Genomic DNA, 144,179 nt, shown 5'->3' on the forward strand with positions numbered 1-144,179 from the left:
GAAGCTAAGAGGATCAGCCTTGAGGAGCAAACGAATCTCTGTCTCTGGTGTTTTCTGGAGGCATTTTTCTTGGGTTGGAATCAAGGCAGGCAGACTAGGGGAAATGTAAGTGGGTGGAGGCAGGGGTATGAAGCTTCCACTTTGGCTGTAAATTAATAGGGCTTTTCTGCTCCTAGGTCTCTGGGTCCAGCACCTTTCAATGTGAAACACCACTAAATAAAACCAGTGCATCAGGGTTTTTTTCCCCTAAAATTGACTTGCAGTTTTACAAGCCTATTGTTCTACTAATGCTTCCTGCTGATTATTTATTTATATATATTTCTTTAAATCCAGTCATTTTTCCAGACAGAAAACATCCTGAGAGTCATCAGAGCAAAACTGTAATAGGTTTCACATATTTTTCTCCACCTTTCTACTTACCATTAAATCACTGCAGAGAGATGTTGTGTACCTAGCTTAAAATAAATACATTTTGTAGTACAACCAAGAGATATGCCACTTGATGGGAAAAGATAGTTGAAGTCACAGATCTCCTGCAATACCCAGAATTGACCCTCCATTTACCCTAGGTTGTCTGCCTGACTCCATCCTCTCTTAAAATGAATTCTTTCTCAAAAGTTCAGCAGTTCCTCTTGCAATTGGTTTCTGGTGTCTGCCCTACCAACCAGTTTCCAAACTGTGCTCAAACATGTCTAAACCCCAGGAAATGACATACTTTAAGCTTAAGCTAAGTCCTTTTCACTTCACTACACACATTACTGACAACACAGGTCGGCTCTATGCAGTATTTTACATAAAAATGGCCACACATCAAGGCCCAGATGTTTATACAATTCTCTACCATTACCTCCTATTTGAGGGTGACAATATCAACAGAAAGAAAGAGAAAGTAATGATGTAAATGAATAGAATAAGAGGTGTTCTATGCTGGGTTCTTGTAGAAAACTAATGATAACTTTAGAATGTAGAAACTATTCCTTTGGAAAGGAATTAAGACCTCTAAATTGTCTTTTCCTTAACTGTGCAGCACGAACCTTCCCCCACTAACCTTCCACACCATTCACATGTAATTTTGCACAAACAAGTTTGAGTCTCAGTTTAAAAAAATGTTTTGGGGGCTGGCATCCAGCTAGTGTATTTTTCCTCATGGAGAGGGACCAAAAAAGATACACGTTTTGATTAATATAGAGGCTTCTTAGAGGAGTCAGAAGTTGAGCGAAGTCTAAAAGAAGGACTTTTGGGCTGGAGAACAGCATCCCAACCACTTTATAAAGACGCTTTCTGTTACAGAATTAAACAAGGAAGCATCTTGTTTTGAATCCAGTTTTGTCATTGACTTATTGTATGAATTTAGGCCTAAACCCTTCCCATCTCTGTACAGTTTTCTCATCTTTTCAATTAGCTGGTTGAAGTAGACCGTGATCTATAGGAGCACGGAGCTCAGTGGAATGAAAAGAATTAGGTTTTGTACACTCTAACACTCACTAGCTGTTGCAGCTTTTGGAAAATTGGTTCATCTCTCTAAGCCTTAGTTTCCTCACCTATAAAACAGGGAACATCAGTTCTCAGCTTACCTTATAATGTTGTGATAATTTGGTAAAATAACAGAAAGATAGGTTTGTCTATTAAAAAATGCTATACACGTGTGAGGTAAATGAAAGTTGACTAGTACGAGAGAGATCTAGAAATGTGGAAAGGAGTCGGGGCAAAGATAAAAGCAATTTGGAATGGAAAAAGAAAAAAGAAATGAAGGGAAAGAAAATGGGAAATAACGAGGGAATTTCAGCGGAGATAAACGCTGTAACAGGAAGCGCAATTGGTCAGGAACACTGGGGAGGGGCCGCAGGGCGCCTGGGTCACGTTGCTGGGGGAGCCATTTGGCCAGTGCACGGCGGTTGGGCGCCGGCGCTATTTGGCTGTGACGCCCAACTCAGGTTTCTATCGCCCTATCCCCTAGGGCTCATCTAAGACCTAAGATGGCGGCGTTTGCATGGGATGTAAGCGCTGCAGGCGTACCAGGTATGGAAAGGCGGCCAAAGGACGAATCTACTAAGGAGTGTCCAAGAACTCGCCGATATTTGTGTTGTGGTGAGTGCTGAACCTCACATCGGGTAGAAAAGTGACCGTTAGCAAGGTTACACACTTCGGGATCGCGTGGCCTGCCTGAGTGGGGGAGGAGCCGGCCTGCATTTCATCTTTCTCTCTCTCCTATCTTCAAAATATCGGAGAATAATTTCTCTCTCCTTAATCACCTTACTGTCACGGATGAGGATAGGTGGTTGCACAAACTAGCTCCTAGGAGCGATCCTGGGTCGTTTTCCTCTTTGTTTTACTTTTTTAAATGGGTTTTTATTGATACCATGCCGCCCTAAAATGAAAGATTCTGTCTCCCTAGAGCGCTTTCAGGAACTGCCTAACCTGTTGGGCCTACCCGTCCTTAATTCCTTCGGGCTGCCTTTCATGTGCAAACTTAGTAGCTTTGATAAACCAATCAGTTTGTAACATATTCATTGTGGGCTAGGTTAAAAATTTTTTTTCTATGCCCTTTATATATACCCCAAATAAGGACTTTTGGGCATATAATACTTAACATTTGTTCTGGAAGCATGTCAGAGGTAGAGGTGTGTGTGTGTGTTTGTGTGTGTGTGTATAGATAATATTTGTGGGAGTTGCTACGTTATTTTGTGGATTGTTAGTTTGATTACTCACTGAGTAAGAAAAGAGCTAAATTTCCCGTGTTCAGATCTCTTGGTGAAAATAAATTTATATTAAGCATAATATCATAACATGTTTACTATATGGGGAAGACAGTAAAACTGAATTTAATCTATTAAATGCTTATGTGGTTAAAAGAAATTTCACTCAAGAAATGCCCATATCTCACTCATACGTTGCTGGAGAGTATGAATTGCTGTAACCTTTTGAAAAAATAATCTGCCAATGTTTAGGGAAATAAAAAATACAGATACCACTTGACTAAATACTGGAACCTAATAGTCTGACTTTTAAGAATACATCCTACAGAAATAAATGTACCATTGTATAAGGACATATGAACAAGGATGCCTTTGTAGCTTTGTTTTTGTGACAGGTAACTGGAAACAGCCTGTATATCCATCAATAGGAGAATGATTGAATAAATTGTGGGACATTCGTATTATGAAATATTTTGAAGCTGTGGAAACAGATTTACCTCTTTACACTCTTTTGATTTAGAGAATGCTATAATGTATTGTTATGTGAGGAAAGTAAGTTGTAGAATACTCTGTCTAGTATGATTTAGTGTTTTTGTTTTTGGTGGTGGTAGTGAGTGGTGAAGGAATGTTAGATTAACTTTCTTTTCTTTGTCTTTTTTGGGGGGCTTTCTATATATGTTATGAAATACTTAAGGCATATACAGACATATAAAGAATAATACAGTGAATCTCTTTTCTCACCAACCAAACATAAAAAATTAAACGTTACCATTATAGTTGAAGTCCTCTGTGTACCCATCCCTGTTTGCATCTCTCACCTCTTCCCCAGAGGTAACCATTATTTTAAAGTGATTCTTTTTCCCATGCACTTCTTAAACTTTTGTGACATAATGAACTTTTTCTAGCATGGGTTATTTTTTATACATTTTGAAGAGAAAATTTTAAAAGTCAATAAAAAAGATGAATTTTTAAGTGCCTGTTATCTGGGTAACAGTAACAGGGGCCAAGTGAAATTTCTTCTAAATTGAGGACAGAATCTAATTTATTAAAAAACCAAAACCAGGAAACAGGTGTTGGCAAGGAAGTAGAGAAATTGGAACTCTCATACATTGTTGCTGGGATATAAAATGGTGCAGCCACTGTGGAAAACAGTTTGACAATTTCTCTATAAGCTAAACATAGAATTACCATACCTCCTTGCCAACACTTGTTATCTCCTGTTTTTGTTTGTTTGTTTAATTTTAAAATTACAACCATTCTAGTGTGTTTGAAGTTATATGTCATTGTGGTTTAGTTTTGCATTTCCCTAATCACTAATGATTTTGGGCATCTTCACGTACTTGACCATTTGTATATTTTCTTTGCAGAGATGTCTATTCAAGCCCTTTGCCCGTTTTTAAATTTGGGTGTTTGTCGTTTTGTTGTTGAGTTATAAATTCTTTACATATTATGGATAGTAGACTGATCATATATATAATTTGCAAATTTTTCCCCATTCTGTATATGTTTTTTACACGTTCTTGGTAATGTCCTTTGATGTACAGATTTTTAAAGTCTGAAGTCCACTTAGTCTATTTTTTTTTCTTTTGTTGCTTGTCCTTTGGTGTCAAATCTAAGAATTCTTTGCCAAATTCAAGGTCATGAAGATTTATCCCTATTTATTCTTCTAAGTGTTCTATGGTTTTAGCTCTTATATTTATGTCATAGATCCATTTTGAGTTAATTTTTATATATGATGTGAGGTCCAACTTGATTCTTTTATATGTGCATAGCCAATTGTCCCAGCACCATATGTTGAAGAGACTGTTCATTCCCCCATTGAATGGTCTTGGCACCCTTGTTGAAATCAGTTGGCCATAGATGTATGGGTTTGTTTTTGGTCTTTCAAACCCCACCTGTTTCTATCCTTATTCCAGTGCCACTGTTTTGATTGCTGTAGATTGTGCTAATTTTTAAAATTGAGAAGTGTCAGTCCTCCAACTCTGTTCTTTTTTAATATTGTTTTGGCTATTCAGGGCCTCTTGCAATTCCATATGAATTTTAGAATCAGCCTGTCCATTTGTTTTTAAACCATATAGAAAAAAAATAAGAGTTACAAACCAAAAGTACAATAATACTGGCTTTTATATTTACCTATGTAGTTACCTTTACCCATGTTCTTTATTTCTTCATATACTTTTGAGTTACTGTGTATTATCCTTTCATTTTAGCCTGAAGAACTCTCTTTGGCAATTCTTATAGGGTAAGTCTGTTAGCAGTGAACTCCCTAAGCTTTTGTTTATCTGGGAATGTCTTAATTTTTCCTTCAGTTCTCTTTTGACACATTTATTGAAGTATAATTCATAGCATACAATCACCCATAGCACACAATCACCCATTTAAAGTGTACAATTTAATAGTTTTTAGTATATGTGCAACCATCACCACAGTCAATTTTAGAACATTTTCATCACTCCAAGAGGAAGTCCATATGCTTTAGCCATAAACCCATACCCCCTTCAATCCCACCTGCCCATCCCTAGGTAACCACCAATCTACTTTTTATCTCTATGAAATTCCCAGTTTTGAGCATTTCATATGAATAGAATCATATAATATATGGCCTTTTGTGATTGGCTTTTTTCACTTAACATAATGCTTCAAAGTTCATCCATGTTGTAGCATGTATCAGTACTTCATCCCATTTATGGCTGAATAATGTTCCATTCATAGTATGGATATACTACATTTTGTTTATCTGTTCATCCATCTATGGACATTTGGGTTGTTTCCACCTTTAGGCTATCAAGAATAATTCTGCTAAAACAGTCGTGTACAATTTTCTGTGTAGATACATGTTTTCATTTTCCTAGGTGTATACTTAAGAGTGTTACTGCTGGATCATATGTTAACTCTGTGTTTAATAGTCTGAGACACTGTCAGACTTTTTTCCAAAGTGGCTGCGTCATTTTACACTCATACCGGCAGTATGAGGGCTCTAACTTGTCCACATTCTCACCATCACTTGTCATTATCTGACTTTATCCAATTCTGGCCATCCTAGAGGGTGTGAAGTGGTATCTCATTGTAGTCTCCTTTCCCACAAGGTTAGTTCCCTGATGTAGCTCCTTGGGGAGGTGCAATTTGAATATACCCACCACCACCCTGGGATGACTGGGGTTTTGTTAGAGCTGACTGTCTCTGACCACACCCAGCAGCCAAGCTCCACTTACTGTGAACTGATTGTTTAATTGTTTTCCATAATGCCCTAGGGCATAAACTATTCTGAAAAGTAATTCAGTCAAATAGTGGGTCATTTGAAGAAATAGTTGCTGAGGTTAGTGTTTGATATTTGTTCTGGCTGTAGGAGGGTTCCTCCCATTTGCCTTATTGCCCAGTTCTCACCTGCAAACTAGCTGACCTACAGTTTAGCCTATATTTTGAATCTTCTCCCAATTGCCTTTCTTTACAACCTCACTGTTTTTTCAGGGCTCCTCTAGGCTTGACTTTCTCCATGGTCTTGCAAATGAAGTCAGTTCAGTTCCTTTGAGAAGAGAATAGGCACTCCGTTTTAATGTCTGTTTCTTCCCTCAAGCAGAAGCTCTGAATCTGGTCTCTGGAGGTGGGGGTAGGGACAATGGCAAGTTTCTCTCTGAGAGACAGTTCTGCTCTGTTAACTGAGCGCTTAGTGGAGGGGAGGGTGCCACCAGAGGTCCTCTCAGTTTGCCTTTCTCTCACAGCCCAGGGCAAGGATGTTCAGGGTCCCAGTAGTCTCCATGTACCATACCCAATTAGAGTCTACATTCCACCACCTGGGGTTAGGTGGCAGAAGGGAACCCGTTCCTCTAAATCACACTTGCTCAGGACTCAGCCCTAGCAACAGGCAGCTGGTGGCTGGATGGGAAATTCCGATGCCCTGTTCTTCCAGGGAAGAAAGCTCTCTAAATGGGACTGGGGTAGGTGGGTGGGGAGGGTGGAGAGGGAGCCCTGTGTTCTTGGCTTCAGGAGTCTTGAGTAGAGTCTCCCGTTCCTTGAGCTGGGATGGGAGAAGAAGGGTGGAAGGGAGAAAGTAGTCTTGGTTCAAATACCATAGGCTTACCTGTCTTAGTGAATTTTAAAAGATGTTCTTGAATAGATGTTTCTTCATTTGTTGTTTGTCCTTAGAACCATTTCCAGAGGCTTTAAATGGTTGGGTTTCTTATTTTAAGTTTTCGTCAGTTTCAGTGGGCAGCAGGACACTCAAGCTCCTCACGCTGTCATGCCATAAGTTGATTTCTTGCTTTTCTTTGTGAAAGATTGTTTTGTCAGAAATAGATTTGTTGATTCAGAGCTTTTTTTTTTTTTTTCCTTTCTGGCTTCTTTTTTACTTTATTTTATTTTTTATTATTTTTTTTATTATTGGGGTTTAGCTGTTTTACAATGTTGTGTTAGTTTCTACTGTACAGCGAAGTGGAGTTCCCTGTGTTATACGGCAGGTTCTCATTAGTTATCTGTTTTATACATACTAGTGTATATATGTCAATCCCAATCTCCCAATTCATCCCACCGCCCCCCTTCCCTCCTTGGTGTTTGGTGTCCATACATTTGTTCTCTACATCTGTGTCTCTTATTTCTGCCTTGCAAACTGGTTCATCTGTACCATTCAGAACTTTTTTTTTGTTCCAGCATTTAAAATATTGTCATTCCACTGCCTCTGGCCTCCATGGTTTCTGATGATGAGTTACTTCTATTTTCTTGCTTTTTTTTTTGGCTGTGTCGGGTCTTAGTTGCGGCACGCGGGGTCTTTGTTGAGGCGTGCGGGATCTTTCGTTGTGGTGCGCGGGCTTCTCTCTAGTTGTGGTGTGCGGGTTTTCCCTCTCTAGTTGTGGCGCACGGGCTTCAGGGTGCGTGGGCTCTATAGTTGTGACGCACAGGCTCCAGAGTGTGTGGGCTCTGTAGTTGTGGCACGCGGGCTCTCTTGTTGAGGCACGTGAGCTCAGTAGTTGTGGTGTGTGGGCTGAGTTGCCCCATGGCATGTGGGATCTTAGTTCCCCGACCAGGGATCGAACCCATGTCCCCTACATTGGAAGGCGGATTCTTTCCCACTGGACCACCAGGAAAGTCCAAAAAGAGAATCTTAAAAGCAAGAAAAGAGAGACTTCCAATGCAGGGGACATGTGTTTGATCCCTGGTCCGGAAAGATCCCACATGCCGCGGAGCAGCTAAGCCCGTGTGCCACAAATACTGAGCCTGCGCTCTAGAGCCCACGAGCCACAACTACTGAGCCCACGCACCACAACTACTGAAGCCTGCATGCCTAGAGCCTGTGCTCCGCAACAAGAGAAGCAACCGCAATGAGAAGCCTGTGCACCACAGTGAAGAGTAGCCCCCGCTCGCCACAACTAGAGAAAGCCGGCGCGCAGCAATGAAGACCCAGTGCAGCCAAAAATAAATAAATAAATGCATAAATTTAAAAAAAGGTGGGGGGCTTCGCTGGTGGTGCAGTGGTTGAGAATCCACCTGCCAATGCAGGGGACACGGATTTGAGCCCTGGTCTGGGAAGATCCCACATGCAGCAGAGCAACTAAGCCTGTGTGCCACAACTACTGAGCCTGCGTTCTAGAGCCTGTGAGCCACAACTACGGAAGCCTGTGTGCCTAGAGCCTGTGCTCCGCAACAAGAGAAGCCACTGCAGTGAGAAGCCTGCGCACCACAATGAAGAGTAGCCCCTGCTCTCAGTAACTAGAGAAAGCCTGCACGCAGCCACGAAGACCCAACGCAGCCAAAAATAAATTAAAAAAAAAAAAAAAGATTCTCTCTTTTTCTTGGGTTTCAACATTTTGATTATACTACAGCTCAGTGTGGATCTTTTTTGAGTTTATTCTGTTTGGAATTCATTGAATTTCTTAATGCTATGTAGATTGGGCATTGTTTCATCAAATATTCTTTTTTTGTAATTACCCTTTATTCATATTTGAAAACTGAATGGAAGGCATAGGGAATATTGCTTCCTTAGTTTTGGTCTGCATTATGGATAACAAAATAGTATACAAAATATAATTTGGGGACCTGTGAAGAATATTGAAGGATTGGAGAGAACAGCTTTCATTAGACTAAATAAAGAGATTTCTGTTACCTTTTCACAGCTTGATAGGATGAAGACAAAGCAGACAAAGATAACTGATATTTGGAGATCACTGAGAAAATTGAGAGGGGTCAGGCTGGGCCCATCTTTCAATAAAGAAGTCTCATGGCCCTCTGGTTTGTGCTTCTGAATTGTATTATTACGTCTTATACCTTATAATGAACACCTGAGTTGTACAGAGATGAGAGAGGTTACAACTGCAGATCCCAAATTATATATGAAGCCTGTTTAGTCCTGCAGGATTCTGAACATTGCTTCAAGGTTCTCTGTCATTTTAATAAAAATAGATCTATCACTTCTATTTATTTAGTATTTGCTACATAGGACGTACTTCACTCATCAACTCATTGGAACTCTTAAAAGTTCTAAATAATTGTTAAACCATTTCACAGATGAGGAACTTGAGGTTTATATGGGGACTGATCCACCCATAGTCATGGTTGAATATTGACAGTTCAAGGATATTGTTTGCTTTATGATGTATCTGTAGGTGTATTTGAAGTGGATGGGGAAGACAGTTTTGTTAATATGTTCTCAAAATTTATAACCTGTCTGGAAGTGAGAATTATGACTTGATTTGAACATTTCCAGGTTATTTTACACCATACCTCATGTGATATTTCTTTTCAGTAAATAGTTGTTGTTGTTCCGAATGTGTATATATCCCTGATTATGTCTAAAGGGCACATGGAAAGTCAGCAGAGAGACACATATGCCTGAAACACCAAACTCTATACATATAGTCTCCTTCTCCAGTGCTATCATGTCAACTACCCTCCCTTGGAACTTGTCCGGGAAGCCCTCTTGGAAGCAGAGTATCCATGATGTTTTAGAAAACAGTGACCCAAGGAAGTGAGTGTGGATTTCAGTCAAGAATTGCAGGCCTTGCTGGACACATCCCAGAGAAAATTTTTCAGAGGTGTGATGCTGGAGAACATGTCATCTGGTCTCTCAGTGAGTCTGTCAACATTGACTTCCTTTTTTTTTTTTTTTCTTTTTTCTTCAAATATTCTTGATATCCCTTTCTCTCCCTCCTTTTCTTTGGACATCTCATTTTGTGTGTTGGTATGCTTGATGCTGTCTACAGGTTTCTTAGTTTCTTTTCCCATTTCTCCCACCTTCCACCTCTGCCTCTGGCAACCACTAATCTGTTCGCTGTATCTATGATTTTTTTAAAGATTCCACATATAAGAGAGATCACACAGCATTTGTCTTTCTCTGTGTGACTTATTTCACTTAGCATAATGCCCTCAAGGTCCATCCATATTGCCACAAATGGCAAGGTTTCTTTCTTTTTTATGGCTGAATAACATTTCATTGTATTTATGTATTCTATATACGCATGCCATATATATATATGGTGTGCATATATATAGTATATATTTTTATAATATATATTTTTATGTATATATTTTACATATATATAAAATACCACAATTTCTTTATCCATTCATCTGTTGGTGGACATTTAAGTTGTTTCCATGTCTTGGCTATTGTAAATAATGCAGCAGTGATCATGGGGGTGTGAATATCTTTTTGAGTTAGTGTTTTTGTTTCCTTCAGATAAATACCCAGAAGTGGACTTGCTGGATCATATGGTAGTTCTGTTTTTAATTATTTGAGGAACCTTCATACTGTTTTCTATAGTGGCTGTACCAGTTTACATTCCTACCAGCAGTCCATAAAGGTTCCCTTTTCTGCACATACTCAGCAACACTTATTTCTTGTCTTTCTGTTAATAGTCATTCTAATAGCTATGAGGTGATATCTCACTGTGGTTTTGATTTGCATTTCCCTGATGATTAATGATGCTGAGCATCTTTTCATGTATCTGTTGGCCGTCTGTATGTCTTCTTTGGAAAAATGTTATTTGGCTCTTCTGCCCATTTTTTAATCGGATTGTATAACTATCTTATGCCAGTAATTTTAAACTACTGATATGTTGGAAAAGAGTGGGAAGGAAACAAGTTTTACTTTTGAAAAGTGAATAAAGCAGATTTAAAAAATAGTGTCAGGCTGGCATAGATCCGGAAAATATGAGGAGAAAAATCTATTAATTGAAGCTGACTCTGAAATGACATAGATGACAGAATTAATGTTTTGAGGACTTTAAAACAGTTGTTATGAATGTAGAGGAATGACTAAAAATGTTAATTTGAAGTATGAAAAATACAAGAAAGATTTCAACTTCTGAGAATGAAAGGTATAATTGTTTTTAAAATTTAAGTTCTTTAGGGAGTTTCCTGTCATCTTTCTGTTATTAATTTCTAGTTGAATTATATTATTGTTTGAGAAAATACTTTGTGTACTTTCAATTTTGCTGCTGTTACTGAACAAGATGCACAGTATTGCAGGGCCAAGCAAGGAGATACAGGTGGCTCCTGCTCAAAAACCCCTGGTGGTCCAGTGGGTAAGACTCCGTGCTCCCAATGCAGGGGGCCTGGTTTCGATCTCTGGTCGGGGGACTAGATCCCACAGGCATGCCACAACTAAGAGTCCGCATGCTGCAACTAAAGATCCTGCATGCTGCAGCGAAGATCCAGCGTGCCGCAGCTAAGAACCTTCGCAGCCTAAATAAATAAATATTTAAAAAAACCCCAAAACCCTGAATTCCCCAAGGGTTTCAGTGAAGCATTTTTAAAGGTAAGGTGAGGGAGGGGAGTCGTTTTTAAAGGCAAGGTGAGGGAGGGGAGTCATTTTTAAAGGCAAGGTGAGGGAGGGGAATCCCAGGGTTTGTGATCAGCTCCTGCACAATTCTCTGATTGGTGTTGAGGTAACAGGGCAGTTAACATTATCAATCCTAATGCACCAGAAAGTCTGCATGATCATCAAGTAGTTAATTTCTTTCATTTGGTGGTGGTTTTTAGCATCTGAAAAACTCAGGAAATATGCATGAGATATGGTTATCTGGGTACTTCAGAGAGGAGCTACAGCAGAGGATATGGGGGAGGAATATGTCCTGGGAAGGCCCCATAGGGTCCTGCTCAGTTACACTGCCTTATACTTCATTGTTTAGATGGACTGTAGTTTATTTAACTAATCTCTCGTGTATAGGCATTTAGATTCTTTCTAGTGTTTTCCAATTGTAAACAAGGCTACAGTGAATAAATTTGTGTATATAAAGTTTTGTGTTGTTGAAGATGTATCTACAGGTACTCCTATAAGAGTTATTAATTGCTTTTGCTGTCTTAAGTATTGCCAAATATCCCTCCAAAATGATTTTATAGTTTGCATTTGCACCAGCTATGTGTGAGAGTGCCTATGTCCTCACAGCTTCACCAGCTGAATGTGTTTTCTTTATATATAATATATACATGTATGTGCGTATATGTGTGTATTTGTTTTAAGCAAATGTAGGATCTTACAACATGCTGTTTGAACCATGGTCATAAGTGCATGTATATATGCATACATAATGCATTAGATGCACATATATGCTTATATTTGCAGTGGCTTCTTACTTTTCCTTTATACGTATTTACGACATTTAACCAAACCTCTCTTAATGAAACTTTTTTCAGTCTTTTCACTGTCACATACAATGGTGTGATTATTTTGAATAGTTGTAAATTCACATATAGTTGTTAAGAAATAATACAGAGAGAGCCCATGTATTATTTACCCAGTTTTCCCCAGTAACATTTTGCAAAACTTGAGGAAATATAACAAGGACATTGACATCGATACAACCCACTGATCTTACTCAGATTTCCCAATTTTCATATTTTAAAAATACTGCCAATCTGGTGAGGAATGACATCCCACTGTTTTTTAAATTTGCATTTTTAAAATTTTTGAGTGAGTTTGAACATTTTCTCATATTTAAGTGTCATTTTTATAGGTTTTTTCTTTTGCTGGTAGCTGCTTCTTTTCCCATTTATCTATTGGAGTTTTGGTAATTTTTTGCTGCAATATCAAAGAATCCTTTATGTGTTTAAAGGGATAAATTACAAATATTTTCTCCAAGTTTGTTAGTTATCTTCCTTTTTTTCAATTTAGATATAATTTACAAATAATTTAAAATTGACAGCACCATAGTTTTTTTGTTTATTCATTCACTGGTTGAAGGACTTCTTGGTGTCTTCAGTTTTTGCCTCTATGAATATTTACATACCAGTTTTGGTATAGAGATATATTTTAGTTTTTATCTTGGGGAAATACCTAGGAGTAGGATTACTCTGTCATGCTGTAGGATTACTGGGTCATATTGTAAGAGTATATTTAACTTTATGAGAGACTGACAGTTTTCCAAAAAAGCTTTACCATTTTACATTCCCACCTGAAATGTATGGGAGTTTCCAGGTGTTCTACATCGTCACCAGCACTTCATATTTTTTTCTTAAAGCCATTCTAATAGGTGTTTAGTAGTATCTTGGCATTTTAATTTTCATTTCCCTAGTGACTATGATGTTGAGTATCTTTCCATGAGTTATTTGACATCTATATCTTCTTTGATAAAAGGTCCTAATTTTTTGTTTGTTTGTTTGTTTTGGCTGCTCTGTGTGGCATGCAGGATTTTAGTTCCCTGATCAGGGATTGAACCCTCGCCCCCTGCAATGGAAACGCAGAGTCTTAACGACTGGACCGGACCACCAGGGAAGTCCTTTTTGTCCATTTTTAATTGGGTTGTCTGTCTTAGTATTGAGGTAGAATGTTTCTTTATATTTTCCAGATACAAGTCCTTTGTGAGATATATGTATTGTGAATATTTTCTCCCATTCTCTGGTGTGCCTTTTGGTTTTCTTATAAGATGTCGTTCAAAAATCAGAAGTTTTTTAGATGAAATTCATTTCATAATTTTTTAATGGTTTATGCTTTTTGTGTTTTATCTACGGAATACTTATATTACGTCAAGGTGGGAAAAATATTCTATGTTTTCTTCTTGGAGTTTTATAATTTTACTTCTTATGTTTAGGTCTTTGATCCATTTCAAGTTAATTTTTGCATTTGGCATTAAGTAAGGGTCAATGCTTATTATTCTTGCATATGGATATTCAGTTGTTCTAGCATTATTGCTTGAAAAGACTTCCCTTTTCTTATTGAATTGACTTGATACTGTTGTCAGAAACAATTTGTCCGCATATTTGTTGCTCTAGTTCTGTTCCATTGGTCTGTGTTTTTTTCCCTTTTACTAATACCATGCTCTTGATTACTGTAGCTTTTTATTAAGTCTTGACGTCAAGTACTTTATGTCCTTCAACTTTTTTCTCTTTTAAAAAAATTGCTTTAACTATTCTAGGCTCTTTCCATTTCTATCTAAATTTTAGTAGCTGTTTGTCAATTTCATTTAAAAATAATTTTGGCTTTTTTCTTTCATAAAATTCTCACAGATGCATTTGTTTGAGTATTTTAAAGTTGAATAACGACTTTCTTTTGTGTTTATACTTAAATAACAATGGGCATAATAATTTTAGTTCACATTTTCTTTTCCTCAGAACTTTTTTATACTTGCTCTGTTTTTCTCAGGCATTTCAATATTGCTGTGGATAATTCTGGAGAAAGCCTGTCCCCCTTCTCCCTACTACATACTTAAGTCTCTTTTTTCTTAAACTAAAAACATTTTAAATTAATAGATTTTACTTTATAAAACAGTTTTAGATTTACAGAAAAATCAAGCAGATAGTACAGAGAGTTCCTATGGAAACTCTGTGGATAGTGTTATGATACTGCCCCCTCTCCCCAATCACACAGATTGCACTTTTGCTCATCTTGCATTAGTGTGATACATTTGTTACAACTAATGAACCATTATTCATATATTATTATTAACTATAGTCCATAGTTTATATTAAGGTTCACTTTGTGTTGTACATCTCTATGGGTTTTGATAAATGCATTATATCATGTATCCAGCATTACAGTATCACACACAATAGTTCCCCCTGGGCTCCATCTATTCATCCCTCCCTCTCCTGTGCACCCCACCTCCCAATCCCTCACAAGCGCTGATCCTTTTACTGTCTCTGTAGTTTTGCCTTTCTTTTCCATGTCATGTAGTCAGAATTATACAGTGTGTGGCCTTTTCAGACTGTCTTCTTGCACTTAACAGTATGCATTTAAGGTTCCTTCATGTCTTTTCATGGCTTGATAGCTCACTTCTTTTTAGCAATGAATAATATTGCATTGTCTGGATGTACCATAGTTTACTTACCATTCACCAGCTAAAGACCATCTTGGTTGCTTTCAGATTTTGGCGATTGATATATTATTATTAACTAAAGTCCATAGCTTTTTGAATAGAGCTGCTATAAACAGTCCTGTGCAGGTTGTTGTGTAGACAAAACTTTTCAGCTCCTTTGGGTAAATACCAAAGAGCATGATTGATGGATTGTATGATAAGAATATGTTTAGTTTCGTTATAAATTGCCAAACTATCTTTCAAAGTGGCTGTTGTATTTTGTATTCTCACTGACAATGAGTGAGAGTTCCTGTTGCTCTGTCCTGGCTAGCATGTGTCTTTAAAAAATTTTTTTTATCCATTCTAATAGGTGTGTAGTGGTATTTCATTGTTTTAATTTGTAATTCTCTTACGATATACGATGTTGAACATCTTTTCATATCCTTATTTGCCATCTGTGTGTCTTCTTTGGTGAGGTGACTGTTCAGATGTTTTGTTTATTTTTTTGACTGAGTTTCTTATTTTGTTATCATTGAGTTTTAAGAGTTCTTTGTATATTTTGGGTACAGGTCCTTTATCTGATATGTGTTTTGCAAATATTTTCTCCCAGTCTGGCTTGTCTTTCTATCCTCTTTGTATTGTCTTTCTCAGAGTAGTACTGTTTAATTTTAATAAAGTCCAACTCATTTCTTTGATGGATCATGCTTCATTGTTGTATCTAAAATGTATTTAAAGGAAATATTTAAGACAATCATGGTATAAATGGGAGAGGGTGAAGGGACATAAAGGAAGGTTGGTTTCTACACTTGACTTGAACTAGTAAAGTGTTCACAGTAGTAGACTGTGATAAGTAATGTATATATAATATAGAGCAACCACTAAAAAGCTATGTAAAGAAACATACTAATAAACACAAGAGATAAATCAGAATTCTAAAAAAAATGTTCAAGTAACCCACAGAGAGGCAGGTAAAAGAAATCAGAGAAATAGAAAGCTAAGAGAACAGAGGAAAAATAAAAAAGCAGACTTAAGCCCTAATATATTAGTAATTACATTAGATTTAAATGGCTTAAATGCACCGTTTAAAAGACAAGAGATTGTCAGAGTGGAATAATAACCATGACCTGATTATATGTGTTAATAAGAAACTCACTTCAAATGTGATTATATAGGTAGATTGAAGGGTAGGCAGAGATATACCATATGAACCTCAGTCAAAAGAAAGCAGTAGTGGCTACGTTAATATCAGGTAAAGTATGCTTGAGACAAAGAAAATTTACTAAAGAGAGGGACATTTTATAATGATAAAATTCACTTAGAAGGTATGGCAACCTCAAAGTATATGTACCAAACAAGAGAACTGTAAAATATGTGAAGCAAAAACTGATAAAGCTGAAATGAGATATAGACAAATTCATAATTACAGTTGGAGACTTCAGCAGTCTTCTCACAAAAATTGGCAGAACAATTAGACAGAAAATCAGTAATTATATAGAAGAACTGAACAGCACCATAAACCAACAAGATCTAATTGGCATTTATAGAACACTCCACCCAACAACTGAAGAATATACATTATTATTTTTTAATTAATAGGGATTATTTTTAGAGCAGTGTTAAGTTTACAGCAAAATTGAGAAGAAACTACAGAAAGTTCCTAGGTATCCCTGTATCGCTCCGCCCCCCCCCCCATAAAACCAGTTTCTTCTATTGCTGTCTTGTATTTACATGGTACATTTATCAGTTGAGCCAATATTGATATAGCAATATTATTAACTAAAGCTTACATTAGGGTTCACTCTTTGTATTATACATTTTATTTATTTTTGACAAATGTATAATGACATGCATCCATCATTACAGTATCATACAAGAGTAGTTACACTGCCCTAAAAATCCCTTGTGCTCTGCCTTTTCATCCTTCTCTCTCTTACCCCCCACCCAATTCCTGACAACCACTGATAGTTTTACTACCTCCATTGTTGTGTCTTTTCCAGAATGTCAGACAGTTGGAATCATACATTATGTGTAGCCTTTTCACTTTACTTCTTTCACTTAGCAACATGCATGTTTTTCCTGGCTCGATAGCTCATTTCTTTTTGTTCCTGAATAATACATGCTATTTTATAGTATATAGTATTTTCCATACTATTTGGAAGATTTACCAAGATAGACCAAACCTTAACCATAAAACAAACCTTAACAAATTTAAAACAATTGAAATCATACATAGTATATTCTGACTACAGTGGATTCAAAGTAAAAACTAATAACAGAAAAATAACAAGGCACTCTCTAACCACTTAGACATAAAACAACACTTTAAATAACCCATGGGTCAAAGATGAAGTCTCAAAGGGGGAGATTTTTATATATATATGTGTGTGTATATATGCATATATATGTATCTGAAAGAAAATGTAAGCACAGCTATCAAAATATGTGAGACCCAGTATTAAAGCATTATATGGAGGGGAATATATACCACTAAATACTTTCATTACAAAAGAGGAAAGGTCTCAATTTCATAATCTATTTCCTACCTCAAGAAACTAGAAAAATAGAGCATAATTTAACCAAAACCAGAAAAAGGAAGGAAAAAATAAGTTAAGAAATTAATGAATCTGAGAATAGGAAAACAATAGAGAAACTAAGTAGAATACAAATTTAATAAAGTTGATAAACTTCTAGCAAGAATAACAAAGTTAGAGGAGCCAAGTCATTAATATTAGGAATGATCCTGCAGCCATTGAAAAAATAATAAGGGCATAATACAAACAACTTTGTACTCATAAATTCATGAACTTAGAAGTAAAAGGCCAATTATTCAAAGTCAACAAACTACCAAAATCTAAACCAAGATGAAATGAGCAACGTGAATAGTCCCATAGCAATTAAAGAAATTGAAAGCGTAACTTGAAAGATTCTAAAATAGATATCTCAAGACCCAGATAACTTCACTGTTATATGCGGCAAATTATTTAAGGAATAATTAAAACCAAGTTTACACAATCTCATTCAAAAAATAGAACTCATTTTGATACTAGTATTACCATGATATGAAATTAGGGTACAAAAACATTCAAAGTTAGTACAAAACCCCCACAAAACTACAGACTAGTATCTTTCATCATCTTAGACCCAAAATACTTTAAACATAATGTTAGCAAATTGAATCCAATAGTGTATGAAAAAATTTATACACAATGACCAAGTGGAATTTTCCCAAGTATGCAAGGCTGATTCAGCATTTGAAAATCAATCATTATAACACACCTTATAAATAGCTAAAGAAGAAAAATCATATGATTATATGAATTGATGACAGAAAGTCATATGACATCAAATACCCATTCATGATAATTCTTGGAAAATGAGGAATATAGGGTGACTCCCTTAACTTGATAAATAACATCTACAAAAACCCCTTAGCTAATATTATACATAATGATGAAAGACTGAATACTTACCTCTAGGGTCAAGAAAATGGAAAAGATGTCCTCTCTCACCTCTCTTATTCAACAGAGTACCAGTTCAAGCCACTGTAGTAAGGCAAGAATATGAAATAAAAGGTATCCTAATAAGAAAGAGAGAGAAAAAGAAAGAAATTTGTTCCTATTTGCAGATAACATGTTTGTCTATGTAGAAGATCTCAAGGAATCTACAAAAACCCAAGAAACTCCTAGATTTAGTAATTTCAGCAATGTCACATGCTACACGATCAATACAGAAAAATCAATCACATTTCTATATGCTATCAATGAATGTGTAGAAACCGAAAGTTAGAAATACAAAATAATTTACAACTACTCTAAGGAAATATAATACTTAGATATAATTTTAACTAAACACGTACAGCATCTATATTCTTGAAATCACTGAATGCTGATGAAACAAACTAAGGAAGAGCTAAATAATTGAAGATACTTACCATGTTCATAAATTAGATAACATAGTAGTCAGTTGTCCCCAGAGTGATACAGGTGTAATGGAATTCCAATTTAAAACCTAGTGTGTTTTTATAGATATAGACAAGCTTATTCTAAAACGTATATGGAAAGGCTCAGGCCCTAGAATAGCTAAAACAATTTTGAAAAAGAATAAATTGGTGGAATCATTCTGTTATTAATGCCTATTATATGCCTACAATAATCAAGAGAGTATTATATTGATAGAGGGATAGACACATAGATCAGTGCAAAAAAACTGAGAACTGAGAAATAGACAAACACAATTATGCCCAACTAATTTTTGAGAGAAGTGGAAAAATAGTTCACTATGGAAAGAGACCCTTTTTAACAATGGTGCTTGTGCAGGTGGACATCCAGAGGCAAAAAAATGAACCTTGATCCAAGTTCCACACCTTATATGAAAATGAACTGAAAAATTACAGACTTGGTAAAACACAAAACTTTTAAAAAAATATATTTATTTATTTATTTGGCTGCTCCGGGTCTCAGTTGCGGCACACGGAATCTTTGTTGCAGCATGTGGGATCTTTTAGTTGCAGCATGCAGGATCCTTTAGTTGCAGCATGTGGTCTCTTAGTTGCGGCATGCGGGATCTAGTTCCCTGACCAGGGATCGAACCCGGGCCCCCTGCATTGGGAGCATAGAGTCTTAGCCACTGGACCACTGGGGAAGTCCCTAAAACACAAAACTTAAAGCTATAAAACTTCTAGAAGAAAACAGGAGAAAATCTTCAGAATCTTGGGCTAGGCAAAGAGTTCATATACTTGATCTCAAAAGCATGACCTATAAATGGAAAAACTGAATGAATTAAACTTAATGAAATTAAAAATTCTTAGTCTGCCAAAGACTGTGTTAAGAGGATGTAAAAAGAAGCTACAAAGTGGGAGAACTTATTTGTAAACCACATATCTCACAAGTTACTAGCATTTAGAATACATAAACTGGAAACCAAATGGTAAAAAACCAAGCAACCAATCCAATTAGAACATGGGCAAAAGACATGAAGGGACATTTCACAAAAGAAGATATGCAGATAAATTAGAAAAAGAAAAGATGTTCAGTCATTAGCCATGTTTGAAATGCAAATTAAAACCAGAAGGAAATATAACTGTCTACCTATTAGAATGATAAAATGAAAAATAGTGCTAACACCAAGTACTGGTTAGGATGCAGAGAATCTGGATTACTCATACATTGCTGATGGGAATGTAAAATGGTATAGCCATTCTGGAAAAGTTTGGCAGTTTCTTATTAAAACAAACATACAACTGCTATATGACCCAGCATTTACACTCTTGAGTGTAAAAAAAATAAATCCCAGAGCAGTGAAAACTTATGTTCACATAAAAGCCTGTACATGAATATTCATAGCATCTTTATTCATAACAGTAACAATATAGAAATGCCCAGATGTCTTTTTTATTATAAATTTATTTATATTTTATTTATTTATTTTTGGCTGCGTTGGGTCTTCGTTGCTGTGTGCGGGCTTTCTCTAGTTGCTGAGAGCAGGGGCTACTTTTCATTGTGGTGTGTGGGCTTCTCATTGCGGTGGCTTCTCTTGTTGTGGAGCACGGGCTCTAGGCACGCAGGCTTCAGCAGTTGTGGCTTGCAGGCTCTGGAGCACAGGCTCATTAGTTGTGGTGCACGGGCTTAGTTGCTCCACGGCGTGTGGGATCTTCCTGGACCAGGGATCGAACCCATGTCCCCTGCATTGGCAGATGGATTCTTAACCACTGCGCCACCAGGGAAGTCCCCCAGATATCTTTTAATGGTTGGATAGCCAAATAAATTGTGGCACATTCATTACATGTGGTTGTAACTTTGTTAAATTAACATTTGCTGAGTAGAGCCCCTTAGGGTGTTGGATGGTGAGCCAAGGTTCAACAAGAGACTACACAGGAAAATGAAATAGAGAAGTTTATCACTCACAAGTCCTGGAGGGAAGTACACAGCACATCTTGAGGGGCCACGTGGGGGGTCAAGGTCAAGGCAGGGTGCAGGCAGAGAGAGCGGAGCAGGACCTAGGGCGTTTGCCTTTATTAGGGTCTGTAGGTGGAGGGCTTTGGGGTTTCTGGGCTAAGGCTGGATTGTTCAGTTCAAAAAGAGCAGGGTTTTGGTAAGCTCAGGAGTCTAATCTAAGGGGTGCACAAGGGAAAAGCCCTGGGAGGCTGGGGGTACTAGTTATTACAATGGCCATTGGAGCAGTTATATCAGGACTTAAATTTACTTGTGACTCCATGGGCTGTTATCTAGAGCATGTTCTTGCATGAGGAACTAATGTCAGTTTAAGGCCCCCTCAGACCTCTTGGCCAAACAAAATGGATCCTGGGGCACCCATGGAGTAGCTTAGCTAAACCCTCAACACATGTAATGCCACTCTGGAATAAAAAAGAATGAAGTTGGTACACACAGTTCTCTGGATGAATCCCCAGAGAATTAATGCTGAGTAAAAAAAAAAAAAAATTAATTTCAAACGTTTGCATACTGTATGATACCATTTGTATAATATTCTGAAATGACAAAATTATAGGAATGGATAGTAGAGAAGTGGGTTTTAAGTTTCAGGGGTGAGTGTGGATACAGGAGGGTGGTGGATGTGGTTATAAAAGATCACATGAAGTATCTTTGTGTTAATGGAAATGTTCAGTATCTTGACTATCAATATCAGTATCCTGGTGGATACTGATGGATTGGAGGAATGTGGGTAAATAATAAAAGGGTTATCTTTGTACTGTTTCTTACAACTGCATGTGGATCTACAATAATCTTAAAATTAAAAGTTTATTTAAAAACACTTGTCTTCAATTGTTGATTTGTCAAACCTCTTTTTGTGTGGATTTCAAGTTATCTAGACAAACCTTCATTTTATACACAAGTACAATATCATCTTAATGTCTGGAACTCATCTGTTTAGCCAGTTAACTTGTCTTGCACACAACAGAGATGTAGAATAAAAGGAATTTTGAATAGCTAAAAGAGATACAGCAGTGTTCATGCACTAGAACTCACATTGCATGCATTTCAATGTATCCCTCACCTGTAGCCTTTAATACATAATTCTAATAAATCTGGTTTCTAAGTCCATGGCAGATTTAGAAGGTAGAAGAGGGTTGATAGCGTGATACATCGATTGTTATTACAAGTGGCAGCCTGACTGCAAGTGAGGAGACAAACATATATAAAATAGAGTTGTCTGGGACAATTTAATGTAGAGGGCATCCAGAAAAGGTTAAGTTATAGTTATATCTTCTGTTTTGTTAGGTAGAAATGTATGTTATACATTTAGGATTCCCTTCCAAAGGTTAAAAAAAAAAGAAGTTTGCTAATGGTCTAAAACCTTCAGCTAACTGAGAAAACAGCTATTCAGAAGACACAGCTTAAGTTCTTGGGAGGGGTGGGAAACCTTTATTGATTTGGTAATGAAATGGTTTGTCTGTTTTGGTCCCTTGTTTCCTACAAGCAGTAGGTTAAATTATAGTGAAGTTGTCATTGTTCAGACTGGTTTAGACATCAGTAGTACTGTTGGGAAAGGGCAGTAAGCCATAATAGGGTGGGAGTAGATCTAGGGGAACATATCACCTGAGGTGGTGGCCAACAGTATAAAACAGTTTTCAGCTTTTCAAAGGATCTGCAAAGTGGAAAATATTTTTATAATAATACTAAGTTGTTACATTTGTTTTTGCTGTGTTGACATCTACACTGATGGTGTCAGAACAGCAGAAAATAAATCTGCTTCTGCCTGAGTACGAAGCAAGGTTAGTGGCACCAAACTCTAGCAGTAGACATTGTGTTCTTCACCATGCACCTGTAGTTAAAAAAAAAAAAAGCCAGTTTCTTTTAAAAAAAGTCTTTGAGCAGTAAATGTTACTAATTTTATTAAATATGGACCCTTAAGTATATTGTCTTAATATTGTGTGATGTAAAGGGAAGTACACATGAAGCACATCTGCAAACTGAATTGTGGTGATCGCCTTGAGGAAAATAGCCTGAAACATTGTCTGCAAACTGTGCTACTCACTTTTTTCATTTTCAGCATTTTACTTATAACTGATAGAAAGCTACTGTTTTTCATATTTGGGTATTAGGTGTATTTTTTTTTTCTAAATAAAGTGAGCTTATTCCTTCAAGGAAAACAACTGATGGTATTTGTTGCCCATTTTAAATTTGAGCTTTCAAACAAAATTTAGAATTTTTGTAGACTTGTGTCAACCTGTGTGAACTTTATAGCTTCTCAATACTAGAAGACTTTTTTGATGACATGAGAGGAGAGTTTAATGAATGTGATTTTTAAAATATTATTTAATGAAATATGCCAACATTTTGAAGATCCATGTTACTCAGTGAACCAGTATTTTCCAAATGACCTCTGAAGAATGTTTCAAAATCATGCATGGGTCAAATATCCATTGAAGGGCAAGACAGATTGGTGCATTTTAGTATAACAGGGTATGAGAAGTTTGTTGATATGTTTTCAGATTCCTAAATTTCAACTAATCTTTGAGAAACTACCACATGTTGAGTTTTGGTATAGTATCAATGAGGACTATTCATAATTATCTGAAAGAATATTAATATATTTCTTTTTCAACTACATATTTGTTAGGCAGGACTTTTTTCATATATTTCAACCCAAGGAAAACATTTCATAGTAGTTTGAATGCAGAAGCAGATACGAGGCTCCAGCTGTCTTCTTAGCCAGACATTAAAGGAGATATGCAAAAATATATTATATATATTAAACAATGTCACTCATCCCTAAGGTTGTTTGGTTTTGAAAATGCAGCCATTTTCCACAAAAATTTGTTATTTATGTTAACATGTAATATTTTTAAATGAAACATTAAATATTTTAATTAAATTAACCAAATTATTGAATTAAATTAATTATTAATTGATAAGTATTTTAAACATTTTTTTTAAAGCTTTTTAGTTTACTTCCTAATGTAGTAGAGAAATCAACTAAAGCTTTTTGGGTCCTCAATAGTTTTAAGAGTGTAGACTCTTCTAAAGGCTTGAAAACCACTGGCTTGAAGTTCATGCTTGGGGGGTAGGGGACAGAGTAAATGTGTGCCTGATCTGGCCTGGCTTTCAGAGGGATGGAATCCAAAATGCTAAGTAGAGCATTTCAGCAGGAAACTTCTAGGTAGTTATGTTATTCAGGTGGACAGATATTAGCATTGTGGTCCCCTGGTGGTTGGTGCAGATTGGAGCAGGACCTGAACTAAAGGCCTGATGTACAGGACAAGACTCCTATTCTAACAGGAATGAGGATTAGTCATATAGACTGACAGTGTAGGTTAGAGGAAGGCTCCAGTTTGGCGGAAGTATAGGTAGTTAGGGCCCACCTTTGTTATGCTACATATCAGGTTTCTGTACTGAAATAGTTGCAGTCTTACCCATTGGTAGGGGTGGAACTCCAGATTTACTTCTTCTGTAGACAGTGCCCAGTCTCAGATTCCAGCTGATCAAGTTGCAATTTTATACTAGATGGCTGCCTACTGTTTATTTATACTAATGTTTGGACTTAGGAAAGATGCTTTTCATTCATATTTAGAAGTCTCCCCATCCCCATCTTTGTGCTTCTTTTAAATAATTCTTACCTTTATATAAAATACGGTTTATAAGTTAACTAGGCAGTAGTTTAATGTACCAGTGAACTGGTGGCACATAACCCTGGTGGCACAGTGGTTAAGAATCCGCCTGCCAATGCAGGGGACATGGGTTTGATCCCCGGTCTGGGAAGATCTCACATGCTGCCTAGCAACTAAGCCTGTGCGCCACAGCTACTGAGCCTGTGCTCTAGAGCCCGTGGGCCACAACTACTGAGCCTGTGTGCCACAACTACTGAAGCCTGCGCGCCTAGAGCCTGTGCTCCACAACAAGAGAAGCCACTGCAATGAGAAGCCGGCACACCACAAGGAAGAGTAGCCCCCGCTTGCCACAGCTAGAGAAAGACCGTGCGCAGCAACAAAGACCCAACACAGCCAAAGAAAAAAAAAAAGAAAATTAAAATTAAAAAAAAATTTTTTATTGGAGTATGGTTGCTTTACAATGTTGTGTTAGTTTCTACTGTACAGCAGAGTGAATCAGCTATACATATACATATATCCCCTCCTTTTTGGATTTCCTTCCCATTTAGGTCACCACAGAGCACTGAGTAGAGTTCCCTGTGCTACATATATACACTGTTGATACTATGTATAAAATAGGAAAATTTAAATTTAAAAATAAAAGTTCTATATGCATATAGTAGAGTTGTGTAGTTTTATAAGTTTGTTTTTAAAAACCCCATGTCTTATTTCCCTTACTCCTTAATTTTCCATTCTCAAAGGTAACTAAATCACTTTGAACTTTGATTTTTCTGTTACTTAGGTCCATATATCTAAATAATATGCTAGTATAGCTTTTTTATTTTTAAGTTTTAGCCATTATCTATTGATTGCCCACCCTAGATGATGAGGATTTAACTCTCCTTCGTATATATACCCTTCTCACCCCCAACCTGAATTCAGGTATGTTATATACATACTCACTGCTGGTCCTTTCCGTTATCTTAATATACTTATATCATGATTTTGATTTTCTCACTATGTAGTATCTGGTTTTTAAAATTTTTATTTAGGTTTTTTGCAGTGTAATTTAAATAATGTAAAATTCACTTTCTTTAGTTTATAGTTCTATGAGTTTTCACATTCCATAGTATAGACATCACTACAGTTAAAATATGGAATTGTTTCATAACCTAAAACGTTTGTCTTATGCTCTTTTGAAGTCAGCCCATTCCCCCATCCTCTAATAATTCCAATACTGTTTGTCGAATATATGTATGGGTTTATTTCTACATACCCTGTTCTGTTCCACTGATCCACGTGTCAGTCATTTTGCTGATACTGCATAATAAGTCTTGAAATAAACCTTGAAAACAGGTGGTATGAGTGCTCCAGCTTTAATCTTTTTTTTCTTTTTTTTCTCAAATATTCTGGTTTCTTGGTTTTTCTACAACTGCTGTAAAAATCCTCTGTGCTCTGCCAGTTCATTCTTCTCTCCCCTTTAGCCTCTGGCAACCATTGATCTTTTTACTGTCTCCATGGTTTTGTTTATTCCAGAATCTCAGATGTTGGAATCATACAATATGTAGCCTCTTCATATTAGCTTCTTTCACTTAATAATATGCATTTAAGGTTCCTGCTTGTCTTTTCATGGTTTGATAGCTCATTTCTTTTTAGCACTGAATCAGATTCCATTGTCTCAATATACCAGTTTATTCATTCATTCACTTACAAAGGGGCATCTTGGTTGCTTCCAAGTTTTGGCAATTAATGAATAAAGCTGCTACAAACATCTGTGTGCCGGTTTTTGTGAGTATAAGTTTTCAACTCCTTTGGGTAAATACCAAGAAATGTGATTGCTGGATCATATTGTAAGAGTATGCTTAGTTTTGTAAAAATCTACCAAACTGTTTTGCAAAGTGGCTGTATCATTTTGCATTCCCACTAGCAGTGAATGAAAGTTCCTGTTGCTCTACATCCTTGCTAGCATTTGGTGTTATCAGTGTTCTGGATTTTGATCATTCTAATAGGTATATAGTGGTTTCTCATTGTTAATTTAATTTGCATTTCCCTAATGACAAATGATGTGGAGCATCTTTTTATATGCTTATTTGCCATCTGTATATCTTTGGTGAGGTGTGTCTGTTCGGGCATTTTGCCCATTTTTTAAATTGGGTTGTTTCCTTATTGTTGAGTTTTAAGCATATTTGTATATTTTGGATGACAATCTTTTATCATATATGTCTTTTATAAATATTTTCCTTCAGTCTGTCTTCTCTCTTTTTGTGACAGTGTCTTTTGCAGAGCAGAAGTTTTTAATTTTAATGATGTCCAACTTACCAATTTTTTTTTTTAATTTTATTTATTTATGGCTGTGTTGGGTCTTTGTTTCTGTGCGAGGGCTTTCTCTAGTTGTGGCAAGCGGGGGCCACTCTTCATCGCGGTGCGCGGGCCTCTCACTATCGCGGCCTCTCTTGTTGCGGAGCACAGGCTCCAGACGCGCAGGCTCAGTAATTGTGGCTCATGGGCCTAGTTGCTCCGCGGCATGTGGGATCTTCCCAGACCAGGGCTCGAACCCGTGTCCTCTGCATTGGCAGGCAGATTCTCAACCACTGCGCCACCAGGGAAGCCCTTACCAATTATTTTTGCATGAATCTGGCCTGTGGTATTGTATCTAGGAGGTCATCACCATACCCAAGATCATCTAGATTCTCTCATATGTTATCTTCTAAGAATTTCATAGTTTTGTATTTTACATTTATGTCTGTGATCCATTTTGAGTTAATTTTTGTAAAGGGTGTAAAGTCTGTGTCTAGATTCATTTTATTGCATGTGGAGGTCCAATTGTTCCATCACCATTTGTTGATTAAGACTGTCTTTTTTTTTCCCTATTATATTGTCTTTGCTCCTTTGTCAAAGATCAGTTGACTGTATTTATGTGGGTCTGTTTCTGGGCTTATGCTCTGTATTCTGTTCTATTGACCTATTTGTCTATTCTTTCATCAATAGTACAGTGTCTTGATTACTATAGCTTTATAGTAAGTCTTGAAGTCAGAGAGTATCAGTCCCATGACGTTGTTCTTCAGTATCGCGCTGGCTGTTCTGGATTTTTGCCTCTCCATATAAAACTTAGAATCGGTTTTTTGATATCCACAAAATAATTTGCTGGGATTTTGGTTAGGATTGCATTGAGTCTGTTGATTGAGTTTGGAAGAACTGACATGTTGACAGTATTTACTCTTCCTCTCCATGAACATGGAATATATCTCTGCTTATTTAGTTATTTGATTTCTGTCATCAGAGTTTTGTAGTTTTCCTCATATAGGTAGGTCTTGTACATATTTAGTTAGATTTATACCCTCATTTTGGGGGGGTGCAAATGTAAATAGTATTGTGTTTTTAACTTCAAATTCCACTTGTTTATTGCTGGTATATAGGAAAGCAGTTGACTTTTGTATATTAACCTTGTATCCTGCAACCTTGGTATAATTATTAGTTCCAAGTTTTTTTTTTTTTTTTTGGGGGGGGGTCAATTCTTTAGGATTTTCTACATGGATGGGCATGTTATCTCTGAACAGAGACAGTTATATTTCTTCCTTCCCAATCTGTATTCCGTTTACTTCCTTTTCTTTATCTTTTTTTGCATTAACTAGGACTACCAGTGCATTGTTGAAAAGGAATGGTGAGAGGAGCCATCTTTGCCGCATTCTTGATCATTGTGGGAATTCTTCTAGTTTCTGACATTAACCATGTTAGTTGTATTTTTTTTGGTAGATGCTCTTTATTGATTTGAGGAAGTTCCCCTATGTTCCTAGTTTGCTGAGAGTTTTTAGCATGAATGGGTTATTGGATTTTGTCAGATGCTTTTTCTGCATCTATTGATATGATCATGTGATTTTTCTTCTTTAGTTGTTGATGCAGTGGTTAACATTTATTGATTTTCTAATGTTGAACTAGCTTTGCATACTTGGAATAAACCCCACTTTGTCATGGTGTATAATTTGTTTCTTATATTGTTGGATTCAGGTTGCTAATTGGTTGAGGATTTGTGTATCTACGTTAATGAGAGGTATTGGTGTATAGTTTTCTTGTAATGTCTTTGGTTTTGGTATCAGGGTAATGTTGGCCTCATAGAATTGAGGAAGTACTCCCTCTGCTTCTATCTTCTGGAAAATATTGTAGAGAATTGTTATAATATCTTAAATATTTGCTAGAATTCACTAGTGAACCCATCTGGGCTTGGTGCTTTCTGTTTTGGAAGATTATTAATTATTGATTCCATTTCTTTAATAGATATAGGCCTAATGAGATTGTCTGTTTCTCCTTGTATGAGTTTTGGTAAATTGTTTCTTTCAAGAAATTGATCTATTTCATCTAGATTATCAAGTTTGTGGGCATAGTTACTCATAGTATTCCTTTATTATCCTTTTAATGTCCATGGAATCTATAGTGCCACCTCATTCATTTCTGATATTAGTAATTTGTGTCTTCTCTTTGTTTAATTCATAGTTATCCTTGCTAGAGGCTTATTGATTTTTTTGCTATTTTGAAAGAATCAGCTTTAGGTTTTACTGATTTTGTCTATTTGCTGTTTTTAATTTGACTTCTACTGTGGTTTATTATTTATTTTGTGAACAGGATAATACTGGTTTCATATTTGGACCATGTTCACTCCTTTTCTTTTTAATGGAATTGATTGTATAGAATTGGTATTATTTCTTCCTTGATTGTTTGGTAGAATTCACCAGTGAGACCATCTAGGCTTGAAGTTTTCAGCTTTAGTAGGTTAGTAACATCCCAATCCAATTTATTTACAAGATATAGGGCTATTCAGGTTTTCTTGAGCAAGTTTTGGTAGTTAGTCTACGTCTTTTAAATAATTATTCCATTTCATGTAATTTATCAAGTTCATAAGCATAAAGTTGTTTGTGGTATTCCTTCATTTTCCTCTTAAAGTCTTTGGCATTATTTGTGATACTGATGATTTATGGTTTCTTTCTCTTCTATGGGTTTTTGTTGTTGTTTGTTTGTTTTGGTCAGCCAACCCTAGGCACAGTTGAAAATCCATGTATAACTAACTTATAGACGGGCCGTCTATATCCACAGGTCCTCCGTATCTGTGGATTCAACCAACCGCGGATCATGTAGTATTGTAGTATTTACTATTGAAAAAAAAAAACTTTGTATAAGTGGAGCCATGCAGTTCAAACCTGTGTTGTTCAGTGTTTTCAATGAACCAAGTTTTGGTTTTATTGATTTTCTTGGTATTTTTTTTGTTTTGATATCTGTTCTAGATCTTCTTATTTCCTTCCTTTTGCTTGCTTTATTTGCTCTTCTTTCTCTAGTTTCTTTAATGCAAGCTTTGGTTACTGATTTTAGGTCTTTATTATTTTCCAGTATAGTTATTTAGTGCTATAAATTTCCCCATTAGCACTGCTTTAGCTGCATCCCACAGATTTTGATGTATTATATTTTCTTTGTCTTTTAGTTCAGTGTCTTTAGTTTTAATTTCCTGTGAGACTTTCTCTTTGATCTCTGTTATTTAGACATTTGTTTAATTTCCAATTATTTGGGAATTTTCCAGATATCTCTGTTATTGATTTCTAGTTTAATTTTATATTTTAGAGTGCACTTTATATTATTATTTTTCTAAACAAAGTGGGATTTGTTTTATAGACCAGAACATGATCTGTCTTGGTCAGTGTTACACATGTGTATTTTAGAAGAATATGTATTTTATTGTTATTGTTTAGAGTGTTCTATAATTATGTCAAGTTGGTTGATAGTGTTGTTCACGCCTTCCATATTTTTTCTGGTTTTCTGACTGTATTATTAACTTTTGAGAGAGCAGTGTTGAAATCTCGAACTACTTTTGAATTTGCCTATATATCCTTTCACATCTATGATTTATTGTGTTCTGTATTTTGAGAATCTGTTGTTAGGTGCATATGCATATGGGATTATTATATCTTTTGGGGGCTGTCACCCCTTTATCTTTTCATAATGTTCCTCTTTATTCTCTGATAATCCTTCTTGTTCTGTTGTTTGTTTCAAATTAGTATAGATTCTCATCTTTTTTCTTTGGTTAATATTTCATGCTATGTCTTTCTTCATGTTTTACTTTTAATCTTTTTGTATATGTAAAGTTTGTTTGGGTGTGTGTTTCACAGTAAGTAGGTTGGTGGTTGGGTTTTTAGGTCAAATAATTAGAGTAAATAGATAGGTGGGCTGGCTTGTGTTTTATCCCATATGACAATGTCTGTCTGTCTTCTTTTGGTGTTGTTTAGACCATTCCAATTTTAAAAATCAACTTTTTTCAGATAAAACTTACATACCATTTAATTTGCTCATTTAAAGTGTACAATTAAATAATTTTTAGTAAATTTAATGAGTTCTGCAACCATTACCATAATCCCGTTTTATAACATTTTCACCACCCCAGTAACATCCCTCATACTAGTTTACATTTAATCTCCGTTTCCACCTTTAACCCCAGGCAAACACTAATCTACTTTTGCTTCTACAGATTTGCCTTTTCTGGATCTTTCATACAATTGGAATCATATAACTTGTAGTCTTTGATTTCTTTTACATAAGTTAATTATTTTGAAGTATTTCATTCAGTATCTCATTTGTTTGCAGATAATGTTCAGTTGTATGAGTATACCAGTTTTTGTTTCTGTATTAAACACTTGATGAGAGTTTGGGTTGTTTCTGTTTTATTGGCTATTATAAATTATGCTTCTGTGAACATTCACATGGAAATCTTTGTGTGAGTATGTTTTCATTTCTCTTATGTGTAAATTGTAGGATCATATGGTAATTTATGTTTAACTTTCTAAGAAATTTCCAAATTTTTTTTCAAAGTAACTTTAACGTACTACATTCCCACCAGCAATGTAGGAGGGTTAATGATTTTTACATTTCTCTCTACATATGTTACTGCATTCTGTTGGAGTAAAATTGCATCTCATTGTGGTTTCAATTTGCATTTCCTTAATGACTAATGAATTAGGGAATTTTTCCTGTTTTTTTTTGTTTGTTTGTTTTGGCTGCACCCTGTGGCTTGCAGGATATTAGTTCCTGGATCAGGGATTGAACCCGCACCCTCGGCAGTGAAAGCGTGGAGTCCTAACCACTGCACCGCCAGGGAATTCCCTCCATGTTTTTATTAGCTTTTCATATATCTGTTTTGATGAAATGTCTATTTAAATATTTTGTCTGATTTTTAAGTGGATGTTTGCCTTCTCATTATTGAGTTATAACAGCTTTTGGTGTATTCTGGACACTAGTCTCTTACCAGATACGTGATTGGCAAGTACAGTTGACCCTTGAACAGTGCAAGAGTTATGAGCGCCAATCCTCCAGGCAGTCAAAAATCCACATATTAAACTTTTGACTCCTCAAGAAGTTAACCAGAAGCCTTACCAATAAAATAAATAGTTGATTAACACATATTTTATGTGATATATGTATTATATACTGTATTCTTATAATAAAGTAAGCTAGAGAAAAGAAAATGTTATTAAGAAAATCATAAGGAAAATACATTTACAGTACTCTACTGTATTTATCGAGACCATAAGCTTATGTCATCTGTTTACTAGATGTCTATCAGTACCTCCATCAGTATTATATGATACAAAGCATGTAGATGTTATACATATTACTAACACTAGATACCAAAAATGAAAAGATAATGTGAAAAAAGAAATTAACATATATTTACAGGTATAATCATTTATGCATTGACAATGAAGAAGCAGCAATATGAATGCTTTATGGTAGCCTAGTGTAATCAATATGATAGCCTATACAATACTGAATGAAGTGTTAAAAAATTTTATGGCATATAGTATTACAGTCATATTCATAATACAGTATTGGAAACATTGTTACATTAAAAAAAAAACACCTGTGATGACAAGCTGATGCACAGTTTCTCTAATTACAAGAGAGAGAGGTATTCTGTACAGTGATGCAGTTCTTTAAAAGCAGAGTTAGAAAACAGTAAGAAAAGTAACCCCAAAATCTAGAACTAATAAGCAAGGATAAGAAGGATGCAGGATACATTTAGAATATACAAAAGTCAATTATTTTCTTTCTTTTTTCTTTATTCTTTTAAACCTTTTTTGTTTTGTTTTTTTGAATTCTATTTTTTTTATATAGCAGGTTCTTATTAGTTATTTTATATATATTAGTGTATATGTGTCAATCCCAATCTCCCAATTCATCCCACCACCACCATCACCACCCCCGCTTTTCCCCCTTGGTGTCCATACGTTTGTTCTCTACATCTGTGTCTCTATTTCTGCCTTGCAAACCAGTTCATCTGTACCATTTTTCTAGATTCCACATACATGCATTAATATACGATATTTGTTTTTCTCTTTCTGACTTACTTCACTCTGTATGACAATCTCTAGGTCCATCCATGTCTCTACAAATGACCCAATTTTGTTCTTTTTTATGGCTGAGTAATATTCCATTGTATATATGTACCACATCTTCTTTATCCATTCATCTGTCGATGGGCATTTAGGTTGCTTCCATGACCTGGCTATTGTAAATAGTGCTGCAGTGAACATTGGGGTGCATGTGTCTTTTTGAATTATGGCTTTCTCTGGGTATATGCCCAGGAGTGGGATTGCTGGGTCATATGATAATTCTATTTTTAGTTTTTTAAGCAACCTCCATACTGTTCTCCATAGTGGCTGTATCAATTTACTTTCCCCCCAACAGTGCAAGAGGGTTCCCTTTTCTCCACACCCTCTCCAGCATTTGTTGTTTGTAGATTTTCTGATGATGCCCATTCTAACCGGTGTGAGGTGATACCTCATTGTAGTTTTGATTTGCATTTAATAATTAGTTATGTTGAGCAGCTTTTCATGTGCCTCTTACAATTATTTTCTTATATGCCAGCAATGAACAATTGGAATTTGTAATAAAAAAAATACCATTTCCAGTTGCACCAAATGAAAATGAAGTACTTAGGTGTAAATTTAACAAAATATGTACAGGGTCTGTTGATGAAAAATATGTACAGGGTCTGTTGAGGTCAAAGAAGATCTAAATAAATGGAGAGATACTTTCTGTTCATGGACTGGAAAGCTCAAGATTGTTAAAATGTCAAATTTTCCTACCTTGAGCTATAAACTCAATGCAATTTACATCAAAATTCTACCAGAATATTTTGTCGATATTCATAAGCTGATTCTAAACCTTTTATGGAAAGGCAAATTATCTATAACAAGAAGAAGCACAGAGTTGGAGGGCTTATACCACTTGGTTTCAAGACTTACTGTAAAGCTATAGTTACGACAACAGCATGCGACTGGTAAAAGGATAGGCATATAGATCAATGGAACAGAATAGAGAGTTGAGAAATAACCCATACAAATATAGCAAACTAACCTTTGACAAAGGCAGAAAGGCTGTACAATGGTAAAAGGATAGTCTTTTCAACAAATGGTACTAGAACAATTTTATGTCCACAGGTTAAAAAGTGAACCTATTTTGAGGCCCTCACCCTTCACAAAAATGAACTGAAAATGGGACACAGACCTAAGTAGAAAATGGAAAACTGTAAGACTTCTAAAAGAAAATACAGGAGAATATGTGAATTTGGGTTTGGTGATGAGTTTTAGATATGACATCAAAAAAGAAATTGATAAGTAGGACTTTATTAAAATTAAAAATGTTTGCTCTGGAATTCCCTGGAGGTCCAGTGGTTAGGACTTGCACTTCCACTGCAGGGGGCCTGGGTTCGATCCCTGGTCGGGGAACTAAGATCCCATAAGCTGCACAGTGTGCCCCAAAAATTTAAAAAAAAGTTTGCTCTCACAAAACACTGTCAAGAGAATGAAAAGACAAAAACCATAGACTAGGAGAAAATTTTGCAAACCCCATATCTAATAAAGGACTTTAATATACAAAGAGCTCTTAAAACTCAACAATAAGAAAACAAAAAAACCAATTAAAAATTGGCCAGAAGATCTGAACAAACACCTCACCAAAGAAAATACAGAGATGGCAAATGAGCAAATGAAAAGATGCTCATTTGCAATTAGAGAAATTCAATGAAAAAAAAAAGATACCCCTATACCCATAATAGAATGATTAAAAAAATTTTAAACCTATAAATACCAATTGCTGGCAAGAGGAAAACTCATTTTTAGTGTATTTTTTAATTTATTTTAAAATTGTTGCTCAAGAGGTTATAATATGCATATTAACTTAAAATCATCTACTTCAGATTAATACTAAATTATGTCCAATATTGTATGGAATCTTCCAATAATTCTTTTTTGCATCCTCTCTCCTTTGTGCTGTAGCCATACAAATGAGGCCTTTACATGTTATAACCCAACAATGCTGTTTTTTAGTTGTTTTATATTTGTATCTTTTATGCACTTCTCTTTTTTTTTTTAACATCTTTATTGGAGTATAATTGCTTTACAATGGTGTGTTAGTTTCTGCTTTATAACAAAGTGAATCAGTTATACATATGTTCCCATATCTCTTCTCTCTTGCGTCTCCCTCCCTCCCACCCTCCCTATCCCACCCCTCTGATTGGTCACAAAGCACCGAGCTGATCTCCCTGTATGCACTTCTCTTTTAAATCATTTTAGAAGAAAAGAGTAAAAAATATATTCTCTCATTTATATTTACCCATGTAATAAGTTTTCCTGGCCCTGTTTATTTCTTTGTATGGATTTGAGTTAAAGTCATTTTTTTAAACAGACTTTACCTTTTTAGTGGAGTTTTAGGTTCATAGCAAAATTGAAAACAAGGTACAGAGATTTCCCATATACCCCTTCCTCTACACATGCAATGTTGCCCCCATTATCAACATTTCCCACCAAAGTGGTACTTTTGCTACAACTGATGAACCTACATTAACACATCATCATCCAGGAACTTCCCTGGTTGTGCAGTGGTTAAGAATCTGCCTGCCAATGCAGGGGACACGGGTTCAAGCCCTGGTCCGGGAAGATCCCACGTGCTATGGAGCAACTAAGCCCGTGCACACAACTACTGAGCCTGTGCTCTAGAGTCTGTGAGCCACAACTATTGAGCCCACGTGCCACAGCTACTGAAACCCGCGCACCTAGGGCCCATGCTCCACAACAAGAGAAACCTCCGCAATGAGAAGCCCGTGCACCGCAATGAAGAGTAGTAGCCCTCACTCGCCACAACTAGAGAAAGCCCGTGCGCAGCAACAAAGACTGAATGCAGCTAAAAATAAATAAATAATAAATAAATTTATTAGGGAAAAAAACCACATCATCATCTAAATGCATAGTTTACATTGGGGTTCAGTGTTGCTGTTGTACATTATATGGGTTTGCACAAATTTATAATGACAATACATCCAAGATTAAACTATTATACAGACTCTCTGCCCTAAAAATCCACTGTACTTTCCCTGTTTATCTCTCCCTGCATCCCCTAACCTCTGGCCACCACTGATCTTTTTACTGTCTCTATAGTTTTATCTTGAATGATGGTTTTTTTCCCTCTTAGTTTTTCACCTTACTTTGGAGTTTCTGTCAACCTATGTTCGAGTTTCCTGATTATTCATTTGTGTTGAGTCTACTTATGAGCCCATTAAAGGCATTCTTCATTTCTGCGTTTTTAATTTCTACCATTTTTATATGATTCCTTCTTATAGTTTCTACCTGTCTTCTGATATTACCTATGTGATCTTGTCTGTTGCCTACATTTCAAACATATTATCCTAGTTATTTAAAATTCTCTGTTAGTTCCCACATCTCATATCTGAGTCTGGTTTTGAAGATTGCACTTTTTCAGGCTTTTTTATCACTTTATTTTTGTTTACATTATAATTTTTGTTGACAGACGTGTTATGTAAGATAGTAGATACTGAAGTAAATATTTTTTATTCTTTGAGAAAAACATACCTTTCTTTTGTCTAGGCTATTAATGTGGAATTTTGTATCCGATTAGTGAGAATTGGGTTGGTTTTGAAGCTTGTTACTATGGTTTCCCTCAGTGCACCAGAGATTTTGAACCATGTAATGATACTTTGTTTTCATGTCCCTGCTTGGCTTTGGGTTTCCATCTTTGCACTGCTTCCCAGAGAGGGTCTGTCTCCTTCAGTTTTCCCCTGTGTATTATTTTAATTTTAAGCCGGCACTGTGATTCTGGGTCTTAGAGTATGGCCTTCACAAGTCTTCTTGCACCTTCATATTTAATGCTGTTCCCAGCTTGTATTCCTCTTCCTCCTCCAGGGCTAAAGCTTTGTTTTTTCTCCCTTACCCAGATGTAGTTGGTTTCCACCACTGGGTTTCCCCACGTTGTGCATTTAGGCTTTTGTTCCTTAGGGGAGGTAGGCCTGGTATTAATTTTTGTCTGCCCTCTATTCCTCTACCCAGTGCTTCAGGCCACAGGTTTTAGTGATCTTCCTTTGAGATTAAGAACTTTTTCTTTGGTAAGAGAGATAGGAGAGATGCTTCTGGGCAGGATTTCAGCCATAGTTGCTGCTCCCCTTCCCCAGATAGCACAGAGGGAATCTTTCTCTCTGATCTTCCTTGTGGCCACCTGTTGATAAAACTGCAGGCCAGTACGGCCTGACCCTTGGTTTTGAAACCCTGAGGGGCTTCTCCTTCTTGTGGAATCCCGCACTTGGCCATTAGCAGTTTATTATAATTTTTAGTTTAATATTCCTACCTGCTTTTATATGACTTTCTGTGGCATTCGTTCCAGTAATCAATTGCTCATTCTATCTTTCCCTGTAGGCACCTTCCTTTCTCTAAATTTCTTTATAATTCTTTGCCACAATGGCTTAACTTCTGAGGTCAAGAAAATCAAGTTGTCAAGCTTTTTTCTTCTCCTAAGGAACATAGTGATGCTTTTTCTAACTTTCTACATGTCTGAGCTTTGTTGTCTTTGTTAATTTTGTTTGTTGATGTTTTTCATTTTTTTCTTTTGCATTATTTGACCATTTTTTTTAGTATTGCATTTTAATGTTCTTTTTTAAACTTTTGGTTGCATCTCTTAAACTTGTTTTGCTGTTGTTGCTGTAGGGATTACACTATACATACCTAGCAATCACCTAACAGTTTGTATAGATTTTATGTTTTACCACTTCAAGTAAAACACAGAAGCCTTAACATTCATATAGATCTCTTTATACTCCCCCAGTGGTTTTTTTAATAGTTGCCATGTGTCTTACATTTATATATTTTGAAAGCCCACCAGACTGTGTTATGATTCCTTTCATATTTTAGAGTCTTACATATTTTAAAGAATTTAGGAGGAGAAAAATAATCTGTTAGTTATTTACCAGTTCCATTGTTCTTCCTTCATTCCTAAAGATCCTAGCTCCCTCTGGACATTATTTACCTTCAAGAGTAAAGAGCTCTCTATCATTTCATGTCAATGCTGCTTGAGATGAATTCTCTTCATTTTCCTGCATCTAAGAATGTGTTCATTTCACATTCATTCCTAAAGGACGTTTTCACTGGATAAAGAGGTGTTAGATAATGAAACCATTATCTACTTCTTCTTTCAGCACTTTAAATAAAGATGTTTTTCTACTATCTATGTCCTCCATCGTTTCTGATGAGAAATTTGCAGTTTTTTGGATCATTGTTTCCCCATAAGGAATGTGTTGTTTTTTGTAGCTGCTTGCAAATTTTTTCTTTATTTTTGTTTTTTAGCAGTTTGACTAATATTTTTGGGTGTGTTTTTCTTTCGGTTTATCTTGTTTGGGTTTGCTGAGGTGGTTGAATATGTGGATTTATCTTTCATCAAATTTGGGAAATTTTTGGCTGATATTCCTACGAACATTATTTGCCTGCACAATATTTATCTCATTCTGGCATTCTGAAGACTTGTATGCTAGACATTTTTATAGTGCCCCATAGGTCCTGAGTCTCTGTTTTGTTTCAACCTTTTTTTTGTTGTTCTGTTGCTCAGAACAGTAATTTCTGTTGATCTGTCTTCAAATTCAAATTCAGTGACTTTTTTTTCCTGTCTCTATTCTGCTATTGAGATCTCAAGTGAATTTTTTTTATTGTAGATGATGTATTTTTTAGTTAAAATTTTTCAATTTGGTTCTTTTTAAGCATTATTGAGGTATAATATCATACCATAAAAATTATTCATTGCATTTGCACAATTCACTTATTTTCAGTAAATTTGTATAGTGTGCAGCTGTCACCACAATCCAGCTTTAGGACATTTCACTATTTCCAAAAATTCCCTCAAGCCTGTTTATATTCAGTCCTGTTCCTGTCCTCAGCCCCAGGCTACCACTGATCTGTCTAAAATTAGCCTTTTCTGGATATTTCATATAAGTGAAATCATATAATATTTATTATACTGAGTTTTATCCCCCTTCACTTATTAAAATCTTTCTTCTTTTTTTTTGGCCATGCTGCACAGCTTGCAAGGTCTTAGTTCCCCAACACCAGGGATTGAACCCGGGACCATGACAGTGAAAGCGCCGAGTCCTAACCACTGGACCGCCAGGGAATTCCCAAAATCTTTCTGAGGTTTATCCTTGTGGTAGCATATATCAGTATTTTATTCCTTTTTTAGAGCTGAATATTATTCAATTTTATAAATATACTATATTTTTGTTTTTCCATTTAGCACTTGACAGAAAGTTAAATTGTTTCCCCTTTTTGTTTTTCTTTTGACTATTAATAAATGCTGCTGTGAACATTGATGTACATGTTCTTGTATGTTTTCATTTCTCTTGTGTAGATTTTTTGGAGTGGATTACTCGGGTCATATGGTAAGTATTTATTTAGCTTTTAAAGAAACTGCCAAATTGTTTTCCACAGTGGCTGTGCTATTTTACATTCCCACCTACAATATATGAGAGTTCACATTTCTCCACATCCTCATCGTCACTTATTGCTGCCTGTCTTTTTGGTTATAGCCATTTTAGTTTGTGTGAAGTGGTATTTTGTTGTGGTTTTATTTTGCATTTCCTTAAACTCTAATGAGGTTGAACATCTTTTCATTTGCTTATCGCTCATTCATATGTATTAGAAGGAATAACATTTAAATCTTTTCCATTTCTAATTTTTTTCTTATTGCATTGTAAGAGTTCTTTATATCTATAGAGTTTGGACACAAAGTTATCAAAAATACGATTTTCAAATATTTTCTCCCACTAGGTGGCTTGTCTTTTCATTTCCTATAGTGTCTATCTGAAGCACTAAAATTTTTAATTTTGATGAAGTCCAATATATCAGTTATTTTCTGTATCTAATCTTTTATCAATGTTGCACTGTCTTGATTACTGTAAATTTAAAGTAAGTTTTAAAATCTGGTAATGAAAGACCTAATACTTTTGTTGTTTTCCAAAATTGTTTCTGGTATTCCGCATTCTTTGCATTTAGGATCATTTGCCATTTTCCACACACACACACACACACACACACACACAAGCCTGTTGGGATTTTGATATAGATTGCATTGACTTTATAGATCAGTTTGGTGAGTGTTGTCTTCATAATAATATTGCATGTTCCAATCCATGAACATAGATTTCCATAAATTTCTTTCCATTCATATATCTCAATTTCTCCAAGCAGTGTTTTGTAGTTTTTAATGTATAAATCTTTTCTTTTGTTAAATTTATTCCTAAATGTTGTATTCTTTTTGATGCTATTCAGAATGGAGTTCTCTTAATTTCATTTTTGGATGGTTTATTGTAGTATAGAAATACAATTGATTTTTGGGTTTAAATCCTGTATCCTATTGCTTCCTAAACTTCTTTGTTAGTTGTGTAGTTTTATTATGGATTCCTTAGGATTTTCTACATATAGGATTATTTCACCTGCAAATAAGGGCAGTTTTACTTCTTTCTTTCTAATCTCATCTTCTTTAATTTTTTCCCCTTATTTACTGCCTAGAACTCCCAATATAGTGTTGAATAGAAGTGGTAGGAATGGGCATTCAGTCTTTCACCATTAAGCATGGTAGTAGCTATAGGTTTTTGTTTTGTAGATTTCCTTTATTAGGTTAAATCAGTTTCTTTTCATTCTTACTTTTTTGAGTTTTAAAGTCTTGAATGAGCTTGGAATTTAGTCAAGTGCTATTTTTGTGTTCATTGAGATGATTATGTGGTTTTTCTTTTGGAATTCAATGTATTTAACTACACTTATTTTTGAATTATGAAACAGGCTTGTATTTCTGGGATAAACCTTACTTTGTCAAGATACATTACCCTATTTATATGTTGTTAGATTAGATTTGCTAAAATTTTGTTAATTGTTGCATTTACTTTCATGAGAGAGATTAGTTTGTAGTTTTCTTATGTCTTTGTGAGGTTTTAGTATCAGCCTGATTGTGGCCTAATTCATTAAACTGAGTTGGAGTGTAATACCTCTTCAGTTTTCTGAAATAATGTTGGAAGAATCCATGTTATTTCATCCTTACATGTTTAGTAGAATTCACCAGTGAATTCATCTTAGCCTGATGTTTTCTTTTGGGGAAGATTTTTAACATTTATTGTAATGTCTTTAGGTTATATACATATATTTGAGTGAGCTTTGATAGTGTGCATCTTTTAATTTCAGTCATTGAATTTATTGACATGAAGTTCATAAAATTCACCTATCATTTTTTTATATCTATGTAATCGGGTGATGTCACCTTTCTCATTTGTGGTAATGCTGTCCAGCTTTCTCTTTCTCTCTCTGTTTTCTCATCAGCCTGGCTAGAGGTTTATCAATTTTATTAATCTTCTCAAAGATCTACATTTTGGTTTCATTTATTTTCTTTACTATTTTATGTTATCAGTTTCATTGATTTTTTTTTTTTAGGCTGATTTTTTTTTCCTGCTTATTACCTTTAGTTTAATTTGCTCTTTTTCTAGTTTCTTAAGGTCAGGTCACTGAGTCAAGACTTTTCTTTCTCACATAGGGATTTTATGCTGTTTTATCCTATGTACATCTTTGGTGACTTCCCACAAATTTTGATATATTGTTTTAATTTTTATTATGTTCAAAATACTTTCTAATTTCCATATTGATTTCTTCTTTGATCCATGAGTGTGCTATTTAGTTTGCATACATTTGGGGGATATTGGGGGATATTCCAGAGATCTTTCTGGATTATTATCTATTTTAATTCTCTTAGAGTCAAAGAATATGCTTTATATGATTTGCATTATTTTAAATTTACTTACGATTGTTTTATGGCCCTGATTATGATTTATCTCAAAAATGCTCAGTGTGTGCTTAAAAAAGAATGTGTGTTCTGCTGTTGGCTGAAGTGTTATATAAACATCAGCCAGGTCAAGTTAGTTGATTGAGTTTTCAGTCTCTATCTTTACTGATTTTCTATCTACTTTTTCTACCAATTATGGTGAGAAATATATTGAAATCTTTAAATATAATTGCAGTCAATCTGTTTCTCCTTGAAGTTCTATTAATTTTTGCTGAATTTATTTTGAGGCTCTGCATAGACTTTTGGCATTAAGTCTTTCTTAACCCTTTTATCATTATGAGATGAACTTCGTCTGTGGTAATATTCTTTGGTCAGAAATCTGCTTTGTCTGCCCCAAAAGGCCTTGGTTTCTAGCAAATTAAGCCATGAAGAAAAAAACTTGGAGAAAATGAGAATATGATCCAAATGATTGTTGATATTAAACTTGTTCAGGCTAGGTTAAGAGTGCAAGAAGTAGGAGAGTTGATGAAAATGTGAGGACTTTAAATTTTTTAATATCTCTGAAAATTCACTTTTTTTTCACTTGCGAAAATTACAGCCTCCAACTAAGGCAGAAACTTTTGAATCCTTTTTAAAGATAAATTTAAGTTTTAAAATAACTTTTATGGTAAAATACACCACAAACAGAAGTTGAAAGAAAACTAATTTGTATTGCACACAAAAGGTAAAGGGTTTCTACCTCTGCTATTCCAAAGAGTTAGTAAGAAAAATAGTAGATTAATGGGTAAAAGATATGAATAGATAATTCCGTGGAAATGCCTATCCAAATCAATAATAAGCATAGAAAATATACTGAAGGAAATGCAAGTTATAAGTGCAATATCCTTTCTTATCTGCTAGATTGGTATAAAACTAAATAGACAACTACTATTGGCAGTGATGGGCAAAGGATACTTTTGTATGTTGGTTGTGGAACTGGAACTGTGAATTGTCACTCTCTTTTTTGGATCTGTAGGACCTTCCATACAGGAAGCCAAGCTCTTCTACTTTCTGGAGAGCACATTTCTTGCCTAGATATCACAGCAGTGGCTTTGAGTTCTGTCTTTGTTTCTGGTATCTGAGGAATTTCTTCTCTTTTTGATCTTTCTTATGTACTTTTGTCAGTGTGTTCTATTTTATCCAGCATTTCTACTTTGAGTTGGGTGAGGGGAGGTTTCCCATAGCATTCTTAAGTTCACCATAGTGGCTGGAATTCATCTAAAAAATTGTCACCAAATTTGTTACCATATCACTCAAAGAGAGAAGTTGTCTTTCAGGTATTAAGGAGACAGGCAGAAATAATCAAATATAAAATTACTCATGGAATTAGCATTCATGAACCTTTCTTGAAAAAGGTATTTAACAGTGAAATATAGTCAACCACGAAGTAAATAAAAATATAAAAATTCATATTTTAAGGCAAGTCAAGGGAAATTTAAAACTAAAGCTTTTTCTCTGCCCTTTGGCCTCCTGTCTCCCCTCTGCTGTGCATTGTATATTTACATTATGCATCGACCAAACCTCCCCGTCAGCAGAAATACCTGCTCAGCCATAAAGAGCAACATTCTCCTAGCACCAACAAGACAACTCCTTAAAAGATAGCATTCCTTCTTAATCTTGTAAGGAGTCACAATGATCCACCACTTTGTACTTGCAGATCTGAATTGTGCAATCTATCTATGGCATTTAATGTACAGCTTTCTGTCTCAAAAAAACTGCTTTGACCTCTAATGGGTGGAACAGTTCTCAGAGCTTTCTGAGAGGCTGTTCCTCGGTTATAATCCTCAATTTGGCTCGAATAAAATTTTCCTTTTCTTTCAATAGATTGACTGTTGATTAATTTTTTGTCAATGACAGGAATAGAATTAACTGTTATAAAAGGGCTGGTGGTAAACATTGAATCCATGGTAAATGTTGAACTTGAGGAAAAACTGAGGGAGTTAAGGTTACACAACAAAATGTGTTATAAGCCCTGAAAGTAGAAATACACCAGCCACAGAAATTTGTCATTTTGTGAGTTGTAGAAGTAATTATCCTCATTCTTTTATTCTCATTCTTCATTGTATGGTGTCAATACTTTAAAATTAACATGTGGTAAGAATATATATAATGTTTTACATGCTAATGATTTTTCATCCAAAAAAAATTAGGGTGTCATTTTGTAAGTTATATTTCTTGTGAAATAGCATGTGCAATTCAGCAAGTCCTTCACTGTCATTTTTCTTTCTCTCCTCTTTAAAACAAGTAAAATAAAATTGAACTATTTAAAATAAAAGCTCATATAATCCCGTTTTAAAACTTTGAGGTATAGTTCACATATATTAAAATGCATTGTCGGGAAGGAAGAAATTTTCCTCTGTCCTTACAGGAAGCCTTTCCTCTATCCTTACTAGACCTCTGGCTGGTCTAGTAATTAGATTGACATGATTTACAGGAGATTAACAGAAGAAAAATCAAACAAAAGTTTAATAACATGTATACATGGGACAGACCCAGGAATGTTGAGTAACTCGCCAAAATGGCTGAAGCCTTCATCTTAAATACCATCTTTAGCTAAAGACAAAAGAGGGTGTTGGGGGTAGTGGTTTGGGACTTCAAAGGGAAGGAAGGCAATTCACATGGAGATGGAAAAGCAAGCGTCTGGTATATAAATGCAGAGACAACCTGACACAGAGTGGACTCTTGATCTCTAGGCCCTGCTAAGTTTCCTCCCACCAGAGCTAGTTCATATTATTTGCGGATATCTTTGGTGATAGCTCTATTCCAGGAACAGGCCCTTGATCTAAATTCTTTAGGTAGTTTCAGGGTAAGTGTAATGAAAGTCTTCCAGAGTCTTCTGTTATTTAAAAATAATCAGCCTAAATTAATCCTCATGCCAAAGAGAAACATTTTGGGGTGGCAAATTTTGCACCCCTAAAGCATTGTAACCCTTCCATTTCCATCACCTGTGAAAGTTTCCTTGTGCCCCTTTCCAGTCAGTTCACCACTGCTTAGCAGCCACTTTGTGATTTAATCCTAGGTTAATGAAATTATTGGTAACTATGTTTTTAATCTACTTATTTTTTCTTTTTAATTTTATTTTTTGTACATTTTTATTTTAGTTTTATTGAGATATAATGGACATATAGCACTGTATAAGTTTAAGGCATACAACATAATGATTAGACTTAACATGCATCATTAAATGATTACCACAATAAGTTTAGTGAATATCCATATCTCATATAGATACGAAATTAAAGAAATAGAAAAAAATTTTTTCTTGTGATGAGGACTGTTAGGATTTACTCTGTTAATAACTTCCATCTATAACATACATCACTGTTAATTTATGTTGTGCATACATAAATGTACATGTTGTACATACATGTACATGTTGTAATGTACATGTTGTACATTACATCCCTAGTACTTATTTATCTTATAACTAGAAGTTTGTAACTTTTGACTGTCTTCATCCAAACCCCACCCCCCCACCCCATCTCTGGTAACCACAAATCTGATGCCTTTTTCTATGAGTTACTTTGTTTTTGAAGTATAATTGACCCACAGTACTATGTTAGTTCCTGTTGTACAACATACTGATTTGATATTTCTGTATATTTCAAAATGATCTTCGTGATAAATCTAGTTACCATCTATCACCATTCAAAGATATTACATAATTATTGGCTATATTTCCCACACTGTACATTTTATGGCTGTGACTCATTTATCGTGCAACTCTTAATCCCCCTCACCGATTTCTCTCCTCCTCTCACTCCCTCCCCTCTGGCAACCATCTGTTCTCTGTATTTATGTTTCTGTATTGTTATGTTTGTTCATCTGTTTTGGTTTTTAGATTTTACTTAGCATAATACTCTCTAGGTCAAGATTTCATTCTTTTATTATGGCTAAGTAATATTCCATTGTGTGTGTGTATGTGTGTGTGTGTGTGTGTGTGTGTGTGTATCACACATCTTCTTTATCCATTCATCTATTGAAGAGCCCAGGGTGTCCCAAACCTGGTGTCAGCCAGCTGGTGAGCAGGCTGGATCCTAGGGCAGCTGACTGAGGGGCCCACAGTGTCTCAGAGCTGGTGTTGGCCTGCTGGTGGGCGGGGCCGGGTCCCAGGAATCCTGGGACTAGTGCCAGTCCATTGGTGGGCAGAGCTGGGTCCCGGGGTTTTTGACTGCAGGGCCCTGGGGAATCCTGGAACTGATGTCAGGCCCTCTGGTGGATGGGGCTGGGACCTAGGGGGTCCCTGGGTTGATACCAGCCTCTTGGTAGGTGTGATGGGTCTTGACACTGGTAGGCCATGGGGCTGTGGTGGTCCTAGCACTGGTGTCTGCCCACTGGTGGGCACCACCAGGGTCAAGGGGGTTCCGGGGTTGGTGCCCACCCACTGGTGTGTGCAGCCAGGGCCCAGGGTGTCCTGGGGCTAATGCCAGCCTGCTGGTAGGCAGAGCCAGGTCCTGATGTCTCTGGCTGCAGGGCCCTGGGGGTCCCAGAGTTGGTGTCTGCCCACTGGTAGGTGGGCTGGGTCTTAATGGCTGGCTGTAAGCCCTCAGAGGTCCCTGGGCTAGTGCTGGTGCACTGGTGGTAGCCCGTGTCTGAGGGTGGCTGGTGCTCAAGGGGTCCTAAGGCAGCTAGTCTGCTGGTGGGTGGGTCTGTGTTCCCATCTGAGTAGCTGCTTGACCTAAAGCATCCCAGAACTGATGCCGACAGGCTGGTGGGCGGGGCCAGTTCCATCCCTAATAAGCTAGAGGGAAGATTCCAAAATGGCGTTTTCCAGCACCAGTATCCTCCTGATAGAATGAGCTCCCCAAAATGGCTGCTGCCAGCATCTATGTCCTCAGGGTGAGCTCCAGTTGCCTCCAGGCTCCTTTCAAATTACTGCTTCTTCCCAGGGTCTCAGAGTGTGTGAGATTTGGGGTGTGCCCTTTAAGAGTGGAGTCTCTTTTCTATCCTCTGGTTCTTCTGAAAGTAAGTCATCTAAATTTTTTAAATGAAATATTTCAAACGGAATATATTGGGAATGAGAAACTGAGTGCTTGTTACTACTACCCTGCTTTAACATATCTTAAATGTTATATTTGTTTCAGATTTTTAAAAACTTCAAACAGTACAGTCGAAGCCCCCTCTTCATCACACGCCACAAGTAAGTCCTATTCTGAAGTCGTATATCCTTACCATGTGTTTTTTTTAATACTTTTACTGCTTAGTTATATAGTAATGGTTTTTCCATGCTATTAAACTTTATTAAAATTCTATCATATTTTATGTATTCTACAACTTTGGTTTTTTCACTCATCATTATTTTTGAGATACAGGATATTCAGCCACTATGGAGTGGTATAGCCATAGTAGTTATTTACAATGTCTTTTCTGGTTGGTGCCATACTAGTTGTTAAATATTTTTAATATCTTACCCTGGGATTTATCTATACTGATAAATATATTAATCTAGCCAATTCATTTCAATTACTGTACCATATTCCACTTGGTGAAAATACAATGGATCTATTAGCCTGTTGATGGATGTTTAGGTTATTTCCAGTTATTTACTATTAAATACAAAGCTGCAGTAAAATCTTTAGAGGACTTCTTATGCACATATGAGAATTTCTTTAGTGTTTTTATTAAAGTGAAATTATGTGTATGTAAAGTGAAATATGTGTTACTCTCCAGAGTGATTGTTCCAATTTACGCTCTCACCAAAGAGTATGAGAATATTGGTTTCTCAGTAACATTTTCTTTCCTCTCCTTATCCCTTTTCCCCCCTGCTTATGCTTTTCAGCACTTTTGTTATTATTTCTTTAAAAAATTTGCCAACATGATGGATATGAAATTATATCTTGTGCTTTAATTTGCGTTTCACTAATTATCGGTGATGTTGAAGATCTTTTCATAGGCTTATTAATGATTCTGGTTTCCTTTTCTTAAGTTTCTTTTCACATCATTTACTGTTATCTATTGGGTTGTTTTGTCTTTTAATTTTGTTAATTGATTTGTGACAGTATTGTTTTTAATATTCTGGATTAAAATTTACAGTAGTTTTTAAAAAATGTTATGGATGTCATTCCTTTTTTAAAAATTTTTCATTCGAAAATATTTTTAAACTTATGAAAACTTACCAAAAATAATATAAGGAACACATGTATTCTCTTATCAAGATTTGTCTATTCTTTACATTTTCCACTACTAGTTTTATCTTTTGTGCTCCTCCCTCTCCACTCTGTATAAATGGTTTTTTTTTTCTAGAACATTTGGCCCTTTACCCCTAAATACTTCAGTGGATACTTTCTAAGAATAGGGTTGTTTTTGTTTTTTTTTATAACCATAATACATTGTCTACCTCATTTGTCTAAACTGTCCTTCATATTTCATAACAATGTTCTTTATAGCATTTTTACCCCATGTAGTCCTGGATCCAGCCTAGAGATAAATATTATACTTAGATATGCCAGTTTATTTTCCTAGGAGGGGCTTATCCCACGTCACACATCATTTATTAAGATTTCCCCAATGTTGCTGCCACTCGTTGATCCCTACCTTGCCTGAACTCTTACAACAGTCAGACTAAAAACTTTGTTTTAGCGCTTAACTATACAAGGTAGTGCCATGAAGAAAGCATAGACTTTGCTGACAGCCAAGAGAATGCTGGAGTTCTCTCGGGATAAATTGACCAGCTGGAGAAATCAGACCAGTATTGACAGTTGGGAATCTCCATTGAAATGACCCAACCATGTCATTCTACCACGAAGAACAAAGATTAACAAGCCCCACCTATAATACCTAAAACTTCCAATCAGCTTTTCATTCCAGTCTCTTAGTTATGAACAGAGAACCATGGATCACTCCACATTTGAAGAAAATCTTTAAGCAGAAAGGCAGAGACCAAAATGAAAAACCAACAGCAAGCAATTAAAGACAAACAATGCAGAGAACAGAAGAAAATGTTTTAATTATAATAAATTCCTTTAGAGAGATGAGAGAAAACTTTGCATCCATGAAACAATAAAATGCCAGGACTTCCCTGGTGGCGCAGTGGTTAAGAATCCACCTTCCCATGCAGGGGACACAGGTTTGATCCCTGGTCTGGGAAGATCCCACATGCCGCAGAGCAACTAAGCCCGTGTGCCGCAACTACTGAAGCCCACGCACTCTAGGGCCCTTGCTCCGCAACAAGCAAAGCCACCACAATGAGAAGCCCGTGCGCTGTAACGAAGAGTAGCCGCCGCTCGCCGCAACTAGAGAAAGCCCGCGTGCAGCAACAAAGACCCAACTCAGCCAAAAAAAAAAAAAGACCATGTAAAGGAATATTTAGAGGACCAAAATGAGCTCTTAGAAATTAAAAACATGATAACATAAATGAAAAAGTCCATAAGTGGATTGAAAGATAAACCAAGGAAATGTCCCAGATAGTAGAACAAAAAGACAAAGCTATGAAAATAAGAGAGAAAAGTTAAGAAAATTAGTGGATTAGAACAGGATATCTAACATCCAAATAAAGGAGAGAGAGCAGAGAATATGGAGGAAAGGAAAATATTAAACAAAATAATTCAAAAAATTTTCTCAGAAATGTCAGATGTGCATTTTCAAACTGTATCAGCGCACTAAGTGCCCAGCATAGTGGAAAAGAAAGACCAAAAGCAAGGGACATAATTGTGACATTTCAGAACAATGGGAATCAAAAGAAGATCGTAATAACTTGCACGGGGTGGGGCGGGGGGGACCCATGTTGCATGAAAAGGACAAGAATAAATATATCTTTGAACTTGCCAGTAAAAGCACTGGAAGGTGAAAGACAGTGGAGTAAACGATTTGAAAATATTTTTAACCTAGAATGTTATACTCAACCAAATAATCAAGTGTGAGAGCAAAACAGTTCATTTTCAGACACACAAGTTCAAAAAAATTGTATCTCTTACACATCCTTTCTCAGAAAGCAAATGGAGGCTGTGTCACACCAAAACAAGGCAGTTAATTACAAGAGAGCAACATGGAATCTCAAAAACGGGAAACAAACACGGGGGTATAATGCAAAAGAGGACATTTCTGTTGGGAATGTGAAATGGTACAGCTACTGTAGAAAACTATATGGCAGTTCCTTAAAAAATTAAGCAGAATTGCCATATGACCCAGCAATTTCACTTCTAGATATATTTTCAGAATAAGTGAAAGCAGAGAGAGGTATTTGCACACCAATATTCATAGCAGCATTATTCACAATAGCCAAAAGGTTGAAACGACCTAAAAATTCATCAACAGGTGAATGGATAAACAAAATGTCATGTATACATACAATGGAATATTAGTCTTAAAAAGGAATGAAATTCTGATACATACTACAACATGGATAAACCTTGAAAATATTGTGCTAAGTGAAACAAGCCAGCCACAAAATGGCAAATACTGTATGATTCTACTTATATGCTGTACCTAGAATAGTCAGATTTATAGATACAGAAGGTAGCATAGTGGTCTAGGGGTGGGGGGCTGGTGAGGGAGAATAAGAATCATTGTTTAATTGGTGCAGTGTTTCAGTTTGGGATGATGAGATGGACAGTGGTGATGTTTGCACAAAAATGTGAATGTACTTAATGCCACTGAATTGTACATTTTTAAATGGCTGAAATAATAAATTTTATGTTTTTTATACCAAAAAAAATATTATACTTAGTTGTCATGTCTTTGTAGCCTTCTTTAATCTGCAGCATTTCCACAGCCTTGTAAGACTGTAGTACAGTATGGCAACCAGAATATTCACATTGTTGATGATTCCATCACAGTGTAGTGAGATATTTTGAGATCATGAAAATATCTTGCACCCTATCAAAATATCCCCCTGGACTTAGCCTTTATCCTTGCCCATTCTTTACTGTGAAAGTTTTGCAACTCTAGTACTTCCTCCAGATTTACCAGTCAAGCCTCAGCATAATACTATAAGCACAAGACCTACCTTCTCTCTGATTTATTTATTATTATGAGGGATTGAAATTCTTAGCTTTTTTCAGTGGTTAATAATTCATTTTGCTTCTTAATTATTTTTTGCTCAAAATGTTCTAGATATGGCCCATGGGAACCCCTTAAAACTGTTTCTTATGTGCTTGTAATATGTCCCCAACATTTATTTGAACATTTCCTTACTTTTGTCATCATAAGACTCATACCTATCCTGCCTCATCCTGCAATTGTCTCTTTTTTCTAGGAGCCTTGGTTCCTTTTAGTGGAGGAATAGTATTTACAAACCAAGATCTCGGTGCTTGGTTGCTCATTGCTCCTGAGGTCTTTTCTTGTTAGCCCTTCCTACAGAGCTAGGAAGTACATACATATATATACACAGATACACAGATATATATACACTAAACATATACATATTTTATTTCTGTGTGGGTTCATACTATACCTTCAGTTCTAATCCATCCCTATAGTGTTCTTTGTTGCTTTTCCCCATTCTATAATTATCTCTTCCTTCTATGCACAGTGAGAAAACTGGCTCCCAGCAACATCAAAAATATTTATGCAATTGTGCAGTCTTACAATGTATCTAAAGTATTTTCAAAATTGCTTCACCCAAAAGCCAATAAACAAACCCACTAAAAATAGTTAAGGGTTTATTTTCACTTCTGCTCTTCGCCCGCTGACACCCACCCCCCATCCCCCAAGACTGAGGGTATGCTGTCAGATACTGTGTTTATAAGATACTTGAATGCATCCTTTCTTCTTCCCTCCCTCCCTTCCTTCCATTCTTCCCCTTTCCTTGCCTATTTCCTTGCCCCTTCCTCTTTCTCTTTTTCCCATCCCATTTGCTTCCTTTTCTTCTCTCCGTATGGTTATGGTGTAAACTCAAAATGTAACTGTTCATTTGTTTAGTTTTAGTTTTCCTTCCATCACGTTCTTACTGATATAATTTTATTTTTTGAATATTTAGAGTAGTAATGTGCTTTAGTAAGTTAAAAAGTGTACAAAAGGTTACACTCAGAAGTGTCATTCTCTCCTGTATCCATTCTACGTCATTTGCCTCCCCATCCCTTATGGATGACTAAGTTCATTGTTTTCTGGTTTATTCTGCTGACACAGATATATGTTTTCTTATTTTCCCTTCTCACACAATAGGTAGCATGATATATTTGTTCTTTAACATATTGTATTTTGAGTTTTCCTTTTAATAGTACTTTTTGGAACCTACTCCATATCAGTTCATAATATTCCTTTTTTATTTTTTGAATGTATGAAGCATCTGTAGTGATGTTCCTTATTTAATTCCTGATATTAGAAATTAGTTTTATTCCTTTCTTTATCAATCTAATTTATCAGTTTTGAGATTTTTTGTTTTTTTGTTTTCTCTATTGTTTTTCAGTTTTTTATTTCAGTGATTTCTGCTCTTACCTTTATAATTTCCTTTTGCTTGCTTTGAGTTTAACTTGTCTTCCTTTCCTACTTTCATAAGGTGGAAGTTTAGGTCAGGTGTAGGCAAAGTTTTTGTTAAAGGGCAGCATAGTATTTTAGCTTTATGGACCGTATGGCCTCTCACAATTGCTCAGTGCTGCCATTGTGGCAGAAGTTGGCCATAGATAATTTAAGTGAATGGATGTGGCTGTGTTCTGATAAAACATTATTTACAAAGACAACACAGGCCTGCGGGCTGTAAATCAGTGAACCCCCCCCCCACCCCCGCCTGGCTTAGATCATTGATTTGAGACCTTCCTTCTTTTTTTTTTTTTTTTGGCTGCGTTGGGTCTTCATTGGTGCACGTGGGCTTTCTCTAGTTGCAGCGAGTGGGGGCTACTCTTCGTTGCAGTACGCTGGCTTCTCTTGTTGCAGAGCACAGGCTCTAGGCATGCAGGCTTCAGTAGTTGCCGCACGTGGGCTCAGTAGTTGCCGCACACGGGCTCTAGGGCACGCGGGCTTCAGCATTTTTGGCGCGCAGGCTCAGTAGTGGTGGCTCGTGGGCTCTAGAGCGCAGGCTCAGTAGCTGTGGCGCACCGGCTTAGTTGCTCTGCAGCATGTGGGATCTTCCCAGACGAGGGATCAAACCCATGTCCCCTGCATTGGCAGGCGGATTTTTTTTTTTTTTTAACATCTTTATTGGAGTATAATTGCTTTACAATGGGGTGTTAGTTTCTGCTTTATAACAAAGTGAATCAGTTATACATATACATATATCCCCATATCTCTTCCCTCTTGCGTCTCCCTCCCTCCCACCCTCCCTATCCCACCCCTCTAGGTGGTCACAAAGCACCAAGCTGATCTCCCTGTGCTATGCAGCTGCTTCCCACTAGCTATCTATTTTACATTTGGTAGTATATATTAGTCCATGCCACTCTCTCACTTCGTCCCAGCTTACCCTTCCCCCTCCCCGTGTCCTCAAGTCCATTGTCTTCATCTGTGTCTTTATTCCTGTCCTGCTCCTAGGTTCTTCATAACCTTTTTTTTTGGTTTGTTTTTAGACTCCATATATATGTGTTAGCATATGATATTTGTTTTTCTCTTTCTGACTTACTTCACTCTGTATGACAGACTCTAGGTCCATCCACCTCACTACAAATAACTCAATTTCGTTTCTTTTTTCTGGCTGAGTAATATTCCATTGTATATATGTGCCATATCTTCTTTATCCATTCATCTGTTGATGGACACTTAGGTTGCTTCCATGTCCTGGCTATTGTAAATAGAGCTGCAATGAACATTTTGGTACATGACTCTTTTTGAACTATGGTTTTCTCAGGGTATATGGCAGGCGGATTCTTAACCACTGCGCCACCACAGAAGTCTCAAGACCTTCCTTCTTTTCTAACATAGACATTTAAAGTCATAAATTTCTCTATTTAGCTGCATCTCACGGATTTAAAACATATTTTCATTATTATTCAGTACAAAATGTCATCTGATCTTTCTTGTAATTTTTTGACGGAGTCAATGTTCATTTAAAGGAATGTTTAATTTCTAAATATTTGGGGGTTTCCTGGTTACCTTATGGTTTGTGTTTAATTCTGTTGTGGTTAAAGAATATATTCTTTACAATCTTAATGTTTTTATTTATACTTGTACTGTATTATGGTCCAGAATATTGTCCATCTTGGTAAACCTACCTTGTACAATTGAAAATAATGTGCATTATGTCATTTTTGTTGTATTATCTAACAATATCAATTGAATCTAGGTGATTGATGATGTTGTTCATATCTTTTATGCATGTATGCATTCCTGAATTTTTTTTTTTAGGTCTGTCGATTGCTGACAGGTTTAAAATTAGCAACCATGAGTGTGGGATTGCCTTTTGTCAGTCTTTAGTTCATGTATTTTGATGTAGTTCATGTATTCTGTTACTGAGTGCAGATACATTTATGATTGTTGTGTATTGTTGAATCAGTACTTTTTTTAGTCTGAGTCCTTTATTTATTTATTTATTTATTTATTTATTTTTGGCTGTGTTGGGTCTTCGTTGCTGCGTGCGGACTTTCTCTAGTTGCGGCAAGTGGGGACTACTCTTCGTTGCGGTGCACGGGCTTCTCATTGCGGTAGCTTCTCTTGTTGCAGAGCACAGGCTCTAGGCACGCAGGCTTCAGTAATTGTGGCACGTGGGCTCAGCAGTTGTGGCTCACGGGCTCTAGAGTGCAGGCTCAGTAGTTATGGCGCATGGGCTTAGTTGCTCCACGGCATGTGGGATCTTCCTGGACCAGGGATTGAACCTGTATCCCCTGCACTGGCAGGCAGATTCTTATCCACTGAACCACCAGGGAAGCCCGAGTCTGAGTCCTTCTTGATTTCCAGTAATAAGTTTTGTTTTTAAATCTGTTTTATCTACTATTAATACAACTATTTTAGTGAACGTACGCTTATCGTTTCCTTCTGATATTGTTTTTCCACCCATTTCAGTCTATTTGTGTTTTATATTTAAAGTTCACCTCTGTATTTCATGTTTAGTTTATGTTAGTTTTTAAATCCATTTTTAACAGTCTCTGCCTTTTAAGTGGAGCATTTATTCCATTAACATTTATAGGAATTATTGCTGTGTCTCTGCTGGGGTCTGCCATTTTATTTTTTGGCTTTCTATTTGTTTCCTCCATTATTAGTTTCTTTGTTCCTCCTTTCTTGCTTTTCTGGGAGCAGTTGAATTGTTTTAGAATTCCATTTTAGTTTTCCTGTTTACTATTTAGCTTATGTTTTGTACATTATTTTTATAGTGGTCTTCCTATGAATTACAATGTTCATTCTTATGAAGAACTGAAAAAGTGTAACACATTCTCTAGAGAAAAGAAAATTCCAACTCTAAGGTAAACCAAAATTGTAAACTAGCATTTGAGAATTTTAAAGTGGGCATTTTTATTCTCAATGAAGTGAAACAACATATTTTCTTTTTTTAATATTTATTTATTTTTATTGATGTATAGTTGCTTTACAATGTTGTGCTAGCTCCTGATGCACAGCGAAGGGAACCAGCCATATGTATACACGTATCCCCTCCCTTTTGGATTTCCCTCCCATCCAGGTTGCTACAGAGCACCAAGTAGAGTTCCCTGTGCTATACAGCAGGTCCTTACTAGTTATCTGTTTCATACCCAGCAGCATATGTATGTCAATCCCAGTCTCCCAATTCATCCCACCCCTCCTTCTCCCCGCAGTGTCCACACATTGAAACAACATATTTTCAATGCATGAAAATCTCAGCAGAAAAATGGGAACTCTCCACAAGGAACTCACGAAAAGGAAATAAATGGAAATGCTGGAAAGGAACAATATAATTTCTGAAGTGCAGAGTTCATTGAGGGGATTTAACTTCTGTATGTGTATAGACGTGACAGAAGAAAGAGTAAGTGAGCTTGGAGCCAGATCAATAAAAATTATCTTAGGTGAGGAAAAGAGTAAAAAAAAGAATGAGAAAAACTGAACAGAGCCACGGAAACCTGTTAGATCACATCAGTCAAACATATGTGTAATTGGGATATCAGAAGAGATGAAAGAGAGAAATGGGGAAAAACATTTTTTAAATGAAAAATTCTCAAACTCCATTAAATGTAAAAATTTGCAGACAGAAAATGCTAAATATGAAGCGTGATAAAGGCAAAGAAGGCCACCTTAGGCACATCATAATTAAAGTGTCTGAAGCCAAACAAAAAGTGTAAAGCTTAGCAACAGAAAAATGACATATACATGGGCATAATGATCATATTACTTTCTGACTTCTCGTCAGAAACCATTTCAGCCAAACTGCATGGAACAGCACCTTTAAAGTTGTGAGCGAAAAAAAAAAAAGAAACCTGTCAACCCTTAATGTATATCCAGTGAAAATACTCAAAAATGAAGATGGAATAAAGGCATTTTCAATAAAAGAAAACTAAGAGTATTTGTTACAAATGGATCTATATTACACCACAAGATAAAGAAGTACTTAAGACAGAAGTAAATGAAACTTCTTGAAAACTTGGATCCTCAGAAAAGAATGAAGGGCATTAGAACTGGTAAATATCTGGGTAAATGCAAAGATTTTTTTTTTTTTGCCTTTTCTCTCTTCATAGCTTTATAAAGCAAATACCTTATTAAAAATTAAAATTGTAACATCGTTGTATTAGGTCTATAACATATATATATGTATTATATATAAAAAGTAAAATAAAGAACAGGGGACTGTGAGCTTATAACATTGCAAGATGTTGTGAAGCAATACATTATTAACTGCAAATGGACTGTGATGTAGTAAGCTTTTACATATAGTTGGGTCTGTTTTCTGGACTTTTCTGTTCTTTCCATTGACCTCTCTATTCAGGGGCTAAGTACCACACTCCTGATTATATAGGCTTTATAGTATATTATAATAATTTGTCAGGTTAGTTCAATCATGGAGCTCTTTTTTTTCTTCAGTGTTTTCCTAGAAATTTATGTGGGTTTATTTTTCCAGTTGAACTTCAGGATCAATTTGTGTAGCTCTGTAAAACTAATTTTTTGGGATTTTGGGGGGAGGATTTTATTAAATTTATAAAATTATGTTTATAAAATTTATAAACTTATAAATGATGTCTTGAAGATCTTGGGACATCCTAATCCAAAAACAAGGGATGTCTTTTTATTTATTTAAGGCTCTTTTTGAATTTTTAATGTGTATTTTATAGTTATCTTCATATATATTTTAAACATTTTTTGACCTGCTTATTCATAATATTTTATCCTTTTTGTTGCTATTGTATTTGGGGCTTTACCATTATGCCCTCTAACACAGGGGTCAGAAAGTTTAAGGACCAAATCGAAGGTGTTTTATGCTTTTCAAGTCCTGGTCTTTCACACTACTTAACTCTGCCATTGTAGCACAAAAGTCACCTTAGACAATTAATAAATGAATGAGTGTGACTGTTTTCCAGTAAAACTTTATTTATAAAAACAGGCACCAGGACTTCTGTTTCAGAAAGTGTGACATAGATACATTTTTCCCTGTTCCTCCACTCTTAAGTACACTATAATCCCTGGAAATAACTTAAGAGGCAACCCAAGGAGAACTCTGAAAAGTGGAAGGAGGAGCTCTGTTAATATGTTGGTAAGGTATGTGGGGAGAGGAGTAGCATTTATATTCCTGTGATTAAGTCTCAGTCTTTTAGTGAGCCTGTGCCCCTTGTCTGTGACCTTACCAAGTGATTCTTGGTTTTTTCCCACTTTAGGTGAGACAGGAAGGCTAGAAAGGGCTGGATTTGGGTACTTCCCTTTCTCCTGTCAGAGGCTCAAAGGGACTGGAGTTGGGTATTTTCTTTCCTCTATGTCAAAGGCTGTACGGAACAGAAGTTGGGATTTCCCTTCCCCGAGGTCTGTTTGACTGTGATAAAATAAGTTTCTCTTGAGAGTGTGCCTTTTTTAAGGAGAACAGAATGCTCTGCGTGTATTTGAAAATGGTCCGGTTCAGAACTGAAAGAGTAATTCAACATTTGGAAGTCAATCATGTAACTAAAAAAGAAAACATATTATCTCAATATGTACAAAAAGAAAAGCATTTGACATAATTTAAAACCTATTCATGATAAAAAAATGCTTAGCAAATTTGGAATAGAAGGCAACCTCATTAATGTGATAAATTGAATCTCCTAAACACTGATAGTAACATCAGTGTCAACCATTAAAGACTTAATGGTTTCCCCTTCTATGAACAGGAAGTAGGCAAGTATGTTAGATTTCACCATGACTATTCAATTTTGCACTGGAAGTTCAAGCCAATACCATAAGGCAAGAAAAAACAATAAAGGGCATGCATTTCAGTATACTAGCTGTGAATATTTGGAAATCAAAATTTAATTAACCGTACCATTTACAGTAGCACCCCACCCCCCAAAAACTCCCATGAAATATAGGCAAGTCTTGCTTTACATAGTATTGTGGGACTGTAAAAATGACTGCTACCTGAAAGCAATATTTTTTTTCCTTCTTTTTTTTAAAATAAATTTATTTATTTATTTATTTTTGGCTGCGTTGGGTCTTCATTGCTGTGCGCAGGCTTTCTCTAGTTGCGGTGAGCGGGGCCTACTCTTCATTGCAGTGCGTGGGCTTCTCACTGTGGTGGCTTCTCTTGTTGCAGAGTACGGGCTCTAGGTGCGTGGGCTTCAGTAGTTGTGGCTCACAGGCTCAGTAGTTGTGGTGCACGGGCTTAGTTGCTCTGCGGCATGTGGGATCTTCCCGGACCAGGGATCGAACCCATGTCCCCTGCATTGGCAGGCGGATTCTTTTTTTTTTAATAAATTTATTTATTTTATTTATTTATTTTTGGCTGCATCGGGTCTTCGTTGCTGCACATGGGCTTTCTCTAGTTGCGGCGAGCAGGGGCTACTCTTCATTGCAGTGAGCGAGCTTCTCATTGCGGTGCACGTGTTGCGGAGCACGGGCTCTAGGCACATGGGCTTCAGTAGTTGCAGCACACAGGCTCAGTAGTTGTGACTCGCGGGCTCTAGAGCACAGGCTCAGTAGTTGTGGAGCATGGGCTTAGTTGCTCGGCAGGCGGATTCTTAACCACTGTGCCACCAGGGAAGTCCCATCCAAGAATTCTTAAATGGAACACAGTGATGACGGGGAACCAAGCAAATGTTCACCTTGTATGAGCATCAGTTACTCCCTATGCCCTCACACAGTGACATCCATGGGAGTTACTTCTTGCTCCCAGGCTATTATGTTCCAGCTCCTAGGGTTTTCTGCTTTTTGAAGTTGTGTCTCATCCTTCACAGCCTATCAGGAGTCAACTCACAGCCTCCTCTCCAATGTTCTAATTTCAGGATTCTAAGTTTCTATGGGATTGTTGGCCTTGCTGATTTTCTTAAGAAGGTTTAGGCAGTTGCTTCCCTGTGGGCTATACAGCAATTTTCCAGTTCTATGACTCAGAAAGAGCAAGAGAAGGAAGGGCTCTCCTCTTCCATCCCCTTCACTTTGCCGAACGTCCCGACCCCCAGAGTGTCTCCCAGGATGTAGTGGCCGATCTTCACCCGCCCGTCATGTTTCTGCTTCTCGGCTGTTGCCATCTTTCTCCAGGACGAAAGCAATATTAATTAATGGAAAAATAACTGTTGCTCCATTACCTAAAAAGTTTTTTGTCAAAACATTAAAAATTCTCTTACTGTCAATCACAAATGTATAGGAAATTTAAAGCATTAGTTAATCTAACAGTTATTTACTATATTTTAATATGAAATGTTAGAAACATTTAAAATTAGAGTGTTTTATTTCATTATAAAGAATATCAATAGTAGATTTAACAGTGCTTACTTTCTTCTCCTTGTATAATTTGTATATTAGAAGTGAGCACCTTTTCTATAGCTTGCTGAATTGTCATTCTTCTTTCTTTTTTTTCTTTTTTAACATCTTTATTGGAGTATAATTGCTTTACAATGGTGTGTTAGTTTCTGCTTTATAACAAAGTGAATCAGTTATACATATACATATGTTCCCATATCTCTTCCCTCTTGCGTCTCCCTCCCTCCCACCCTCCATATCCCACCCCTCTAGGTGGGCACAAAGCACCGAGCTGATCTCCCTGTGCTATGCGGCTGCTTCCCACTAGCTATCTGTTTTACATTTGGTAGTGTATATATATCCATGCCACTCTCTCACCCTGTCACATCTTACCCCTCCCCCTCCCCATATCCTCAAGTCCATTCTCTAGTAGGTCTCTGTCTTTATTCCCGTCTTGCCACTAGGTTCTTCATGACCTTTTTTTTCCCTTAGATTCCATATATATGTGTTAGCGTACTGTATTTGTTTTTCTCTTTCTGGCTTACTTCACTCTGTATGACAGACTCTAACTCCATCCACCTCACTACAAATACCTCCATTTCGTTTCTTTTTATGGCTGAGTAATATTCCATTGTATATATGTGCCACATCTTCTTTATCCATTCATCTGATGATGGACACTTAGGTTGCTTCCATGTCCTGGCTATTGTAAATAAAGCTGCAATGAACATTTTGGTACATGACTCTTTTTGAATTATGGTTTTCTCAGGGTATATGCCCAGTAGTGGGATTGCTGGGTCGTATGGTAGTTCTATTTTCAGTTTTTTAAGGAACCTCCATACTGTTCTCCATAGTGGCTGTATCAAGTTACATTCCCACCAGCAGTGCAAGAGTGTTCCCTTTTCTCCACACCCTCTCCAGCATTTATTGTTTCTAGATTTTTTGATGATGGCCATTCTGACCGGTGTGAGATGATATCTCATTGTAGTTTTGATTTGCATTTCTCTAATGATTAATGATGTTGAGCATTCTTTCATGTGTCTGTTGGCAATCTGTATATCTTCTTTGGAGAAATGTGTATTTAGGTCTTCTGCCCAATTTTGGATTGGGTTGTTTGTTTTTTTGTTATTGAGCTGCATGAGCTGCTTGTAAATCTTGGAGATTAATCCTTTGTCAGTTGCTTCATTTGCAAATATTTTCTCCCATTCTGAGGGTTGTCTTTTGGTCTTGTTTATGGTTTCCTTTGCTGTGCAAAAGCTTTTAAGTTTCATTAGGTCCCATTTGTTTATTTGTGTTTTTATTTCCATTTCTCTAGGAGGTGGGTCAAAAAGGATCTTGCTGTGATTTATGTCATAGAGTGTTCTGCCTATGTTTTCCTCTAAGAGTTTGATAGTGTCTGGCCTTACATTTAGGTCTTTAATCCATTTTGAGTTTATTTTTGTGTATGGTGTTAGGGAGTGTTCTAATTTCATACTTTTACATGTACCTGTCCAATTTTCCCAGCACCACTTATTAAAGAGGCTGTCTTTTCTCCACTGTATATGCTTGCCTCCTTTATCAAAGATAAGGTGACCATATGTGCATGGGTTTATCTCTGGGCTTTCTATCCTGTTCCATTGATCTATATTTCTGTTTTTGTGCCAGTACCAAACTGTCTTGATTACTGTAGCTTTGGAATATAGTCTGAAGTCAGGGAGCCTGATTCCTCCAGCTCCATTTTTCGTTCTGAAGATTGCTTTAGCTATCCGGGGTCTTTTGTGTTTCCATACACATTGTGAAATTTTTTTTTCTAGTTCTGTGAAAAATGCCAGTGGTAGTTTGATAGGGATTGCATTGAATCTGTAGATTGCTTTGGGTAGTAGAGTCATTTTCACAATGTTGATTCTTCCAATCCAAGAACATGGTATATCTCTCCATCTATTTGTATCATCGTTAATTTCTTTCATCAGTGTCTTATAATTTTCTGCATACAGGTCTTTTGTCTCCTTAGGTAGGTTTATTCCTAGATATTTTATTCTTTTTGTTGCAGTGGTAAACGGGAGTGTTTTCTTAATTTCACTTTCAGATTTGTCATCATTAGTGTATAGGAATGCAAGAGATTTCTGTGCATTAATTTTGTATCCTGCTACTTTACCAAATTCATTGATTAGTTCTAGTAGTTTTCTGGTAGCATCTTTAGGATTCTCTATGTATAGTATCATGTCATCTGCAAACAGTGACAGCTTTACTTCTTCTTTTCCGATTTGGATTCCTTTTATTTCTTTTTCTTCTCTGAATGCTGTGGCTAACACTTCCAAAACTATGTTGAATAATAGTGGTGAGAGTGGGCAACCTTGTCTTGTTCCTGATCTTAGTGGAAATGGTTTCAGTTTTTCACCATTGAGGACAATGTTGGCTGTGGGTTTGTCATATATGGCCTTTATTATGTTGAGGAAAGTTCCTTCTATGCCTACTTTCTGCAGGGATTTTATCATAAATGGGTGTTGAATTTTGTCGGAAGCTTTCTCTGTATCTATTGAGATGATCATATGGTTTTTCTCCTTCAATTTGTTAATATGATGTATCACGTTGATTGATTTGCGTATATTGAAGAATCCTTGCATTCCTGGAATAAACTCCACTTGATCATGCTGTATGATCCTTTTATTGTGCTGTTGGATTCTGTTTGCTAGTATTTTGTTGAGGATTTTTGCATCTATGTTCATCAGTGATATTGGCCTGTAGTTTTCATTTTTTGTGACATCTTTGTCTGGTTTTGGTATCAGGGTGACGGTGGCCTCGTAGAATGAGTTAGGGAGTGTTCCTCCCTCTGCAATATTTTGGAAGAGTTTGAGAAGGATAGGTGTTAGCTCTTCTCTAAATGTTTGATAGAATTCGCCTGTGAAGCCATCTGGTCCTGGGCTTTTGTGTGTTGGAAGATTTTTAATCACAGTTTCAATTTCAGTGCTTGTGATTGGTCTGTTCATATTTTCTATTTCTTCCTGGTTCAGTCTCGGCAGGTAGTGCGTTTCTAAGAATTTGTCCATTTCTTCCAGGTTGTCCATTTTATTGGCATAGAGTTGCTTGTAATAATCTCTCATGGTCCTTTGTATTTCTGCAGTGTCAGTTGTTACTTCTCCTTTTTCATTTCTAATTGTGTTGATTTGAGTCTTCTCCCTTTTTCTCTTGATGAGTCTGGCTAATGGTTTATCAATTTTGTTTATCTTCTCAAAGAACCAGCTTTTAGTTTTATTGATCTTTGCTATTGTCTCCTTCATTTCTTTTTCATTTATTTCTGATCTGATCTTTATGATTTCTTTCCTTCTGCTAGCTTTGGGGTTTTGTTTGTTCTTCTGTCTCTAGTTCCTTTAGGTGTAAGGTTAGATTGTTTACTTGAGATTTTTCTTGTTTCTTTAGGTAGGCTTGTATAGCTATAAAGTTCCCGCTTAGAACTGCTTTTGCTGCATCCCATAAGTTTTGGGTCGTCGTGTCTCCATTGTCATTTGTTTCTAGGTATTTTTTGATTTCCCCTTTGATTTCTTCAGTGATCACTTCGTTATTAAGTAGTGTATTGTGTAGCCTCCATGTGTTTGTATTTTTTACAGATCTTTTCCTGTAATTGATATCTAGTCTCATAGCATTGTGGTTAGAAAAGATACTTGATACGATTTCAATTTTCTTAAATTTACCAATGCTTGATTTGTGACCCAAGATATGATCTATCCTGGAGAATGTTCCATGAACACTTGAGAAAAATGTGTATTCTGTTGTTTTTGGGTGGAATGCCCTATAAATATCAATTAAGTCCATCTTGTTTAATGTATCATTTAAAGCTTGCGTTGCCTTATTTATTTTCATTTTGGATGATCTGTCCATTGCTGAAAGTGGGGTGTTAAAGTCCCCTACTATGATTGTGTTGCTGTCGATTTCCCCTTTTATGGCTGTTAGTATTTGCCTTATGTATTGAGGTGCTCCTATGTTGGGTGCATAAATATTTACAATTGTTATACCTTCTTCTTGGATCGATCCCTTGATCATTATATAATGTCCTTCTTTGTCTCTTGTAATAGTCTTTATTTTAAAGTCTATTTTGTCTGATATGAGAATTGCTACTCCAGCTTTCTTTTGATTTCCATTTGCATGGAATATCTTTTTCCATCCCCTCACTTTCAGTATGTGTCCGTAGGTCTGAAGTGGGTCTCTTGTAGACAGCATATATACGGGTCTTGTTTTTGTATCCATTCAGCCAGTCTGTGTCTTTTGGTGGGAGCATTTAATCCATTTACATTTAAGGTAATTATCGATATGTATGTTCCTATTCCCATTTTCTTAAATGTTCTGGGTTTGTTATTGTAGGTGTTTTCCTTCTCTTGTGTTTCTTGCCTAGAGAAGTTCCTTTAGCATTTGTTGTAAAGCTGGTTTGGTGGTGCTGAACTCTCTCAGCTTTTGCTTGTCTGTAAAGGTTTTAATTTCTCCATAAATCTGAATGAGATCCTTGCTGGGTAGAGTAATCTTGGTTGTAGGTTTTTCTCCTTCATCACTTTAAGTATATCCTGCCACTCCCTTCTGGCTTGCAGAGTTTCTGCTGAAAGATCAGCTGTTAACCTTATGGGGATTCCCTTGTGTGTTATTTGTTGTTTTTCCCTTGCTTCTTTTAATATGTTTTCTTTGTATTTAATTTTTGATAGTTTGATTAATATGTGTCTTGGCGTGTTTCTCCTTGGATTTATCCTGTATGGGACTCTCTGTGCTTCCTGGACTTGATGAACTATTTCCTTTCCCATATTAGGGAAGTTTTCTACTATAATCTCTTCAAATATTTTCTCAGTCCCTTTCTTTTTCTCTTCTTCTTCTGGGACCCCTATAATTTGAATGTTGGTGCGTTTAATGTTGTCCCAGAGGTCTCTGAGACTGTCCTCAGTTCTTTTCATTCTTTTTTCTTTATTCTGCTCTGCAGCAGTTATTTCCACTATTTTATCTTCCAGGTCACTTATCCGTTCTTCTGCCTCATTTATTCTGCTATTGATCCCATCTAGAGTATTTTTAATTTCATTTATTGTGTTTTTCATCGTTGCTTGGTTCCTCTTTAGTTCTTCTACATCCTTGTTAAATGTTTCTTGCATTTTGTCTATTCTATTTCCAAGATTTTGGATCATCTTTACTATCATTATTCTGAATTCTTTTTCAGGTAGACTGCCTATTTCCTCTTCATTTGTTAGGTCTGGTGTACTTTGACCCTGCTCCTTCATCTGCTGTGTGTTTTTCTGTCTTCTCATTTTGCTTATCTTACTGTGTTTGGGGTCTCCTTTTCACAGGCTGCAGGTTCGTAGTTCCCGTTGTTTTTGGTATCTGTCCCCAGTGGCTAAGGTTGGTTCCGTGGGTTGTGTAGGCTTCCTGGTGGAGGGGACTAGTGCCTGTGTTCTGGTGGATGAGGCTGGATCTTGTCTTTCTGGTGGGCTCGTCCACGTCTGGTGGTGTGTTTTGGGGTGTCTGTGGCCTTATTATGATTTTAGGCAGCCTCTCTGCTAATGGATGGGGCTGTGTTCCTGTCTTGCTAGTTGTTTGGCATAGGGTGTCCAGCACTGTAGCTTGCTGGTCGTTGAGTGAGGCTGGGTCTTGATGTTGAGATGGAGATCTCTGAGAGATTTTCGCCGTTTGGTATTATGTGGAGCTGGGAGGTCTCTTGTGGACCAGTGTCCTGAAGTTGGCTCTCCCACCTCAGAGGCACAGCCCTGATGCCTGGCTGGAGCACTAAGAGCCTTTCATCCACATGGCTCAGAATAAAAGGGAGAAAAAATAGAAAGAAAGAGAATAAAATAAAATAAAATAAAGCTATTATAATAAAAAATAAGAAAAAAATTATTAAAAAATTTATTAAGAAAATTTTTTTTAATTTTTGAAAATAAATTTATTAATTTTTTATAATAAAAAATAAAAAATTATTTAAAAAAATGGTTAAGAAAAATTTTTTTAACTTTTTAAAATAAAAGTTAAAAAAATTTAAAAAAATTTTTAAATCTTTTAAAATAAAAAATAAGGAAAAAATTATTAAGACAAAATTTATTAAGAAAAAAAATTTTTTAAGTAAAAAAAAAAACAACAACAAAAAAACGGACGGACCGAACCCTAGGACAAATGGTGAAAGCAAAGCTATACAGACAAAATCTCACCCAGAAGCATACACATATACACTCACAAAAAAAGGAAAAGGGGAAAAATTAATATATCCTGCTCCCAAAGTCCACCTCCTGAATTTGCGATGATTCGTTGTCTATTCAGGTATTCAACAGATGCAGGTACATCAAGTTGTTTGTGGAGCTTTAATCCGCTGCTTCTGAGGCAGCTGGGAGAAATTTCCCTTTCTCTTCTTTGTTCGTACAGCTCCCGGGGTTCAGCTTTGGATTTGGACCCGCCTCTGTGTGTAGGTCGCCTGAGGGCGTCTGTTCTTCGCTCACACAGGACGGGGTTAAAGGAGCAGCTGATTCGGGGGCTCTGGCTCACTCAGGCCACGGGGAGGGAGGGGTACAGATGTGGGGCGAGCCTGCGGCGGCAGAGGCCGGCCTGACGTTGCAGCAGCCTGAGGCGCGCCGTGCGTTCTCCCGGGGAAGTTGTCCCTGGATCTCGGGAGCCTGGCAGTGGCGGGCTGCACAGGCTCCCGGGAGGGGCGGTGTTGATAGTGACCTGTGCTCGCACACAGGGTTCTTGGTGGTGGCAGCAGCAGCCTTAGCGTCTCATGCCCATCTCTGAGGTCCACGCTGATAGCCGCAGCTTGCGCCCGTCTGTGGAGCTCGTTTAGGTGGCGCTCTGAATCCCCTCTCCTTGCGCACCGCGAAACAAAGAGGCAAGAAAAAGTCTCTTGCCTCTTCGGCTGCTGCAGACTTTTTCCCGGACTCCCTCCTGGCTAGCTGTGGTGCACCAACCTCTTCAGCCTGTGTTCCTGCTGCCAACCCCTGTCCTCTTCCTGCGATCCGACCGAAGCCCGAGCCTCAGCTTCCAGCTCCCGCCCGCCCCGGCGGGTGAGCAGACACGCCTCTCGGGCTGGTGAGTGCTGCTCGGCACCGATCCTCTGTGCGGGAATTTCTCCGCTTTGCCCTCCGCACCCCTGTGGCTGCGCTCTCCTCCGTGGCTCCGAAGCTTCCCCCCTCTGCCCCCTGCAGTCTCTGCCCGCAAAGGGGCTTCCTAGTGTGTGGAAAACTTTCCTCCTTCACAGCTCCCTCCCACTGGTGCAGGTCCCGTCCCTATTCTTTTTTCTCTGTTATTTCTTTTTTCTTTTGCCCTACCCAAGTACATGGGGCGTTTCTTGCCTTTTGGGAGGTCTGACGTCTTCTGCCAGCGTTCAGTGAGTGTTCTGTAGGAGCAGTTCCACGTGTAGATGTATTTCTAATGTATCTGTGGGAAGGAAGGTGATCTCCGCGTCTTACTCTTCCGCCATCTTGCCCAGACCCCCCCTTCTTTCTAAATATGGATTTCCATCCTGCATTTCATCTTTCATGCTCTCAGTGTCATGAAATATTTCTGAAAGTTTCTTTATTGTAAAAATTTTTGCTGGTGTGTCACTCCCTCTTGGACATCTTCATCCTTTTCAGCACAGTCACTATTCTCATTTGTACTGGTAAGTTACTACAGGTGCATATCTAAAGGTCTCAAATGATATTTTCAGCATTTCCATAGTCAGCCAATTATGTTATAACTATGTTTACATTAAATTCAAATTTCCCGTCAGTGTTAACACTTTTATTACTGCACTTCTATTTTTTTTCTTGGCCATTTCCTTTTTTGATTGTGTATTTTGGAAGATGTCATATGGGTTCATCCCTGGAAGACGAAGAGGCAACATAACTACATTTTTGCATGTAAACTGAATAACTGATATGCAGTGACTGATCACTGGTAGACTTCAAAAGAAGTAAGTGAGGTTTCTAGTTCCACATGTAAGGAGCTTGGAGCCACTCCATCCAAAAGATAAGTAAAAAACTGAATAGACTGAAAAATCACCAGTGCTTCTTGTGTCTGTAAAAGAGGAGAGGACACAGGGCAAACTATTGCCCACAGGATTGGAGAGAAGAGACAGGTGAATACAGGGAGTCATGGCTTACTGTAGCAGACGAGCGGAAACCCCTGCAGGAACCAGTGCCAGTATAGGAAAACCTGAACTGTAATTGTTAAATTGCTGGAGCCTCAGTGTGGACAAGTCTGAGAGGTAAAAACTCCATGGGGACCCAGTTGTAGAGGGATCTCCACAGTATTGTGAGATTTACCTCCAGGAGTACATACAGGAGGAAAATACCCTCGTACTTCTGTCAGGGGGAGAGAAAGGGGAATCATTTTGAAATAAGCCAGAGTACTCTGTTCTTAAGAAGACCTGACCTCAGAGGAAACTATTTAACTAGAGCCTAACCTGCTGGGGTATTATCATAGCCTAACTTAACCTGGGGAAGGGAAATACCCAAGTCCAGCTTACTGTAGCCATCCTGTTCCACCCAAGGCAAGAAGAATAAAACTGAGAAGCTGTTGTGAAGTTAAGTAGTCCAGAGACATACGGTCACTGAAAGATCTAAATCTAATTATACGACTGTAGAATGTTTCCCCTTCCCTCACGCTTCACCATCCTATTACTAAAGCCTTGTTATAGCAGTTCCTTTTACATTGTATGTCGTGTCCAGCTATCAAGAAAAAATTACAAGGCATACCTGAAGGCAAAAAACCCAATTTGAAGATGCAGACCAAGGACCAGAACCAGAGATGGCAGGTATATTGGAATTATCACACCTGGAATTCAAAACAACTATGATTAATATTCTAGGGGCTCTAAATGGGTGAAGTAGACAGCATGCCAGAAGAGATGGACAGTGTAAGTAGAGAGATGGAAATCCTAAGAAAGAACCAAAAGAAGTGATAATTATAAAAAACACTGTAACAGAAATGAAGAATGGCTTTGATGGCCCCCTTAGTAGACTAAACAAGGCTGAGGAAAGAATCTCTGAGCTCAAGGATATAGTAATAGAATTCTTAAAAACCAAAAGCAAAGGGAACAAAAGACTGAAGAAAAAAATAGAATATTGAAGAACTGTGGCACAACCACAAAGTGTAACATACATGTAATGGGAATACAAGAAGAAGAAGTAAAGGAACAGAAGTTATATTTGAAGTAATTGTGACTGAAAATTTCCCCCAAATTAATGTCAGACACCACAGCACAGATCCAGGAAGCTCAGAGAAAACCAAGATAAATGGCCCAAAAACTATACCTAGGAATATCGTTTTTAAAAGCTACAGAAAATTAAAGCTAAAAAATATCCTGAAAGAAGCAAGAGGACTATGTTAAGGACTCTAGTGGGTGAAGTAGACAGCATGTAGGAACAGATGGGCAATGTAAGCAGAGAGATGGAAATCCTAAGAAAGAACCAAAAGAAATGTTAAATATCAAAAACACTATAAAAGAAATGAGGACACCTTTATAGCAGAATAAAAATAAGAATCACATCTGACTTCTCAGAAATGATAGCAAGAAAAGCATGGAGTGAAATATTTAACATGGTTGGAGAAAAAAACCTGGAAACTAGAGTTCTGTACTTTGCGAAGTTATCCTTCATAAGCGAAGAAGAAATAAAGACCTTCTCAGACAAACAAAAATTGAAGGTCCATTTTTTGCCAGTAGACCTTTCAGGAAACGTTAAAAGAAGTGCTTAGAGAGGAGGAAAGTGATAAAGATTGGAAACTCGGATCTACATAAAGTATCGAAGAGCCTTGAAGAAGGAATGAGTGAAGGTGAATAAAAACTTTTTTTCTTATTCTTAATAGATCTAACAGGTAATAGTTTGTTAATAATAGCACTGTATTCAATCGTGTGTACTTTTATATATCATATGCATATATGTTTGTGCTTATGTATACTTACGTATAAGTGAAATTAGTGAAAACAATGATATAAGGTACAGGAGGGAGGAATTAGGATTATTTTGTTATTAAAAGGTACTCACACTACCGGGAAGTGATATAATGTTGTTTGAAAGCAGACTTGGATTAATTGTAAATGTATATTGCATTGTGGCAAGCACTAAAAAAAAGTTACAAAAGAAGTATTAGCTGATATGCTAATAAAGGGGAGAAAATGGAATCATATAAAATGCTCAGTTAAAACCACAAAAGGCCAAAAAAATTAAAAGACAAAAATAGGAACAGAGAAAAAGTGCAACAAATAGAAAACAGGAACAAATATGGTAGATGTTAATCCAGCTATATCAATAATCACTTTCAACATCAGTGTTCTAATTGCACAAATTTGGGAGTGTTCAGAGTAGGTCAGATAACAAGAGCCAACTATATGCTTCCTAAAAGAAATGAATTATAAAGACACATACAGATAAAAGTAAATGGGTGGAAAAAATATATCATGTTAACACTAGTGAAAAGAGAGTAGGAGTACCTCTATTAATTTCAGTTGGAGCAGATTTCAAAGAAATTAAAGGTGTCAGGGATAAAGAGGGTCATTACATAATGATAAAGGGGTCAATTCTCCAAAAAGATGTAACAGTCCTTCACGTGTATACACTTGCCAACAGAACATCAAACTATTTGAGGCAAAACCTATGCAAATTACAAAGAGAAATAGACGAAACCATCTATTAGTTAGAGACTTCAACACCTCTCTTTCAGAAATGGACAAATCCAGCCAGCAGAAAATCAGTAAGGACATAGTTGAACTCAACACCACCATCAATCAGCTGAGTCTAATAAATATCTATAGACTACTTCATTGAACAACACTAAGATTACACATTCTTCTCAAGCTGACATGGAACATTCAGCAAAATGGAAAACATTTTGGGCCATAAAACACACCTTAACAAATTTAAAAGAATAAAATCAATATATGCTCTCAGACTGCAATGGAATGAGATTAGAAATCAATAATAGAAATATATCTGGAAAATCTCAAATGTGTTGAGATTAAAAACACTTCTGAATAACATATGTGTTAAAGAAGCAGTATCAAGTGAAATTTTAAAATATTTTTAATTAAATGAAAATGAAAACTCTACTTACCAAAATTTGTAGAATGTAATGAAAGCAGTGCTCAGAGAATAATTTATAGCACTGGATATGTATTTATAGAAAACAAGGAACAACTAAACTCAATCTAAGTTTCTACCTTAGGAAACTAGAAAAAAGCAAATTAATCTAAAGTAAGAAGAAAAATAACAATTAGAGCAGAAATTAATAAAACTGAAAACAAGAAATACAAAAAATAAATGAATCCAAAAGTTGGTTCTTTCAAAAGATCCATGAAATTCATAAGCCTCTAGCCAGACTAAGAAAAATAAAACAGAGGACACAAATTACTCATATCAGAAATGAAAGGTGGGACATCACTACAGATCCTGTGGACACTGAAATGATAATAAAGGAATACTATAAACAACTCTGTGCCCACATATTTGATAATCTAAATGAAATGGACCAATTCCTCAAAAGACACAGTTTCCCAAAACTTACACAATAAAAATAGACAATTTCAGGAATTCCCTGGTGGTCCATTGGTTGGGACTTGGTTCTCTCACTGCCAGGGGCCCGGGATCAATCCCTGGTCAGGGAACTAAGAACCTGAAAGGTGCATGGTGCAGCCAAAAAAAAAAAAAAGATGAGTATAGAAAAAGTTACATTTAAAAAAATAGACAAGCTCCTTAGTCCTATATCTATGAAGGAAATTGAATCAATATTTAATAACCTTCCAAAACAGAAAGCACCAGGCCCAGATGGGTTCACTAGTAAATTCTGTAAGACATTTAAGGAAGGAATCATCCCAGTACTCTACAATCGTTTTCAGAGGATAGAGGCAGAGAAAATGTTTCCTAACTTATTCTTTGAGGCCAACATTACCCTAATAGGAAAATCAGGCAAAGATATTACAAGAAAACTGCAGACCAGTATCTTTCATGAACATAGATAAAAAGTCCTCAACAAAATATTAGCAAATCAAATACAACAATGTATAAAGAATTATGCATCATGAATAAATGGAATATATAATTGGTATGCAAGGTTGTTTCAGCATTTGAAAATTAATTAATGGTCAGATGCCAGTCGCTGCCCCTGCTGTCCTGGGAGTGTGCACAGGCCTCCAGACCTGCACACCCCATATCAAGGGGATAATGGCTAGCACACACTGAGGAAAGAGGCAGCAATCATCCAAACTAAAAGCAGCCCCTCCATTCTGGACGAGATGGCGGAGTAGAAGGACTTGTGCTCACCTCCTCTCACAAAAACACCAAAATCACGACTAACTGCTGAACAGCCATCAATAAAAAAGGCTGGAACCTATCAAAAAAAAAATTTTACATCCAAAGACAAAGAAGAATCCACAGTGAGATGGTAGGAGGGGCACTTTCGTAATATAATCAAATCCCATACCTGCCAGGTGGGCAACCCACAAACTGGAAAATATATCAGGTTCTCCCACAGGAGTGAGAGTTCTGAGCCCTACATCAGGCTCCCCCAGCCTGAGGGTCTGACATTGGGAGGAGAAACCCCCAGAGCATTTGGCTTTGAAAGCTAGCAGGGCATGAGTGCAGGAGCTGCATAACAGTGGGGGAAACAGAGACTCCACTCGTAGAGGGTGCACACAAGGCTTCATGTGCACTGGGACCCAGCACAAAGCAGTGACTCCATAGGAACCTGGGCTAGACCTACTGGCGGGTCTTGGAGGGTCTCCTGGGAGGCAGGTGTCGGCTGTGGCTCACTGTGGGGGCAAGGACATTGGTGGCAGAAGCCCCAGGGAATATTGATTGGTGTGAGCTCTAATGGAGGTCAACATTTTGGTGCTGAGACCTGGCCCCACCCAACGGCCTGCAGGCTCCAGTGCTGGGATGCCTCAGGCCAGACAACCAGCAGGCTGGGAACACAGCTCCACCCATCAGCAGACAGGCTGCCTAAAGTTGTACTGAGCTCACAGCCACCTCTAAACCCACCCCTTGAAATGGCAGGTACCAGTCCCTTCCACCAGGAAGACTGCACAAACCCCTGGACCAACCTCACCCACCCGGGGGGCAGACACCAGAAGCAAGAGGAACTATGACCCTGCAGCCTGTGGAAAGGACACCATAAACACAGAAGGTTAGAACTTCCCTGATGGTGCAGTGGTTAAGGATCACCTGCCAAGGCAGGGGACGTGGGTTTGATCCCTGGTCCAGGAAGATCCCACATGCCACGGAACAGCTAAGCCTGTGTGCCACAACTACTGAGCCTGCACTCTAGAGCCCACGAGCCACAACTACTGAGCCCAAGTGCCACAATCACTGAAGCCGTGTGCCTAGAGCCTGTGCTCCGCAGCAAGAGAAGCCATTGCAATGAGAAGCCTGCTCACAGTAGTGAAGAGTAGCCCCAGCTCGCCACAACTAGAGAAACACTGCACACAGCAACGAAGACCCAACGCAGCCAAAAATAAAAATTTAAATAAATAAATTTATATAAAAGCAAATGAAAAAAAAACCACAGAAGGTTAGACAAAATGAGATGGCAGAGAAATGTGGTCCAGATGAAGGAACAAGATAAAACCCCAGAAGAGCAGCTAAGTGAAGTGGAGATAGGGAATCTACCTGAAAAAGAATTCAAAGTAATGATAGTAAAGATGATCCAAGATCTTGGAAAAAGAATGGAGGCACAGACCGAGATGTAAGAAATGTTTAACAAAGAGAAGATTTTTGTTTTGTTTTGTTTTCAAATTTGCTGTATTATTTTTTTTACATCTTTATTGGAATATAATTGCTTTACAATGTTGTGTTAGTTTCTGCTATACAGCAAAGTGAATCAGCTATATGTATACTTATATCCCCATATCCCATCCCTCCCACCCTCCCTATCCCACCCCTCTAGGTCATCACAAAGCATTGAGCTGATCTCCCTGGAGGTAGAGATTTAAAGAACAAACTGTTAAGTGGAGATGAACAATACAATAACTGAAATGAAAAACACACTAGAAGGAATTAATGGCAGAATAAATGAGGCAGAAGAACAGGTAAGTGAGCTGGAAGACAGTGGTGGGAATCAGTGCCACAGGACAGAATAAAGAAAACAGAATGAAAAGAAATGAGGGCAGTGTAAGAGACCTCTGGGACAACATTAAATGCACCAATATTCACATTATAGGGGTCCCAGAAGGAGAAGAGAGAGAGAAAGGGCGTGAGAACATTTTTGAAGAGAAAATTAATTAATGTAAACTCTTATATCAACAGGCTAAAAAAAGAAAAATCACATGATCATAGCAATAGATGCAGAAAAAGCATTTGACAAAATCCAACACCCATTTGTGATATTAAAAAAAAAACTTGCAATAAACTAGGAATGCAGGGGGAACTACCTCAGCCTGATAAAGATGATCTATCTACATAAAACCTACAGCTTCATACTTAATGGTGAGAAACTAGCAGCTTTCACACCAAGACCAGATAAAAGGCAAAGATGTCCCCTGTCACCACTCCTTTTTAACATTGTACTGGATTCTAGCTAAAGCAAAGACAAGAAAAGGAAATTAAAGGAATACATTTTGGATAGGAAAAAAATATAACTGACTTTGGTTGGAAATGACATGTTTGTCTATGTAGAAAATATGAATTGACAAAACAAAAACCAAAAATACCTTCCCAGAACTGAAACAATTATAGAAAGGTTTCAGGATACAAGGTTTTTCAGTCACTTTCGTAGACACCAGCAACAAACAAGTGGAATTTGAAGTTAAAAACACAGGTCTATTTACGTTCATACTCTCCAAAATGAAATTGGTATAAATCTAACAAAATATGTACAAGATCTATATGAGGAAAACTATAAAATTCTGATCATAGAAATGAACTGATTTAATGGAGATAGTATCAATACATGTTCATGGATAAAGAAGACTTGACATTTTCAAGATGTATGTTTTTCCCAATTTGATGAATAGCTTCAAGGTAGTCCTAATAAAAATTCCAGCAAGTTATTTTGTGGATATCAACAAACTGATTCTAAAGTTTATATGGAGAGACAAAATACCCTGCATTACCAACCTGTTATTCGAGAAGAAGAGCAAAGTTGAAAGATTCACACTACTCTACTTCAAGACTTATTTTAAAGCTACAGACAGTAATCAAGATACTGTTGTATTATTCCCCCCAATAGACAAATAGATTAATGAAACAGAATAGGTAGCCCAGAAATAGACCCAAGTGAAAATTGATATATATGACAAAAGAGCATATATATGATATATATGCCAGTATGGTACTGGCACAAAACCAGAAATATAGATCAATGGAACAGGATAGAAAGCCCAGAGATAAACCCACGCACATATGGTCACTTTATCTTTGACAAAGGAGGCAAGAAGATACAATGGAGAAAAGACAGCCTCTTCAGTAAGTGTGCTGGGAAAACTGGACAGCTAAACGTAAAAGAATGAAATTAGCACACTCTCTAACATCATACACAAAAATAAACTCAATGTTGATTAAAGACCTAAATGTAAGGCTGAATACTATAACACTCTTAGATAAAGATATAGCAGAACACTCTTTGACATAAGTCACAGCAACATCCTTTTTGACCCACTGCTTAGAGTAATGAAAATAAAAACAAAAATAAATGGGACGTAATTAAACTTAAAAGCTTTTGCACAGCAAAGGAAACCATAAACAAAACGAAAAGACAGCCCTCAGAATGGGAGAAAATATTTGCAAACGAAGCGACCCACAAGGGATTAATTTCCAAAATATACAAACAGCTCATGCAGCTTAATATCAAAAAAAAAAAACCAAACCCAATCATAAATGGGCAGAAGATCTAAATAGACATTTCTCCAAAGAAGACATACAGATGGCCACGAGACACATGAAAAGATGCTCACCATCACTAATTATTAGAGAAATGCTATCAAAATTACGAGGTATCACCTCACACCAGTCAGAATGACCATCATCAAAAAATCTACAAACAATAAATGCTGGAGAGAGTGTGGAGAAAAGGGAACCCTCTTGCACTGTTGGTGGGGATGTAAATTGGTACAGCCACTATGGAGAACAGTATGGAGGTTCCTTAAAAAACTAAAAATAGAGCTACCATTTGATCTAGCAATCCCACTCCTGGGCGTATATCTGGAGAAAACCATAATTTGAAAAGATACATGCACCCAATGTTCATTGCAGCAGTATTTACAATAGCCAAGACATGGAAGCAACCTAAATATTCATTGATGGATAAATGGATAAAGATGTGGTACATATATACAATGGAATATTACTCAGCCATAAAAAAGTACAAAATAATGCCATTTGCAGCAACATGGATGGACCTAGAGATTGTCATGCTGAGTGAAGTAAGTGAAACACAGACAAGTATCATATGATATTGCTTATATGTGGAATCCGTAAAAAAGGTTACAGATGAACTCATTTACAAAACAGAAGTAGAGTCACCGATGTAGAAAACAAACTTATGGTTACCAAGGGATAAAGCGGGGGAAGGGATAAATTGGGAGATTGGGACAGACATATACACACTACTATATATAAAATACATAACTAATTAGAACCTGCTGTATAGCACAGGGAACTCTACTCAATACTCTGTAATGGCCTATATGGGAAAAGAATATAAGAAAAAAAGGAGTGGATATATGCATATGTATAACTCATTCACTTTGCTGTACATCTGAAACTAACACAACACTGTATTAATAAAAATAATTTTTAAATAACAAAAAATTAAAAAAACAACCCAATTTAAAAAACTGGGTCAAAGATGTTAATAGACCCCTCACCAAAGAAAATATACAGGTCAAAATAAACATATGAAAAGACTTAATGTAAAAAACAAATGCAAATTTAACCATCAGTGTGATACCTCTGCACACCTATTAGAATGGCCAACTTCTGAAACACTGACCATACCATATTTTGGCAAGTATGTGGGGCAGCAGTAACTCTCCTTCATCACTGGTGGGGATTCAAAATGTTGTAGCCACTTTAGAAGACAGTTGGCAGTTTCTTAAAAAGTAAACATACTCTTACCATAAAATCCAGCAGTTGTGCACTTTGACATTTACCTGAAGAGTTGAAAACTTAAGTTCACACAAAAATCTACACATGGATGTTTATAGCAGCTTTATTGATAATTGACCAAATGTGGAAGAATTAAGGTGTCTTTCAGTAGGTGAAGGAATAAATAAGCTGTGGTACATTCAGAGAATGGAATATTTAATTCTAAAATGAAATGATATATGAAGCCATGAAAAGACATGAATGATTCCTTCATATGTGCATATTATAAAGTGAAAGAAGCCAGTCTGAAAAGGCTATATAATGTATGATTCCAACTATATGACATTGTAGAAAAGAGAATACTATGGAGAATGTGAAAGGATCAGTGGTTCTTCGAGGTTGGGGTAGGGTGGAATGAACATGTACAGCACAAAAGATTTTTAGGGCAATGAAAATACTCTGTATGATATGTTAACGATGGATATATGTCACTATACAGTCTATGTACCCATAGAATATACAACACTGAGAGTGAACCATAATGTAATCTGTGGATTTGGGTGATTAAGATATCTCAGCGTAGATTTGTCACTTGTAACAAATGTGCCATTCTGTTGGGGGACACTGATAATGAGGGAGGATATGCATGTGGTGCAGCTTGCATATGGGAAATCTCTACTCTCTCCTAAATTTTGCTGTGATCCTGAAACAGCTCAAAAAAATAAAATCAACCATAGGGGAAGAAACAAAGAGAAGAACAGAGAACTACAAAAACAAAAAGGAAACAAGTAATAAAATGGCAATAAGTACATACCTATCAATAATTACTTTAAATGTCAACGGACTAAATGCCCCAATCAAAACACACAGGGTGGGACTTACTTGGTGGTCCAGTGGTTAAGACTCTGTGCTTCCACTGCAGGGGATGTGGGTTCGATCCCTTGTTGGGGAACTAAGATCCCCCATGCCGCATGGCACGGCCGAAAGAAAAAACACACATAGGGTGGCTGATTAGATATAAAAGCAAGACCCATCTACATGCTGCCTACAAAAGACTCACTTCAGAGCTAAAGACAGACACAGACTGAAAGTGAGGGGTTGGAAAAAAGATATTTCATGCAAATGGAAACAAGAACGTGAGGGTAATAATACTCTTATCAGACAAAACTTTAAAGGGTATAACAAAAGACAAGGGCATGATAATATGATAAAGGGATCAATACAAGAAGAAATTATACTTGTTAACATATATGCACCCAATACAGGAGCATCTAAATATATAAAGCAAATATTAACAGACAAAAGGAGGAATTGGCAATAATATAAGGCAAAAGAAATAAAGCAAAAATAAACAAATGGGACCTAATTACACTTAAACGCTTTTGCACAGGAAAGGAAACCATCAACAGAATGAAAAGATGACCTACTGAGTGGGAGAAAATATTTGCAAATGATATGACCAGCAAGGGGTTAGTATCCAAATTATATAAACAGCTCATACAACTCCATATCTAAAAAGCAGCCCAATTAAAAAATGGGCAGAAGACCTGAACATTTTTCCAGAGAAGATCTACAGATAGTTAATAGGCAGATGAAAAGACGCTCAGCATTGTTAATTATTAGACAAAGGTGAATCAAAACAACAATGAGATACCATCTCACATCTGTCAGAATGGCTAACCTCAAAATGTCTGCAAATAAACGTTGGCATGAATGTAGGGAAAAGGGAATCCTAGTACACTGTTGGTGGGAATGTAAATTGGTGCAGCCACTGTGGAAAACAGTATGGAGGTTCCTCAAGAAACTAAAAATAGAACTACCATATGATTCAGCAATTCCAGTCTTGGGTGTATATCCAAAGAAAATGAAAACATTAATTTAAAAAGATACATGCACCCTAGTGTTCATAGCAGTACCATGTACAATAGCCAAGATATGGAAGCAACCCAAGTGTCCATCAATAGATGAATGGATAAAGAAGACGTATATATATACGTGTGTGTGTGTATATTATACACACACACATATGCGTACACACACACAATGGAATATTAGCCATAAAAAAATGAAATTCTACCACTTGCAGCAATGTGGATGGACATTATGCTTAGTGAAATAAGTCAGACTGAGAAAGACAAATACTGTATGGAATCACTTATATGTGGAATCTAAAGATCAAAACAAACAAGTGTACATAGCAGAACAGAAACAAACTCATAATGTCGAAAACAAACTAGTGGTTATCAGTGCGGAAATGGAAGTGAGGAGGTGCAAGGTAGGGGTATGGGATTAAGAGATATGAACTCCTATGTATAAAATATAGAAGCAACAAGACATATTATATAACACAGGGTATATAGCCATTATTTGGTAATAACTTTTAATGGAATATAATTCATAAAAATACTGAATCACTATGCTGTATATGTGAAACTAATATGATAATTGTAAACAACTGTACTTCCAAAAATAGTAGAGTATGAAAAAAATCTTATTTTTCAAAAGCGACATAATTAGTTAGTGATCATGATGTGCATTGGTTATTTATGTAATAATTTTTGGAATAAAGAGGTAGCAGGAATTTTTTTTTCACTTTACCCATTTACTCAGTTTATACATTATAGTAACTAAAATTCGACTGGTGTTATTTGCAGACAGGTATTATTTAACTAAACCCTGGTAACAGAAATTTGTGACTATTGGAACCGTGCAAAGAGTGCATTGCCTGTAGGAAAGTAAAATTATAGTGAAAGTTTTGCTGAATCTCTGTGTGCTGAAAACAACAAAACATTGCCCAAATAACTGATGCAAAAAAATTATTCATCAGTTGAAAACACAATATTCTTAATTCTCCCAAATAGATCTATATCTTTAATGGCCATCCTAATTAAGAATAAACTAGGATATTTTTCTAGATATTGACAACATGATTCTAAAATTTATGGAATGGCATAGTCATTGAAACAGCCAAAATAATTTCAAAGTAGAAAATTATGGGAAAAGAAGTACACAATTTCAAATCTTAGTATACTAAACTATAGTCATGATATCAGTCTGGTTTTAGTCTAAGGATTGAGCCATCAATTAATAGAATAGAGGAGAGTTTACAAGTGGGCCCAAACAAATATGGTCCATAGATATTTTACGAAGTTTGAAGTTGATTTGATGGAAGTATGTTGTCATTTCAACAATTGATGCTGGTAATGATTTCCCATGTATATAATAAAAAATTGACCTCAATGTAGAAACGATTAATGCACTTTATAAAAAATTAACTCAATGTGGTCATATGCTAAATTTAAAAGAAAATAAGTCTATTGTGTTTTTAAAATAAAACAAAAATTTTCTTTCCATGGACTAGGCAATAAATTTGTGGATAGGACACCAAAAGCATTATCCATAAATGAAAAAATAGGTGAATTTGACTTCATCAAAATTATAATTTTTCTCTCAAAGGAAAGTGCTAGGAAAATGAGAAAAAGAAGTCATAGAGTGGAAGAGTATATTTCAAACATATTTATGTAACACATAACATCTATCTAGAATATATGAAATGCTCTTAAAATTTGACAACGTTAGAAGAAGTAACCCGGTTTTTTAAATGTGCATAAGTTCAATAGATGTATATAAAGCATTTGGCAATATCGAACTCCTGTTCATATTAAAAACGTCTCACAAACTAGGAATAGAAGGTTTTTTTCTCAACCAGATAATATGTATCTAGAAATAACCTACAGCTAACATACTCAGTGACTGAGTACTTTTCCTCTGAATTCAGGAATGAGACATGAATGTCTACTCTTATTTCTTCTATTTGACATTATAGTAGAAATTTTATCCAGGTCAATTAGGTAAGAAAAATAAATTGCATCTAGATTGGAAATGAAGCACAAAAACTATATTCACAGATGAAATGATCTTGTGTGTGGAAAATCCTAGGTAACCCACATTACATAATTAGACCTAATACATGATTTCAGAAAGATTGCATGATATAAGATAATATAGGAAAATGAGTTATATTTCTGTATAGTCGCAATGAATAATCTGAATAAATAAATAAGAAAACAGTTCAATTTACAATAGTATCCAAAAGAATAAAATGCTTAGGCATAAATTGAACAAAATAAGTGTAAGACTTTTACACTGAGAACCAGAAAAACCACATTGCAAGAAATTTAAGAAGAACTGAGCAATTTGAAAGATACCTCATGTTCCTTAATTGGAAGAATTAGTAATGTTAAGATGGTGTCATCAATGGAATTATGTATCCCTAAAAGATATGCTAATATTCTAATCTCTGCTTTCTATGAATTTGACCTTATTTGAAAATAGGGGCTTTGCAGATGTCATTAAGTTAATCTGAGGTCATATTAGGGAGATTGGGTTTTTAATCCAATATGACTGGTGTTCTTAGAAGAGGAAAGGGCACAGAGAGACAGAGATACACAGGGAAAATGTCATGTAATTACAAAGGCAGAGATTAACATGATGTGTCTACAAGAACAGGAGCACTAAGGATTGATGGCCACACCAGGAGCTTAGAGAAACATTGAATATGTTCTCTCCTAGAGCCTTCGCAGGAAGCACGACTCTATGAATGCTTTGATTTCAGACTTCTATCTTATAGAACTGTGAGATAATTAATTTTACTTGTGTTAAGCTGACAACTTGATTTCAGACTTCTAGTCTCCAGAACTGTGGAAGAACTAATTTTTCTTTTGTTAAGCTTTCCAGTTGTTGGCTGTTAGGCAGCTATAGGAAATGAATACAATTGACAGTAGTCCCCAAATTGATCCAGAGATTTAGAGAAGTCTCTATCAATGTCCCAGCTGGCATTTTTGTAGAAATTGGCAAGCTGAGTCTAAAATTCATATGGAAATATGGATACAGAATAGACAAAGCAATCTTGAAAAAAACACATTAGAGAACTCATATTTCCTAATTTTAAAGCTTAGTACAGAGAACTAGTAATTAAGACCTCATTGTAAAATTGTATGGATAGATATATAGGTTATATAGGCATATGGGAGGACGGAAATGGAAAGTCCACAAGTATACCCACATATATATGATTAATTGATTTCTGACAAGGGTGTCAAGACACTGCAGTGGGGAATAACAAAATCTTTTCAACAGATAATGTTGGGACAAGTGGATATCCACATACAAATGAATAAATTTGGTCCAGCGACTTCACACTTTGCAAAAATGAATAAAATATGAATCAAAAACCTAAATTTAAATGCTAACATTGCAACTCTTAAGAGAAAACATAGTTGTACACCTTCATGACCTTGGATTTGATATTAAGTCTAAAGCACAAGCAGCCAAATCAAAATACGGTAACTTTTGTCCTTGAAGAGATACTATCAAGAAAGTGAAATAAAGTACAGTAAAAAGCATGAAGTACTGATACATTGTACAAAATGGATGAATTTGAAAATACTATTCAAGTGATGGAATCCAGACCCAAAATGCACCATATTGCATGATTCATTTATGTGAAATGTCTACGATATGAAAATTTATAAAGACAGAAAGTAGAGAGTTGTTTTCAGAGGCTAGAAGGAGTGGTAAGTGAGAAAGTAAAAAGTTGAATTTTATTGTATATGAATTATATCACAATAAAATAAATGTGCAAAAGATGGAAGTATACTTTTTCATTAAAGATAAAGTGATATATAAGCAAATGGAAAAATACTTAGCATCACTTGTCAGTAAGGAAATGCCAATTAGAAATCACTGTGATATCAATAAATCTCTACTAGAATGGCTGAGTAAAAAACCCCAGCATTTCCAAGTGCTGCTAAAGATATAGAATAAGTGGAAGTCTTAAGCATTGTTTATGAAATGGAACAGGTACTTTGTAAAAAGCAGTTTGTCAGTTTTTTATAAAATTAAGCCTATATGCTATAGCCAAGCAGTTGCTCTCATAGTTATTTATCCAAGTTGAAATAATAACCTTTGTTCTCATATAGAACTATTCATTAATGTATACCTTCACAACATAGCAGCTTTTTTGTCAGCCCAAACTTGAAAGAAGTTGAACGGCCTCCAACAGGGTAGTGGATCAATAAAATGTGCTACATCCATTTAATGGTAGTATTACTTCGCAGTAAAGCATAATGAATTATTAATACATTCAACAATATAGATGACTCTCAAATGGATTTTGTTAATGTATTCAATAAAAGAATCCATACTGAAAATGCTGACATACAGATGATGTTTCAGCATACACAAAGTATAGTAACACAGAAGAAATTGATGTTTTCCTGAGGTTAAGTGTGAAATGATGGGGAACAAAGAAGTGTTTTTTTTTTGGTTACAGAAATGTTTCCTGATGCTTGGTGCTATTTAGATGAATCAATGCATTTTTAAAATAATAAACGTGGACACCAGAATATAAACATTTTGCACAAATTTTAAAATACATTTTAAAAATTAAGGAAAGCCATTTTCTTCCTCCATACACGCTGTCCTAATTTTTATTGTTTTGTAGTTTAAATCTTCTAACTTTATAATTCTTCTTTGATAACATCTCAGTAGAGGGGCCAACAACTTATTCCTTTAATGTGCCAGATGGTAAATGTCTTAAACCTGTGGACCATATTGTCTCTCTCACAGTGCTGAACTCTACTGTCATGTACAAAGCATGTAAATTGAAGAGTACGGATGTGTTCCAATAAAAATTTGTTTACAAAAACAGGCCGTAGTTTGATGTCAGTGTAGATGGGGGAGTAGAGAACATCAAAAATCTGTCCCATTACAGAAATAACAAGCTTCTAAATACTGTCAGAACAAATTTTGAACTACCATATGATCCAGCAAATCTACTACTGGGTATATATCTGAAGAAAGTGAAAATAAGAATCAGAAAAGATACATGCATCCCAATGTTCATAGCAGCATTGTTTACAATAGCCAAGATAAGGAGGCAACCTCAGTGTCTATCAACAGATGAATGGATAAAGAAGATGTGGTATATATACAGTGGAATACTACTCAGCCATAAAAGAGAATGAAATTTTGCCATATGCAGCAACCTGAATGGGCCTAGAGAATATTATATTTCGTGAAGTAAGTCAGAGAAAGACAAATACTATATGAATCACTTTGCTGTATACCTGAAACTAACAGAATATTGTAAATCAACTGTATTTCAATAAAAAAATAGATTCAGATGGTGTTTGAAAATTTGAAGAGATCTATATAAATAAAGGGACTGAACAAGTAACCAAAATATAAAACCTGTCAGTAAAGACCTCTGTCATATGCCTGCACTGGTACATTCTACCAAATATTGTGTTGATAGTAATCACTCAGATTCTTAAAAAAAAATGGAAAGGAGGGAATACTTAGTTATTCTGTATGTCCACATTACTCTGACACCAAAGCTAAGTAAAACCATCACAAGAAGAGAAAATTAATTACCAGTATGTCTTAGAATATAGATTACAAATTTTTCCAAAAAACTCTACAAAAAAGAATCCAACATCATATTATCAGAATTATACACCATAAATAAGTAGAATTATTGCCAGTAATACAAGGATAATACATCACATTAATGTAATGAGGGAAAGAAACCAAAGGATCATCTCAGTTGATACAGAGCAAGAATTTCATAAAAACCAACAAACCTTTCATGATTTCAGAAAAGAAAAAAAAAGTGAATTAGGAATAGGAAATTTCTGAACATGATAAATAGCATTTATGTAAAACACATAGCTAATATCAATGTCAAATGACTGAATGCTTTTCTCCTAAGATCATCAGCAAGACAAATGTACCTGATTTCACCATTGCCGTTATATATTGTACTGGATATTGTAGCTACAGCAACTAGGCTGGAAGAAGGAATGGAAGGCATAATAATTGGAAAGTAAGAATTAAAACTCTTTTTATACTCCTATTATGTAGAAAATTCCAAGGAATTCACAGAAAGTTTCTAGAGATAATAAGATCAGCAAAATTAAACCATCAGCACTCAAAATTATTTGTATTTCTGTAGCTAATTACAATCTGAAAAGGAAATTTAAAAATTATTTTAAAAATCCATGTACCATAGTATTCAATAGAATAAAATGCCTAGGAATAAATTTAGCCTGGAGTTGAAGTATTTGTTCAGTGAAAACTGCAAAACTTTGCTGGAATAAATTAAGGAACATGTAAATAGATGGAAAGACATCCTGTGTAAATGTATTGTAATACAATATTCTTAAGATGTCGTACAACCCATAGTGATCAACAGATTCAGTGCAATTCCTTTCAAAATATGCATAGCCTTTTATGCAGAAATGGAAAAGCTGGTCCTCAAATTCATATGTAATTGCTAAGGTTTGTGAGTAACCAAATCAGTCTTGAAAAATAGCGAAGTCAGAAGACTTGAATTCTGATTTCAAAACTTACTGCATAGCTGCATTAATCAAAAATGATACAGTCCTGGCATAAGTATATACATATTGACCAATGAAATAGAATCAAGTTTCTAGAAATAAACCCATATATGTATAACCAGTTGCTTATTGATAGGTTTCCAAGATCATTTAGAGGAGTGAGTAGTCCCTTCAACAAATGGTGCTTGATAGCTGGATTTCCACACGCAGAGGAATGAAGCTGAACCCCTACCAACAAATGGAGCTTGGACAAATGGACTCAGCAATGAAGATGTACCATATACAAAATTAACTCAATGTGCATCAACATCCCAAATGTAAGAGCTAAATCTCTGTAACTTTTAGTAGAAAACATAGGAATAAACCTTCATGACCTTGGATTTGGCAATAGAATATTAGATGTGATATCTAAAGTCTAAGTAAATAAATAAATAATAAATATATTAGATGCTATCAAAAATCAACACTTTTGTGCATGATAGGACATTACCAAGGAGGAAAAAGGCAACATGCAGAAGATGAGAAAATACAAAGCATATGCCCAATACGGGTTGAGTATCAAGGATGTGTTATGTATTAAAAACAAAACTCTTACATCTCAACAAGTAGACAACCCAATTAAAGAACGGGCAAAAACTTGAAAAGACATTTCTTCAAAGAAAATGTATAAATGGACAAAAAGCACATGAAAGATGCTTCATATTATTTGACATAAGTGAGGTAAAAGCAGAGCCATGAGATAATTTCATATCCACTAATGTGTTTGTAATTTTAAAAGCATGAAAAAGAAAAGTGTTGGCACGAATATACATAAATTGAATCTTGTCCACATAGCTGGTATTTAAAATGGTTCAGCTGCTGTGGAATACAGTGCAAATGTCCACAGAGACAATGAAATTTTGGTATATGCCTGCAGTGGAGTATTACTAAGCCACAGAAGTCATGAGGTACTGACAACATGCTAAATTTGGATGAACCTACAAAGCATTATGCTAAGTGAGTGAAACCAGACACAAAAAGTCACATGTTATATGATTTTATACATATAGACATTACTTTGAGAAAGAATTTTGATTATTTGCTGCCAGGAACTAGGAAGAGAGGGAATATGGAGAAACCGCTTAATGACTATAGGGCTTTACTTTGTAGTGATGAAAATGTTTCCTACTAAATCATGTGAATGTGCTAAATGCCACTAATGTGTTCACTTTAAATTGTTATTTTTAAGTTATGTGAATGTCACCTCAGGAAATTATATTTTTAAAAATCTGCCAATAAAGAAGCCCAGTACTAAGTGGTTTCACTGGTGAATTCTTCCAGATGTTAAGGAAGAATTAATACCACTTTTCAGCCTCTCTCTAAAAATACAATTGAGGGAACATTTTAAAATTCATTTTATGAGATAACATTTCCATGATACCAGTGTCAGACAAACACAAAGACAAAACCTATGGGTCAGTATACCTTATGAATATAAATGCCAAAAACCTTAAAGTACTAGTTAAAAATTGTGACAACATGCTAAAAGGGATTATACACCATGAGCAAAATGGGATTTTTTTTCCAGAATTGCAAAGATGATTCACCATACACAAATCAATGTTACATACCATATTAATAGTAGAAAGGAAAAAAATAACACGTGATAATTCATTTCAAAGAAAGCATTAGACAAAATACATACCCGTTCATGATATACAAAGCTGTACAAACTAGGAATAGAATGGAATTTCCTCAACATGATGAAAGGCATTTATGAAAACCATGTAACATAGTTAAAGGGGAAAGATGGCTGTCTCCTTATGACCAGAAATAAAACTAGGATGCCTCTTGTATTCAACTTTGTACTAGAAGTTTCAGCCAGAACAATTAGCCAAGAAAAAGAATAAAATATATCGAAATTGGAAATGAAGATGTAAAATTGTCTCTATTCTCATGATATTGTCATACATACAGAAAATCCTAAAGAATACATGCAAAAAACTATTAGATCTTATAAGAAATTCAGCAGTGTTTCAGAGTATACAGAAAAATCGGTGATATTTTTGTGTACTAACAATGGACAATACATAAAGGCAAATAAGCAATTCTATTTACAATATCATAAATAATAAAATATGTAGGGTACATTTATTCAAATAGATGTGAGACTTGTAAATTGAAATCTACACAACATTGCTGAAAGAAATTAAACAAATGGAAAGACATCCTGTGTTCATTTATTGGAAAGCATATTTAACATGCCATCAGCCCATAAAGCAATATACAGATTTAATGTGATCCTTATCAAAATCTCAACTGCCTTTTTTTACAGAAACGGAAAAGCTGTACCTAAAATAAGTATGAAATTGCAAATAACCTGAATAGCCTAAACAATCTTGAAAACTATAAATTTGGATGATTTACACTTTTTTCAAACCATAACAAAGCAATAGTAATCTTGAACAGTATGGTATTTGTGTAAGGATAGACATATAGGCCAATGTCATAGAAATGAGAGTTCAGAAATACAACTTATGGCTAATTGATTTTCCAGAAGGTTGCCAAGACCATTCAATTATGAAAGAGTAGTGTTAGCAGATGGTCCTTTGACAACTGGAGATCAACATATAAAAGAATGTAATTGGACTTTTAACTCATAACCTTTACAGAAATTAACTCTAAATCTATCAAAAGCTAAATATACAAGCTAATACTGTAAAAATCCATAATTGAAAATGTATAGTAAAATTTTCTTGATCTTTAATTTGGCGATCAATTCTTAGATATGACACTGAAAGTAAAATCATCAAAAGAAATAATAAATTACAGTATACCTCATTGCAGTTGGTTTTATTGCACTTTGGATACATTGTGTTTCTTACAAATTTAAAGTTTGTAGCAACCCAGCATTGAGCAAGTGTATTGATACCATTCTTCCAACAGCATTTCCTCACTTTATATCTCTGTGTCATATTTTGGTAATTCTTGCAATATTTCAAAAATTTTCATTATTATATTTGTTGTGGTGATCTGTGATCAATGATCTTTGATGTTACTATTGTAATTGTTTTAGAAAATCACATACCACATCCATATAAGACGGTGAGCTTAATCAATGTTGTATGTGTTCTGAATGCTCCACTGACATGCCGTTTTCCTGTTTCTTTCCCTCTCCTCAGGCCTGTCTATTCCCTGAGAAACAACAACAATGAAGTTAGGCCAGTGGATATCCCTACAGTGGCCTCTAAGTGTTCAAGTGGAAGGAAGACTCGCACATCTCTCACTTTAAATCAAAAGCTAGAAATGATTAAGCTTAGTGGGGAAGGCATGTTGAATGCCTACACAGGCCAAAAACTAGGCCTTTTGTGCCAGTTAGCCAAATTGTGAATACAAAGGAAAAATTCTTGAAGGAAATGAAAAGTGCTTCTCCAGTGAACACATAAATGATAAGAAAGCAAAACAGCCTTATTGCTGATACTGAGACAGTTTTAGCAGTCTGAATAGACGAACAGACCAGCCTCAACATTCCCTTAAGCCAAAGCCTAATCCAGGGCAAGGCCCTAGCTCTCCAATTCTATGAAGGTTGACAGAGATGAGGAAGCTGCAGAAGAAAAGTTTGAAGCTAGCAGAGGTTCGTTCATGAAGTTTAAGGAAAGAAGCCATCTCCATAACATAAAAATGCAAGGTGAAGGAATAAGTGCTGATGTAGAAGCTGCAGCAAATTATTCAGAAGATCTAACTAAGATAATTAATGAAGGTGGCCACACTAAACAACAGATCTTCAATGTAGACAAAACAGCCTTCTATTGGAAGAAGTGCATCTAGGACATTCATAGCTACAGAGGAGAAGTCAATTCCTGGCTTCAGAGGACAGGCTGACTCTCTTGTCAGGCTAATGCAACTGGTAACTTTGAGTTCAAGCCAGTTGTCATTTACCATTCTGAAAATCCTAGGGTTCTTAATAATTATGCTAAATCTACTCTGCCTGTGCTCCGCAAATGGAGCAACAAAGCCTGGATGAGAGCACAGCTGCTTACAACATGGTTTACTGAATATTTTCAGCCTACTGTTGATACCCACTGCTCAGCAAAAAGAGATTCCTTTCAAAATATTGCTGCTCATTGACAATGCATCTGGTCACTCAAGAGCCCTGGTGGAGATGTACAACGAGATTAATGTTGTTTTTATGCCTGCTAACACATCATCCATTCTGCATCCTGTTGGTTAAGGAGCAATTTCGACTTTCAATTTTTACTATTTAACAGGTACATTTTGTAAGACAATACCTGCCATAGATAGTGTTTTCTTTGATGTTTTGGGCAAAGTAAATTGAAAACCTTCTGGAATGGATTCACCATTTCAGATGTCATTAAGAACATTCGTGATTCATGGGAAGAGGTCAGAGTATCAACATTAACAGGAGTTTGGAGGACATTGATTCCAGCCCTCATGGATGACTTTGAGAGGTTCAAGATGTCAGTGGAGGAGGTAACTCCAAATGTGGTGGAAATTGGAAAAGAACCAAAAATTAGGAGTGGAGCCCGAAGATGTGACTGAATTGCTGCAATCTCATAATAAAACTTTAATGGGTGAAGAGATGCTTCTTATGGATGAACTAAGAAAGTGATTTCTTGAGATGGAGTCTACACCCATTAAAGATGCTTTTGAATATTGTCCAAATGACAAGAAAGGATTTAGACTATTACACAAACTTGGTTGATAAAGTAGTGGAAGGGTTCGAGAGGACTGACTCCAATTTTAAAGTTCCACTGTGGGTAAAATGCTACCAAACAGCATTGCATGTTACAGCGAAGTTGTTCGTGAAAGGAAGAGTCAATTGATGTGGCAGACTTCACTGCTGTCTTATTTTAAGAAATTGCCATAGCCACTCCAACCTTTAGCAACCACCACCCGCATCAGTCAGCAGCCATCAACATCAAGGCAATATCCTCCACAAGCAGAAAGACAACTACTTACTGAAGGCTCAGGTGACAGTATTTTTTAGTTAAGGTATGTACATTGTTTTTTAGGCATAATGCCACTGCATACTTAATAGACTACAATGTAGTGTAAATATAACTTATTTTCACTGGGAAATCTAAAAATTCATTTAACTCAACTCACTTTACTGTGATATTTGCTGGAACAATACACTCACTATCTCAGAGGTATGCGCGTAGTTGGACTTTATCCAACTTACAAACGTGCACCATAGCACACTCTGAGGGAAGTGAAAAGACAGCTCATAGAATGGGAGAAAATACTTGGAAATTATGTATTTGAGAACTTACTAGCATGAAGAATATATAAAGAACACGTCCAAGTAAAAAACAGAAGAAAAGTACAATTTAGCAATGCACCAAGGACATAAATATTTCTCAAAAGTTAATATACCAGGAGCCATAAGTACATGAAAAGAATTTTAATATTTTTACTTGAGAAATTCAATTCAAAATAACCATGAGATATCACTTCACATTTTGGGTATAAAATGAAAAATGGAAAATAATAAATGTTGCTAAGGATGTGGAGAAGTTGGGATTTTTGTTTTTTGTTATGGGGGGATGTCAAACAGTGAGGCTACTGTGCAAAACAGTATGGTGGTCCCTCAAAAATTTATAGAATCTCTGTGACCCACCGATTCCACACAAAGGTATATTCCTCAGTTAAAGGAATATTAATGTTCAAGTAGAAATTTTGTATGGAAATATGTATAGCCACACTATTTGCCATAGTCAAAGGGTGTGTAAATGGAATAAGACCCTTATGTGTCTGGTTTCTTTTACTTAGCACAATGATTAAGAGGAACATACATGTCATACTGTGTATCCATAATTCATTCCTGTTTATAGATGAATAATATTGCAGTATATGGACATACTACATTCTTTACACATCCATCACCTCATGGTGATTGACACAGAAAACATTTGAAGAAATAATAATAATGTTTGGTGAAAGACATAAATGTGCAGATTCAATAAGCATTGTGACCTTGAAGAGAATAAACCCAAATGCATACTGATACACAATGTAATCAAACTGATGAAAGCCAATGATGAAGAAAAAATTTTGAAAGTTCCTACCAAAAACCAGTTTATTATATATAGGGTAATGGTAATTTGAATAAATAACTGTATTTCTTACGAGATACTACAGAGTCCAGAAAATAGAACATCTTTAAAGTGCTGAAGGTAAAATTAACCCAGAAGTCTATCACTAGGAAAAATATCCTTTTAAATGAATTCAAGATTATTCTTAAATGAAGGAAAACCTAGATAATTTTTTATCACAAAAATGCTCTAAAAGAAATGATAATGGTTTTCTTCAGGTAGTGACACCAGAGAGAAACTTGGTACTTCAAAGGGATAAAGTTTGAGCAAGGAACGGTAAATATCTGGGCATATACGATAACTGTTTTTCTCCTAAACCCTTTAAAAAGTACATGACTCTTGGAAACAAGATTATAACATTGCCTGAGAGGAATTTCAATATATTTAGATATTAAATTATGGTAACAACATAAAGTAGGTGTTGGGAGGTAATTTTAGCACAGGGCAGGTGTTTTGTTTTTCTTTTCTTTTTAGGTATTTTTAATTTATTTTATTTTTATTTATTTTTGGCTGTGTTGGGTCTTCGTTGCTGCGTGTGGGCTTTCTCTAGTTGCGGCGAGTGGGGGCTACTCTTTGTTGTGGTGCGCGGGCTTCTCGTTGCAGTGGCTTCTCTTGTTGCAGAGCACGGGCTCTAGGCGCGTGGGCTTCAGTAATTGCAGCACGTGGGCTCAGTTGTGGCACACGGGCTCAGTATTGGTGGTTCGCAGGCTCTAGAGTGCAGGCTCAGTAGTTGTGGTGTACGGGCTTAGTTGCTCCGCGGCATGTGGGATCTTCCCGGACCAGGGCTCGAACCTGTGTCCCCTGCATTGGCAGGCGGATTCTTAACTGCTGCGCCACCAGGGAATCCCACAGCTCTGGTTTTTAAATTTATTGTTTTGCACTATCCAAATAATAATGTTTCCTTCTGTGACAGAGGTTGGCATGACACTTTGCAATCTCTTAAAACATTTAGAATATCCATTTTGAGAAAAAGGCCCAACAAGCCTTGTTTGTCAGATGAAATTAGTATTTTTTAATAATACAGAAACATTAGCCCCAGGGTAATCTCATTTTTACTTTGAAATGTTGCGGCTTTCCCTCTCTGGGAATCTTTATCTCCTGCTCCACAACCTGAAGCAAAGCTTCAGTGAAAGCTGACTCCATGGGGGTGCTTAATTCATTAAGGTTCCTCTGCCTATTCCTTGAATGCAGTCAAGTCAGCTTCATCTCATTGGCCAGAGTTTGTTTTAGATTATAGAATTGCCCTAGAGTTACAACTTGCAGGCAAAGGCAGAGCCTCTGCAATCACTAATACATCCTGTGGTACCTGGATTAATCCTTTGGGCCTATTGGAAAAGTTAATATACAGAGAATCCAAAATATTCAGGTTTCCTAAATTTGGGATTCCTCACCTCAGATGCAAACCCATTACATGTGCAGAATCCACCTAGACCATTTTTCATTGCCCCCTTGGAATAAGGTGGAAAGCTTGAAGAACCAGTGTGAACTCATGAAATCAATGTGAAGATGCTCATGCTGCTTACCATGTCATGAGTTATAAAATCTTCTGTCATTGAGGCATGATTTTCAGGTAGTGACACCAGAGAGAAACTTGGTACTTCAAAGGGATAAAGTTTGAGCTATTTATTCACGTCTTCTGCCAGAATTCATAAAACTAACAGGCTTACTTTTAGCTTGTATGTATGACAAAATCACAGGACTATAGTTCATGACAAAGCAGATGGTATTGGGACCTATATGGTCCTAAGATTTATAGATTTTATTTAAAGCAGTAATATTTTAATGTTTAGTAGATGGGAAAATATCACCCATGTACATTTTAATCCTTAGGGAAACCTCTGAAATATATGTAAACCTACTAAAAATTATTAAATAAATTAAAATGGAATACTATAAAATATTCAAATCAAAAGGAATAGAGGAAAGAAGGAAAAGTAGAATTTTAAAAAGAGAGGAGAGACATAATAAAAAGATAGATGTAAATGCATACAAATAAATATCTTAATTTTATATGGCCTAGGACTTTGGGCTCAAGATCAGGGGGATAGATGCACTTTCATATTTGCCAAAAACCCTGGATATTATATATCCAAGAAATACAAGAAGAATGAAAAGGGATGGAGATCAGCAAGAGACACTGGCACCCAAGAAAAGACATTACATTGAGTTTTTTTCTTTTGCCTAATATATCTCAGGTTAAGTGCTGAAGTATCTGGCAAATAGAAAGACCTGTGAGCACAGACCAAAAATCAAAACAGAACAAATCCCTAGGAAAAGGATTCTCTAGCCAGTAGCAACCCATCAAATAAGACAACTTTTAGAAAGTATTGCCCTACTACTTCCAAACCTAAGGGTAAAAATCACTGCTCCATCCACACCTCCATCAGCAAAGGCTGAGTGGCATCATAGCCTTCTCTGTTGCCAATCTACAATGAGACTCTCATCCACCCTCAACCAATGTCAGGGTAGTATGAGAGAAAGCCTGTTGGACAGCAAAGCCTTTACTGCACAGTGGCAACACTAATCCCCATAGCATAAATAGAGGCCTTGTGGGCATCTTGGATTCATATCCACATCCAGCAGTAACAAAGAGCACTTCCCTCTCTACATGGGGCTTGTCAGATGAGGCCATGTGGTAAGCTAGTACTTTAACCACTCTACAGCCCTATTGAGTGCTGTCCCAACCACCCATTCTGATATCTGTGGAGGACATGTGGTGAGGAGCATTGATATAATATGCTGTTCCCTCACACCTACATATGATCAGCAGTAATGAGCTTCCTCTCCCTCCTGGAGTTTAAAGAATATCAAGGGGAGAACCTGTACATTCACTGTTAGATGGCAGAATCTCCATTCCTCACCAGAGCTGACTCATAGGAGGTCTGTAAAAAGAAGATTCAAATGAATTCCAGAATCATGCCCAAAATGTCTAGTGTAAAAAAAATCATAATCATGGGCCAGGAAATTTTCAACTTTAATGAGAAAAGACAATAAATAGCTGCCAACATAGAGATGACACAGATGTTGGAATTACCTATTGAAGACTATAAAGCAGCCCCCACAGGAATGTTTTAACGAGCAATTAAAAACACATTTGAAATAGAATATCAGAAAATCTCAGTAAGGAAAGAAGATATGAAGGACCAAGTGTTTAATTTCAGAACTGAAAAACATAAATGAAGTAACTAAATGGATGGTTTTAACAGCACAATGGAAATGACAGAGAAAAGACCCAGTGAACTTAAAGATAGAACAATTAAAATTATTCACAGAGAGCAAATAGACTAAACATTTTTTTAAGCCTGAAGGGTCTTTGGGACAATAACAGAAGTTCCACGATTCCTGTCACTGGGGTCCCAGAAGAAGGTAAGAAAGAAGGTAAGTCCAAAATGTGTTTGACAATGACTGAAGACTCCTCCAATTTTTGAAAACACATAGATTCACAAAGCTTAATGAACCCCAAGTAGTGGAAACCCAAAGAAATACATTCTGAGGCACACAATAGTCAAACCATTAAAAACAAAAGATACTCATGAAAGCAGCCAGAGGGGGCCAAAAACAAACAAACAAAAACTATTGTAGAAAAAACCACAAATGATAGTAGACTTGTCCTCAGAAAATGTGGAGGCCAGAAAGAGGTGACTTTACATTTTTCAAGTCATAAAGGAAGGAACTGTCACCTAGATTTTTATAGTGGGCAAAGTTATCCTTTAGGAATGAAGAAGAAATAAACACATTTTCAAACAAATTAAACACAGGATAAATTGATGCTTCCAGACCTATTCTATAAGAATGGTTAAAGAACATTCTCCAAACAAGTGAAATGATAAATATTGGAACACCAGGAGGGACAAAAGAACAGTAGAAGGTGAAGACTGTTTAACACTGTGTAGCATGGTTCTCAAAGCATGTGGTGAAAATATTTAAAACTATTATAAATAGAGGGAAAAGAGACAAAAGTTCTCTACACTTATTACCAAGAGCAACTAAAAATCTCTAAGAAGAGATATACTCAAAAACACTAGATAAATCAATATGATATCCTAAAACGCACTCAATTAAAAAATAGTAAGGTAGGAAAGATAAACATAAATGAAAAACAGATGGAGCAAGCAAACAGCAATATAAATCGTGGAGTTAACCCTACCATGTCAAAAGTTATAATAAATGTAAATGTCTAATTATGGAACAATTATGTATATAATATACAATAATATATATAATATAAATTATAATATGGGTACAATTATAAGACAGAATGGCATAGAGGATAAATTTACATGGCCAGTTATACATCCTATATATCAGTAAATCACTCAAAATATGGTGATATGTATAGCTTGGAAGTAGAAAGATGGAAAAAGCTAACCATGCAAATATGAACCTGAAGAAATTAGGAGTTCCTGTAAATTTCACCACAAAAAATCACAAGGGCCAGGAAGAGACAAAACATGATAAAAGAGTCAACTAAGAATGTATAACAATCCTAAATTTTATGCATCAAACAGCAGAGGTTGAAAATACAAAAAGTGGTAATGGATACAAAAATAATAAATAGAGTTGGCAAACACTCCTCTCAGTAGTGGATAGAATTAGACAGAAAATTAGTAAAGGTAGAGAACTGATCAAAACTATGAATTACCCAGACTTAATTGACAGAAGTAACAGGCCATCCATATAATACCAAAGTAAATGTTCTCTTCAAATGAACATTTGAAATAAACAAATGTAGAAATGATACCATATTTTGTGCCACAAAGCAAATCTCAATATGTTTAAAAGCATTTCAACCATACAGAGTGTTTTCTGACCACAATAGTATTAAAGTAGAAATGCATAAGTGAAAGGTAACAGGAAATTTTATGAACACTTGGAAACTAGAAAACATACTTTTAAATAACCCACTGATGAAAGAAAATGTCTTTCAAGAAATACAAATACCTAAAAATGAATGACAAAAAATATTAAATATGTAAGGTACAGCTCAATCAGTGCTGTGAGAAACATATCATTGAATACACACATCAGAAAACACAGAAACCTCAAAATCAGTAAACAAACACCTTAAGAAACTAGGAAAAGAATGGCAAATTAAATACAAAACAAGAAGAATGAAGAGAATGAAGAAAGATAAGACCAGAAACTGATGAAACTGAATGCACAAAACAATAGAGAAAATGAAACATAAGCTGTTTCATTGAAAGGCTTGTTGAAATTAACAAACCTCTACCAAGACTGGGGAAAAAGTGAAGCCACAAATAGTTCAATAACACAAGAGAAACAAGATATAACAATAAACTATGAAGACCTTAAAGAAATGAGAAAATATGAATAACTTGCCATGCTTGAGTTAGACACATTAAATGAAATGCACCAATACCTCAAAGAACACAAGTTACTGTTACTCACTAAAAGAAGTAAAATGAATAGTCCAATAACAACTTATTTACATTTATAATTTTAAAACTCCTGGAAAAAAGATCTCCAGGCCCACTTTGTTTTACTGCAAAAACGAACTAAATATTTTCAGATTTATCACCAATTTGCATGTGATCTCTTTCAGAAAATAAAAAAGAAAAGCACTTCTTAACTCATTCTATAAGACTAGTGTTGCCTTTATATCAAAGGCAAAGGAACTTAATAAATAAATAAAATACATAAACTACAGACTAATAGCAGTTTAATATAGATGTACAATTCCTTAACAAATAGACAATTTGAATAAGCCCTTATGTATTACAGAAATTAAATCGATAAATAACAACCTTCAATAAGGGAAAGCATAAGGCCTAGATGGATTCACTGGGAAATTCTATCATCTATTTATGGAAGAAACTATATCAATACTCTGCAAAGTCTTCCAGAAGATAGAAGCAGTAGGAATATTTCCTAACTCATACAATGGGACCACAATTACCATATATCAAAATCAAAGACATTAAAAGAATACTACAAACCTGTATTTCATGAACACAGATATAAAAATCCTTAACAAAATATTATATCAAATCCAAATATGTATTAAAATTTTTAAGCCGTGAACTTATGGAATTTATCCCATGCATGCAACATGGTTTCAACATTCAAAAATCAGTTTCTGTAATCCATCACATCAACAGGCTAAAAAAAGAAAAATCATATGGTCATATAAATAGATGCAGTAAAAATCATTTGACAAAATCCAAAACCCATACATGATTTGTAAAACAATAAAGAATAAAGAGTAACATCCTTAACCTGATAAAAACTTACTCAAAAAACGTACAGATAATATCATTTTTTAAAATTGTATTTTAAAAATGTTTTATTGAAATATAGTTGATTTACATTGTGTTAGTTTCAGTTGTACAGCAAAGTGATTCAGATATATATATATATATATATATATATATATATATATATTCTTTTTAAGATTATTTTCCATTATAGGTTATTACAAGATATTGACTATAGTTCCCTGTGCTATACAGTAGGTCCTTGTTGGTTATCTATTTTATATAGAGTACGTATATATTTTAATCCCCAAACCCTAATTTATTCCTCCCTCCCTCTTTCCCCTTTGGTAGCCATAAGGCTCTGTTCTGTGAGTCTATTTCTGTTTTGCAAATAAGTTCATTTGTATCATTTTTTAGATTCCACAAATAAGTGATATCATATATTTGTCTTCCTCTGTCTGATTTACTTCACTTAGTATGATAATTTCTAGGTCCATCCATGTTGCTGCAAATTGCGTTATTTCATTCTTTTTTCTAGCTGAGTACTATTCCATGGTATATATGTACCACAGTTTCTTTATCAATTCATCTGTCCATGGAACCTTAGGTTGCTTCCATGCCTTGGCTACCAGAAATAGTGCTGCAAGAACATTGGGGAACATGTATCTTTTCGAATTAAGAGTTTTCTCTGAATATATGCCAAGGAGTGGGATCACTGGATCATATGCTAACTCTTTTTAGTATTATAAGGAATCTCCATACTGTTCTCCATAGTGGCTGCACCAATTTACATTCCCACCAACAGTGTACTAGGGTTCCCTTTTCTCCACATCCTCGCCAACATTTGTTATTCATAGACTTTTTGATGATAGCCATTCTGAAAGGTGTGAGGTGATGTCTAATTCTGGTCTTGATTTGCATTTCCCTGATGATTAGTGATGTTGAGCATCCTTTCATGTGCCTGTTGGTGACCTGCATTTCCTCTTTGGAAAAATGTCTATTTGGTTCTTCTGCCCACTTTTAAATTAGGTTGTTTGTTGTTTTTCTGTTGAGTTGTATGAGCTGTTTATATATGCTGGATATTAATCTCTTATCCGTCATATCATTTGCAAATATTTTCTCCCATTCTCTAGGCTGTCTGTTCATTTTGTTGATAGTTTCCTTTGCTGTGCAGAAGCTTTTTAGTTTAATTAGGTCCCATTTGTTTATTTTTGCTTTTATTTCCTTTGCTTTGGGAGAGAGACCCCAAAAGATATTTCTACTATTGATTTATCTCAAAAAGTGTTCTGCCTGTATTTTCCTTTAGGAGTTTTGTGGTTTCTGGTCTTATATTTACGTCTTTAGTCCATTTTGATATTATTTTTGTGTGTGGTGTTCGAGGATGTTCTAATTTTATTCTTTTACATGTAGGTATCTAGTGTTCCCAGCACCACTTATTGAAGAGACTGTCTTTTCTCCATTGTATATTCTTGCCTCCTTTGTCATAGATTAATTGACCATAAGTGCATAGGTTTATTTCTGTTTTTTTAATTGAAAAATACTTGATTTATAATGTCATGTTAGTTTCAGGTGTACAGCACAGTGATTCAGTTTTACATACATACATACATACATACATGTATGTTTGTATAACTGAATATATATATATTCTTTTTCAGATTCTTTTTCCTTATAGGTTATTACAAAATATTGAATATAGTTCCCTGTGCCATACAGTAGGTCCTTGTTGTTTATCTGTTTTATATATAGTAGTGTGTATATGTTAATCCCAATCTCCTAATTATCCATTCACTCCCCTTCCTTTTGGTAACCATAAGTTTGTTTTGTAAATAGGTTCATTTGTACCACTTTTTTAGATTCCGCATATAAGCGTATCACTTGATATTTGTCTTTCTCTGACTTACTTCACTCAGTATGTCAATCTCTAGGTTCATCTAAGTCACAGCAAATGGCATTATTTCATTCTTTTTTATGGCTGAGTAATATTCCATTGTATATATGTTCCTCATCTTATATATCCATTCCTCTGTCAATGGACATTTACATTGCTTCCATTTCTTGGCTATTGTAAATAGTGCTGATATGAACATTGGGGTGCATGTACCTTTTCAGATTATGGTTTTCTCTGAATATATGCCCAGGAGTGGGACTAGTGGATCATACGGTAGCTCTATTTTTAGTTTTTTAAGGAACCTCCATACTGTTCTCCATAGTGGCTGTACCAATTTACATTCCTACCAACAGTGTAGGAGGGTTCACTTTTCTCCACACCCTCTCCAGCATTTATTGTTTGTAGATTTTTTGATGATGGCCATTCTGACCAGTGTGAGGTGATACCTCATTGTTGTTTTGATTGCTTTTCTCTGATAATTAGCGATGCTGAGCATTTTTTCTTGTTCCTGTTGGCCATCTCTATGTTCTCTTTGGAGATATGTCTATTTAGATCTTCTGCCCATTTTTTAATTTGGTTGTTTGTTCTTTTGTTGTTGTGTTGTATGAGCTGTTTGTATATTTTGGAAATTAATTCCTGTTGGTCAAATCGTTTGCAAGTATTTTCTCCCATTCTATAGGTTGTCTTTTCATTTTGTTTATGGTTTCCTTTGCTGTGCAAAAGCGTTTAAGTTTAATTATGTCCCATTTGTTTATTTTTGTTTTTATTTCCATTATTCTAGGAGACAGGTCCAAAAAGATATTGCTGTGATTTATTGCAAAGAGTGTTCTGCCTGTGTTTTCCTCAAGGAGTTCTATGGTATCCAGTCTTACATTTAGGTCTTTAATTCATGTTGAATTTATTTTTGTGTATGGTGTTTGAGAATATTCTACTTTCATTCTTTTACAAGTAGCTGTCCAGTTTCCCCAGCACCACCTATTGAAGAGACTGTCTTTTCCCCATTGTATATTATTGCCTTCTTTGTCATAGATTAATTGACCATAAATGTGTGGGTTTATTTCTGGGATTTCTATCCTTTTCCACTGATGTACATGCCTGTTTTTGTGCCAGTACCATACTGTTTTTATTACTATAGCTTTGTAGTATAGTCTGAAGACAGGGAGCCTGATTCCTCTAGCTCCATTCTTCTTTTTCAAAATTGCTTTCACTATTTGTGGTCTTTTGTGTTTTCATACAAATTAAAAAAAATTTTTGTTCTAGTTCTGTGAAAAGTGCCATTGGTAATTTGATAGGGATTGCATTGAATCTATAAATTGCCTTGGGTAGTATGGTCATTTTAACAGTATTGATTCTTCTAATCCAAGAACACTGTATATCTTTCCACCTGTTTGTGTCATCTTCAATTTCTTTAATAAGCATCTTATAGTTTTTGTAATATAGTTCTTTTACCTCCTTAGGTAGGTTTATACATCCTAGGTATTTTATTCTTTTTGATGCAATGGTAAATGGGACTGTTTCCTTAATTTCTCTTTCTGATAGTTCATCATTAGTGTATAGGAGTGCCACAAATTTCTGTATATTTTGTATCCTGCAACTTTGGGAATTCATTGACGAGGTCTAAGAATGTTCTGGTGTCATCTTTAGGATTTTCTATGTATAGTATCATGTCACCTGCAAACAGTGGCAATTTTACTACTACTTTTCAAATTTGGATTCCTTTTACTTCTTTTTCTTCTCTGATTCGTGTGGTTAGGGCTTCCAAAACTATGTTGAATAAAAGTGGTGAGCGTGGGCATCCTTGTCTTGTTCCTGATCTTAGGGGAAATGCTTTCAGCTTTTCACCATTGATTGTGGTGTTAACTATGGAGTTGTCACATATGGCCTTTATTATGTCGAGGTATGTTTCCTCTATGCCCACTTTCTGGAGAGTTTTTATCATAAATGGATGTTGAAGGGCAATATCATTCTTAATGGTAGTTAAATAGCCAATTTTCTGCTAAGATTGAAACAAGGCAAGGATGTCTCATCTCACCACTCCTTTTATATGTCATTCTGGAAGTCCTAACTCAATAGTACAAGAAAAGGAAATAATGTATAAACAGATTGGTTAGGATGAAATTTGTCTTTTTCAGAGATGATATAAATGTCTATGCAGAAATTCCTAAAGTATCAAGAAAAAACATCCTGGAACTAAGTGATTAGAGCAAAGTTGTATGATATAAGGTTAATATACAGAAGTCAATTGATTTTTTATTTATAAGTGATTAACGAGTACAATTTGAAATTAAAAATACAATACCTTTTATATTAGCACTTCTCCCCCTGGAAATGAAATACTTAGATATAAATCTAACAAAATATATACAAGGTCTTTTTGAGGAAAACCAGAAACGTTTGATGAATGTAATCAAAAACTAAATAAATGGATAGACATTATCAAGTTGTCAGTTCTTCCCTACTTGATCTATGGATTAAATAAAATCCCAAATAAAATGTTAGCAGACATCTTGTGGATATTGAGAAACTGATTTTGAAGTTCATATGGAGAGGCAAAAGACTCGGAATTACCAGCACAAACATTGATGGAAAAGAGCAAAGTCAGAGAACTGAACCTACTCATCTTTAACGTTTTCTATCAAGACAGTGTGGTATTGTCAAAGAATAGACAACTAGGTCAATGGTATAGAATATAGAGCTCAGAAATATATCTGCATAAATATAATCAACTGATCTTTGACAAAGGAGGTAAGGCAATATTATGGAGCTAAGATGGTATCTGTGACAAGTGTTGCTGGAACAACCAGACTTACACATGTAAAAAAAAAAAAATCTAGACACAGATCTTATACACTCTTCACAAAAATCAACTACAAATTGGTCATAGACCTAAATGTGAAACTGTAAGACTCCTAGAAGGTTACATAGGAGAAAACCTTTGGTGATCTTTGGTTTCGCAATGACTCTCTTGGTACAACACCAAAGTCACATTCATGAAATAAATAATTGAAAAGCTGGATTTTGTTAAAATTAAAAAGTTTTTCTTCGCAAAAGTCAATGTCAGGGGCTTCCCTGGTGGCGCAGTGGTTGAGAATCTGCCTGCTAATGCAGGGGACACGGGTTCGAGCCCTGGTCTGGGAAGATCCCACATGCCGTGGAGCAGCTGGGCCCATGAGCCACAATTACTGAGCCTGCGCGTCTGGAGCCTGTGCTCCGTAACAAGAGAGGCCGCGATAGTGAGAAGCCCGCGCACCACGATGAAGATTGGCCCCCGCTTGCCACAACTAGAGAAAGCCCTCGTACAGAAACGAAGACCCAACACAGCCATAAAAATAAATAAAATTAATTAATTAATTTAAAAAAAAAAGTCAATGTCAAGAGAATAGGAAGACAAGCCAGAGACTGGTAGAAAATATTTGCAAAAGATACATCTGATAAGAAACTATTATCTACAATATGCAAAGAACTCTAAAAGTTCAATAATAAGAATACAATCTGATTAAAAAGTAAATGGAGGAACTAACATACATCCCACCAAAGAAGATATACAGATGGGAAATATGCATGTGAAAGATTCTCCACATCATACGTTATCAGGGAAATGCAAATGAACATAAAAAGGAGATACCACTGCACACATATTAGAATGGTCACAATCCAGGACACATAAAAAACCACCTTCTGGTGAGGGTCTGGAGTAACAGGAACTCTTGTACATTGCTGGTGGGAATGCACAACAGTAAAGCCACTTTGGAATATAGTTCAGTGGCTTCTTAAAAAAGTAAGCATACTGTTACCATGTAATCTGCCAATTGTGCTTATTGGTATTTACCCATAGGAGTTGAAAATTTATGTCCCCACAAACACCTGCACATGTATACTTGTAGCAGCTTAATTCATTAATGCCCAAATTTGGAAGCAACTAAGATGTCCCTCAGCAGGAAAGAAAATGCAACTAGAATGGATTAAACAATTTATTAAAAGAATTATATAGTGACTGTTATCTCTACCTGATTTTTAAAATTTATTTCATTTTTATTTTATTGAAGTCTAGTTGACTTACAATGATTCAGGATTATAGCAAAGTGATTCTGTTATGTTTGTGTGTGTGTGTGTATGTATATATATATAATATATACACATACATACATATATATGTTCTTTTTCATATTCTTTTCCATTATTTGGTTATTACAAGGTATTGAATATAGCTCCCTGTGCTATACAGTAGATCCTTGTTGGATATTTTATATATAGTAGTATGTATTTCTTAATCCCAAATTCACAGTTCATCCCTCCACCCCTTTCCCCTTTGGTAACCATAACTTAGTTTTCTGTGTCTGTGACTATTTCTGTTTTGCAAATAAGATCATTTGTATCATTTTTTTACATTCCACATATAAGTGATATCACATGATATTTGTCTTTCTTTGTCTGACTTACTTCACTTACTATGATAATCTCTAGGTCAATATGTGTTGCTGCAAGTGGCATTATAATATTCTTTTTTATGGCTGAGTAATATTCCATTGTATATATGTTCCACATCTTCTTTATCCGTTCATCTGTTGATGGACATTTAGGTTGCTTCCATATCTTAGCTATTGTAAATAGTGCTGCTATGAACATTGGGGTGCATGTATCTTTTTGAATTAAGAGTTTTTATTTTTTCTGAATATATGTCCAGGAGTGGGATTGCTGGTTCATAAGAAACCTCCATACTGTTTTCCAAAGGGGCTACACCAATTTACATTCCCACCAACAGTCCTCTACCTGATTTTAAAGCATTAAATTGTTGCCATTATCAAGTCTGCATGGTTTTGATGGAGGGAAAGAGACATATATCAATGAAACAGAATAGAGAAGCCAGAAATTGATTTGCAGAAATATACCCAGCCTATTTTTCATAAATTCCTAAAATCAATTTAATGAAAGAAAGACAGTCTTTTTTATACTAGGTTCTGGATCAGTTAAACACGCATACATTTTAAAAGTGAACCTTGAGCTAAACCTCATATCTACCCAAATTAACTCAAAATGGATCATGGATTTAAATGTAAAATGCAAAACTATAAAACATTTAGACGTAACTATAGGAGAAAATTTGTTTGACTTAGCTCTTGGCAAATTGTTCTTAATGATGAGAGCCAAAACAAAATCCATTTAAGAAAATGAATCGATAAATTGGATGACATTAGAATTTTACACTTTTGCTCTGCATAACTCCCTATGATGAAAATGGAAAGATAATTTGCATTGTCAGAGAAAATACTCACGAACCACTAATATGTCATTGGGCATGTTCCTATTTATATATTCTATACTCAACAATAAAAATACAAACCATATAGCTAGAAATTGGACAAAAGGTATATAGGAGAATTTTACTGATGAGGCTGGAGAAATGTCACTAAGGACATGCAAAGATATTGCAAATCGCTAGCAGTTAGAGAAATGCAAGTTAATAGCAGGATGAGATACTATTACATACTTGTTACAAGAGATAAAATACATAACATTGACCATAAAAAATCCTGAGGAAGATGTGGAGAAACTGAAACTCTCATACATTCCTAATGGGTAAATCAAATTTATATCCATTTTTGAAAACATTTTTTTTAAGGTTGCTAGTTTCTTTTTTTTTTAAGCTGGTTATTATTTTAATTTTTTATTGAAGTATAGTTGATTTACAATGTTGTACAACAAATGGGTTCAGTTATGTATATATATATATATATATATATATATTGTATACATACACATTCTTTTTTAAAATATTCTTTTCCATTATGGTTTATCATAGGATATTGAATATAGTTCTCTGTGCTATACCGTAGTACCTTGTTGTCTATCCATTCCATATATAATAGTCTGCATCTGCTAACCCCAACCTCCCACTCCATCCCTCCCCCAACCCCCTCACCCTTGGCAACCACCAGTCTGTTCTCTATGTCTGTGATTCTGTTTCTGTTTCATAGATAGGTTCATTTGTGTCATATTTTAGATTCCACATGTAAGTGATGTCATATGATATTTGTCTTTGTCTGACTTACTTCACTTATAGTGATAATCTCTAGTTGCTTCCATGTTGCTGCGAATGGCATTATTTCATTCTTTTTATAGCTGAGTAATATTCCTTTGTATATATGTACCACATCTTCTTTATCCATTCATATGTTGACGGACATTTAGTTTGTTTCCATGTCTTTGCTATTGTGAATAATGCTGCTATGAAGATAGGCGTGCATGTATCTTTTTGAATTATAGTTTTCTTGATATATGCCCAGGAGTGGGATTGCTGGGTCATATGGTAATTAATTCTATTTTTACTTTTCTTAGGAACCTCCATACTGTTTTCAACAGTGGCTGCATCAATGTACATTCCCACCAACAGTGTAGGAGGGTTCCCTTTTCTCCACACCCTCTCCAGCATTTGTTATTTGTAGACTTTTTAATGATGCCAATTCTGACTGGTGGGAGGTGGTACCTCATTGTAGTTTTCATTTGCATTTCTCTAATAATTAGCAATTTTGAGCACCTTTTCATGTACCTATTGGGCATCTGTATGTCTTCTTTGGAGAAATGTCTGTTTAGGTCTTCCACCCATTTTTGGATTGGCTTGTTTGTTTTTTTGTTGTTGAGTTATATGAGCCGTTTGTATATTTTGGAAATTAAGCCCTTGTCGGTCTCATTGTTTGCAGATATTTTCTCCTATCCTGTAGATTGTCTTTTTCTTTTGTTTATGTTTTATTTGGCTGCGCAAAAGCTTGTAAGTTTGATTAGGTCCTTTTTTTTTTTTTTCTGCCGCGTTGTGCGGCTTGTATGATCGTAGTTCCCTGATCAGGGATTGAACCCACGCCTTCAGCAGTGAAAGCATGGCATCCTAACCACTGGACCACCAGGGAATTCCCCGGTTTGTTTACTTTTGCTTTTATTTTTATTGCCTCGGGAGACTGACCTGAGAAAATATTGTTATGATTTATGTCAGAGAATGTTTTGCCTATGTTCTCTTCTAGGAGTTTTATGGTGTCTTGTCTTATGTTTAAGTCTTTAAGCCCTTTTCAGTTTATTTTTGTTTATGGTGAGAGGGTGTGTTCTAATTTCATTGATTTACATGCAGCTGTCCACCTTTCCCAACACCACTTGCTGAAGAGACGGTCTTTTTCCCATTGTATATTCTTTCCTCCTTTGTGTAAGATTAATTGACCATAAGTGTGTGGGTGTATTTCTGGGCTCTCTGTTCTGTTCCATAGATGCATATGTCTGTTTTTGTGCCAATAACATGTTGTTTTGATTACTGTAGCTTTGTAGTATTGTCTGATGTCTAGGAGGGTTATGCCTTCTGCTTTATTCTTTTTCTTCAGGATTGCTTTGGCAATTCTGGGTCTTTTATGGTTCCATATAAATTTTAGGATTATTTGTTCTAGTCCTGTGAAAAATCTCATGGGTAATTTGATAGGGATCACATTTAATCTGTAGATTGCTTTGGGTAGTATGGCCATTTTAGCAATATTAATTCTTTCAATCCAAGAGCATGGGATATCTTTCCATTTCTTTGAATCATCTTCAACTTCCTTTATTAATGTTTTATAGTTCTCAGCATATAAGTCTTTCACCTCCTTGGTCAGGTTTATTCCTAAGTATTTTATTCTTGGTGGTGTGATTTTAAAAGATACTGTTTCTTTACATTCCCTTTCTGATATTTCATTGTTGATATAAAGAAATGCAACCTTTGTCTGTATGTTAATCTTGTAACCTGCTACTTTGCTGAATTTGTTTATGAGTTCTAGTAGTTTTTGTGTGGAGTCTTTAGGGTTTTCTATGTATAGTATCATATCATCTGTATGTAATGACAATTTTACCTCTTCCCTTCCAATTTGGATACCGTTTTTTCTTTTTCTCGTCTGATTGCTGTGGAGAGGACTTCCAACACTATGTTGAATAGAAGAGGTGAGAGTGGACATCATTGTCTTGTTCCAGATTTTAGTGGGAAGGCTTTCAGCTTTTCACTACTGAGTATTATATTGGCTATGGGTTTGCCATAAATAGCTTTTATTATCTTGAAATATGTTCCCTCTATACCCAGTTTGGTAATAGTTTTTATCATGAATGGATGTTGAATGTTGTCAAATGCTTTTTCTGCATCTATTGAGATGATCATGTATTTTTTTGTCTTTTGTTTATGTGGTGTATCACATTGATTGATTTGCATATGTTGAACCATCATTGTGAACTTGGGATGAATTCCATTTGCTTGTGGTCTGTGATCATTTTTATGTGTTGTTGGTTTCGGTTTGCTAGTATTTTGTTGAGAATTTTTGCATATGTTTTCATCAAAGATATTGGCCTGTAATTTTCTTTATTGGTGGGGTCTTTGTTTGGTTTTGGTATCAGGGTGATGGTGGCTTCATACAATGTCTTTGGGAGTGTTCCCTCCTCTTCAGTTTTTTGGAAGAGTTTGAAGATAATCGGTATAAGTTCTTCTTTGTATGTTTGGTAGAATTCATCTGTGAAGACATCTGGTCCTAGGCTTTTGTTTGTAGGGAGTTTTTAAATTACAGATTCTGTTTCACTTCTAGTGATCATTCTGTTCAAATTATCTATTTACTCTTGATTCAGTTTTGGTGGCCTGCATGTTTCTAGAAGCTTGTCCATTTCTTCTAGGTTGTTGAATTTGTTGGCATAAAATTGTTCATAGTATTTCCTTATGTTTATTTTAAAAAATATTTTAATAGTTTCTTTTAAAACTGAACACATGATAAGACTCAGCAATTGCAATCATGCGATTTTTTATGTCAGAGAAATGAAGCTTACATCTGCACACAAATCCCTGCATTTAAATATTCACATCACTTTTATTTGGAATAGCCACAAACTGAAATCAACCCATATGTGCTTCAGTAGGTGAATGGTTAAAAATTTTGTGGTATATCCATACCATGAAATACTACCAAGCAATAAAAAGGAATGAACTATTGTTATACACAAAATCTTGCATGGGTCTCACAGGTAGTATGGTGAAGGAAAAACTTATTTCAGATTGTCACATATGCATCATTCCTTAACAAAATTATTCACATGGAAAAAGATTATTGTTTGTCATCTTTTAGGCATGTCATAAGGTGGGAGTGATTATAAAGGAGTAGCACAATGGATATCTTTGTAATGATGGAATAGTTCTGACTTAGATTGTTGTGAGTGTTACACTAAACTACATATGTGATAAAATAACATGGAATTATACATACACTTTGTACCGATGTTGATTTTCTGGTTTTGATATTCTACTATAGTTACATTAAAATATTACCTTTATAGAAAAAGAGGTGAGAGGTCTGAGCAAACTTTTATTACTGTCTTTGCAATGTCTTGTGTCTCCATAATTAAATGTAATTAAAAAAAAATACATCACCTAGAAAAATCCCAAAGAACACCCACTTTAAATAGAGTAATAAAGATATGTAATGAGTAACAGGAAGAAAATGATAAACTATGTGAAATGGGTAGAATGGTAAGACTACAGAATGGAGAAAATTACCTGGATTATTCTTTTTTTTTCTTTTTAATATCTTTATTGGAGTATAATGGCTTTACAATTATACAGTACTGTTTTTGTAGATTCCATATTTGTGCGTTAGCATATGGCATTTGTTTTTCTCTTTCTGACTTCACTCTGTGTGACAGACTCTAGGTCTATCTACCTCATTACAAATAACTCAATTTCATTCCTTTTTATGGCTAAGTAATATTCCATTGTAAACATCTGCCACATCTTCTTTATCCATTCATCTGTTGATGGACATTTACATTGATTCCATGTCCTGGCTATTGTAAATAGTGCTGCAAATTTGTGTTCAGTGCTGAACATTGTGTTACATGTATCTTTTTGAATTATGGTTTTCTCAGGGTATATGCCCAGTAGTGGGATTGCTGGGTCATATGGTAGTTCTATTTTTATTTTTTTAAGGAACCTCCATACTGTTCTCCATAGGGGCTGTATCAATTTACATTCCCACCAACAGTGCAGGAGGGTTCCCTTTTCTACATACCCTCTCCAGCATTTGTTGTCTCTAGATTTTTTGATGATGGCCATTCTGACCAGTGTGAGAGGATACCTCATTGTGTTTTTAATTTGCATTTCTCTAATGATTAGTGATGTTGAGCATCTTTTCATGTGTTTGTTGGCAATCTGTATATCTACTTTGGAGAAATGTCTATTTAGGTCTTCTGCCCATTTTTGGATTGGGTTGTCTGTTTTTTTGATATTGAGCTGCATGAGCTGCTTGTATATTTTGGAGATTAATCCTTTGTCAGTCGCTACGTTTGTAAATACCTTCTCCCATTCCGAGGGTTGCCTTTTCGTCTTGTTTATGGTTTCCTTTGCTGTGCAAAAGCTTTTAAGTTTCATTAGGTCCCATTTGTTGATTTTTTTAAAATTTCATTACTGTAGGAGGTGGGTCAAAAAGGATCTTGCTGTGATTTATGTCATAAAGTGTACTGCCTATGTTTTCCTCTAAGAGTTTATAGTGTCTGGCCTTACATTTAGGTCTTTAATCCATTTTGAGTTTGTTTTTGTGTATGGTGTTCGAAAGTGTTCTACTTTCATTCTTTTACATGTAGCTGTCCAGTTTTCCCAGCACCATTTATTGAAGGGACTGTCTTTTGTCCGTTGTATATTCTTGCCTCCTTTGTCAAAGATAAGGTGACCATATGTGCTTGGGTTTATCTCTGGGCTTTCTATCTTGTTCCATTGATCTATACTTCTGAAGTCAGGGAGCCTGATTCCTCCAGCTCAGTTTTTCTTTCTCAATATTGCTTTTGCTACTCAGGGTCTTCTGTGTTTCCATACAAATTGTGAAATTTTTTGTTCTAGTTCTGTGAAAAATGCCATTGGTAGTTTGATAGGGATTTCATTGAATCTGTAGATTGCTTTGTGTAGTGTAGTCACTTTCACAATGTTGATTCTTCCAATCCAAGAACATGGTATATCTCTCCATCTGTTTATATTATCTTTGATTTCTTTCATCAGTGTCTTTTAGTTTTCTGCATACAGGTCTTTTGCCTCCTTAGGTAGGTTTATTCCTAGGTATTTTATTCTTTTTGTTGCAATGGTGAATGGGAGTGTTTCCTTAATTTCTCTTTCAGATTTTTCATCATTAGTGTATAGGAATGCAAGAGATTTCTGTGCATTAATTTTGTATCCTGCAACTTTACCAAGTTCATTGGTTAGCTCTAGTAGTTTGCTGGTGGCATCTTTAGGATTCTCTATGTATAGTATCATGTCATCTGCAAACAGTGACCATTTTACTTCTCCTTTTCCAATTTGTATTCCTTTTATTTCTTTTTCTTTTCTGATTGCCGTGGCTAGGATTTCCAAAACTATGTTGAATAATAGTGGTGAGAGTGGATATCCATGTCTTGTTCCTGATCTTAGAGGAAATGCTTTCAGTTTTTCACCATTGAGAATGATGTTTGCTGTGGATGTGTCGTATATGGCCTTTATTATATTGAGGTAGGTTCCCTCTATGCCCACTTTCTGGAAAGTTTTTTTCATAAATTGGTGTTGAATTTTGTCAAAAGCTTTTTCTGCATCTATTGAGATGATCATATGTTTTTTCTCCTTCAAGTTGTTAATATGGTGCATCACATTGATCGATTTGCATATATTGTAGAATCCTTGCATTCCTGAGATAAACGCCTCTTGATCATGGTTTATGATCCTTTTAATCTGCTGTTGGATTCTGTTTGCTAGTTTTTTGTTAAGGAATTTTGCAGCTATGTGAATCAGTGATATTGGCCTGTAATTTTCTTTTTTTGTGACATCTTTGTCTCGTTTTGGTATCAGTGTGAGAGTGGCCTCATAGAATGAGTTTGGGAGTGTTCCTCCCTCTGCTGTATTTTGGAAGAGTTTGAGAAGGATAGGAGTTTGCTCCTCTCTAAATGTTTGATAGAATTCACCTTTGAAGCCATCTGGTCCTGGACTTTTGTTTGTTGGAAGATTTTTAATCACAGTTTCAATTTCAGTGCTTGTGATTGGTCTCTTTATATTTTCTATTTCTTCCTAGTTCATCCTTGGAAGATTATACCTTTCTAGGTATTTGTTCATTTCTTCCAGGTTGTCCATTTTATTGGCATAGAGTAGCTTGTAGTAGTCTCTTAGGATGCTTTGTATTTCTGCGGTGTCCTTTGTAACTTCTCCTTTTTCATTTCTAATTTTATTGAGTTGAATCCTATCCCTCCTTTTCTTTGTGTGTCTGGCTAAAGGTTTATCAATTTTGTTTATCTTCTCAAAGAACCAGCTTTAATTTTACTGATCTTTGCTATCATTTTATTTCTTTCTATTTCATTTATTTATGATCTGATCTTTATGATTTCTTTCCTTCTACTAACTTTGGGCTTTGTTTGTTCTTCTTTCTCTCGTTGCATTAGGTGTAAGGTTAGATTGTTTGAGATTTTTCTTGTTTCTTGAGGTAGGATGGTATTGCTATAAGCTTCCTGCTTAGAACTGCCTTTGCTGCATCCCTTAGGTTTTGGGCCATCGTGTTTTCATTGTCATTTCTTTCTAAGTATTTTTTGATTTCCTCTTTGATTTCTTCAGTGATCTCTTGGCTATTTAGTAATGTGTTGTTTAACCTCCATGTGTTTGTGTTTTTTATGTTTTTTTCCCTGTAATTTATTTCTAATCTCATAGCGTTGTGGTCAGTAATGATGCTTGATGTGATTTCAGTTTTCTTAAACTTACCGAGGTTTGATTTGTGCCCCAAGATGTGATCTATTCTGGAGAATGTTCCATGTGCACTTGAGAAGAAAGTGTATTTCGTTGTTTTTGGATGGAATGTCCTATAAATATCAATTAAGTCCATTTGGTCTAATGTGTCATTTAAGGCTTGTGTTTCCTTATTTTCTGCTTGGATGATTTGTCTATTGTTGTAAGTGGGGTGTTAAAGTCACCTACTATTATTGTGATACTGTCGATTTCCCCTTTTATGGGTGTTAGCATTTGCCTTATGTATTGAGGTGCTCCTATGTTGGGTGCATAGATATTTACAATTGTTATATCTTCTTCTTGGATTGATCCCTTGATCATTTTTTAGTGTCCTTCCTTGTCTCTTGTAATAGACTTTATTTTAAACTCTATTTTGTCTGACATGCGTATTGCTACTGCAGCTTTCTTTTGATTTCCATTTGCATGGAATATCTTTTTCCATCCCCTCACTTTCAGTCTGTATGTGCCCCTAGGCCTGAAGTGGGTCTCTTGTAGACAGCATATATATACGGGTTTTGTTTTTGTATCCATTCAGCCAGTCTGTGTCTTTTGGTTGGGGCATTTAATCCATTTACATTTAAGGTAATTATTAATATGTATGTTCCTATTACCATTATCTTAATTGTTTTTGGTTTGTTTTTGTTAGTCTTTTCCTTCTCTTGTGTTTCCTGTGTAGAGAAGTTCCTTTAGCAGTTGTTGTAAAGGTGGTTTGTTGGTACTACATTCTCTGAACTTTTGCTTGTCTGTAAAGCTTTTGATTTCTCTGTCGAATCTGAATGAGATCCTTGCTGGGTAGAGTAATCTTGGTTGTATGTTCTTCCCTTTCATCACTTTAAACATATCTTGGTACTCCCTTCTCGCCTGTAGAGTTTCTGCTGAAAGATCAGGTGTTAACCCTATGGGGATTCCCTTGTATGTTATTTGTTGCTTTTCCCTTACTGCTTTTAATATTTTTTCTTTGTTTTTTAATTTTTTTAGTTTGGTTAATATGTGTCTCGGTGTGTTTCTCCTTGGGTTTATCCTGTATGGAACTCTCTGCACTTCCTAGACTTGATTGACTATTTCTTTTCCCGTGTTGGGGACGTTTGCCACTATAATCTCTTCAAATATTTTCTCAGACCCTTTTTTTTTTCTCTTCTTCTTCTGGGATGCCTGCACTTCAAATGGTGGTGTGCTTAGTGTTGTCCCAGAGGTCTCTGAGGTTGTGCTCCATTCTTTTCATTCTTTTTTCTTTATTCTTCTCTGTGGCCGTTATTTCCACCATTCTATCTTCCAGGTCACTTATCCGTTCTTCTGCCTCAGTTATTCTTCTATTGATTCCTTCTAGAGTATTTTTAGTTTCAGTTATTGTGTTGTTCATTACTGTTAGTTTGTGTTTTAGCTCTCTTAGGTCCTTGTTAAATTTTTCTTGTATTTTCTCTGTTCTATTTTTGAAATTTTGGATCATATTTACTATCATTACTCTGAATTCGTTTTCGGGTAGTTTTCCTATTCCCTCTTCATTTACTTGCTCTTTTTTTTCTATTTTATTTATTGATTTTTTAAACATCTTTATTGGAGTATAATTGCTTTACAGTGCTGTGTTAGGTTCTGCTTTATATCTTGTGCGTTTTTATCTTGCTCCTTTTCCTATAAGATATTTCTCTGTCTTCTCATTTTGTCTAGTTTACAGTATTTGAGGTCTCCTCTCTGCAGGCTGCAGGGTCATAGTTCATTTTGCTTCTGTTCTCTGCCCCTGGTGGTGATGTTGGTCCAGTGGCTTATGTAGGCTGCCTGATGGGAGGGACTGGTGCCTGCTTTCTAGTGGGTGGAGCTGTGTCTTTTCTCTTGGATTAGCAGGGCCATGTCAGGTGGTGTGTTTTGTGGTGTCTGTGAACTTAGTATGACTTTAGGTAGTCTGTGTGCTGATGGGTGGGTTTGTATTCCTGTCTTGTTTGTTTGGTGTGAGGCATCCAGCGCTGGGAGCTGCTGGAAGTTGGGTGGAGCCGGGTCTTGGCTTCAGATAGAGGCCTCTGTGAGAGCTCTCAGCGGTTAATCTTCCCTGGGGCTGGGAATTCTCTAGTGGTGCAGCATCCTGGACTCGATGCTCCCATCCCAGAGCCTCAGGCCCAACTTCTGGTCAAGGGACCAAGACCCCGCAAGTCGCTCATCCCAGCAATAAAGGGGCTTAAAAAAACAAAAGACTAACAAAACCCCAGAGAAATGGTAAAAAGTAAAATCAAGCAAAGAGAAACAGAAACAAGGAAACACGAACACACACAAAAGAAACAAAATCAGAACCAAAGAAATCAAAAAGGAAGAGAACAACCAGACAAACAAAAGAACCCAAGAACAAAATCAAACAATTAAAAAGAAAACTGACAAAAACACAAAACCAGAAAACAAAACCAAAGCAGAGTGCCAACTGACGAATGAAGCAAGGAAATAAAACAAACCGACAAAAATGATTAAAAGAAAAATAAAAAGAAAACAAGAAAGGGGAAAGAAGACAGAACAACAGAATAGCAACGTTGAAATAGAAATATAAAAAAGAAAAAATAGAAAATACATTAAAGAAAAAAAAGTCAACCAATCCCCAGAGAAATGGTGAAAACAAAATCAAACAGACAAAAACAGAAACAAGGAAACACACACACATAAAAGAAACAAAAACAGAGCCAAATAAAACAAATAGCAAGAGAACAACCAAATAGAAGAACTCAAAAACAAAATCAAACAATTAGAATTAAATCTAACAAAAACACATAACCTAAATACAAAACCAAAGCAGTGTCCCAAGTGAAGGAAAAAGCAAGGAAACAGAACAAACCAATAAAAATGATTAAAAATAATAAAATAAAATAAAATAAAAGTAAAATAAAAAGGGAAAAAACACAGGACAATAGAAAAGCAAAGTAGAAATAGAAATATTAAAAAAAATTAAAAGCTATGTTATAAAACATGGAGATCCCAAAAGACTAAATAAAAAAAAATACTAAAACAACAGCTAACAAAAAAACCCCAAAAAAGCCAGAATCAACAACACAATGAATCAAAACATAATGAAATTAATAGTAATAATTATGTTTCCCTGGGATCTCTGCTGTAAGTGTCCTTGCACACACTGTGAGTCACAGCCCACCTCCGTTTCCCCAGGGTCTCTCCTCTGCCTCTGGGCTGGTCTCTGGACCTCCTGTGGGCCCTGTGGGGACCACTCAGACTCTGATCTGGCCCAATTCCTGTGTGCACTTGCCCCCAAAGTCCACAGCTGCCAGAGCTTGACCATTTTCATTTGTGGGAACACTCATTGTCTACTCAGATAGATGCAGGGTCTAACTAGCTGATCACAGGGATTTAATCTTCAGCTTGTGCAAGTGATGGAAAGATATTCGATTCTCTTCCTTAGTTGCCCCATCTGTGGGGTTCAGCTTTGCTTTTATCCCCATATCTGCGTGTGGTCCACCCACAGGAGTCTGGTCCTGTGGCTGCCTTGGAGCTCTTGGGTCTGCCCCTGTGAGGACCATGCACAGAGGTGGTATGATTGCTTGGATTGTATGAGCCCCAATGGCACCAAATGCGCAGGGAAGCAGGCGGCCACGGGCGCGAGAGATATGGCCTTCTCTGGATTATTCTTTTTTTTTTTTTTTTTTTTTTTTTAAACATCTTTATTGAAGTATAATTGCTTTACAATGGTGTGCTAGCTTCTGCTTTACAACAAAGTGAATCAGTTACACATATACATATGTTGCCATATCTCTTCCCTCTTGCATCTCCCTCCCTCCCACCCTCCCTATCCCACCCCTCTAGGTGGTCACAAAGCACCGAGCTGATCTCCCTGTGCTATGCGGCTGCTTCCCACTAGTTATCTATTTTACATTTGGTAGTGTATATATGTCCATGACACTCTCTCACCCTGTCACATCTCACCCCTCCCCCTCCCCATATCCTCAAGTCCATTCTCTAGTAGGTCTGTGTCTTTATTCCCATCTTGCCACTAGGTTCTTCATGACCTCTTTTTTTTTTTTTCCCTTAGATTCCATATATATGTGTTAGCATACTGTATTTGTTTTTCTCTTTCTGACTTACTTCACTCTGTATGACAGACTCTAACTCCATCCACCTCATTACAAACACCTCTGGATTATTCTTAACTTAGGATGCAACTAACTATAGTTTTCAACATAAGTGAAACAAAAAGTGAAAAGAGATATAGAAAGATCCACAATTATTCTTGGAGAATTTAACTTTCCTCTCATTATTCATCAATTATTATTATTAATTCATTATTTTATTCATATATTAAAACATGTAGCAGAAAATATCATGGATATAGAAGTCTGAACACTATAAATCAACTTGACTTAGATGACATTTATGGAACACTCCACCTAACAACTGTAGATTGCAAGTTCACTTGAAACATTCAGCAATATTCACCATGTGCTCGGCCAAAAGGAAATTTGATCAAATGTACTATGATCATAATCATAGAAAGTGTTATTTGTGGCAATAATGGAATTAAACCAGAAATCAGTAACAGAAACTTCTGTTACGTCTTCTACTGTTTGGAAATTAAGCAACAACCTCTCCAAATCTAATTGGTATAAGAAATTAGATTAGAAATTAGATTTGTATAAGAATTAGATTAGAAAATATTTTGAACTGAATAAAACAGACATACAGCATATCAAAACTGGGATGTTTCTACACAGAACTTGAAATTTTTAACGTTAAATTCTTACATTGGTATTCAAGAAAGGCTTTAAATCATTAGAAATTTCCCCTTGAAGCAGGTAGAAAAAGAACAAATTAAACTGAAAGCAAGTGGTAGTAATGAATAATAAATATGGGAGCTAAAGTCAGTGAAATTGAAAAAAGAAAATAAGTAAAATTAGCAAAAGCAAACCTTTTTAAAAATCAATAAATTTGATAAGCTACCTGCCATAATCTCCAAGAAAAAAAGAGACATAACAAAATTACCATTATCATGAATAAAAGATGTGACGTTATTACAAACCCTAAAGGCATTAAAAGATATTAAAACACCAACTACTATAATTTCCCCAAGAACAGATAATTTGAATAGGCCCATATTTATGAAAGAATTATATAATTTGTATTTAAATAACCTTTCAACTTCAAAATTTTGGTGGAAGAAATCAATGACCTAAATTAATTGAGAGACATACTGTGTTCATGGATTTGAAGACTCATCATAGTAAGGATGTCAGTTCTCCTCAAATTTATCTGTAGAATTAACAGTATTCCAAACATGATCATAGTAGTTAGTAGTATACTGTCTACCTACTAAATAAATATTTTCAATAAATATTTTTGTATGATCGAGTGATGAAATAAGTGACCAAAAAATACATTACAAATAAACTTTTTGTAGAACTTATTTTTCAGCTTAAGACTCTTCTGTATATCAGTTTTCCATTTGTCAAATTAGTGTAACAATTGTGAGATCTTAGTTTTTTAAAATGATTCAGTGCAAGGTATTATATGGATATAAAATATATTTAATTGAACTCAGTATGATGACCTACATCATGATATTTCCTATATTTTAAAACATTTTATATATGATATTGTTATACATTTTCTTATTTGGTTCCCCAGAACTTTTGTATTTCTTCATATTCCTACTTTGGGCATATTTTTTAAATGGAAAATGGATGAGAAGTAGTATTATGTAGTTGACTACTGTGAGGATTAATTTTATGTGTTGTTGAGAATTTAAACTACTCCATAATATTGCTGCCTTGGCATCCATTTTGTATGTTTAAGTACCCTGCAGGGGCCTTAAGTTGATACTAGCCCCTTCAAAGAATGCATGCCCTGTATAACAGCAGGGGCACAAGTAAATGTAAGGTCCTGATATGACTCCCCCAACTGCCCTTGTAGTAAGCATTCTCGTCCAAAGCCTCCCCCTTGTGCATCTTTTATATTAGACTCAAGAAGCTTTCCAAAGCCCGTTTCTTTTTGGTTTGAATTGACCAATTCAGCCCTAGCCTGGGAACTCTTGCGGTCTTTTGTTGAACTGTGACTCACCATCTGACATCCTGAGGCTATACTTGACAAATGTTAATTTAACAAGTCACAACTTGTGTCAGTTTGACTGCACTAAGTGATGCCCAGATAGCCGGTAAAGAATTATTTCTGGGTGTGTCTGTGAGAGTCTATCCAGAAGATTTGTATTTGAATCAGTAGACTAAGTAAAGAATATCCGCCCTCACCAATGTGCCAGAATAGAACAAAAAGGCAAAGGAAGAGTGAATTCTTTCTTGCTCTCAGACATTGGAGCTCCTGGTTCTCAGGCTTTCAGACTCCAGGATTTACACCACCACCTCTCTTCTCCCCTAGAGTTTCAGTCTTGGAGTGGGAGTTACATCATTGGTTCCCCTGGTTCCCAGGACTTCAGACTTGGACTGAATTATACCACCAGCTTTCCTGAGCCTCCAGCTTGCAGACAGCAGATCATGGGACTTCTCAGCCTCTGTTGCCACATGAGCCAGTTCCTATAATAAATCTCTTCATATATTTGTTTTATATCCTTCTGGTTCTGTTTCTAAGGAGAACCCTGACTAATATAACTACTTTATATGAATGTGTAAAGTGAAGGAGTAGAAAAAACACCACTTTGAAATTTAAATCTCAGAATTAGGGTGCTCAAATTAATTTTTAAAGACATACTTTCAAGTATTAGATTTAAAATTCTCATTTCTATTTCATAATATCTTCAAAAGTTAACCTTAAAATGTTAGAGCAATTATAATTAGAAAAATATACCAGTAGAGCAATTATACCTCAGTATGGGAAATTTATTTGAGAACCATTATAACCACTTGTCAGTGTTTTTAAGCTGAGCCATATTCATGATAACTTATTCCAAAAATAATATATTTTCAAATGTATTTACAAGTGTCTGTCATCAAGATTTTTGTAGACTATTAGAACTAAAGTTAATGTTTTGGTTTTTACTGTAACAATGTTAAACATGCCAATTATAGAAGAGTAAATTGCAGGCATTAATAAAAATATTGAAAAGTAAGTAAAGATAAACTATTGTACATATATATATAGTAGTTGGATATCTTCTTAGGTCTGGGAAATATCAATTCTAAATAACAGCAACTCTTGGTCCTGTGGTTTTTAAAATAGGTTTGTGGCAGACAAACCATAAGGTAACCCCCAATATTTTCTTGTCTACTAGTGTTTACACCTTTGTCTATTCTCCTCCCCTTGTGTGCACACAGTACCTGTGACTTCCAACCAATAGCAAATTCTAAACAATGGCAGAGGTGATGGAATGTCATTCACTTGATTAGGTTATGTTATGTGACCAAAAGTCACTTCTATGATTATATCATGTTATATAAGACTCTATCTTATATCAGACTGGAGGAAGAAACTCATTGCTGGTTTGACAATGTAAGCAGTTATGTTGGGGAGACACATGGGAAACAGGAACTGTGTGCATCATTTAGGACCTGAGGGCAGTCTCCTGCTGGCAGCCAGCAAAATGTCTGGAAATTTGGTTATATAGCCACAAGAACATGAATTCTGCCAACAACCTGAATGAACTTGGAAGTATATTCTTTTCCTAACTATTCCTCCAGGTGAGAACCCAGCCCAGCCAACACCTTGATTACAGTCTTGTGAGACCCTAAGCAGAGGAGGCAGCTAAGCTGTCCCAGATCCGTGGCCAACACATAACACGATATAAAAAATGTGTGTTATTTAAAGCTGTTAACTTCATGGTAATTTTTAGCCAGGAGTAGAAAACGAATGTAAAGTTTAATGTGAAGCTGTCTATGTCTAGAATCTATTCGAGTAGTCTTTAACCTGTTCTTCTACAAATATCTTTTTTGATTAGCTTTGGAAAGGATTATTATCTAGTATATTTTTCAGGAATGCTCCTAAAATTTTAAAACTTTTGTTTTCTTTACAAGTAGGTTTATGAGCTATCTACTGTTGTGTAAAAAATTGGCCCAAAATATGAAGGCTTAAAACTACAAACATTCGGGCTTCCCTGGTGGCGCAGTGGTTGAGAATCTGCCTGCCGATGCAGGGGACACGGGTTCGAGCCCTGGTCTGGGAAGATCCCACATGCCGCGGAGCAACTAGGCCCGTGAGCCACAACTACTGAGCCTGCGCGTCTGGAGCTTGTGCTCCGCAACAAGAGAGGCCGCGATAGTGAGAGGCCCATGCACCGCGATGAAGAGTGGCCCCCGCTTGCCGCAACTAAAGAAAGCCCTTGCATGGAAACGAAGACCCAACACAGCCAAAAATAAATAATAAGTAAATAAATAAATAATAAAAATAAAGGAATTCCTTAAAAAGAAAAAAAAAACTACAAACATTAATTACCTCACAGTTTGTAGGGGTTAGAAATTCAGGTATAGATTAGCTAATAGTTCTGGCATGGCGTTTCTCAGAATGTTGGAGCCAGGGAGTCTGTTGAGACTGGAACCATCTGAAGGTTTGACTGGGTTGTGGGATTCACTTATAAGATTGCTCAGTCACATTGCTTTTGGTAGGAATATTTCATTCCTTCTATGCGGGCCTCAGCATATAGCAGTTGGCTTTTCCCAGAGTGAATAATCCGAGAGAGAGCAAGGAAGAAGCCTCCAATGCCTTTTGTGATATAGTCCTCCTGAGTCGTGTACCATCACTTGTATTTTGTAGCCACCTCCTATTGCTATTGTGGTGAGAGCAAGTGTTGGGAGGATCTGCTTGAAACACTGTGTGATGTTAATCATCTTTGTGTGAGTGGTTTGTCCCCAGTAAATTGCATAACAGTAAAAAGTGATTTCTCCTTGTTTTCGTGTATTTTTCATGTTTAGTGCAATACAGTAAACCTTGTATAACATCATGGGACCCATTCGAAGTGCCACTAGTGATGCTGGAAGTGCTCCCAGGAAGCAGAGAAAATTCGTGACATTACAAGAAAAAGTTGAATTGCATGACATGCACCTGCCATTTCAAGATAAATCCAGTATAAGGACCATTGTAAAAACAGAAAAGAAAAGGAAATTCACAAAATCCTTGCTGTGGCTAGTAACAGACCTAAAAACCTTGCACTTTTTGTGAAATAACTTTTTATCTCCTATTGAAAATGCAGCTTCTATGTGGGTGCAGGATTGGTATAAAAAAAGTCATGCCATAGACTCTAATATGATTCAAAATAAAGCAAAGTCACTATATGGCAAAGCAAAAGGAAGGTGAAGGATCTAAAGCTGGAGAATTTAATGCCAGCAAAGGATGGTTTGATCGTTTTAGAAAGAGGTTTGGCTTTAAAAATGTCAAGATAACAAGAGAACCAACTTCTGCTAATGAAGAGGCAGCAGACAAGTTCCCAGATACCATTAAAATCACTGAGGAGAAAGGATGTCTTTTTAAAAAATATGTATTTTATTTATTTTTAATTAATTTTTATAGGAGTATAGTTGCTTTACAATGTTGTGTTAGTTCCTGCTGTACAGCAAAGTGAATCAGTTATACGTATACATATATCCCCTCTTTTTTAGATTTCATTCCCACTTAGGTCACCACACAGCCCTGAGTAGAGTTCCCTGTGCTATACAGTGGGTTCTCATTAGTTAACTATTTTATACACAGTAGTGTATATATGTCAGTCCCAATCTCCCAATTCATCCCACCCCCGTTTCCCCCTTGGTATCCATAAGTTCTTTACATCTGTGTCTCTATTTCTGCTTTGCAAATAAGTTCATCTGTACCATTTTCTAGATTCCACATATAAGTGATATTATATATTTGTTTTTCTCTTTCTGACTTACTTCATTCTGTATGACAGTCTCTAGGTCCAGCCACATCTCTGCAAATGACCCAATTTCGTTCCTTTTTATGGCTGAGTAATATTACATTGTATATATGTACCACATCTTCTTTATCTATTCCTCGGTTGATGGATGTTTAGGTTGCTTCCATGTCCTGGCTATTGTAAATAGTGCTGCAATGAACATCGGGGTGCATGCATCATTTCAAATTATGGTTTTCTCTGGGTATATACCCAGTAGTGGGATTGCTGTGTCATATGGTAGTTCTATTTTTAGTTTTTTAGGAACCTCCATGCTGTTCTCCATAGTGGCTGTACCAATGTACATTCCCACCAACAGAGGAGGAGGGTTCTCTTTTCTCCACATCCTCTCAAGCATTTACTGTTTGTAGATTTTTTTGATGATGGCCGTTCTGACTGGTGTGAGGTGATACTTCATTGTAGTTTTGATTTACATCTTTCTAGTACTTAATGATGTTGAGCTTCTTTTCATGTGTTTGTTGGCCATCTGTGCGACAGGTATGGGCCCGACTCTCCAGCACCATCCATTTTCAGGGCTAGTTAATTTGGCAGGTGAGTTGTTACACACTCCTTAGCGGATTCCAACGTCCATGGCCACTGTCCTGCTGAAAGGATATCTTCTTGAACAGATTTTTAACGCAGACAAAAGTGCCCTATTCTGGAGGGAAAATGCCACAAAGGACTTTTATAAGTAAGGAAGAGAAGCAAGCATCAGAATTTAAGGCAGGAAGGGGTAGGATAACTCTACTGTTTTGTGCAAATGGAGTCGGGTTTATGAACAGGACTGCCTTTACCTATAGAGCAGCTAACCCTCGAGCCTTGAAGGGAAAAGATAAACACCAGCTGCCAGTCTTTTGGTTGTACAACAAGAAGGACTGGACGACAACCCTTTTTTCTGGATTGGTTCCATTAATGCTTTGTCCCTGAAGTCAGGAAATACTTTGCCAGTAAGGGATGGCCTTCTGAGGTTCTTCTGATATTGGACAATGCCCCTGGCCATCCAGAACCCCATGAGTTCAATACTGAGGGCGTCAAAGTGGTTTATGCCCCAAATACACGTCTCTAATTCAGCCTCTAGGTCAGAGGGTCATAAGGACCTTTAAGGCTCATTACACACAGTACTGTATGGGAAAGATTGTCAACGCTATAGAAGAGAACCACGATAGAACATCATGAAAGTCTGGAAGGAGTACACCATTGAAGATGCCATCGTTGTTATAGAAAAAGCCATGAAAGGCATCAATCCCAAAACAATAAATTCCTGCTGGAAAAAAACTGTCCAGATGTTGTGCATGACTTCACAGGATTTATGACAGAGCCATCAAAGAAATCATGAAATAGATTGTGGATATGGCCAAAAAGATTGGGGGGGGGTGAGTGATTCAAGATATAGATCTATGGAGAAATTCAAGAGCTAACAGACACCACACCAGAGGAATTAACAGATGACAACTTGATGGAGATGAGTGCTTCTGAACCAGTGCCAGACGACAAGTAAGAAGACTTAGAAGCAGCACCAGAAAACAAATTGACATTAGACAATCTAGCAGTGTTCCAGTTATTCAAGACTGCTTTTGACTTCTTTTATGACAGGGACCCTTATATGATACAGGTGCTGAAACTAAAGCAAATCTTGGAAGGAGGATTGGTACCATATAGAAACAGTTTTAGAGAAATGAAAAGGCAAAAAAGTCAGACAGAAATTATGATGTATTTCTGTAAAGTTGCACCAAGTTTGCCTGCCTCTCCTGCCTCCGCTTCTGCCTCTGCCATCCCTGAGACTGCAAGACCAAACCCTCCTCATCCTCCTCAGTCTAGTCAATATGAAGATGATGAAGATGAAGAATTTATGATGATCCACTTCCACTTAATGATAGCAAATAATCATCATGCCCTACAGTTTAAAAACTTATCTATTGTGTATGTCTGTGAGTGTCTTCATGTGAAAATCTAATAAACTTACAGCAAAAACTCTATGAGACCTTTTTTGTCACCATCGTCATCATCATCCCCTAAGTATTCATTGTATATAACATCCTATACAAGACTTGTATTGAGCTGGGTAACCTATCCTTACATAGGCATAATGTGAATGACATTTAATATAAAATTAATAGTGGGTTAGTTTTCTTACTGTTTTATAACTTTACTTTCAAAGAATTATATTACTTTACAGTATGCCTCTCGTTATTGGAGAAACTGTGCATCAGCCTTATCATCACAGGTAAGTGGTTTTTTAAAAGTGTAATAACATTTCCAATACTGTATTATGAATGTGACTGTAATATTGTATACCACAAAATTTTTATAACATTTCATTCATTAGTGTATAGGCTATCATATTGATTACACTAAGCTACCATAAAGCAATCTTTGTTATCAATGCGTGAATCATTATACCTGTAAATAAATATTAATTTCTTTATTCACATTGTTTCATTTTTGATGTCTAGTGTTAATAATATGTATACCATCTACAGTGTTTTGTATCATATAAGACTGTTGTGGGTACTCACAGATGATTCATCTTGTAAACAGAGATGTAAACTTATGGTATCAATTAATATATTACAGTACTGTAAATGTATTTTCTCTTCCTTATGATTTTCTGAATAACATTTTCTTTTCTCTAGCTTACTTTATGGTAATAATGTAGTATATAATACATATAGCATACAAATATGTGTTAATTGACTGTTTATGTTATCAGTAAGACTTCTGGTCAACAGTTGGCTATTAGTAAAGTTTTTAGGGAGTCAAAAGTTATTTGTAGGTATTTGACTGAATGAGGGTTTGGTGCCCCTAGCCCCCACATTGTTCAAGAGTCAACTGTATTTATGTAATAATGAGACTGCTATAAAAAGAAATGTGTAAAATGAAAGGAATATTGAAATAATTAGGCAGCTATGCAAATAACTACTCTCTCTTTTCCCTTTCACACACACACACACACATTCATGCCCTTATTCAGTTCTGCTAGTATATTTTTAGTGGTTATTTATATTATTATTTTAAACTCAACAAACTGTGGGATGATAGTTTTAATTGATGGGAAAGAATAGCATGCTTGGTGTAAATTTAAAAAGCATCTCATTATTTAAGTGGTATGCAGGTTATAGCTTAGTTAGGTAATTGAGTAACTTGGTCATTCTAATGTTTTTTCCATTCCAGCTTCAGTTAAAAAGTTTGGAGATTAATAGCAGATTTGTTATAAGTAACAGCTTACCACATACATTAGTAATGTGGTTTGTAAACTCATTGAAAGATTGTGGTAGCTGAAGTAAAACAGTCATGTTGCTATACAGAGTGGTGTTTTATCTTCTCCGTTCTCTAAGCATCTCAGCTTTGAGTCATTCCTGAAGAAGGGTTTAATCACATTCCAGCAAGTCTCTTCATCTTTGACATCCATCTGCACTGCTGAGCTCTGTGGACCTGGTCTTATACTTGGTTTGGTTTCTGTAGCATCTTTATTAAGCTATAAAAAAAGGAGAATGAATATTAACAAACCCATTAAAATATTATAGAGGGTTGAGAAAAATACAAGTAGACTAAAATGCAAGGACAGAATCCTTCAGTAAAGACCCATGCATGTTAGTATCTCCGAAGTAAAAGAACCACAAGTAGATAGATTCAAATGACTGTTGAGAGGAACTGGGGAAAATACAACAATAATGCAGAAAACGGCTTAAGGACAGTGATCTAAAAACATTCACTTGCATGTGATTTAGTAAGAAGAAACAACATTATTAAGAAAGCTTAAATTAACTAAGTGAAGTAATTTAGGAAGAGAAAGACAAATACCATATGATATCACTTATATGTGGAGTCTAAAATATGACACAAATGAACATATCTATGAAACAGAAACAGACTCACAGACATAGAGAACAGACTTGTGGTTGCCAGTGAGGAGGGGAGTAGGGGAGGGAAGTATTGGGAATTTGGGATTAGCAGATGTAAACTATTATGTATAGGATGGATAAACAACAAGGTCCTACTGTATAGCACAGGGAACTATATTCAATATATTGTGATAAACCATAATGGAAAAGAATATGAAAAAGAACATATATGTATAACTGAGTCACTTTGCTGTACAGCAGAAATTAACACAACATTGTAAATTATACTTCAATAAAATTTAAGAAAAAAAGAATGCTTGTATTAAAAGGCTACCATTTAAAATGAATTTGAGGATTTTTTTTCTTACAGCAAAAAAAAAAGTCACTAAAAGATCAATAGGCAGCATTAATAAAAAATCCTGGGGAGAGGTGAGAATCTAATTTCTGTAGCTGCCATATTATAATATTCAAAATGTCCACTTTTCAAGAAAAATCTAAAAGACATTTTAATAAAAGAAAATATGGGACTTCCCTGGTGGCACAGTGGTTAAGAATCTGCCTGCCAATGCAGGGGACACGGGTTTGAGCCCTAGTCCAGGAAGATCCCACATGCCATGCAGCAACTAAGCCCATGCACCACAACTACTGAGCCTGTGCTTCAGAGCCTGCAAGCCACAACTACTGAGCCTGCATGCCACAACTACTGAAGCCTGCACACCTACAGCCCATGCTCCACAACAAAGAGAAGCCACCTCCATGAGAAGCCCACACACCGCAATGAAGAATAGCCCCTGCTCGCCACAACTAGAGAAAGCCCGCATGCAGCAATGAAGACCCAATGCAGCCAAAGATAAATAAATAAATTGATTTAAAAAAAATATGGCACATTAACAGGAGAAAAATCAATACAAACATGCTTGAGGGAGCACAAATGATGTATTTCTAGACAAAGACTTTAAGTTGGTTGTTTTAAATGAGTTTAATAGAATGAGTTTTGAAGTGTTCAAAGAGCTAAAGGAAACTATTATCTAACAAACTAAAGAAAAGTATGAGAAAATGTCTCACCAAAGTGAGAATATCAATAAAAAGATAGAAATTATAAAGAGTAACTAAATAGAATATTTAAACTTGAAAAGTATAGTAACTTGAATTCCTTTTATTTCTTTTCCTTGTCTGATTGCTATGACTAGGACTCCTGATACTATGCTGAATAAAAGTGGTGAGAGTGGGCGTCCTTGTCTTGTTCCCAATCTTAGAGGAAATGCTTTCAACTTTTCACTGTTGAGTATGATGTCTGCTGTGGGTTTGTCATATATGGCCTTTATTATGTTGAGGTATGTTCCTTGTATGCCCACATTCTGGATAGTTTTTATCCTAAATGGATGTTGAATTTTGTCAAAAGCTTTTTTTTGCATCAATTGATATAATCATATGGTTTTTATTCTTCAATTTGTTAATGTGGTGTATCACATTGATTGATTTGTGGATGTTGAAAAATCCTTGCATCCCTGGGATAAATCCCACTTGGTCATGGTGTGTGATCCTTGTAATGTATTGTTGGATTCGGTTTGCTGATATTTTGTTGAGGATTTTTACATCTATGTCTGTCAGTTATATTTGTCTGTAATTTTCTTTTTCTTGTGATACCTTTGTCTGGTTTTGGTATCAGGGTGATGCTGGCTTCATAGAATGAGTTTTGAAGTGTTCCTTCATCTGCAGTTTTTTGGAACAGTTTAAGAAGTGTAGGTGTTAACTCTTCTTTAACTGTTTGGTAGAATTCACCTGTGCAGCCATCTGGTCCTGGACTTTTGTTTGTTGTGAGTTTTTAAATTACTGATTCAATTTCATTACTGGTAATTGGTCTGTTCATATTTTGTATTTCTTACTGGTTCAGTCTTGGAAGATTGTACATTTCTAAGAATTTGTCCACTTCTTCTTGGTTGTTCATTTTATTGGCATATAGTTGTTTGTAGTAGTGTCTTATGGTCCTTGGTGTTTCTGTGGTGTCGGTTGTAACTTCTCCTTTTTCATTTCTTATTTTATTGATTTGGGCCCTCTCCCTTTTTTTCTTGATGAGTCTGGCTAAAGGTTTATCAATTTTGTTTATCTTAAAAAAAAAACAGCTTTTAGTTTCATTGATCTTTTCTATTTTTTTTAGTCTCTATTTCATTTATTTCTGCTCTGATCTTTATGATTTCTTTACTTCTTTTTTTTAAACATCTTTACTGGAGTATAATTGCTTTACAATGGTATGTTAGTTTCTGCTTTATAACAAAGTGAATCAGCTATACATATACATATATCCCCATATCTCCTCCCTCTTGCGTCTCCCTCCCAACCCCCCATCCCACCCCTCTAGGTGGTCACAAAGCACCAAGCTGATCTCCCTGTGCTATGCAGCTGCTTCCCACTAGCTATCTATTTTACATTTGGTAGTATATATTAGTCCATGCCACTCTCTCACTTCGTCCCAGCTTACCCTTACCCCTCCCCATGTCCTCAAGTCCATTGTCTTCATCTGTGTCTTTATTCCTGTCCTGCTCCTAGGTTCTTCATAACCTTTTTTTTGGTTTGTTTTTAGACTCCATATATATGTGTTAGCATATGATATTTGTTTTTCTCTTTCTGACTTACTTCACTCTGTATGACAGACTCTAGGTCCATCCACTTCACTACAAATAACTCAGTTTCCTTTCTTTTTATGGCTGAGTAATAGTCCATTGTATATATGTGCCACATCTTCTTTATCCATTCATCTGTCAATGGACACTTAGGTTGCTTCCATGTCCTGGCTATTGTAAATAGAGCTGCAATGAATATTGTGGTACATGGCTCTTTTTGAATTATGGTTTTATCAGGGTATATGCCCAGTAGTGGGATTGCTGGGTCATATGGTAGTTCTATTTTTATTTTTTTAAGGAACCTCCATACTGTTCTCCATAGTTGCTGTATCAATTTACATTCCTACCAACAGTACAAGAGGGTTCCCTTTTCTCCACACCCTCTCCAGCATTTATTGTTTGTAGATTTATTAATGATGGCCACTCTGACTGGTGTGAGGTGATACCCCATACTTCTTTTTTTAAATTAATTAATTTTTGGCTGCATTGGCTCTTTGTTGCTGCATGTGGGCTTTCTCTAGGTGCAGTGAGTGCAGGCTACTCTTCATTGTGGTGTGCAGGCTTCTCATTGCAGTGTCTTCTCTTGTTGTGGAGCTTGGGCTCTAGGCACGTGGGCTACAGTAGTTGTGGCATGCGGGCTCAGTAGTTGTGGCTCACGGGCTCTAGAGTGCGGGCTCAGTAGTTGTGGCACATGGGCTTAGTTGCTGCATGGCATGTGGGATCTTCCCCGACCAGGGATCGAACCCACGTCCCCTGCATTGGCAGGCAGATTCCCAACCACTGCTCCACCAGGGAAGTCCCGATTTCTTTACTTCTAATTTTGGGTTTTATTTGTTTTTCTTTCTCTAGTTCCTTTAGGTATAAGGTTATGTTGTTTGATATTTTTCTTGTTTCCTGAGGTACGCTTGTGTCACTATAAACTTCTCTCTTAGAACTGCTTTTGCTGCGTCCCATAGGTTTTGGACTGTTGTGTTTTCATTTTCATTTGTCTGTAGGTAGTTTTTTAAATTTCCATTTTGATTTCTTCAGTGATCCATTGGTTGTTTAGTCCATATAGTTTAGCCTTCACATGTTTGTGTTTTTTGCAGTTTTTTTCTTGTAGGTCATGTCTAGTCTCATAGCATTGTGGTCGGAAAAGATGCTTGATATGATTCCAATTTTCTTAAATTTACTGTGGCTTGTTTTGTGGCCTAGCAAGTGATCTATCCTGGAGAATGTTCCATGCACACTTGAAAAGAATGTGTATTCTGCTGCTTTCGGATAGAATGCTTTATATATATATATATCAATTAAGTACAACTGGTCTAATGTGTCATTTAAGGCCAGTATTTTATTGTTTATTTTTTGTCTGGATTATCTATCCATTTATATAAGGGGGGTGTTAAAGTCCCCTACTTTTATTGTGTTACTGTCAATGAGAAAAATGAACACAAGCATATTACTAAAGGAAATCATCAAACTAAATGGGGAGAAACTAAAAGAAGAAGAAAAGAACAGGGAAAACTGACAAAAATAATCAGAAAACAGGTATAAGTACATACCTATCAATAATTACTTTAAATGTCAGTGGACTAAATGCTCCAATCAAAAGACATAGGGTGGCTGGATAAAACAAAAAAGACTTATCTATATGATGCTTACAAGAGACTCACTTCAGAACTAAAGACACATGCATACTGAAAATGAAGGGATGGAAAAAAGATATTTTATGCAGATGGAAATGATAAGAAAGGGGTGGTAACAATAATATCAGAAAAAATCTTTAAAGCAAAGTCTAACAAAAGACAAAGAAGGGCATTATATTATGATAAAGGGATCAACACAAGAAGTGTATATTTTACTTTTTAACATTTATGAATCCAATGTAGGAGCACCTAAGTATATAAAGCAAGTACAGATATAAAGGGAAAAATTGACAATACAATAATGGCAGGGAACTTTAGCACCCCAATTTCATCAAAGGACAGATCATCAAGCCCTAAAGACTTCACCAAAAAACTATTATAAATAAGAGATGGATTCAGTAAAGTTGCAGAATAGAAAATTAATACACAGAAATCTGTTGAATTTCTATACAATAATAATGAGCTATCAGAAAGAGAAGTGAAGAAAACTATCCCATTTACAGTTGTATCAAAAAGAATAATACACCCAGGAACAAATTTAACGAGGTGAAATACCTGTACTCTGAAGAGTAGAAGATATTGTTGAAAGAAGTTGAAGAAGACACAAATAAATGGAAAGATATTTCCTGCTCATTGATTGGAAGAATTCACATTGTTTAACTGTCCATATTATTTAAAAGAATCTATACATTCAGTGCAATTCCTGTCTGAATCTTAAGGACATTTTTCACAGAAATAGAACAAAAAATTCTAAAATTTATGTGGAACCACAAAATACCCCAAATATTCAAAGCAACCCTGAGAAAAAAGATCAAATCTGGAGGTGTAACACTCTCTAGTTTCAAAGTGTATTACAAAGGTATAGTAATCAAAACAGCATGGTATTGGCAGAAACCCGGACATATGTGGACAATTAATTTATGATAAAGTAGCAAAGAACATACAATGGAGAAACAATACTCTTTTCAGTAAATGATGTTGGGGAAACTTGACAGTCACATGCAAAGCAAAAAGAAAAATGAAACTAGATCACCTTGTTTCACCATAAACAAAAATCAACTGAAAATGGATTGTATGTAAGCTTTGAATGTAAGAACTGGAACCATAAAACTAGAATAAAACATAGGCAGTATGCTCTTTGAAATCAGTCTCAGCATTATCTTTCTGGATATGTCTCCTCAGGCATGGGGACCAAAACAAAAATAAACAAATGAGACTACATTAAACTAAATAGTTTCTGCCTATCAAAGGAAATCATCAACAAAACAAAAAGAGAACCTACTGAATGGGAGAAGATATTTGCATATCATATATCCAATAAGGGGTTAAGATCCAAAATATATAAAGAATTCATAGAACTCAAAAACAAAAGCAAACAACCTGTTTAAAAAGGGGGGGCAGAGGAAATGAATAGACATTTTCCAAAGAAGACATACAGATGGCCAACAGGCACATGAAAAAATGTTCAACATCAGTAATTATTAGTGAAATAAATATCTGATAAAGATAAATACATGGGAAATTGTGTAATGCCAATTTTTATTTTCTACATGAGTGAAAAGATAAATGCATTAAAATTATCATTCTATTTATTGGACACACAATTTATAAATATGTAGTCTATGTCATCAATGATAGAAGGAGGAAAGGACAGAGCTCTACTGGAGCAGAGGTTTTGTATGATATTGAAGTTAAGGTGGTATACATTCTTTTTTGTTTTTTAATTGAAGTGTAGTTGATTTACAATGTTGTGCCAATCTCTGCTGTACAGCAAAGTGACTCAGTTATACACATATAGACATTCTTTTTTAAAATATTTTTTTCCATTTTGTTTTATCCCAGGACATTGGGTATAGTACCCCTTGCTATACAGTAGGACCTTTTTGTTTATCCATTCTAAATGTAATAGTTTGCATCTACCAACCCCAAATTTCCAGTCCATTCCTCTCCCTCCCCCCATCCCCCTTGGCAACCACAAGTCTGATCTGTATGTCTGTGAGTGTGTTTCTGTTTTGTAGATAGGTTCATTTGTGCCGTATTTTAGATTCCACATATAAGTGATATCATATGGTATTTTTCTATTTCTGACTTGCTTCACTTAGTATGATGATCTCTGTTTGCATCCAGGTTGCTGCAAATGGCATTATTTTGTTCTTTTTTATGGCTGAGTAGTATTCCATTGTTTATATGTACCACATCTTCTTTATCCATTTTCTGTCAATAGACATTTAGGTTGTTTCCATATTTTGGCTATTGTTAATAGTGCTGCTGTGAACATTGGGGGTGCATATATCTTTTTGAATTATAGTTTTGTCCAGTTATATGCCCAGGAGTGGGATTGCTGGATCATATGGTAATTCTATTTTTAGTTTTCTGAGGAACCTCCATACTGTTTTCCATAGTGGCTGCAGCAACTTACATTCAAGGGTGGTATACATTCTGATTAGACTGTTATAACTTTAAGGTGCTAAATGTAATGATCAGTGTAACCACAAAGTACCTATGTATAGAGTATACACTAAAAGTAATGAGAAGGGAATCAAAATGTTTCACTAGAAAAAAAATCATCCAAACACAAAAGATGTCAGTAATGGTAGGAAATGAGTTACAAAAATGCCATAAGGCATATAGTAAACAAATAGCAAAATGGCAGAAGTACCTCCTGATTAATAACTACTTTGAATATAAAAGGAATAAAATCTTTAATCAAAAGACATAGCTTGGCAGAATAGATAAAACATGATCAAACTCTATTGTATCTAAAAGAGACTCATTTTAGATCTAACACACAAATATACTGACAGTGAAAAAGACTCCATGCAGATAGTAACTGAAAGAGATCAGGGGTGTCTATACTAATATGAAATAAAGTAGATTTTAAATCAAGAAGTTTATAGTAGACAAAGTAAGGAATTATATATTAATAAAATATTCAATTCAACAAGAAGACATAACAATTGTAAACATTTTCACACCTAATAACAGATCCTCAAAATGTATGAAGGAAACTGGACAGAATTGAAGGAAGAAATAGATAGTTCTTTGTAAGAGTGAGAGGTTTCAATACTTCTCTTTCTATAATGGAAATAGCAACCAAACAGAAAATAAGTAAGGAATTAGAGGACTTGAACAACTCTGAACCAAATACACCTAACAGACATATATAAAGTACATTCTACACAACAACAGCAGATTACACATTCTCTCACATGCACATGGAACTTTCTCCAGGACAGAGTATATTTTAAGCTACAAAACAAGTCTCAATAGATGTAAAAAGATGGTTATCATACAAAGTATCTTCACTGACCACAACAGGATGAAGTTAGATATCAACAACAGAAGGAACTAATAAAATCACAAATATATTAAAATTAAACAACACACTCAAACAGCCAATTTGTCAAATAAGAAATTGTAATGGAAATTAGAAAATACTTAGAGACAAGTGCAAATAAAAACACATTAAAATTATGCTATGCAGTGAAAACAGTTGTTAGAGGAAAATGTATATCTGTAATTATGTAAATCAAAAAAGAATAAAGGTCTCAGATCAGTAACCTAACTTCACACCTGAAAGAACCAGAAAAAGAAGAGGAAACTATCCCAAAGGTAACAGAAAGAAGGAAATAATAAAGATCAAAGTGGTGATAAAATAGAGACTAAGCAAACAATAGAGAAAATTAATTAAATCAGAAGACGGTTCCTTGGAAAGATAAACAAAATCACCAAACGTTTAGTAAGACTAAGAAAAAACAGGGAGAGAGAGTACATACAAATAACTAAGATGAGAAATGTAAGTGGTGACACAACAACTGACCTTAACAAAATTAAATGAATTGTAAGAAAATAGTATGAAAAATTGTACAGCAAATTAGATAACTTAGAAGAAATGGATAAATTCCTTGAAATACACAATTCACCTAAACTGATTCAAGAAGAAATAGAAAATCTCAACAGACCTAACAAGTAAAGAGAATGAATCACTAACATAACACCTGACAACAAAATTAAGTCCTGAATTAATTTTGGTGATTTCCACCAAACATTTAAAGAAGAAGTAAAAGCAATACTTTTAGTACTCTTTCAAGAAATTAAAGTACTTCCTAACTCATTCTATGAGAACAGCATTACTCTGATACAAAGCCAAATAAAGACATAGCAAGGAAGAAAATTATAGATCAATATCCCTTATTAATATAGATGCAAAAGTCCTCAACAAAATATTAGAAAACCAAATCCAGTTGCATATTAAATGGATTACTCATCATGACCAAGTCAAATTTATTCCAGGAATGCAAGGGTGGTTCAACATAAGAAAATCAATCAGTGTAATACATCATGTGAATAGAGCAAAGGGAAAAAAACCCTCACGATCATCTCAATTTATTCAGGAAAGGCATTTGACAAAATCCAACATCCTTTCTTGATAAAGACTCTGAAAACTGGGAATATAGGGAAAATTCCTCAACATGATACAGGACATTTATGAAAAACCCACAGTTAACATCATACTCATTGATGAAAGACTGCAAATTTTACCCCTAAGATCACTAACAAGACAAAGATACCCACTTTCATCATTTGCCATTCATGTCTTACTGGAAGTACTAGCAATAGCTATTATACAAGAAAAAAGGGGGCATCAGCATTGGAAATGAAGGGGTAAAGCTACCTCTATTCACAGATTATATGATCTAATCTTTAGAAAATCCAAAAGAATCCACAAGAAAGCTAGTAGAACTAAAAAGCAAGTTCTTCATAACTGCAGGGTACAAATGAAAACAAAAATCAGATGTATTTCTGTACACCAGCAACAATCCAAAAATGAAATTAAGAATGGAATTCCATTTATAATATCTAAAAACTTAAATCCAAGGAGAGAAAGGAAATCTTGGGGAGCTGCCATCTGCACCTCCATGACCAGCACAGCCATGCCTGAACCAACAGGAGACCCAGGCCATCACCCCATTGCTGCTGCTTCTATCCACCTGCTTCCACGTCCTTGGACTCCTTCCAACAGCTTGCTAAAACATGATGGATTACTATGAAGTTCTATGCATGCAGAGACATGCTTCAGCCAAGGATATTAAAAAGGCTTATTGGAAACTGGCATCAGCATAGCAACCAGATAAAAATCTTGAGAAGAAAAAGAGGAGAGAAAATTCAAATAGCCAAGGTATATGAGGTGTTATCACATATTTAAAAATGGGACGTCTATGACAGATATGCCAAAAACAATTAAATGATGGAGATGGAAGTCATTTTGACAGGCCATTTGAGTTTGGCTTCAGATTCCTTAATCCAGATGTTGTCTTCAGGAAATATTTTGGTGGAAGAGACTTTTTTTATTTGACCTCTTTGAAGACCCACTTGAGAACATATTTCGTAATTGCAGGGGCCCCATGGAAACAAAAGCTGGGGCACAGGGTCATTTTTCTCTGCCTTAAGTGGATTTCCATCTTTTGGAGGTGGATTTTCTTCTTTTGACACAAAATTTACATTGTTCAGTTCACTACGTCATGGGGGCCTCACTTCATTCTCTTCCATGTCATTTGGTGGTAGTGGGATGGGCAACTTCAAATCTATGTCAACTTCTACTAAATTAATTAATGGCAGAAAAATCACTACAAAGAGAATTGTCAAGAATGTTGAAGAAAGATTAGAAGTTGAAAAAGATGGCCAGTTAAAGTCCTTAACAATAAAATGTAAGGAGCAGCAGCTATGCTTGGATAAGGAGTAATTGCATGCATTTAACTGAAATGTTAAACTATAAATATAGGAACATTTGTTGAAGATTTAAAATGAATTCAACTTTTAGTATAACTGTACCTAATGTAAAGTATTTATAAACAGTTCACTGGAGCCCCTATTTGTCATATGCTTTCGAGTTTATTGTTGGGACCACATAACAGTTCCATATTTTTTGGTCTTTAAAATTGTTGTAAATCTGTATATGCACATTGCTTTTTTATTAAATGTAATCTAAGGTGGCTTTGATTCTTTTGTACAGTAACACCAGCACAGACCTTCTTTTGCATTGTGTTTGAAACATGAGCCAAGTAGTGTCAGTCTGCTGTAAAGTCAATATTGCCAGGATGAATCTTACACACACACACACACACACACATACACAAATTCAATTTTTTTCAGTATTTAGTAGTGAAAGACATTAATGCATTAATAGTAACACACTTTTGATTTAATATAAATTGAGGATGTTTTCTACTTGTGCATGAATGCTGGCAACTTAGTACATTTTGACAATTGTTTAAACATGTAATGATAAGCTTAGGTTTAAAAAAGTAAAGCTGGTAAGCTGGGTCTTTGTCATTTGCTTAAAAAAAAGAATGGAAATGTGAATGTGTTTGATGCATTCTTTCCTGAGTGGGACCTGTAAAAACTTAATTAATTTAATTAATTTATGAATTAAATTCTCAGTAATAAATTTAGGCAAAAGGCTAGTACACCAAAAATTATAAAACATTTTGCTGAGAGAAACTAAAGAAGACCTAAATAAATACAAAGACATCCTGTGTTTATGGATTGGAAAACTTAATACTGTTAAGATGAGAATGCTACTCAAAATGATCTACAGATTCAATGCAATCATCAGAATTTTAATGACTTTTTTGGTAGAAATCAAAAAACCCATCCTAAGATTCATATGGAATCTCGAGTCCATGTTAGCCAAAACAATCTTGAAAGAGATGAATAAATTTGGAGGACTTGCAATTCCAAACATCAAAACTTGCTACAAAGCTACAGTAGGTAAAACAGGATGGTACTGGTGTTAAGGACAGACATAGAGATAGATGGAATAGTATATAAAGGCCAGAAATAAACCCTCACATATATAATCGATTTGTTTTTGACAAATGTGCCAAGACCATTTAGTAGGGAAGGGACAGTTTTTTCATAATTGGTGCTTGGAAAACTGCATGGATATTCACATGTAAAAGAATGAAACTTGACCCTCATACCATATACATAAATTAACTCAAAATGGATCAAAGATCTACATTTATATTGCAAAACTTTAAAACTCTTAGAAGAAAACACTGCAGAAAATCCTAATGACATTGGATGTGGCAATGATTTCATGAATATGACACCAAATGCACAAGAGATAAATGAAAAAATAATGGGGCTTCATGAAAATTAAGAAATTTTATGCATCAAATGATCCTATGAAGAAAGCAGAAAGACAATCTGAAGAATGCTATAGAATATTTTCAAACCATAAATCTGATAAGAGATTAATACCCAGGATACATAAAAACATTTAAAACTCAACAATAGAAAGACAAACAAACCCACCCAAAATTGGGTAAAGGTCTTAAGTACACATTTCTCCAAAGAAGATATACAACCTGCTGATAAGTTCATGAAAAGATGTTGAACATGATTAGTCATCAGGGAAATATAAATAAAAACCACAGTGAGATACCATTTCACACCTACAAAGGATGTCTATAATTTAAAAAAAAAAAACAAGTGTTGTCAGGAATATGGAGAATTTGGAATCCTTGTACATTTCTGGTGGGAATGTAAAAAGGTGTAATTGCTATGAAAAACAGTGGCAATTTTTCAAAAGGTTCAATATAGAACTACCAAATGACACAGCAATTCCACTCGTAGGTTTATATCCAAAAGAACTCAAAACAGGAACTCAGATATTTGTAACAAGTTTCATAGCAGCATTATTCACAATAACCAAAAGGTGGAAACAACTGAAGTGTCAATCAACAGGTGAATGATAAACTATATGTAGTATATTCATACAATGGAATATCATCCTGTCATAAAAAGGAATTACATTTTGATATACGATATACCATGGGTGAACCTTGAAAACATTATGCTTAGTGAAATAAGCCAGATACAGATGAAAATATAATATTGTATCCTTTCACTTTTATGACACACCTAGAATAGGCAAATTCATAGAGACAGAAAGTAGAACAGAGATTACCAGAGGCTGGGGGCAAGAGATGGGGTTAGAAGCTCAAGTTTTTGTTTAATGTGTATGGGGGTTTTGTTGGGATGATGAAAATGTTTTGGGTATTGATTTAGTAGTGATGTTTACAAAACATTGTGAGTATATTTAATGCCACTTACAAATGATTAAGATGATAAAAAATTATGTATATTTTACCACAATAAAAATGAAAAAGAAATTAAGGCATTTCCAGATCTACAAAAACTGAGATTTTTTTTACTAGCAGACCTGCCCTTCAACGAATGCTAAAGAGAGTCCTTTAGTTTGAAATATATGGATACTAGACAGTAACTCAACTCGACATGAAGAAATAAAGAACAGCAGGAAAGGTAACTACATAGGTAAATTTAAAAGCCAGTATTATTGTATTGTTGGCTTATAACTCCTTTTTCCCTATATGATTTAAAAGACAGTTGCAAAAAGCAGTAATTATAAACCTGCATTAATGGGAACACAACATGTAAAGATGTATTCTGTGGCAATAGAAGCATACAGATTGGGAGAGGAATGGAGATATATAGAAGCAAAATGTATACTATTGAAATTATGTCAGTGTTACTCTGAACTAGATTGTTATAAATTAAGATGTTAATTGTAATCCTAAGGCAACCAGTAAGATAATGATTAAAAGATACAGTAAAAGAAATGACAAGGGAATGAAAATAATACACTAGAAAATATCTATTTAATACTAAAAAAGGAAATAAGTATGGAGAAACCAAAAAGACATAAGATATGGAACATTAATATCCAAATGCTACAAATAAGTCCTTCCTTATCCATAATTACTTTAGATGTAAGTGGATTAACCTCTCCAATTAAAAGGCAGAGATTGGCAGAATGGATTTTTTAAAAAATGATCCAACTAAATGCTGTCTACAGATACTTTAGTTTTAATGACACAAATTGTTTGAAAGTAAAAATATAGTGTATGGAAACAGTACTCACAAGAGAGCTGAAGTTCATATGCTAATATCAGACAAAATAGACTTTGAAATAAAATTGTCACTAGAGAGAAAGGACATTTTTTTTTTTTTGGCTGCGTTGGGTCTTCGTTGCTGCACGCGGGCTTTCTCTAGTTGCAGTGAGTGGGGGCTACTCTTCGTTGTGGTGCATGGGCTTCTCATTGCGGTGGCTTCTCTTGTTGCAGAACACGGGCTCTAGGTGCACGGGCTTCAGTAGTTGCAGCACGTGGGCTCAGTAGTTGTGGTGCGTGGGCTCTAGGGCACACAGGCTTCAGTAGTTCTGGTGTGCAGGCTCCATAGTTGTGGCTCACAGGCTCTAGAGTGCAGACTTAGTAGTTGTGGCACACAGGCTAGTTGCTCCACGGCGTGTGGAATCTTCTGGGACCAGGGATCGAACCCGTGTCCCCTGCATTGGTAGGCGGATCCTTAAACACTGCACCACCAGGGAAGTCCTGAGAAAGGACATTATATAATGATGAAATCATCAATCCCTGGAAAAAATATAATAATTTAAGCACCTCACAACAGAGCTCCAAAATATATAAAGTAAAAACAGAGAGAATGGAAGGGAAAAATAGGTAATTTAATCATAAGAGTTGGATATGTCAATACCCTACTTTCAATAATGGACAGAAAAAGTAGATAGAAGATCAGCAAGGAAATGGAAGACTTGAACTTCCCTAATTACCAAGCAGACCTAATAGTTACCTATAGAACACTTCACCCAATTTCATCAGAATATTATTCTCAAGTGAACCTGGAACATTGTGCATGATAGATTGTATCTTAAGACATTAACATGTGTTAATAAATTTTAAAAGGATTTAAATCATACAAAGTAAGTGTTGTAATTAAAGTGAAATGAAATATGAAGTTAGTAACAGAAGGAAATTTAGAAAAACCACAAAATGTGGAAATCAAGCAACACACTACCAAATAAGGAATGGGTTAAAAAAGAAATCATAAGGGAATGTAAAATGGTGCATTTGCTGTGGAAAATAAGTTTGGCAGTTGCTCAAAAAGGTAAAATAAAGTTACTTATGACACAGGAATTCCTCTCCTAGGTATATATCCAAGAGAAATGAAAACATATGTCCATACAATACTTGTACATGACTGGTTATAAGAGCATTATTCATAATAGCTAAAAAATGAAAATAACCCAAATGTATTCAATACATTAAATGTTGGATGGACAAACAAAATGGATGTGGACAAGTAAAATGTGGCATAACCATCCAAAGGAATATTATACAGAAATAAAACAAAATGAAGAACTGATATATGCTGCAAGATGGATAAACCTTGAAAACTTGCTAAGTGAAAGAAGCCATATACAAGAGGCTACACATTCTATGATTCCATTTATATGAAATAATCAGAATAGACAAATCTGTAGAGACAGAAATCTATAGAGATAGAAATCCGTAGAGTAGTTATTGCTATCAAATGGGAGGAGAGACAAACTAGGACTAACTACTAATAGGTATGGCTTGGTTTTGGGGATGCGGGTATCAATAGAAATGTTCTGGAATTAGATAGTGGAGATGGTTGCACAACCTAGTGACTGTCCCAAAAACCAAGGAAGTGTACCCTTTAAAGTGGTGAATTTTACCTCATATAAAGTACATGTGAATTTTAAAACCTTATAGGTCCCCCATGTGGCCACAAATTATTTACAATCCTCCCACATGCAAAATACACTTACCCACTACAAAGGCCCACAAAAGTCTCATCTCACTATACCATCGGCTAAAAGTCCGTGAAATCATCATCTAAATCAGATACATGCACAGATGAAGTTTCTCAGGTATACTTTCTTAAGTAAATCACCTCAAGTATAGTTCTCCTTGATCTGAATTATGTGCACTCCATTTGCCCAACATACAGGCTCGAGACTGATAAAGAAAACCCCTATGGGTATTCCTATTCAAATAGGGAGAAAATGTGAAGCAAAAAGAAGTACATAGAAATTCTGAAATCCAGACAGGAAATTTCTTCATTAAGGACTCAGCCCCATTCCTGCCCAGGAATGGCTCAGTACTTACTCATTGTTCTTGGTTCCACACTTTGAGTCATCCTTCCTTTTATTTGCTAGGTAAGCTATATTTTCAACTACGTAGTTTTTGTGGTTTGCTCCCTGCTAGTAGGTTTCGGAGATTCAAAGTCCTTTTTTCCTTTTTGTAGTGTTTTTGTCCCTGTCAGTGAAAGTTGGTGGTATGTCAGGAAATGTAATTCTTTTAAAATCATTTTGGTCTCCTATGAATAAACACCACACCCTGAATTTCTTCCAATTAAACCCTTCTTCACCCTGGTCTTATGTCAGGAGGGTTGTATAATAAAGTTTTTATGTTTCTTAGATACTCTTGTTTGATGAAGATACACTTAGGCACACCCTTAAACTCTAAAGTGCTTTTTTTGTTCAACTTAATATTCTAAAGCAGAACATTCTATCCTTTTGATGCCTTAACAAAGGATTTTAGAGCTATACCCTCAGCTTCACCTTGAGAGCATACAGTATTTTTCTGGCAGGACCCTGGATTTGATCGTTACTTGGAAGCCGTTTCTTAACTTCAACATAGTTTGCCTTTAGGAGAGACTGAGAATTTTCCAAACCGTTAGGTCTAAACTTGTTCATGATTAATACTCCTTCTTTTTTCTTAGTTTTTTAAGAAACCTCCATACTGTTCTCCATAGTGACTGTATCAATTTACATTCCCACCAACAGTGCAAGAGGGCTCCATTTTCTCCACACCCTCTCCAGCATTTATTGTTTGTAGATTTTTTGATGATGGCCATTCTGATCGGTGTGAGAGGATATCTCAAAGTAGTTTTGATTTGCATTTCTCTAATGATTAGTGATGTTGAGCATGCTTTCATGTGTTTGCTGGCAATCTGTATATCTTCTTTGGAGAAATGTCGGTTTAGGTCTTCTGCCCATTTTTGGATTGGGTTGTTTGTTTTTTTGATATTGAGCTGCATGAGCTGCTTGTAAATTTTGGAGATTAATGCTTTGTCAGTTGCTTCATTTGCAAATATTTTCTCCCATTCTGAGGGTTGTCTTTTGGTCTTGTTTACAGTTTCCTTTGCTGTGCAAAAGCTTTTAAGTTTCATTAGGTCCCATTTGTTAATTTTTGTTTTTATTTCCATTTCTCTAGGAGCTGGATCAAAAAGGATCTTGCTGTGATTTATGTCACAGAGTGTTCTGCCTATGTTTTCCTCTAAGAGTTTGATAGTGTCTGGCCTTACATTTAGGTCTTTAATCCATTTTGAGTTTATTTTTGTGTATGGTGTTAGGGAGTGTTCTAATTTCATACTTTTACATGTACCTGTCCAGTTTTCCCAGCACCACTTATTGAAGAGACTGTCTTTCTCCACTGTATATTCTTGCCTCCTTTATCAAAGCTAAGGTGACCATATGTGCGTGGGTTTATCTCTGGGCTTTCTATCCTGTTGCATTGATCTATATTTCTGTTGTTGTGCCAGTACCATACTGTCTTGATTACTGTAGCTTTGTAGTATCGTCTGAAGTCAGGGAGCCTGATTCCTCCAGCTCTGTTTCTCATTTTCAATATTGCTTTGGCTATTCGGGGTCTTTTGTGTTTCCATACAAATTGTGAAATTTTTTGTTCTAGTACGACCCAGCAATCCCGCTACTGGGCATATACCCTGAGAAAACCATAATTCAAAAAGAGTCATGTACCAAAATGTTCATTGCAGCTCTATTTACAATAGCCAGGACATGGAAGCAACGTAAGTGTCCATCAACAGATGAATGGATAAAGAAGATGTGGCACATATATACAATGGAATATTACTCAGCCATAAAAAGAAACGAAATTGAGTTATTTGTAGTGAGGTGGATGGACCTACAGTCTGTCATACAGAGTGAAGTAAGTCAGAAAGAGAAAAACAAATACCATATGCTAACACCTATATATGGAATCTAAGAAAAAAAAAAGGTCATGAAGAACCTAGGTGCAAGACGGGAACAAAGACACAGACCTACTAGAGAATGGACTTGAGGCTATGGGGAGGGGGAAGGGTAAGCTGTGACAAAGTGAGAGAGTGGCGTGGACATATATACACTACCAAACGTAAAATAGATAGCTAGTGGGAAGCAGCCACATAGCACAGGGAGATCAGCTCGGTGCTTTGTGACCACCTAGAGGGGTGGGATAGGGAGGGTGGGAGGGAGGGAGACGCAAGAGGGAAGAGATATGGGAACATATGTGTATATATATATAACTGATTCACTTTGTTATAAAGCAGAAACTAACACACCATTGTAAAGCAATTATACTCAAATAAAGATGTTTAAAAAAAAATACTCCTTTCAGTTTCTCTCTCCTCTCACATTTTACTATAAGCATCAAGAAACCAGGTAGCAACTTTAACACTTTGCATATTTTCTTCTCTCCTTGTTATTGCAGGCAACAATGTTGATAAAATGTTGCTTTAATCTGCATAAAAGTTCTTTATGAGATATATGACTTGCAATTATTTTCTCCCAATCTGTAGCTTGACATTTCTTCCTTTAGTGATTTTTTAAAGAAAGTCACATTTAGGTATAATTGACATATATGTAAAGTGCGTATGTTTAAAGCATACAATTTGATAAGTTTTTACATATGTGAAACTCATATTCCAGATAATGAGCATATCTATCATCAGGAAAAGTCCTCCTGCCTGTTTTATAATGCCTTCCTCCCACCCCTCAACAACACTGCCATATATCTACTGGTAACCACTGACCTGTTTTTGGTCAGTATAGAATAGTTTGCATTTTTAAAATTATATAAGTTAAATAGTGTGGAATATATTCATTTTGGTTTGGCTTTTTTCATTCACAATAATTTTTTGAGATTCATACATATTTTTGCATGTATCAATATGGTTATACCTGTTGGGTTTTTACTATTTAACTTTATTAATTTTATCATGAATGCACACAAGAGGTAATCTGATTCAGAGTCAGATTTCTTATTAATTATCTTACAGTAAATAATAAGTGAGTAGCCTCTTGCCCCAGATCCTATCCCTGGAATGACACGAGGAAGTCCAGTGTAGCTGGACACTCCATGGAGCAGGAGACTGAGAACAATGGATTTTCTCCATTTATATACAGGAGAGAGACAACCATCTACCTCCATCCGGAAAGAACAGAAAAAGAAAACTTTTGCTACTTTGAGATGGAATGGAAGGGATCCTAGGTTCTCATATATCTTTTTGGAACATAAATATGTCTTCCAAAAGCCAGATAAACGCAAATGTCTCTGACTTTCACAACCTAGAAATCTGCCCAAAGTCTGGTATTCATACCTTTTGAAAGACAAATACCTATCAAAGTAATGCTCTAGTCTTGCCATATAATTTTTTTCAAGTCATCTTCCACTCCTACTCAGACCTTTTGTTGAGAAACGTTGGGTGCAAGAATGACAAAAGGCTTTTCAAAGAAAAGCTTTTTCATATAAATTAAACAGAGTTAAGTCTAAGTCTTGTAAGCCCTTTTCCAGCTCATCAGACTTGGGGTCATTGTTAGGAGGAAGAAAGATAAAACATGATCAGGGCAAAATATAAAATATTCAAAATATTTCAAAATTGATTTATATGATCCCCTTTCATCCACAGTGGTGTGTTGGACTCATGCTCC

The 144,179-nt window shown here is 35.9% G+C and overlaps 1 long non-coding RNA gene and 1 pseudogene across 2 annotated transcripts; both read left to right on the forward strand.

The window, feature by feature from the left end:
* The first annotated feature begins 1,949 nt into the window (after positions 1–1,949).
* LOC133082154 (uncharacterized) lies at positions 1,950–118,325 on the forward strand. 2 transcript variants are annotated; one of them, XR_009698917.1, is made up of 3 exons: positions 1,950–2,088; positions 46,718–46,773; positions 118,015–118,325. It is a non-coding gene; the product is annotated as an uncharacterized LOC133082154 (long non-coding RNA). The 2 variants fall into 2 exon arrangements; XR_009698916.1 differs by lacking the exon at positions 118,015–118,325 and adding an exon at positions 87,867–88,921.
* A 16,268-nt stretch (positions 118,326–134,593) lies between these two features.
* Positions 134,594–135,302, forward strand: LOC133082344 (dnaJ homolog subfamily B member 6-like; annotated as a pseudogene).
* Positions 135,303–144,179: the final 8,877 nt, after the last annotated feature.

Source organism: Eubalaena glacialis, chromosome X, assembly GCF_028564815.1.
Source record: "Eubalaena glacialis isolate mEubGla1 chromosome X, mEubGla1.1.hap2.+ XY, whole genome shotgun sequence".
NCBI lineage: Eukaryota > Metazoa > Chordata > Mammalia > Artiodactyla > Balaenidae > Eubalaena > Eubalaena glacialis.